The sequence below is a fragment of the Bubalus kerabau genome, chromosome 9 (genome assembly GCF_029407905.1).
Source record: "Bubalus kerabau isolate K-KA32 ecotype Philippines breed swamp buffalo chromosome 9, PCC_UOA_SB_1v2, whole genome shotgun sequence".
In the NCBI taxonomy this organism is placed as follows: Eukaryota; Metazoa; Chordata; class Mammalia; order Artiodactyla; family Bovidae; genus Bubalus; species Bubalus kerabau.
Genome location: NC_073632.1, coordinates 78,481,609 through 78,608,920, shown reverse-complemented (window position 1 = coordinate 78,608,920; position 127,312 = coordinate 78,481,609). Strand labels below are relative to the sequence as shown.

Below are 127,312 nucleotides of genomic sequence, written 5' to 3'. Positions count from 1 at the left end.
AGTGATTATTAAGACAGTTATTCTCCAGAAGAGTTCCTCACATTAAGTTACCCATTATGTTTCTTTGGCCAAAGACTTCTTATATCCTTAGACTTGAACCAATTCTTAGTCTTGTTGTGGCCACTTGACTGGATTTTGGCTAAAAAGATATAACTGGGTACACACAGTGAGAGCAGATACTAGGCATTTGTCCTCCAGTCAAGAATCATTTTTGTATCTTCAGTGGGCACCAATAAACAGACAAGGGAACACATACCATGAGCAGCTAGTAAGGGACGAATTACGTTACAGGAAAGCATTGAACACACCACGATACTTAGGCACACCCACAACTGTGAGCTTCTGCAAAAGTCAGTGCTGACTGAGAAAAGATCGCTCTCTTCTCGGGATGTTGTCACTGGAAGCAGATTGCAACGTCTCTCCATTCGCCTGAGAAATGGGTGTAATCCCTCTGAATACTGCTGCTGTGAGATCCTCAGAGATAGAAGACCTCACATTCCCCTCTGTAGTGCGTTCAGTCCTGCCCCCCACAAATGATATGTTCGTGTTCTAACCCCCCAAATCAGATACTCTTTGGAAAAGATGTCTTCACAGGTTTGATAACACATAGTAAGTACATTAATTATTTGCAAGTTTTAAGCATTTTTGCAAGTCAGTGTAAAACTGAGTCAGTTATGAACTTGATTCTTTACATACTTTATTTCTGTTTAATAGTTATTTCTTAATATATGTTAACCTCTTATGGAATAATTTGTGTAAAATGTCAAATGATACAACATTGTATTTTCTCCAACCACAGACTCCAGGTGTCCTCTTCAAATCTTCCTTCCTTATCCCTCATTAGATCTCAGGCACACCCCAGAGCTTTCTAGTCACTCTCTGTGTTAATAATTTAGTTTGGACAACTCCAGTTTGAAACTACAGTCTAAATGTAAAAACAGTATCCCTATCTTCCCTGTGCCCAGGCTAGCCAGGTCTGAACTTAAGCATTTCATCATTTTCACAAGGGAATGCTTGAATTGGTACATACCATCTGAAGATAAACCCTGTTAACTAATCACAGAGTTCATTTCCTCCTAAAAGCCCATTGAGATGCCTTTAAAAACCCATTGAGATGCCCTTAAAAGTATTTCTGAAAGAGGAAAATCAGATGGAGCAAACTAATGGAAAAACCAGGGTAGAGAAATACACTCAACGATATACACAATAAAGTTTACCAGGAAGGTGAAAGAAATGTTTTTTCTAGTAGATCCTGAAAGAAATTCTTAATCCCAGAAAAAGCAACTAAAGAATGAGGACAAGAAAATAATAAAAACAATGCTATAAAAACTTTCTTCTCAGCTAAAGGGTCTAAATTTCAAGTTCCTACCAAGTGCAAAGAGGAAAAATGATACAAATGCAGATGCTAACTACAGACAAATACAAAGAGAAACTTAAAAGTTCCTAGGAACAGAGGCCAGAGGGTACCAGCTTATGAAAAAGACATGAATATCATATCATGATCAAGCTTCTCATCAGTACACTAGGTCCAAGAAGGCAATGGAGTTGTGCTTTCAAAGTTGTCAATTTATTTTTGGAAACATAACTCTACTTAAAGTCAAAATTTTAACTGAAATCTTATAAAATTCTTTAAATGCATATGAAACTAAGAAGAAATATATAATGCATAATTGCATACATATAGCATATATCTATATATCATACAATATATCAATGTATTATACCAAATTTTTATTCTACTGAATTATAATTAATATAATAAAGTACATGCTTATATCATGTAAATAATATATAATATTTGCTTTAGTGTAAAATAGAGAAGAAATAGATGGTTGTGGATCATTAAAAGCAGGCAAGCCACATATAATGGAGCAGAAGTGAAGCAATTCTTAGAAAGGAGAGCTTCTGTAGGACCAGAGGAGGGGCAGATGAAGGTGGACCATCGGGCTGTCCCAGCAGGACCAGATGCAGCCAGACACCCTCTGGAGAGTGGTGGGCCCCACTCTGTGAATTCATGACTCTGGCTGTAGGACCTTGTTCAAGTTACTTAAGCTAGGGCCTGCAGCGGAAAACAGATGATTCAAACTCAACCTCAATCAACAAAAAAAGGAGAAACAAATGTGGTCAATTCACACAGTGAAGTGCTACTCAATCAAAAAGAAAAAGAATCAAATGTTCATTCATGCTTTGACATGGCTGATCCTCTATATTATTCATCAGAGTGAAATAATTCAAACAAAAATGAGCACATAATATAATGTATGGTTGCATTTATATAAAATGCTAGGAAGTACATTCTATAAAATTCTAGGAAGTCCCACTTGATGGACATGAGTTTGAGCAAGCTCCAGAAGTTAATGATGGACAGGGAGGCCTGGCTTGCTGCAGTCTATGGGGTGGCAAAGAGTCGGACATGACTGAGCAACTGAACTGACTGATGAAGTGCAAATTAGTATAGAGTGACATAAAGCTGATCAGTGGCTGCCTGGGGATGAAAGAGGGTTGAGTGTGTAAGGATGAGCAGGAAGAACATTACAAAGGACATGATTAAAATCTGGGAAGTGATATATAACAAAGCTAGTGGAGGTGATAGAATTCCAGTTGAGCTATTTCAAATCCTGAAAGATGATGCTGTGAAAGTGATGCACTCAATATGCCAGCAAATGTGGAAAACTCAGCAGTGGCCACAGGACTGGAAAAGGTCAGTTTTCATTCCAATCCCAAAGAAAGGCAAGGCCAAAGAATGCTCAAACTACCACACAATTGCACTCACCTCACATGCTAGCAAAGTAATACTCAAAATTCTCCAAGCCAGGCTTCAACAGTACATGAACCATGAACTTCCAGATGTTCAAGCTCAATTTAGAAAAGGCAGAGGAATCAGAGATCCAATTGCCAACATCTGTTGGATCATAGAAAAAAGCAAGAGAGTTCCTACGTCTGCTTTATGGTCTATGCCAAAGCCTTGACTGTGTGGATCACAACAAACTGTAGAAAATTCTTCAAGAAATGGGAATACCAGACCACCTTACCTGCATCCAGGGAAATCTGTATGCAGGTCAAGAAGCAAAAGTTAGAACTGGACATGGAACAATGGACTGGTTCCAAATTGGGAAAGGAGTACGTCAAGGCTCTATACTGTCACCCTGCTTATTTAATGTATATGCAGATTACATCATGAAAAATGTCAGGCTAGATGAAGCACAAGCTAGAATCAAGATTGATGGGAGAAATTTCAATACTCAAATATGCAGATGACACCACCCTTATGGCAGAAAGCAAAGAACTAAAGAGTCTCTTCACGAAATAAAGCAGGACAGTGAAAAAATTGTCTTAAAACTCGACATGCAGAAAACTAAGATCGTGGCATCCAGTCCCATTACTTCGTGGCAAATAGATGGGTAAACAATGGAAACAGTGAGATACTTTATTTTTTAGCTCCAAAATCACTGCAGATGGTGACGCAGCCATGAAATTAAAAGATGCTTGCTACTTGGAAGAAAAGCTATGACAAACCTAGATAGCATATTGAAATGCAGAGACATTACTTTGTCAACAAAGGTCTATCTAGTCAAAGCTATGGTTTTTCCAGTAGTCAGGTGTGGAAGTGAGGGTTGGACTATAAAGAAAACCCAGTGCCAAAGAATGCTTTTGAACTGTGGTGTTGGAGAAGACTCTTGAAAGTCTCTTGGACTGCAAGCAGATCAAATCAGTCAATCCAAAAGGAAATCAGTCCTGAATATTCATTGGAAGGACTGATGCTGAAGCTGAAACTCCAATACTTTGGCCACCTGATGCGAAGAACTGACTCATTGGAAAAGACCCTGATGCTGGGAAAGATTGAAGGCAGGAGGACAAGGGGATAACAGAGGATGAGATGGTTGGATGGCATCACCGACTCGATGGGAATGAGTTTGCACAAGCTCCAGCAGTTGGTGAAGGACAGCAAAGCCTGGCATGCTGCAGTCCATGGGGTTGCAAAGAGTTAGACATGACTGAGTGAATGAACTGAACTGAACTGATATATGTTCAGTCTTGATTTTTATAATAACTTTACAGGTGTCTACAAATGTCAAAATTCATCAAATTATAGAAGTGTGAATAGATTATATCTGTTATGCATGTCTATTATGGAAATATTAAAATTAGAGTCTCTAAAAATAAAAAGGGATGGTTCAGAATAGATCATCTCAAAGTTGCCTTCAGTTTTAGCATTTTATACATTTATCACAGTGGGCTAATGATTGAAGGTCAAGAAAATATGGCTAATGTGATATGCCTGATTTGGAAATGTTTCTGACCCTGAACTTACCTACAAATGTCTGACAAAGAGGAATGTTCCTTCCAGGGAATGATCCCAAGAACTACAAAATAAGTGTCTGTAGTGTCTACAATTTTGGTATTACTATAAACACTATGATGCATAAAGAATTATTTATCTAATGTATGTGAAAAGATCTTAATGACCCAGATAACCACAATGGTCTGATCACTCACCTACACCCAGACATCCTGCAGTGTGAAGTCAAGTGGAATTTAAGAAGCATCACTATGAATAAAGTTAGTAGAGGTGATGGAATTCCAGCTGAGCTATTTCAAATTCTAAAAGATAAAGCTGTTAAGTGCTGCACTTAATATGTCAGCAAATTTGGAACACTCAACGGTGGCCACAGGACTGGAAAAGATTAGTTTTCATTCCAATTCCAAAGAAAGGCAATGCCAAAGAATGTTCAAACTTCCGCGCAATTGCTACTCATTTCATATGCTAGCAAGGTAATGTTCAAAATCCTTCAAGCTAAGTTTTGACAGTATGTGAACCGAAAACTTCCAGATGTTCAAGCTGGATTTAGAAAAGGCAGAGAAACCAGAGATCAAACTGCCAACATTCACTGGATCACAGAAAAAGCAAGAAAATTCCAGAAAAGCATCTATGTCTCCTTCATTCACTACACTAAAACCTTTGACTATGTGTATCACAACAAACTGTGGAAAATTTTTAAAAACATGGGAATACCAGATCACCTTACCTGCCCCCTGAGAAATCTGTATGCAGGTCAAGAAGCACCAGTTAGAACTGGACATGGAACAAGAGACAGATTCCAAATCGGGAAAGTAGTACATCAAGGCTGTATATTGTCACTCTGCTTATTTAATGTATTCTCAGGAATATATCCTGAGAAATGCTGGGCTGGATAAAGATTGGAGCTGGAAATCAAGCTGGAATCAAGATTGCTACGAGAAATATCAATAATCTCAGATATGCAGATGATACCACCCTTATGGCAGAAAGAGAAGAAGAACTAAAGAGCCTCTTGATGAAAGTGAAAAAGGAGAGTGAAAAAGTTGGCTTAAATCTCAATATTCAAATCTCAAACTAAGATCACAGCATCCAGTCCCATCACTTCATGACAAATAGATGGGTAAACAATGGGAACATTGAGAGTCTTTTCTGGGCTCCAAAATCACTGCAGATGGTGACTGCAGCTATGAAATTAAAAGATACTTGCTCCTTGGAAGGAAAGCTATGACCAAACTAGACAGTGTTTAAAAGCAGAGATATTACTTTGCCAACAAAGGTCCATCTAGTCAAAGCTATGGTTTTTCCAGTAGTCATGTGTGGATGTGAGAGTTGGACTATAAAGAAAGCTGAGCACCGAAGAATTGATGCTTTTGAACTGTGGTGTTGGAGAAGACTCTTGAGAGTCCCTTGGACTGCAAGGAGATCCAACCAGTCAATTCTAAAGGAAATCAGTCCTGATTATTTGTTGGAAGGACTGATGCTGAAGCTGAAGCTGAAGCTCCAATACTTTCACCACCTGATATATAGAGCTGATTCATTAGAAAAGACCCTGATGCTGGGAAAGATTGAAGGCAGAATTGAAGGGGACGACAGAGGCTGAGATGGTTGGATAGCATCACCGACTCAATGGACATAAGTTTGAGCAAGCTCCAGGAGATGGTGAAGGAGAGGGAAGCCTGGTGTGCTGCAGTCCATGGGGTCACAAAGAGTCAGACACAACTGAGAGACTGAACAAAATGTGTATTCTTATATAATCTATGAGAAATAGGATATGTCCTGTCATATCAGTAAACAAGACTGTTACAGTCATCAACAACTAGTCTTCCAACATGAGCCTCTGAGTCCTGATGAAAGTCAGAAAAGAATACCTACCATCTAATAACCATCACACTGTACCACTCCCTACAGTGAGACCTGAGAATACTCAGAATGTTAAAATACAGGATACTGACCCCAGGTAGCTGAGGTACATATCAAAGGAATGGTTTCAGTGAGCCCAGACTCTTACTTCTTCCCATATATAGAAGAGCACTAAATTTCTTAACTTGACACATCTGGTTTTTTTAATTAACAGTAATTTTTTGATATTCCCAACTACCCAGCCTTTGTTGCAAAACTCCTATATATCTAGTTCCTCCCCTTGCCTCCTCGGAGCAGTTCTTCAAACTCTCTGAAATGCCATCTCCTGGTCTGCAGTTCTTGTTTTGCTCTAAATGAAACTTAACTTTCAGCTTTCATGCTGTGCAATTTTTTTCCAATGTCTATGAAATATTTCTATATTTAAAGAAAACATGCATTTATTTATTCAGCAAATAGGTGTTGAGTTTCCCCTATATTCCAAGCAAAGTGGAAGGTTCATCTTGAAGCTACTCATATAAACAAGTAGGTCATTTTCTTCTGGGGCATGCACTGTGGGGGAGAGATGTGCTTAGTCGATCAATCATGTCCAATTCTTTGCAACCCTGTGGACTGTAGCCCACCAGGCTCCTCTGTCCATGGGGATTCCCCAGGCAAAATACTAGAGTGGGTTGCCATGCCCTCCTCCAGCAGATCTTCCCAACCGAGGGATCAAACCCAAGTCTCCCGCATTGCAGATGCATTGTGGGCCACAGTGCAGGAGGAGAGATAGGGCACTATAAATGTATATATATGTATAAATATAATATAAATATGTCCAACATATGATCAGAAAGCTGAAAGTAGTGTGATGGACAAATGAACAAAGTGGTTCCTAAGAAGGTAGGAGCTATTTAGACATGTATTCAATTGCTACTGTTTTAATTTCTCATTCACGAAATAAATGAAGACAAACTACAACATATTGTTAATACATGATATATTCAAGGAGCATATAAGGTGCAAATATAATCATTCGCTATCATAATAATATACTATATCCATGAAAAAAAGTTAAATGCAATTTGGAAACCCAAACCACAAAGATGGCATGAAGTGTTTTGAATGTAAAAGACTTGCTATGGGGAAGAGGCTCAAAGGAACCGAAAAATCGGTAATAGAAAAAACAAGAGCCTGTATTTGCTTGATGTACAGACCAATCCTGCTGTAGAAATTAAGATGTAATTTATTTAAATGAACCTCCCTTCACCCTCAGGGGGAAAACTTTGTAAAATACATAACGAAGAACTGTAGGTTAAAATGATACACCACTAAATCAATTACCCCCACCAATGTATTGGTATCCCCAAAGAATTGTGTTTAGTCTGGTCTCTGTGATGACTGATCTTTTTCCTTTAAAACAATTGGTACAAAGCCTTGTGTTCATATTGCTCTCAATAACTTGACTGCAGTGCCTGGGCCACAACAGAGGAGAAAGAATTATTGGTTACTTTACTTATTCTCTGATTCTTTGCATGTGAGTATCAGCTCTATTGTTTAACAAATACACCACCTTGGGAATGAAACTCACCTCATTATGCCCCTTGTCCCTCATTTATGACCCAGAAGTAATAATAACATAGCAATAGTACTCTCTCCCACATAGTATTGTGAAGACTAAGTAGGGCAGGTAAGTCAGTCCCAAGCACAGAATGAGTGGCCTACAACTCAAAGCATTCTTAGGTTTGCGTATCAGAAGCACTCAATAAATGTTCATTGAAACAAAGGCCAATGGATTAGTTCCCACACAACCAGAGTAATTCATAGTAGAGAAAAATGAGAGCAGGAGCTTAATTTTTTTTTAAAGAAGAAAGTCCTGATAGAGTTATAAAAACAGAAGAAATGTAAATCTAGAAAAGTTGAAAAATTAATGATTTGTCTAGTACATGTCAAGCTCTACTAAAAAAAGACAAGTGAAAATGTATTGAACAAGATGTTAGAAGTGCTTGTTTGAATCTGGAAGCTTTATGATGTTCAGCAGAGTTTGTAAACACTTTAATTTTAGCTTTCTTATATTTAAAATGAGGAAATATGATTTCTCTATAGCTGTGAACAGAATTAAAATTACTGCATTGAAAACACTAAATGAAAATAAGCTGATAAATTCCAGTTCAGAACTGAAGAATTGTGGCTAAACTAAGCAGTCTAGAGTGCCTTTAAATCATGTCTATCATCTTTAATCATCAGATCGAGAGTTTCACACAAGTAGAATATAATCAGAAATAATTCACTGTCTCAGGAAAAGTTTACCAATTTGAAGCATTTGTTTAATAATAGAAATGATGTGCTAATATAAGACTGATTTACAGCAAGCAAGAAATTACAGAAAAATAACAAGAATATATCGATGTGTGTTTATTCCTACTACAAAGATGTGACACTGATTTTTAAATCTTGACATCTGGTGACAACAAACTAAAGTTAGAATAGAATTAAGCAATTTATTTTAAAATTTAAAAAAATTGTTTTAAAAAAAGATATACAACATCCTCCAATCTTAGTACCAAGAATGAGTCTGCATGTCTGAAAAGCTGGCTAAGTTGTCTCCAATGTGAGTTGCTTAACTTATTCAGTTTCAAATCTGTGGATCCCACAGAATGCATTTATCGGCCTCTGTCTGCCATCCTTTACACTCTTCACTTCAGTTTTCTATTCTTTTGGACACATTTTTAATTTGGGCTTTCGTTTGAATCCTTGAAAACTCTTCTAAGTAATTTTTGGAATAATGCAAAAGTGAGGAAATAGTAAGTTAATTTAAGATAAAGTACAATAATGAGTGACAATCTTAGAAACCAATGCATGCACTAAACATAAGTTAACTGGTAAAATTTCTGAACACAGCTGAAATGTTACGAGCAGACAATCACCAAGAAGAAGCTCATTCAACAAATGAAAGTTATTTATGGCACCAATTACTTTTCCCATAGTAAATAATTCAACTGATAGGGTAGTAAAGAATCTGTCTCTGGATTGATTTTACCTGACACTGATCATCATATCCCTGACTCAGAAATCTGAAAACCTGACAGTGCAGATTCAATACTTTGCCATCCCTAGACCAGGACCTCTGGATCTTCCAGCTCCTTTACATTTTAATAGAAAAATATTACAAAGGAATAAAGAAAACTCTTAACCAGGGATTGAACTCTCATAAAGTAATAAAAGGGAGGATTCAGAATAACAAAAATATTTGTTATGTATTTTTTAAGGATGCTACAAAGGGGAGATTATTAACTAGAGAAACACAGTGAAGTTCAGAGAGAAGTAGCAGCCCCAGATCGGTGTTAAGCGTTTCTGGCTCCAAGGTCATACTGTTTCCATAACAACCAGGTTTTTATGTTATATTGATTAAAGAATGATGAAACTGAATTTAAGTGTTTAGGTCATATTGGAAGCATTTTGCATTAGAAGATCTTGCACATATATGATTAAATTTTCTACCCAATGGTGTGTTCACTGTGAATCTATTTTCAATTCCTCCATCTTAAAAGTGAACTTACCCAGAAAATAAATTTACTGTCGAGGAATTCGCTCTCAAGACTTTGCCAGTGACAATGAGTTTGATGGCTTTTCGAAACCAAGGATAAAAGAAAGCATAAATCAAGGGGTTCATAGCTGAGTTATAATAAGCAATCCAAACCAGTATTTCATAAACATATGTGGGAGTGATGAAACCTAGGAAGGCATCAATGATGGAATCCAGGAAGTAAGGCAGCCAGGAGACCAGAAACGCCAGCACTGCGACGCCCAGTGTTCTCGCTGCCTTTCTCTCCCTCTTGGCCACTCTGTCTTGGTAGCTTTCTGAGCATCTCCCAGTCCTAATGTTCAGACTCTCAATTATTCTAGCCTGCTGTTTAGCAATGAGGAAAATCTTGGAGTAAAGAACTATCATCACAAGGGTGGGGATGAAAAATAATAGAAAATTCACCAATACCCAACTTTGATTCATTGCAATTTGACAGCCTCCCACACAGGTGAGAGCACTTACTAGATCCTCCAGTCCAACTGCATTTGCTCCTGTGCCAAAAAGAGAAAAAGAATAAATAATCAAAAAGAGCCAGGAGAAGGCAATACACATGCCAGAAACAGACACAGTGAACCTGATTGGATAGACCAGGGGCTCAGTGACCGCAATGTACCTGTCCAGAGAGATAAAGCACAAGTGGTAGATGGAAGCTAGACAGAATGACACATCAAAACAGGAATGAAATTGACAGTCACTCTCCCCAAAATACCAGCAGCTCTCCGCAGACCTCACTATGCTGAAGGGCATCACAGTCACTCCCACCATGAAATCCGCACAAGCCAGGGAAGCGATCAAAAAATTGGTTGGAGAATGCAGCTGCTTGAAGTGGAGAATGGAAATCATTACCAAGAGATTTCCAAATACAGCCAGCACAGCTCCAAAACCAAACACTGTGTACAGGATCAGGCGGGGACCTAGTGAGTATGGGGTTTTCACACAGGATCCGTTCAGGCGCTCGTAGCAGAGCTGCACAGCTGCAACGCTGGGTGAGCTGCTGTTCATGATGCTGCTGTCAGTAGCTTGTAAACATTTGGAGAAGTTCTGTCCCTTTTCAGTCACACAAAATGGAGAAGTTTTCTATTTCCTGTGGGAGAAAAAAGATCTCGTTGCACTGATTACCTTTGTTATAGTTACCAAACATTATCCCCATCACCTGTCATATATCCATATCAATCTGTGAATGTATGAAATAACAATATATTCTATTCAAATGTCCATAAATCTTAGCTATTATTTTTCTTATAATTTAGAATGTAATTTAAAACAATATTCTAAATCAAATAAGAATTTAACAGAAAATAAATATTTCAAATATTCTTTGCCACAAAAGATTTCTTGCTTTACAATTTATCGACAATCGTTTATTACCTGATCTATATATGGGGAATATTCCTCTTTGCCAAAGGTAGTAAATGTGTATGATTTGTTACTCATTGGTTACCTTTTACTACCCAACCACCCTCCCCACACTGACTAAAAAGTTAATGACAAAACCCCCCAGGAAGCACAGCCAAATCCCATGTCCAAAATTATCCACAGAGGAGTCCCTATACTGCAAGGTGTGAAGAAGAAGAAGAAACTTGCACTTAATAATCTCTGGTTAAAATGTATTGTTTCACGCATGGATACAAGAAAAACAAAAGAACACTCTCACTCAAAAACAAAGGTGCAAACTAAACAAACTGAAGTCAAATACATATTAAAAGATGATACATCTTGATTAGAGTGTATGCAAAGAATGGAAGTTTGCTTTAACAATTCTATAATTCACCATTTTAACAGATTAGAATTCTATGACCATCCAATGAAATGCAAAAATGCATTTGATAAATTTTAACTTTTATTCACTGCTAAAAGAAAAAATTCTTAGCTAACTAAAAATACAAGAGATCTTTTGTATCTGAAGAGGTCTGTACTGAAAGGATCTATCACATATGATATACCCAGCAGTGGAATTTGAGAGAATTCTCTTTAATATGAGTCAAAAAGCAAAGATGCTTCAGTGGGATAAGATTTATAGGGTATAAGTCCTTGCAAGACATCCATGAATTCACCTGCATTCCATTCATTCATGTAGGCAGCATTTATATATGTTTATTTAGAATTTATTTGGGTCAAGAATCTAAAAATAGGAGGGTACACAAGAAACATCCCCTGCCCTTTAAGGGTGTTTTCATGTAATATGAGAGACAGACAGAAAATAGCAAGAATAATGTGCTTCAAGCTAAAATTAACACATATGAAAGATGTAAAGTGATGAGAAAAAGAACAAAGCTGGAAGTATCATGTTCCTTGACTTCAAATGATACTACGAAGCTAAAGTGACACAAAAACAGATACACAGATCGATGGCCTCTGAATAGAGAGCCCCAAGATAAACTCACGCTTATGGTCAGCTCATCTGTGACAGAACAGGCAATCTGTGACACAAATGGGGAAAGGAAGTCTCTTCAGTAAGTGGTGTTGGGAAAACTTTCACTTCTCAGAGAAGTGGATTCTTCAGCTATGCTTGTACACATGGGGCCATGGGACACTTGGGGATTTCTAGGACCTGTCATGACTGCATGCTACTCTCAGTAGCTCAGGAATCTTTTACTGTCCCTGTTCTGTGGCAGAGTGGTGAGATGATCTGTCAGGCTACGTCTGTAGACAGCCTAGGTGACCATTTCCGCCCCATGGTCTCCATTCTTATTGACTTCTGTCCAGAAAATGGAGAATGAGCTCCCCCTACGCTTGGATCTTCTCCCTTCAAACATACTTGACCCTATTAGTTTTCTGTCACTGCTACAAGAAATCACCACAAACTTGGTAGCCTGAAACAACAGAAAGGTACTCCCTGATAGTTCTAGAGGCCAAAATCATAGAATCCCAAATCAAGGTGTTACCAGGACCACGCTTCTTCTGGAGGGTCTAGGAAAGAATCCATCCCCAGCCTCCTTTAGTTTCTGCTGACTTCCAGCAGTCTTTGGCTTGTGGCCTCATTACTCTAATCTCTGCTCCTGTTATCACATCACCTTTTTCTCTCTGTGGGTAATCTCCTAGTGCCTCTTCCTTATATGACATGCAGGGTGATGCCTTTAGTAATCACTCAAATAATCCAGGATAATTTTTCCATCTAAAGGTTCTTAATCACATCTTCAAGAGCTTTCTTTTTTCAAATAAGATTAGCATTGATGGGTTCTAGGGTTTAGGGTGTGGGTCTCCATATAGGCCTTCTATAACCAATTACATGAGCTTATCATTTATTATCACTCTCAACTCAGACCATATTCAGAGAGATGGGTTACCCTTCCCAATAGACCTTCACTATTTTCTTACTAATTTTTGGTCTCCAATTATCCTTCCTACTCTTATTCCTGGATGCAAGGAAGTTTTGCTATTGTCCAGAACTACCTCAAATCTATTGAACATCATTTCCTCCTGTCCCAACAGACTCTGGCCTTGCAAGTCTGAAATGTTAGGAAATTACTCCTACTTATTCCTCATTTCAACCAAAGCAATCAAAATAGAATAGATGTTCTAAAGAGGTATTTCAAGTTTCTCTTATTCACAACTTGATTTTTTATTATACGGAAATTTTAAATTTTGAAACATGATGTTAAGAGAAAAATAGGAAGAAGAAAATGAGCATTGAAAATAATAGGGAGGTGAGCATGAAGGATGAAAATATCAAAAAACATATTCACCAGAAGACTGGGAAATGGAAAAGTAAAAAATCTTACCAGTAAGGAAAGATGACCAACGTGCTTTTGGAAACACATTTCTAGGAGATGGTTGAAGAAACTCACTTTAAACAATGTTTGTTTCATTGAATTTGAGGAACAGCTTTTCCCAAATCTGAAATTATACCCAACACTATATTTTATGCCATTAAAAATGGAAATTTTTAAAAATGATTTTTATTTTATTTTATTTTATTTTTAAACTTTACATAATTCTATTAGTTTTGCCAAACATCAAAATGAATCCACCACAGGTATACATGTGTTCCCCATCCTGAACCCTCCTCCCTCCTCCCTCCCCATACCATCCCTCTGGGTCTTCCCAGTGCACCAGCCCCAAGCATCCAGTATCGTGCATCGAACCTGGACTGGCATCCCTTATTTTAATTTCTTATCCAGAAAACAAATTTACATTGATAAATTTTTAATCTTGACCAGTTATATTAAGTTTTAATTCTCCCTTAAACCAAGGGTAAAGAAAGAAATTTAAAGCTGAATTTTTAAAATCCAATCCAATAAGTTTATTGTAAATTTGAATGATTATTGTGTATATATTTAATATGATTGTTGATGTGTTTGGGTTTAAATGGATTGTATTACCTTTTTTCTAATCATCAAATTTTTTTCTTTTTTCTTTTAACCCTTCTTGACTTATTTTAATTAATTTTTATTATTATTCAATCATTCCCTGCTATGAAATTATAAATAACTTTTATCATTCTGTTGGCAGGTACCCAAGAGTTTCAATATGTATTGTTGATTAATTAAATTCTTCCATAAATTGATAATTTTATGAATTCCAAGCAGTGCAAAAAATTGCCAGGAATCACAGGTAAATATTTAAACTTATTATCTCCCCCACCTCTTTTGATAACTGTTGTCGTTTATTTAATTTAAATAATTTAATTTAAATTTAATTAAATCACAAAAGATTTAATTTAAATCCCCAAAGACAAATTTATTTTAGTTTAGCATGTATTAAGTTTTCTCTTTTTATACTTTGTTATATTCTTCATTATTTGCTACCTTTCAGTGTTTCCTCTGGATTTGGTTTTCTTCTCCATGGAGAACTTGCTTCAGTTTCTTTGTGTGTGATGGTGTGCTGGCAATGAACACTCATTTTTTTTCAACTAAAAACTATTTTTATTTTCTGTTGCCTTCAGCTTTGAAAGGTGTGTCTGATACTACCTCCAGAATTCAAAGTTGTTAGTTATTTTATACGATGTGAGCTGGAAGCAGACATCTTTCTTACAGAATTTTTTTTTTTTTTTGGCTGTGTCGCTCCCCGTGAAAGATTTTCCCCTCTCAAGGATCAGACCCATGCTCCCTGCAGTGGAAACTCAGAACTTAAACCACTGGACTGCCAGTGAAGCCCTTGTGTAGGATTTTTAAAAAACATAACAGAAAAGTTTTCTCGGGGGATATGTATGGTATAATTCAAAGTCACGGAGTGCTTTTCCACCTCAAGTAAATTAAACACTTGTGGGAAATATATGTTTATAATCTCTATTTGTATGGCAGGTGAAGGCATTTGGTGTCCAGAACTTGTTTCTCAATAATATCAAGGCAGACAAAGTTTTTTTAGTCATATCATCTGCAAACGATGATACACCCATTTTTAATTTTTGAATTTCCATGCCTATTTATATAGCTTGTTTAATTGTATTAACTAGTACTTATAAAATAGCATTTATAAAATGTGATAACATTGGACCATTTTGTCTTTATCTGAACCTTAAAAAGAGTGCTTCTAAAATTTTACCTCTGAGTATATGTTGAATTTCAGTGATAGATATATTTTTACCATGTTAACATGTATGTATTGAATTTCAGTGATATATTTTTACCATGTTAACATGGAAACAATGAGCAATCAAAACTTTGCATAGAACTTAGGGAAGATCCAGGAACTTCATTCAAATGCTCTGTATTAATATGGCCTGAGTTTTTGTTCTTTCTCTCTTGAGTATAATAGACAATATAATAGATTCATCCCTATCTACTGATGAATTTTTCTGGAATCATGTTGCCAACTCTAATTTAGTCATCTAACCAAGGAGGTTCTAATGTGCTGTCAATACCATCAAGGCATTGTAAGTTTTTATTAGAAAACCATTATAGGCATATCTGGGATAGTCATATTGAGAAAAGACTATCATGAAATTTATGACAGAATCTGCTCTCTTATTTTCTTTTGCTGTATTCCACATACTCACTTCATGTTCAAGTGAATTTCATATTTAGAATTACATTGAGATTTTGGTGTCATTTGTAACAATATAATATTTTGCTTACCCATAGGATAAACTTTAAAAAGTTTAATTTTCCTTTGGCCTTGTCATATACATTATCCATAATTTAATTTAGTAACAGTGCAATTCTCTGTGACATTTATTGAATGGAACTATCAGTTCAGTTCAGTCGCTTAGTCATGTCCTACTCTGCAACCCCATGAACTGCAGCATGCCAGGCCTCCCTGTCCATCATCAACTCCCGGAGTCCATCCAAACCCATGTCCATTGAGTCGGTGATGCCATCCAACCATCTCATCTTCTGTTGTCCCCTTCTTCTCTGAACTATAATACGATCCAACTCTTTCACTTAATTTTTTCTATTGTCCTCTATACTCTAAAAATAGAGAACATTATGTCTTTTCTTAAAAATTTGCTACAGCTAATCTAATTTATTCAGGATAGGAAGTGATAGCATGAAAATGTATTTATTGTTACCAGGCCACTCATCTATTCTTTGTAGATTGTCTTTCTCTTTTCCCAAGCCCAGTCTTCCACTTAAGGAAATTAATCCCACAATCCAAAATAGCTTTCACACTCCAATCTGCCTATACAAGTTGAAACATGCTTGAAGACACCTCAAAAGTTCTTTCTACTCAAAAATAAGGTCTCTTTAACAATATTTTAAGTCCTCATTAATAATTTCTAACAAATTAAAGCCATGGGACCATATGTGGGTGAGAAGACAATGTTATAGGAAAGACCAATACCGAGTGCCAGTCTGGTAATGGCAACTAGTCCTCTGCTTACAGGATTTAACATCTATGGTACTCTTCTAAGCCTCAAAAATATAATTGAAAATGCATTGTCCATATTACCTACAAAAAATGTTTCCCTTGAGGAAAATACTAGACTTTAATCCTTAGCCATCCTTGACACAGGTATTTGCATATAATTAATGTCAGTATTTGTTTGATAACAATGAAAAGACTCGGTGAAAACCAATGAGAAAAATTACTTCAACCATTTTAACTGAAATGACAGCACAGAACAATCCAAAAGAAAAAGGCTTACGTACCAGTACTTTGTTACAACTTAGTTTCATTATACAAAATATTCCAGAAATGCATTCCAAAATCTCTTATTGAATCAATAATGTAAAATATTCCAGAGATCAACATGTAAACTTACAGCACACACTGTTTGTACTCTCACTAATGTAAAAATTTTTGTAAAAAGCATAAAATTCTTGACCCTAAAATATCCCAGAGAAGTAAATACAGACTACATTTATGTGAGAAAACTGCTGAGAATAAATGGGGATGTGAATTACACTTTACCTTCAAGTGAGAAAAACTGGTGCATAAATTGTCACTATTAGTGATAATTGCTTTCACACACAGAGTTTACATTAGCTAATGATGGTGATTGCAGCCATGAAATTAAAAGATGCTTACTCCTTGGAAGGAAAGTTATGACTAGATAGCATATTCCAAAGCAGAGACATTACTTTGCCAACAAAGGTCCATCTAGTCAAGGCTATGGTTTTTCCAGTGGTCATGTATGGATGTGAGAGTTGGACTGTGAAGAAAGCTGAGCACAGAATTGATGCTTTTGAACTGTGGTGTTGGAGAAGACTCTTGAGTCTGCAAGGAGTTCCAACCAGTCCATTCTAAAGAAGATCAGTCTTGGGTGTTCATTGGAAGGACTGATGCTGAAGCTGAAACTCCAATACTTTGGCCACCGCAAGCGAAGAGTTGACTCATTGGAAGAGACCTTGATGCTGGGAGGGATTGGGAGCAGGAGGAGAAGGGGATGACAGAGGATGATTTGGCTGGATGGCATCACCAACTCGATGGACATGAGTTTGAGTGAACTCTGGGAGTTGGTGATGGACAGGGAGGCCTGACGTGCTGCAATTCATGGGGTCCCAAAGAGTCGGACACGACTGAGCAACTGAACTGAACTGAATGATCATTATGCCATTCTTTTTGTGGTACAATTTTTCCACAATTTTCTAGTTCTGCGTAATGTCTGTAACTTATATCTGATTCCAAAGCAGAATTACCGCTTCCACAATACTGCAAGTGAACGTTCCAAGATTCTGCCCAGCCATTAAGCAGGAGAGGCTTACCTGCTGCTCCAAAAGCTCCAGGAAGGTACAGAGGAGATAGAGGTACAGACACTTGTGTGTGTGTGTTAAGTCCCTTCAGTTGTGTCCCACTCTTTGATACCCTAAGAATTGTAGCCCACCTGCGGGGCTCCGCTGTCCATGGGATTTTCCAGCAAGAATACTGGAGTGAGTTGCCATGCCCTTCTCCAGGGGATCTTCCAAACCAAGGAACTGAACCTGCGTCTTACATCTCCTGCGCTGGCAGGTGGGTTCTTTATCACTAGCGCCATCTAGGAAGCCTTATGTAATGTTATTGAGCCTGGGCTGTCTGATACGGGCTGAATCAGGTCCCCTCACCCCTAATTCATATGTTGAAGTCCTAATTCCCAGTATTAAGCAGTATAACTGTATTTGGAGACAAGATCTTTGAAAAGGTAATTAAATTAAAATGAGTTCTTAAGGATGAGGCCTAATCCAACATGACTGGTATTCTTAGAAAAGGAGATTAGGACGCAGACTCTCATGTAGCAAGGACCATGAGAGAACACAGAGAGAAGACAGCCATCTGCAATCCAAGGAGAGGAGTCCTCATAAGAAACAAACTGCTGACACATTGATCTTGGAATTCTAACCTCTAAAACTAGGAGAAAATAATTTCTGTTGATTAAACCACTCATCTGTTGATACTTTGTCATGACAACCCTAGTAACATAATATAATGTTGCAAAAGACTGAGAAAAAAGAACCATTGAAAGCTATATGAAAGTTGAGCATAAATGAGAAAATTATTACAGATTTGACAATGAAATATGAGATTCAGGATTCAATGAAATGGAAAGAGACAAGTGCATGTAGTAAGAGCATGTGCAGAGTGTTGAGACAGGTGACACAGGTAAAGCGCTTTATCATTTATTATTTAGTGCAACAAATATTTCTACAATGTAAATATAATTACATCTTATGATTAAAACACCTGCCTGTAACTTTGTTCCTGGCTAACTTGAAAAAAAATAAATATTTCCCCAATTTTGAAAGGCTTTATTCATTTTTTATGTGTAATTTCATCATAAATTCATAATTTTAAAAATAGTCCTAAATTTTCAACTTAGTGCTCTCATTCATTCTGAAAATAAACTAATGGTTGATGAACTATCATTAAAAAGTCCCCCAGTTAAAATGACTTTCATGGCTTTCCTAAACCAAGGGTAAAATAAAGCATAAATCAAAGGGTTCATGGCTGAATTATAATAGGCACCCCAACAGCAAATCTCATAAATATAGGCCGGGGTTATGAAACCCATAAAGGCATCAATTAATATATCAATTGTATATGGTAACCATGAAATCATAAATGCTACTACTGTGACCCCCAGGGTTTTAGCTGCTTTTCTCTCTCTCTTGGCCACTCTGAATTTGTAGCTCTCTGATTCTGCTTTGCTGCCAGTATTTTCAATTTTTAGAGCTTGTTGTTTAGCTACAATAAAAATCTTACCATAAAGAATTACCATAATGAGGGAAGGTATAAAAAATATCAGAACACTTATCAAAACCCATTCTTGATTTACAACAATTCGACAACCGCCTATACAGTTGAGAGCACTTACTAATTCCTCCATCCCATCGTCACTGACACCTGTGTAGAACACAGCTCCGCTGTACACAATGGGCAGGATCCAGGAGATGCTGATGCATACTCCTGACACAGACACCGTGAACTTGGTGGGATAGACCAGGGGGTCAGTAACAGCAACGTACCTGTCGATGGAGATGAAGCACAAGTGGAAGAGAGAAGAGTAACAAAATGCCACATCACAGGAACTGTGAAGGGCACAAAATCGGGCTCCAAAGTACCAGCAGCTCTCCACGGACCTGACCATGCTGAAGGGCATCACGGTCACTCCCACCAGAAAGTCCGCGCAGGCCAGAGAGGCGATCAAGAAATTGGCTGGCGAATGCAGCTGCTTGAAGTGAAGAACTGACATCATCACCAAGAAGTTTCCAAAGATAGCCAATAAAGACCCAAAGCCAAACCCTGTGTACAGAATCACCCGAGATGCAGGTGAGTAGGAAGATTTAATACAAGATCTGTTCACATTCCCATAGCAGAACTGCACGGTATCAGGTTGGGAAAGATTGCTGGTCATGGTTCTGCAGTTGGATGCTTGCTTTTTTTCTGCCCTTCGGAAAAAATGGTTCAATTCTGAAAATTAAATAAATAAAATAAAACTGCGTACTTGAATAATGCTTTTAAAACTTCCTCATATTACATCTATTTTCCATTTTGTTATGTAAAGAAATTAAAAGAATTTTTAAAATTCTGAAATTTATTCCTTCTGTGTTTATATAATTATTTCTCTGTATCTAGATCTCATAGGTAGTTAACTTTAAGCAAATCTACCATGGTTATTCAGAAATCACATTATCTAAATAATTGAAGAAATTTAATTTAAATGCCTGGCCATTTACACCTGTGAAATTCTTCCTTGCAAAGGATAATCACATGCAACAATGGCACATTTAAAAAGTCACCTCTCAATGGACCTCAGCCTTCATGTTGTCTGAAAAGGTAACACCTAGGGTGCTTTAGAAAGCCAGCCAATAAACTTTGCCCATTATAAATTCCTCACAAGCAATCCCTGTAGTGTAAGGTGTGACTGATGAAAAGAAACTTACTTTTGTTGATCATAATTAAAAAGTTTTTTGGCAAAACATATTACTCTGTGCCCTTTTACTTTATCAAAACACCATTTTCACATCCAAGAAATCTATTTTAAATCAACTGTTCCAAAATAGCCTCATTCTGTATTTGGCAATAATGTTACCTATTGCCTATTTATAAGACTGGCTGCACAATTTGCAGGATCTGGAACAAAATAACAATCTGGAGATCTTTGTTCAAAAATATGAAAAATAGTGCCCTCACATTCACAAGTTTTTCCCATTCTCTGCAGTTTCTCTCAACTTGCCGAGATATTTGATTTTTGCTGTGGAATGCCTCACTCTCTTGGACATGGAGATATTAGCAGGTCAAGTGCAGGTCCTCATAGGTGCCTGGAGACCCTGTTCTGCAACTCAGTGGCCCACCAACTGCCAGGCTCCCCCCCCCCACCACCACTGAAACAATAGTCCAGGCTCTGTTTGGGGTGAGGAAGCTGAACCAGGCATCTACCCTTCTCCTGGGCCTGCTGCCTCAACCAAAGACAGACAGACAACCCCCTGGGACTACAGCCTCCACATCAGGACCCACACAGTGCATGAATTGGGGTAGGTGAGGGGCTTGGCCCACTGAGTCTCTACTGGAATGCGCTGTGGCCCTACCAACCTGAGATGGGATGACACTTGCCATGCATGCCTACAGTGAGACTGCTGGAGTGCGCACCTGACCACAGCCTTCCCGATGTCACATCCAGTCCTCGCACAGGGTGGAAAAGGAATGGCGGTGGTAGTAGGTCAGAGTAAGGAAGGAGACCCTGGACTGGGCCCAAAGAGCCAGGGGGTGAGGAGCAGGTGGATGAAAACCCCTCCCAGGGAGAAAGGGATATAATGGGAGACAATCACAGGTAATGTGATTCCAGGTTCCAAGACCCCGCACATGCTCCATGGTCCCTTCCAACTTCACATACAAAATACAATTCAAAGATAAAATTATTACAAATTCCAAAACTGCAGCAACAGAGCTCAAAACCCGATAGCAGGGTTCAGTGCTGCTGGACTAGTGGCAACCCATGGAAGGGCCCTGTCTGATTTGCTTCTGAAACTAAATTATCTCTTTGTAACAGCAACTAAATGAAGCAAAGAATGTCAAGCGGAGGCAACTGCCAAACTATCTGATGGGACAATTGGGAGCTGAGGGCCAGGCAGTTCTGATGGTAATATACTATCTGGACATAGAATTTTGCCCTTCGAGTATGAACAGGAAATCAGAGAATTACAGAGGCAGACTAAAGACTGTAAAGTGTTAATCACTCAGTCTTGTCCAACTTTTTGGGACCCCATGGACTGTAGCCCACCAGGCTCCGCTGTCCATGGAATTCTCCAGGCAAAAATACTGGAGTGGCTGTGGTACTGTATTAATGTACTTTTCAAGATACTATATTGTAAGATTAAAAATGTTTTCTTTATTTTTTGTGCTTGTGTGTGTTTGCCTTTTATGTATTATTTCTGTGGAAAGTATTATAAACCTATTACATTACAGTACTATATAACCAATTATGTTAGTTGGGTACCTAGGCTAACTTCATTGGACTTAAACAAATTGGACTTACGAATATGCTCTTAGAACAGAACTTGTTTCTATGTAGGAGATTTATTGTAATTGTATCCCTCATCTAAAATAAAAAGGAAAAATGATGTGTTTGTCTACAGAAAGAAAAAAAAGAATACTTGATGGGTAGCCATTCCCTTTTCTAGGGGATCTTCCTGACCCAGGAATTGAACCCCAGTCTCTTGCATTCCAGGCAGATTCTTTACCACCTGAGTGGTACCATTCTGAGTACCATTCTGAGCCACCCCATTAAAGAATTTCAAGTCTGAGGAGAAAAGTTACCTTTGATCCTTTAAAACAAATAGGAAGCAACCCTATAAAACAAGTAAGTGATGAAGAATTTTTTCCTTTACATTATGTTTAATACTTAAAAATTAAAGTATAATCTGCCATTAAGGATAAAAATAGTGAAAATAGCTTGATATGAAAATGAAACAGATATTAAAGATATTCATGAAAACAACTACTCAGTTAATGGTCAACCAAATTCTTCTGGGTAGTGCTACCTTTTCTTCACTCTCAATTCTCAAACCTAACTTGTTTTCACCCCACTTTATTCAGTAAACTTGCCTCCCTATTTTCTGACAATATGACATATAGAATTTAAAGACTGAGAGGATGTAAAGATTTGGGGTGCATAATGGAAGCAGGAATCAAGGATGATTCCCAGGTGTTTAGCTTGCCATAAAGAAAGATACAGTATGTAGGACAAAAGGTACATTTGAGGGGATGATGATGGATTAAGTTGAGATTGGGTAGAAGAACATAAAACTGAGGTTCTTCACTGAGTAGGTTAGCCTGCATACTTTTAGCTCAGGAAGAAAATTGTGCCTGATATGATCATGTGGGATTCCTCAGCATACTGGTGTTTTTATGGGCATAGGGGTATATGTGATAGCCTGCTATACAACCTGCCATAAAGCTTAGGATATATCTGATACTCAGTAAGCATACAAAAAAGATCTCACAACCCAGATAATCATGATGGTGTGATATTTCACCTATAGCCTGACATCCTGGAATGCAAAGTCAAGTGGGCTTTATAAAGCATCACTATGAACAAATCTAGTGGCGGTGGTGGAATTCCAGTTGAGCTACTTCAAATCCTAAAAGATGATGCTGTTCAAGTGCTGCACTCAATACACCAGCAAATTTGGAAAACTCAGCAGTGGCCACAGGACTGGAAAAAGTCACTTTTCATTCCAGTCCCAAAGAAAAGCAATGCCGAAGAATGCTCAAACTATCACATAGATTGCACTCATCTCACACACTAGTAAACTAATGCTCAAAATTCTCCAAGCCAAATTTCAACAGTACATGAACCAAACTTCCAGATGTTCAAGCTGGTTTTAGAAAAGGTAGAGGAACCAGACATAAAATTGCCAACATCTGTTGGAAATCATCAAAAAAGCAAGAGAGTTCCAGAAAAACATCTAGTTCTTCTTTATTGACTACACCAAAGCCTTTGACTATGGGGATCAAAACAAACTGTGGAAAATTCTTCGAGAGATGGGAATACCAGATCACCTGACCTGCCTAATGAGAAATCTGTATGCAGGTCAACAAGCAACAGTTAGAACTGGGCATGGAACAGCAGATTGGTTCCAAATTGGGAAAGGAGTACATCAAGGCTGTATATTGTCACCCTGCTTATTTAAATTATATGCAGAGTTCAGTTCAGTTCAGTCACTCAGTCTTGTCTGACTCTTTGCGACCTTATGAATCACACCATGCCAGGCCTCCCTTTTCATCATCAACTCCCAGAGTTGACTCAAACTCACGTCCATCAAGTCGGTGATGTCATCCAGCCATCTCATCCTCTGTCGTCCCCTTCCCCTCCTGCCCCCAATCCCTCCCAGCATCAGAGTCTTTTCCAATGAGTCAACTCTTCACATGAGGTGGCCAAAGTACTGGAGTTTCAGCTTTAGCATCATTCCTTCCAAAGAAATCCCAGGGCTGATCTCCTTCAGAATGGACTGGTTGGATCTCCTTGCAGTCCAAGGGACTCTCAAGAGTCTTCTCCAACACCACAGTTCAAAAGCATCAATTCTTCAGCACTCAGCTTTCTTCACAGTCCAACTCTCACATCCATACAGGACCACTGGAAAAACCAGAGCCTTGACTAGATGGACCTTTCTCGGCAAAGTAATGTCTCTGCTTTTCAATATGCTATCTAGGTTGGTCATAACTTTCCTTCCAAGGAGTAAGCGTCTTTTAATTTCATGACTGCAATCACCATCTGCAGTGATTTTGGAGCCCCCCAAAATAAAGTCTGACACTGTTTCCACTGTTTCCCCATCTATTTCCCATGAAGTGATGGGACCAGATGCCATGATCTTAGTTTTCTAAATGTTGAGTTTTAAGCCAACTTCTTCACTCTCCTCTTTCACCTTCATTAAGCTGCATTTTAGTTCCTCTTCACTTTCTGCCATAAAGGTGGTGTCATCTGCATATCTGAGATTATTGATATTTCTCCTGGCAATCTTGATTCCAGCTTGTGTTTCTTCCATCCCAGCGTTTCTCATGATGTACTCTGCATATAAGTTAAATAAGCAGGGTGACAATATACAGCCTTGACGTACTCCTTTTCCTATTTGGAACTAGTCTGTTGTTCCATGGCCAGCTCTAACTGTTGCTTCCTGACCTGCATATAGGTTTCTCAAGAGGCAGGTCAGGTGGTCTGGAATTCCCATCTCTTTCAGAATTTTCCACAGTTCATTGTGATCCACAGAGTCAAAGGCTTTGGCATAGTCAATAAAGCAGAAACAGATGTTTTTCTGGTACTCTTTTGCAGAGGAACCAGAGATCAAATTGCCAACATATGTAGAGTACATCATGAGAAATGCTAGGCTGGCTGAAGCACAAGCCAGAATCAAGATTGCTGGGAGAAATATCAACAGCCTCAGATGTGCAGATGACACTACTCTTACCAGAAAATGAAGAACTAAAGAACCTCTTGATAAAAGTGAAAGAGGAGAGTGAAAAAGTTGGCTTAAAGCTCAACATTCAGAAATCGAAGATCATGGCATCTGGTCCCATCACTTCATGGCAAACAGATGGGGAAATAGTGGGAAAAGTGGCAGACTTTGTTTTGAGAGGCTCTAAAATGACTGCAGATGGTGCCTGCAACCATGAAATTAAGACGCTTGCTCCTTGGAAGAAATTATGACCAACCTAGACAGCATATTAAAAAGCAGAGACATTACTTTGCCAACAAAGGTCCATCTAGTCAAAGCTATGGTTTTTCCATTAGTCATGTATGGATGTGAGAGTTGGACTATAAAGAAAGTTGAACGCCAAAGAATTGATGCTTTTGAACTGTGGTGTTGGAAAAGACTCTTGAGAGTCCCTTGGACTGCAAGGAGATCCAACCAGTCCATCCTAAAGGAAATCAGTCCTCAATCTTCATTGGAAGGACTGATGCTGAAGTTTAAACTCCAATACTTTGGCCACATGGTGCAAAGAACTGATTCACTGGAAATGACCCTGATGCTGGGAGGGATTGGGGGCAGGAGGAGAAGGGGACGACAGGGGATGAGATGGCTGGATGGCATCACCAACTCGATGGATATGAGTTTGAGTGAACTCTAGGAGTTGGTGATGGACAGGGAGTCCTGGCCTGCTGCACTCCAAGGGGTCACAAAGTGTCAGACACAACCAAGCCACAGAATTGAACTCAACTTACCTCAGCTGAAGTTGAACGGTTCTATGAAGACCTACAAGACCTTTTAGAACTAACACCCAAAAAACATGTCCTTTTCATTATAGGGGACTGGAATGCAAAAGTAGGAAGTCAAGAAACACCTGGAGTAACAGGCAAATTTGGCCTTGAAATACGGAATGAAGCAGGGCAAAGACTAATAGAGTTTTGCCAAGAAAATGCACTGGTCATAACAAACACCCTCTTCCAACAACACAAGAGAAGACTCTATACATGGACATCACCAGATGGTCAACACTGAGATCAGATTGATTATATTCTTTGCAGCCAAAGATGGAGAAGCTCTACACAGTCAGCAAAAACAAGACCAGGAGCTGACTGTGGCTCAGACCATGAACTCCTTATTACCAAATTCAGACTTAAATTGAAGAAAGTAGGGAAAACCACTAGATCATTCAGGTATGACCTAAATCAAATCCCTTATGATTATACAGTGGAAGTGAGAAATAGATTTAAGGGCCTAGATCTGATAGATAGAGTGCCTGATGAATTATGGAATGAGATTCATGACATTGTATAGGAGACAGGGATCAAGACCATCCCCATAGAAAAGAAATGCAAAAAAGCAAAATGGCTGTCTGGGGAGGCCTTACAAATAGCTGTGAAAAGAAGAGAAGCAAAAAGCAAAAGAAAAAAGGAAAGATATAAGCATCTGAATGCAGAGTTCCAAAGAATAGCAAGAAGAGATAAGAAAGCCTTCTTCAGCGATCAATGCAAAGAAATAGAGGAAAACAACAGAATGGGAAAGACTAGAGATCTCCTCAAGAAAATCAAAGATACCAAAGGAACATTTCATGCAAAGATGGGCTCGATAAAGGACAGAAATGGTATGGACCAAACAGAAGCAGAAGATATTAAGAAGAGATGGCAAGAATACACAGAAGAACTGTACAAAAAAGATCTTCACGACCCAGATAATCACGATGGTGTGATCACTGACCTAGAGCCAGACATCCTGGAATGTGAAGTCAAGTGGGCCTTAGAAAGCATCACTATGAACAAAGCTAGTGGAGGTGATAGAATTCCAGTTGAGCTATTCCAAATCCTGAAAGATGATGCTGTGAAAGTGCTGCACTCAATATGCCAGCAAATGTGGAAAACTCAGCAGTGGCCACAGGACTGAAAAAGGTCAGTTTTCATTCCAATCCCAAAGAAAGGCAATGCCAAAGAATGCTCAAACTACCACACAATTGCTCTCATCTCACACGCTAGTAAAGCAATGCTTAAAATTCTCCAAGCCAGTCTTCAGCAATATGTGAACCGTGAACTTCCTGATGTTCAAGCTGGTTTTAGAAAAGGAAGAGGAACCAGAGATCAAATTGCCAACATCCACTGGATCATGGAAAAAGCAAGAGAGTTCCAGAAAAAACATCTATTTCTGCTTTATTGACTATGCCAAAGTCTTTGACTGTGTGGATCACAATAAACTGTGGAAAATTCTGAAAGAGATGGGAATACCAGACCACCTGATCTGCCTCTTGAGAAATCTGTATGCAGGTCAGGAAGCAACAGTTAGAGCTGGACATGGCACAACAGACTGGTTCCAAATAGGCAAAGGAGTACGTCAAGGCTGCATATTGTCACCCTGTTTATTTAACTTCTATGCAGAGTACATCATGAGAAATGCTGGGCTGGAAGAAGCACAAGCTGGAATCAAGATTGCCAGGAGAAATATCAGTAACATCAGATATGCAGATGACACCACCCTTATGGCAGAAAGTGAAGAGGAACTCAAAAGCCTCTTGATGAAAGTGAAAGTGGAGAGTGAAAAAGTTGGCTTAAAGCTCAACATTCAGAAAATGAAGATCATGGCATCCGGTCCCATCACTTCATGGGAAATAGATGGGGAAACAGTGGAAACAGTTCAGACTTTATTTTTTTGAGCTCCAAAATCACTGCAGATGGTGACTGCAGCCATGAAATTAAAGACGCTTACTCCCTGGAAGGAAAATTATGACCAACCTAGATAGCATATTCAAAAGCAAAGACATTACTTTGCCAACAAAGGTTCGTCTAGTCAAGGCTATGGTGTTTCCTGTGGTCATTTATGGATGTGAGACTTGGACTGTGAAGAAAGCTGAGCACCGAAGAATTGATGCTTTTGAACTGTGGTGTTGAAGAAGACTCTTGAGAGTCCCTTGGACTGCAAGGAGATCCAACCAGTCCATTCTGAAGGAGATCAGCCCTGGGATTTCTTTGGAAGGAATGATGCTAAAGCTGAAACACCAGTACTTTGGCCACCTCATGCAAAGAGTTGACTCATTGGAAAAGACTCTGATGCTGGGAGGGATTAGGGGCAAGAGGAGAAGGGACGACAGAGGATGAGATGGCTGGATGGCATCACTGACTCGATGGATGTGAGTCTCAGTGAACTCTGGGAGTTGGTGATGGCATGCTGCGATTCATGGGTCTCAAAGAGTCGGACACGACTGAGTGACTGATCTGATCCAATCTACCTCTGCTATAAGAAGTAAGTTCTTCCTCTGCTCCTTTGAGACACAAATCATTTTAATAGCCTCTTGCCTATTTTACCACCCACAACTGTCTTTAAGTACCTGACAACCATCCCTTGAAATGTTAGCATCAATTCCCCATTTCCCATTTCAGTTCACTTCAGTTCAGTTGCTCAGTCCTGATTGACTCTTTGCAACCCCATGGACTGCAGCACTTGCAACCACATGGACTGCAGCACACCAGGCCTCCCTGTCCATCAGCAACTCCTGGAGTTGACTCAAACTCATGTCCATTGAGTCAGTGATGCCATTCAACCATCTCATCCTCTGTCGTCCCCTTCTCCTCCTGCCTTCAATCTTTCCCAGCATCAGGGTCTTTTCCAACGAGTCAGTTCTTCACATCAGGTGGCCAAAGTTTTGGTGCTTCAGCTTCAGCACCAGTCCTTTCAATGAACATTCAGAAAAAAAAAAGAACATTCAGGACTGATTTCTTTTAGGATTTCTTTTAGAACTCTTTTAGGATTGATTTCTTGCAGTTCAAGTGACTCTCAAGAGTCTTCTCCAACATTACAGTTCATGTTGAGGTTTGACAGAAAACAGCAAAATTCTTTAAAGCAGTTATCCTTCAATAAAAGATAAATTAATTTTTTTTTAAAAAAAGCATCAATTTTTCGACACTCGGCTCTCTTTATGGTCCAACTCTCGCATCCGTACATGACTACTGGAAAAACTAATACTTGGGCCAGGTGGGCAATAATATTTAGCCCGCAGACTCAGGCTACTATGTGGATAGAAAAAAAAACCTGGACAGCAGGTTCATTATAAGACTTGCTCAACATTGATTTTTGCATCGAAATGGAGAAGGAACTCTTCTCAATAAGAGGACCTTTAATTTGGACAAATTGAGGGACACCAGGAAGTTTTCCCAACTGAATAAATCTTCCCTTCTTGAAATGTCACTCTTAGCACTTTATCCTTTTTACAAAGTACTTGTTGTCTCTGGATGCCCCCTAAAATTTCTTTTGTGCCTTCAACCACTGCCACCTCAAAGGGGAAGCTGTGTGAGAATGGTATGTTTCATTGTTCATGCTTTCATTCAGTCAGTAGTTACTGTTTAGAAGCTCATAGGAAGGAGACAGGGTTCCTAGGAGATGGTAGGAAGTAAAGACAGGGCAAATGGGAGACTCTAAAGTAGATTTTACCTGCCTCATAAATTTAACAAAGATGAGTCAGAGCAGAAACCTTATCTATTCTTCTCTTTAAAATTGTCTATTCTGCTTAGCTTTGTATTGTCCTTAGAACCTGATGAAAGATCACCCTTTGCCATTAGATATAATTGAGTACATACCTTGAAACTGTTGTGTCTGTGGACAGAATAAAATATAAATGTCAGTTGCTATGTAATACCTGGGAATATAGTCTACACTTTTTATTTCTGAGAAATGCTATTGGTTTTTTGAAATTTATTATAAGCCATTATGTTATTTCCCATCACTGTGTACAATAGCCAAGAAGTCTTTTTGGTTAAAATGCTTGATTGTATGACTTTAGCTAATCAATCTTATAAAGGCATGTTCTGAAAGTGTCTCAAATGAAACATCCTAATAAAATTCTTTCCACTGATAAAATTTATAAAATTGAAACAAGCAATTCCAATGCAATAGTAGTTTGTTTACTGGCTCTTTGATCTCCAACACCTACAGATTTGTTTAAATCATCTTAATTTTTACACAAGACCTCAATGAGAACACCTATTATCATTTTCATTTTATAGGTAAGCAACTAAGATATACAAAAGGGTAGTGACTTAACCAAGGTTGAAGCTAGGAAATGGTAGGGATGGGTTTCAAACCAGAGAACCTGGCTTTAAAATCTCACTCTGGACTCCATAGTATATGTAGATTTTACAGATAAAAGAAGGCACATGTTTCTAAAAACTACTAGACATTCATAATCCAGATAATATATCTCTGAGATATCACCCCATGAATGTCCATTTCCACTCTGTATTATGGAAGTTTATGTGTTCTAGCATTTTTCTCATTAAATATAAAATTTGGGGATTAGACAAACACTATCAATAGCCAAATCTGGATTTTTCCTAAATATTGATTACTAACAATCTTCCACTTTAGAAAACCAAATTTAAAAGGAGACAGATTTTTTTAATTTATTTTTTTATTGAAGGATAATTGCTTTACAGAATTTTGTTTTCTGTCAAACCTCAACATGAATCAGCCATAGGTATACCCTTTTGAACCTCCCTCCCTTCTCCAGCCCCATCCCACCCTTCTAGATTGAAACAGAGCCCCTGTTTAAGTTTCCTGAGCCATACAGCAATTTCCCATTGGTTGTATATTTTGCATATGGTAATGTAAGTTTCCATGTTCCTCTTTCCATACATCTTACCTCTCATCCCCTCTCCCCATGTCCATAAGTTTATTCTCTATGTCTGTTTCAAAAGGAGGCAGATTTTTAATGCAAAAAAGCAATACACAATTATTTGATGGATGAAAATAAAGTCATTATTTGCTTAAAAATAGCCTTGAAAGTGAAAAGTGAAAGTGAAATCACTCAGTCGTGTCCAGCTCTTTGCGACCCTGTGGACTGTAGCCTATCAGGCTCCTCCATCCATGGGATTCTCCAAGCAAGAATACTGGAGTGGGTTGCCATTTCCTTCTCTAGGAGATCTTCCCAACCCAAGGATTGAACCCGGGTTTCCCGCATTGTAGGCAGATGCTTTACCATCTAAGCCACCAAGGAAGTCCCCAAAATAGCCTTAGGTGCTTACAAAGAGCAAGGAACTGTACTAGGTATTGAAATAAGGTGCAAAAATAACAAGTAAAAAGTACAGTGCTATTTAGTATTATTGGTAAATATCAGATTACTTGATATACAAAGTATAATAAATCTGTCTAAAGCCTGAAAATATATAAAAATTATTGCTAAGGTTCTGTGATAAACTTAAGTTTAAAATATAGTAATCAAAATAAATTTCTTGCATGTCAAAGGACAGTTGTCTTTAAAACTCACTTTTGACTTTTTAATTACTATGACTAGTGTGTTTCTGCTTTTTTTCAAGGGCGGATGTAATACTGAAGAGTCATTCTTCAAGACTGATACTTAAATAGGTTGGAATGTGTCAAAAATTGAAAAAAAAATAAATGAAGAGCATTAGAGCTGAAGAAAAATAAACAACAGCTTCAAAGGTTGTAAACATGGGGATCTGTGACGTTCAGGTAAGCATCAATTACATCAGTAACAAAAGAAGAAATGTTACAGTAGTGACCAATGAGAGCCACTGCCAGTTCTGCAAGAGAACCTATATATTAATGATGGTCTTTTTTGTCTTTGAAATGTGTTATTGATGGATTATTCACAGCCTTGACGCCAACTGATAAATTTGCTCTAATTCCAACCAACACTGAGGCAAATGACAGCAATTGTTCTATAACGTTTTTTAAAATTTATTTATTTTAATTGGAGGCTAATTACTTTACAATATTGTAGTGGTTTTTTGTTCTATAACTTTCTATTTTTGAACACTCCGTTTCAATATTTTTTTAATATACAATTTTTTAAAAGTAGCGCTTTACTTTTAGTATCAACCCATTAAGAAAAATACATGTTGGACAAAATTATGAATTCAATAATGCTTTTACATAAATGCACATTTTATTAATAAAAATAAACATGCACTTTAATAATAGTACATATATGTGAGAGACATAGTATTTATGAAATCTACAACCTGAGGCCTAAGTGGATTAATTACATCTTTGCAATAAGTGCCTACTTCCATCTTCAGGGTGTCTTGTTCCAAATACATCCAAGGCTCTGCAGCAATTTTGTATGCAGCTAGCCAAGAAGTTAATCTATTACTTGTATAAATAAATTAGATGTAGAAGAAAGGAGTGGTGCTGAGGTCATCACTGAGATAGTTTTGTGGTATATAACCAAGTGTTGTGTTTTTTTCAATCAAAATACTTATATGAAGAACTTCTAGGACAGTAGAAAAATAAACAATAAAGACTACATTTGAAGTGTATTCTTCATTCATAAATGTGAATAAGAGCTTAAAAACATCACTGGACAGTATTTATTTCTGCAATCAGTTCATCCAATGATTACACTCTACAAAGTGCAAATGAATACAACAGTATATTTATATATATTATTTAAGTCCCCCAGATTGTTTTCCTTATTATATATGAGTGTCACTGTCAGTTTACACTTGCAATTAACACACATTTCTATGAAGACAACATTATTGATTCACTATTGAAGGGACACAGCTTTGAGCTCTTCTCTGGAGAGAGTGAGAGGGACCTTAATTATGATCATTTGAAAGGTGACCAGTAGACCTGTTTGGTGATGTCATGTCTGAACCACATAGGTGTTCTGCCATGAAGACTCTGTATTCCCTTCATCCTCTTTTATCTTTATTTTTTTTTCTCCTAAATACTGTCAGCTCTATTTGAAAGGTATTAATGCATAAATGTGAACCAGCTTAACCTTTGTATTTCACAAAGTTTTTTTTTTATAAAACATATAACATACAAAGTTTATGTAACTAATTATCTCCTCTTTTCATCTCATAAAACAAGTTTGTTATAGGATAGTCTGTGAAAATGAGTTATCTAAATAAAAATTTAAGGCTGTGATTCAAAGATTTAAGAAGGCAAATCACCCTGTTCTTGGTTTTTTCACATTTTTCTCCATCTTAAACACTTGACATACATGTTTAATTAAAATGAATTAAAATTCATGTGAATAAGAAATGTTATCAGAGAAAACTAAAGATCTTCCTAGAGTCTATATTACCAACTTGTGTACTTGCTCTTTTGAAATAGTCCTTGTTTATATTTGGGTAATTCAGCTGTTATTATAATTCAGGTAATGTATATCTCCAAATACAGTCTCTAATACAAAGAATGAACTCAAAAGTGGAACAGAATGTTCATTTGAATTAGCATTTGGTGGCTCAAACAGTAAAGAATCTGCCTGCAATGTGGGAGACCTGGGTTCCGTCCCCGGGTTGGGAAGATCCCCTGGAGAAGGGCATGGCGACCCACTCCAATATTCTTGCCTGGAGAATCCCCTCAGACAGAAGAGCCTGGCCAGCCATAGGGTAGCAAAGAGTCAGACATGACTGAGTGACTAAGTACATCACATCTTATCCAGATTGTTAAAAAAGCAGTACCATCTTTTTGTCTACATGCTCATTTGACTGTAATAAATTATGTTCACCAATAGTAAAATGTTCTGTAATCATGTAATTACTGTACATGTTTTCTGTGAACCCAGTGTCCATAAAATGGAGAGAAAGTATGACCAGGATTTAGAAGACACAAAAATTCAGTCTTTAATTCACTAGAAAATTTCCATTGCACCTCTTGCTTTTTCCTTTTTTCTAAAGTCCTTTTTAGATTAACAAGTTTCAAGAGTTTGTAATCTTACATTAACTTTCAAATAAAATATACTTTAAAGAAGATTTTTTTGTTCCCCAAAATTTAACTTCAAGTTAGGTAGGATTTTTTTCAGCATCTGTATATTTTGGACAACTTAACATTGGTAACAAGTATAAAAGAATCTACAAAATTCAAATTATTTGAAGAAACAATGAGAAATTTCAGAGGAAAAAGTAGAGAACCAGAAAAACATAAAAGAATATGAAATGAGAGACAACATTACTCATTTAACACTAAATTCTAAAATAAATGCCAAAATTCTACAAATGAACACAACAAAATTTTGGAACAACTAACTTTTAAACATTAATATCCTCCTGGTTGGCAAATGATTACACTTGCCTCTCTAGATCCAAGCACTCAATTTTGCCCTTGACCTTACTTCTATGTTAGTTTTTAAGTTCCTGAAGCAATCTTGCTAATCTATGTCTGCTTCCTCAGAAAATAAATTAATTGTGGATGAATCTACTCTTAAGACTTGGCCGCTTATGATAAGCTTTACTGCCTTCCGAAACCATGGATAAAAGAAAGCATAAATCAAGGGATTCATAGCTGAATTATAATAAACACACCACACTAAAATCTCATAAACATAAGGAGGAGTTATAAAATTCATATAAGCATCGATCACAGCATCAATAACGTATGGAAGCCAAGAGACCAGAAAAGCTGCCACGGCAATACCCAGTGTTTTAGCGGCTTTTCTCTCTCTCTTTGCTACTCTTTCCTTGTAACTCTCTGAGGAGCACTGAGCTTGGCTGGCTGTACTTTCTATCTTTCTGGCCTGATATTTAGCCACCAAAAATATCTTACCATATATAAACACCATGACAACAGTGGGTATAAAGAATAGGAGAAAACAGAGTAGAACCCAGTTTTGATTCAATGGAGCCTGGCAGCCTCCTACACAGGTGAGAGCAACTACGAGGTCCTCAATCCCTTCCTCATTGGCCCCCGTGTAAAAGATAGAAAAACTGTATGTGACAGAAAAGAACCAAGAGAGAACAATGCATATTCCTGAAACAGAGACCGTAAACTTGGTAGGATAGGCCAGAGGGTCAGTAACAGCAATATATCTATCAATCGAGATACAGCATAAATGAAATAAAGAAGCAAAACAGAAGGAAGTATCGAAACAAGTATGAAATTTACAGTAGCTGTCCCCAAAGTACCAGCAGCTCTCCACTGACCTCACTGTGCTGAAGGGCATCACAGTCACTCCCACCAAGAAGTCTGCACAGGCCAGAGATGCGATCAGAAAGTTAGTGGGAGTGTGCAGCTGTTTGAAGTGAAGAATAACAATAATGACCAGTAAGTTTCCAAACACGGCCAGCACAGCCCCCAAACCGAGGACTGCATATAGAATTGCCCGAGGACCTGGTGTGTAAGGGGTCTTAACACAGGACCCGTTGATGTTCTGGTAGCAGAGTTCCACAGCTTCAGCTTGGGAGAAATTGTTCACCATTGCCTTCTTCTTTGAAAGAGTTTAGGGTTCTCCAATTCCCTATTTCAGCAATTTAAAACAAGAAAGAGATGGCAATTTTAAAAGCTTCTGGAAGAAAAATTTCTGGCTAAAATAAATGAAAGTTAGTAACTTTTCTCCCATTTGGGGGAGAATATGAACTCTAACCTCTTGGTCTTTTCAAAAACTATTCCCAAGTTTTTGATATATTTAGATTGGGAATTTGTTGCAGAGAGTCATTAAAATACAGTCAGCATTCTTAGTCCAATGATACATTTTATATAATGTAATTAGCTAATAGTTAGAAAGTCCCTTTTTTGTGTGTTACTTTACCTTCTGAAATCTTGCCTGTAACCTGAGCTGAGAACTAATTAGGCTACCAAAAGCTGAATTTTATCTACTAAGTCATCTCCCCTGAGTAGTCCACCAGTAATGATAAACTGTACTTCATTTTTTCAAGAAGGAAGAAGTAAATTACATCTCCTTCAAATTATAGCCTCAAAAATCCCTATAGTATAGAGTGTAAAGACTAAGGAAATATTTACTCATAATAACTTGCTAAACTTATTTGGAGAGTGTATTTCCTCCACTGCTTATATTTTCAGAGTTTGTGGGGTTTTTTGGGTTTTTTGTTTTTTTGTATTCCTCCGTGGTTTGGACTGCTTGAAATGATTTGCAGAACTATTCTTCCCAAATTGATACTAATATAATAATCAGTGTATAAGTATTTTTCTAGCTAACAACCAATTTTCAGTTCAGTTCAGTTCAGTCGCTCAGTCGTGTCTGACTCTTTGGGACCCTATGAAGTGCAGCACACCAGGCCTCCCTATCCATCACCAACTTCCGGAGTCCACCCAAACCCATGTCCATCAAGTTGGTGATGCCATCCAACTATCTCATCCTCTGTCGTCCCCTTCTCCTCCTGCCCTCAATCCCTCCCAGCATCAGTGTCTTTTCAAATGCGTCAGCTCTTCACATCGGTGGCCAAAATATTGGAGTTTCAGCTTCAGCATCAGTCCTTCCAATGAACAGCCAGGACTGATCTTCTTTAGAATGGACTGGTTGGATCTCCTTGGAGTCCAAGGGACTCTTAAGAGTCTTCTCCAACACCACAGTTCAAAAGCATCAATTCTTCTGCCCTCAGCTTTCTTTATAGTCCAACTCTTAAATCCATACATGACCACTGGAAAAACCATAGCCTTGACTAGACAGACCTTTGTTGGCAAAGTAATGTCTCTGCTTTTTAATAGGCTGTCTAGGTTGCTCATAACTTTCCTTCCAAGAAATAAGCGTCTTTTAATTTCATGGCTGCATTCACCATCTGCAGTGATTTGGGAGCCCCCAAAAATAAAGTCAGCCACTGTTTCCACTGTTTTCCCATCTATTTGCTATAAACTGATGGGACCGGATGCCATGATCTTAGTTTTCTGAATGTTGAGCTTTAAGCCAACTTTTTCACTCTCCTCTTTCCTTTCATCAAAAGGCTCTTTAGTTACTCTTCACTTTCTGCCGTAAGGGTGGTGTCATCTGCATATCTGAGGTTATTGATATTTCTCCCAGCAATCTTGATTTCAGCTTGTGCTTCCTCCAGCCCAGCATTTCTCATGATGTGCTCTGCATATAAGTTAAATAAGCAAGGTGACAATATACAGCCTTGACACACTCCTTTCCTGATTTGGAACCAGTCTGTTGTTCCATGTCTAGTTCTAACTGTTGCTACCTAACCTGCATACAGATTTCTCAAGAGGCAGGTCGGGTGGTCTGGTATGCCCATCTCTTTCAGTCTAAAATCAGTAAGATTGATTAAAATAAGCAATAACTCACCTAGCCCTTCACCTTTCATCCTTAAAAAACAGAGGCCTATGTAACGCCTGGAATGGTCTGGGCTAGGGTGGGGAGGTGGTTAGATTAGCTACCTCTCTAGTGGGAATGGATTCATTCAAAGGCATCCAAAATTCAAGGAGATACAAAGTTTGTTTCTCCCAGTGTTTGTTTTTATTTGATTGTTTCTATACTAAAGAATACAGTCTTCAGACACTTTACAGAAGTCACCAAACAATTTAGTTCAGTTCATTCTCTCAATCATGCCCAACTCTTTCCAACCCCGTGGACTGCAGCATGCCAAGCTTCCCTGTCCATCACCAACTCCCAGAGCTTGCTCAAACTCATATCCATTGAGTTGGTGATGCCATCCAGCCATCTCATCCTTTGTCGTCCCCTATTCCTCCTGCCTTCAATCCTTCCCAGAATCAGGGTCTTTTCCAATGAATCAGTTCTTTGCATCAGGTGGCCAAAGTTTTGGTGCTTCAGCTTCAGCATCAGTCCTTCCAATGAAGATTCAGGACTGATTTTCTTTAGGATGGACTGGTTGGATCTCCTTGCAGTCCAAGGGACTCTCAAGAGTCTTCTCCAACACCACAGTTCAAAAGCATCAATTCTTCGGCGCTCAGCCTTCTTTATGGTCCAACTCTCACATCCATACATGACTACTGGAAAAACCATAGCTTTAACTAGATGGATATTTTTCCATAATGTCTCTGCTTTTTTAATATGCTATCTAGGTTGGTCATAGTTTTCTTCCAAGGAGCAAGCGTCTTTTAATTTCATAGCTGCAGTCATCATCTGCAGTGATTTAGGAGCCCAAGAAAATACAGTCTGTCCCTGCTTCCATTGTCTCCCCATCTATATGCCATGATTGATGGGACCAGATGCCATGATCTTCATTTTTTGAATGTTGAGTTTAAACCAGTTTTCACTCTCCTCTTTCACTCTCATCGAGGCTCTTTAGTTCCTCTTTGCTTTCTGCCATAAGGATGGTGTCATCTGCATATCTGAGGTTATTGACATTTCTCCCAGCAATCTTGATTCCAGCTCATGCTTCATCCAGTCCAGCATTTTGCAGGATGTACTCTGGATATAAGTTAAATAAGCAGGGTGACAATATACAGCCTTGATGTACTCCTTTCTCAACTTGGAACCAGTCCGTTGTTCCATGTCTGGTTCTAACTGTTACTTCTTGACCTACATGCAGATTTCTCATGAGGCAGGTCAGGTGGTCTGGCATTCCCATCTCTTAAAGAATTTTCCACAGTTTGTTGTGATCCACACAGACAAACGCTTCAGCATACTCAATGAAGTAGAAGTAGATGTTTTTCTTGAATTCTGTTTCTTTTTCTATTATCCAATGGATGTTGGCAATTTGATCTCTGGTTCCTCCACCTTTCAGAAATCCAGCTTGAATATCTGGAAGTTCACGGGTCACGAACTGTTGAAGCCTAGCTTGGAGAATTTTGGGCATTACTTTGCTAGAGTGTGAGATGAGTGCAATTGTGCAGTAGTTTGAGAATTCTTTAACATTGTCTTTTTTTGGGATTGGAATGAAAACTGACCTTTTCCAGTCCTGTGGCCACTGCTGAGTTTTCCAAATTTGCTGGCCTATTGAGTGCAGCACTTGCACAGCATCATCTTTTAGGATTTGAAATAGCTCAGCTGGAATTCCATCACCTCTGCTACCCTTGTTCATAGTGATGCTTCCTAAGGCCCACTTTACCTCACACTCCAGGATGTCTAGGTGAGTGATAACACCGTCATGGTTATCTGGGTTATGAAGATCTTTTTTGTATAGTTCTTCTGTGTGTTCTTGCCATCTCTTTTTAATATCTTCTGCTTCTGTTAGGTCCATACCATTTCTTCCTTTATTGTGCCCATCTTTGCATGAAATGTTCCCTGGTATCTCTAATATTCTTGAAGAGATCTCTAGTCTTTCCCATTCTATTGTTTTCCTCTATTTCTTTGCATTGATCACTTTAGAAGGCTTTCTTATCTCTCCTTGCTATTCTTTGGAACTTTGCATTCGGATGGATATATCTTTCCTTTTCCCCTTTGCCTTTCGCTTCTCTTCTTTTCTCAACTATTTGTAAGGCCTCCTCAGACAACCATTTTGCCTTTTTTGCCTTTCTTCTTCTTAGGGATGGTTTTGATCACCGTGTCCTGTACAGTGTTATGAACCTCCATCCATAGTTCGTGAAGCACTCTATCAGATCTAATCCTTTGAATCTATTTATCACTTCCACTGTATAATCATAAGGTATTAGATTTATGTCATACCTGAATGGCATAGCGGTTTTCCCTACTTTCTTCAATTTCAGTCTGAATTTGGCAATAAGGAGATCATGATCTGAGCCACAGTCAGCTCCTGGTCTTGCTTTTGCTGACTGTATAGAGCTTCTCCATCTTCAGCTGTAAAGGATATAATCAATCTGATTTCGGTATTGACCATCTGGTGATGTCCATGTGTAGAGTCATCTCTTATGTTGTTGAAAGAGGGTGTTTGCTATGACCAGTGCATTCTCCTGAAAAAACTCTATTATCCTTTGCCATGCTTCATTTTGTACTCCAAGGCCAAACTTGCCTGTTACTCCAAGTATCTCTTGACTTCCTACTTTTGCATTCTAGTCGCCTATGATGAAAAGGACATCTTTTCTTTTTTTTTTTTTTTGAGGGGGGCGGTTAGTTCTAGAAGGTCTTGTAGGTCTTCATAGAACCATTCAACTTCAGCTTCTTCTGCATTTGTGGTTGGGACATAGACTTTAATTACTACCTTGAGAACCCCATGAAGAGCACCAAACAATAGTAAGTATTTTTAACTTCATTTAACCGTGAAAAGTTACAACCTTGAACCTGAATCTTAATTGAACTAGAGACAATCTTGCTTACTTACTTTATTGCCATCATACCATCGGCTTTCCAGGTGGCTCAGTGGTAAAGAATCTGCCTGCCAGTGCAGGAGACACAGGAGATGTGGGTTCGATCCCTGGGTGTGGAAGACTCCCTCGAGAAGGAAATGGCAACCCACTCCAGTATTCTTCCCTGGAAAACTCCATGGACAGAGGAGCCTGGCATGATACAGTTCATGGGACCACAAAGAGTTGGACTGAGCAAATGAGCACCCACAGCACACGTATCTCATACCATAGATTTGGCCTCTGTTGAAAGTGCAGGCTCTTAAAAAAAGCTGGGTGAACACACGTGTATATATGTGTATCTTTTATCTATACATCTATACTCTGTAGTTAATAAGCTTTGCTAATCTGTGAGTTATAAATGTATGTGTGTGGTATTTGTGTATATATGTCTGTGGCATTTTCGGGCCTTACTAGTCCATGAGTTTTAAATCAATTCATTTTTACTTTTATTTCTCAAGTTTATACTTATTTAAGCTCTGGCTTACTGGCATAAATCTAAGTCTCCTCCTTAGAACAGATCTCATAGTTACTCCTCGAATTCCCAAGGTAGGCGCATGCATGTACTCATAAGCCAGTTTACCCAATAAAATGACCATTTCACACTTCCATGTTTCCGTCTTCTGCAACATAATCGAGAAATCGTTTATTTAACAAAAGTATAAATTATGATGCTTGAAATCTAAATCCCTTAAATAGTAAAAGTATAAGTGATTGAGGCATCTTAACTCATTATTTCTTGGCAGGTCTTTCTTACTGATCTATTTCAAGGGTAATAATGTCTCCCTTCTTTGACACTTTCATTTTTCCCTGTACTCTGCTGCCCCTTAGTGGTCACGCTAGGCAATACTGGGCTGACCAAACAATTAAGTTAAAGCCCAGAAAGTAAGTGTGTGTTCAAAAACGTCACCACCCAACCCCCTCCCCAAAATAAGCTCCACACCAAACACTTTGAAAAGAGTCTCTGTGGTGACTCAGATGGTAAAGAATGCACCTGCAGTGCAGAGACCCGGATTTGATCCCTGGGTTGGGAAGATCCCCTGGAGAAGGGAATGGCAACCCACCCCAGTATTCTTGCCTGGAGAATTCCAGGGACAGAGGAACCTGGCTGACTGCAATCCATGGTGCTGCAAAGAATCAGACACGATACAGCAACTGAACGACAAACACTTTGAAAGCTTGACAGCTAGAGACTACCCACTTTCTCCCTTCCAAGCTACTTCTCCATACAAACAAGTCAAAGAAAGATTTTTAAACTTGCCTTCATGTTCAAAATCACATGAGGTGCTTAAGATTTCAGGCCTTGCACCCAGAAGTTCTAGGACTGTGGTGAAGTGTGCTTTTTTAAGTCATGCACCACAAATGATTCCGGCATCCCACAGAACATTTGTTGAGAAACACTGCCCCAGGGGAAGTAGCCCTAGTAGAAAGGAAAATGCTCTCAACTCAATCAGAAAAATCAGGTCCATTCTTTCCACTCATACTTGCGAAGCACTTTCTAGAGCCAGGCATCCATGTTTGGTGCTAAGAATGCAGATAAAAGTCACAACCCCTAACCTGCTCATGGTCTGGTTTGGGAGAGGCCAAGTAAACAATTACAGAGCTCTGAGATAAGAACTCAGGAGAGAGGGAGGAGGAACATTCCGGGGAACAAGGAGAGGGTGAAGGAAGGTCCCTGGGAGAGCCAGGCTGATGTTTTTATTGTAGAATGTTCTCCCGTCAGAGACTCTGAAGTGAGTAAGGACAGATGGTATTCAAGTTCCTAATTTCTCTCACCCTGAACCCATCTTCAAACTCTCTGAGTTTCAGTTTGTTATAAGCAAAAGACAGATTATACACATGTTGCTTTACACATGTGGTTTTGCATACATGTTTAGCTGTTTCTGGCACTTTTCACTTTTACCTGACAGTGTGCTTACAGTTTACACTAGTAAGGGTGTTTCTGATAAGTACAGTGACCCCAAGACGTTATTCACTGTCTCCAAATACCTCCCACCCAGTGTTCTACGATCCTATTTAGGTATGTGATCCAGATGCCTTAGGAAGAACAGTTGGCTATTCTTTCAACTAAACCAAGGTCCTAACTGTTTTGTCATTAAGTTGTGTCCTACTCTTTTGCGACCCTGTGGACTGTAGCCCACCAGGCTCCTCTGTCCATGGGGTTTCCAGGGCAAGAATACTGGAGTGAGTTGTCATTTCCTTCTCCAGGGGATCTTCCTGATCCAGGGATTGAATCTGCACCTCTTGCATGTATCTTGTGCATTGCAGGCAGGTTCTTTATGACTGAACCACCAGGGAAGCCCAAGGTCCTAATGGCTCATTGTATTTCATTATTAATTCATAATAATCTATCAAATAGAAATCTATAATGCATTTTTGTTTAATCTGATCATTGATCATGGCACTTCAGTGAATCCCAAGAAAGGTCCAAATGGAAAATAAAATGAGATAACGTGAGATGAGGGGAGATGAGATGAACAGAGAGCAAAAGGCAAATTGTAGATAAACAAAGGAAAAGATGAAGCAAACAGAGAGAGAAGTGATTCCCCGTCCCCACTGCACATTTCAGTATCTCTTCCTCTTTCACATCCCAGCATCACAAAAACCCCCTCCTCCCCAGGTCTTTCCTGAAGCAAGGTCAACATCTATGCACACTGCTTCAACCCTGGCCGTGACTCCTACAGTAGCAAAAACTAACACGTACAGAGTACACGCCCTGTGCTAGGTGCTCTCACAAATGTTTTACATTGTTAATCCATTTAATCATTAAAACAACTGTATGAGGTAATATGATTTCTACTTGACATGTGAAAATAGAAGTACACAAACTTTGAGTAACTTATGCAAATTTAGGGAAAATAGGTGGCAAAACTAGAATTTCAACAAACCTGTGTCTTTGTCTTTAACTCTTTCTGTAACTATCTGAAGACAGCTTTTTAGTCCCTTTCTCTACTTCTTTAATTCAGTGGCTTATGAAAAAATGAGGCATCAAAATTAAATCGATGACTTCAACAAGGAAAAAAGAACTTGGAGGGGAAATGTTTTAGAAAGTTTTGAGAATACCCATTGAAGGTCATAACTAGGAATATTCAAAGCCACGGCTCAGCTGGATTATTTCCTAAACTGTAAACTAACTGAGTAACTGTTATAAGAATTTCTTCAATGTTTTTAACATGTACACTTTTTCTTTAGCAGTCTTTAATAATCTTCCATTCTAATTAACATGAGATTTTTTAAATTGAGATATAATTGGTATAATGGTATAACTGACATATACCATTTTATTAGTTTTAAGTGTGCAACATAATGATTTGATATAAGTAGTATAAGTATGTAGTACCTCACATACTGTGACAATGTAAATAAGCTCTATTGGTTGCTAAATAAACTAGAATAAGTTTAGTTAGCAACCATCACCACACTTATTGAATAGCTACAATTATTTTACTGTGATGGGAACTTGTAAGATCTGTTCTCTTAGGAACTTCCAAATATACATTACACTATTTTTAATTATAGTCACCATATTGTACATTACATTTCTAGGACTTTATTTTATAGTTGGAAGTTTGTACCATTTGACAGGTAAAAAAACTGAGGCACAGAGAAGGTAAGTGAGTTGCCCAAGATTTCACATATGTGAGTGCTAGAGCTGGGGTTTGAACCCAGGCAGCCTGATTCCAAAGAGCATACTCTTAATCACCACATGATGGTCTGCCTTTCCATTGTCTTTATTAAAGCTACACTGTTGTCTGTGTGCAAATATCCTTAGGGAATTCCATTGACAGATATTTATTTTGTTCCCAAATGCTTGACACTCAAAATCATATTGTGATATGTCATTTCAGCACACTTGTCCAGGCATTTCCTCAGTATAGATTTCTAAAGGTGTTGTTGATGGGCTGAAGAGCTAGTACATTGCATTTAAAAGTTTGCAGAAAGGCTGTGTCAATGTATAGAGCTGCGGCATGGTAAGAGAGTGTCCGTTTCCCCATATAGCCACCTGTTAGCACTATGTAGTATCATTCCTATATGCCCAGTCTCTCATGTGTGACAGTGTTGAGCCCTTTTTTACACAGATAAGACTCATAGATGCCCTTCTTGTTTACGTATGACAAGATGGGACAAACTAGATCAAATTCCCATTCTTAGCCTCATAAATGATTGACTAAACTTCTTTTCTCTACAAATCAATCAGAACAAAATGCTTGTTTTGTTCAAACATCAGTTAAGATTCCATCTTTCTCCCAGGTGCCTGAACTTTGGTCTATCCTCAGCCTTCCAACAAATGGCCAGCCCCTCCCTACAAATGGCCAGCCCCTCCCTAACAGCCTCTCCTGAGAAAGGACTGGCCTCAGAAGAAAACACTTTCTAATCTTGTCAGTCCCTTTCATTCCAAGTCATAACAGCTTTCTTCTTAGCCTGGTTTCCTCCTCTCTAGTAAAGAGACGGCCTATTACCTAACTCCCGAGACTTTAGAGATCTTGTGATCTAAAGGCTCTCCTCACTGCAACAGCTCCTTTCTCTCCACTGCAATAACTTTCAAGGAAATTCCCTTTTCACTAAGTCCAGATTTGTTTTTTAACAGGTCAAAACAACAACCACAAAACAGCTTGCTTTATTTTGCTTTTCCTTTTGTACTTTTATTGGCTTTTCAACTATGATTATTGGCTATTTTGATTTCTTCTCCTGCAGTTTAAAAACTTTTCCAGATATGCCCAGTCCCAAGTAATTTCAGCCATTTGTTTCCAGGAGATCCAACCACCAGGAACAGTCCAACACAGCTGTGTGTCTCTGCCTCCCAACCATGACTCTAGGTTTCTGCAGAGCTTCTAGTCTCTACATGCAAAGTTACCTAAATTTTGGTTTGCTGACATAGCTTCCTGGGCAGGAATGTCTCTATCTTGGACTTAGGAATGCATCTCAACACTGCTAAGAGATTGGACCTCAATTATTCCCACCATAAAAAGAAATGGTGATCACATGACGTGATGGAGGTCTCAGCTAAAGTCACAATGGCAATCATAGTGCCATACACAAATGTATCAAGTCAACATGTTGTACACCTTAAACTTACACATTATGTGTCAAACATAATTCAATTATCAAAAAGCTTTAGTATATAAAATTTTGCCTTAGGCTCTCCTTTTTGGGAAGCTTGGACTAAGGCTCTTCTGTGAGTTTTCTATTCTGAGCTTTTGCTGCTTTTTCTAGTGTGATGTCTTAGGTTGGTGTCTCTAGATGCAGAAACTGAACTGGGGTACAAGAGAAGGTGAGAAGAAAGTGTAGACGAGAAAGGGAATAAGTAAAGGAGGATGAGCCAGGGGAAAAGCTAGGAATGTGGTCTCGGCTAGAGACTAGCTTCAGTCCATCCCATAGGAGCACAGGTTGCACCAGAGAATCAGTTCTACCACAACTCCAGAAGTTCAGTTCAGTCAATCATTGACTGAGTCTATGGGATCAGGGCATGCGAGCTTCTGAACGGAACAGCTCATCTTGAGTCAAGGGTAACTCTCCAGAGAAGGCAGTTGTGATTTGTTCTAAACCAATACAACCACTGTGGTTTGGTTCCAATAGCAGTTAAAGGGAATTTGACTGGAGAATCAATAGCCTCCTCTATATGAGATTTGTCTTTCTTATAAGTAATGAGCCTGTGAACCATTTATGCTAGAATTTGCACATATGTTCTGTCCATTTGTCATTCTCTTTAATTGTGTTCATGATTTTAATAAAGAACTTATAAATTTTTCTGTGAAGATAATCAGCACCCTAAAATAGTGACTACTTTGGTGTAAAGAATATTTTAAGCTGAAAGCATTTGAGATTCAACAGATGCAAAGAAAGAAGAAGAAAAAGAAAGCTTTCTCAAAGCTTCTCTTATCTGTTTAAAAGTAGTAAATTCTGGGAAATTAGGCTGCTGTAAAATTCCTCTTCAGGGCACATCTATTCCAAGAATGGGGAACTCAACTATGTGCATGCATGCTGTGTGTGCTGAGTCACTTCAGTAGTGTCCCACTCTGTGCAACCTTATGGACCATATTGTTATTGTTTAATCGTTAAGTCGTGTCCGAGTCTTCTGTGACCCCATGGACTGTAGCCTGCCAGTCCTCTGCCATGGGATTTCCCAAGCAAAAATACTGGAGTTGCCATATGATTCTCCAGGGGATCTTCCCAACCCAGGGATTGAACCCGCATCTCTCTTATCTCCTGCATTGACAGGTGAGTTCTTTTCCCACTGAGCCAATTGGGAAGCTTTATGGGCTGTAAACCTACTCCAAGTCCCTTCCTCAAAGGAGTTTTAGTTTTAGGACCATTTATGCCTATGTAGTACTCTTGCCTGGAAAATCCCATGGATGGAGGAGCCTGGTAGGCTGCCGTCCATGGGATCGCAAAGAGTCGGACACGACTGAGCAAATTCCCTTTCACTTTTCACTTTCATGCATTGGAGAAGGAAATGACAACCCACTCCAGTGTTCTTGCCTGGAGAATCCCAGGGACGGGGGAGCCTGGTGGGCTGCCGTCTATGGGGTCGCACAGAGTTGGACACGACTGAAGCAACTTAGCAGCAGCAGCAGCAGCACCATGCCTATGTAGGGGCTTTCCTTGTGGCTCAGAGGTTAAAGTGTATGCCTACAATGAGGGAGACCCGGGTTCCATCCCTGGTCGGGAAGATGTCCTGGAGAAGGAAATGGCAACCCACTCCAGTATTCTTGCTTGGAGAATCCCATGGAGGGAGGAGCCTGGTAGGCTACAGTTCACAGGGTTGCAAAGAGTCAGAGACGACTGAGCTACTTCACTTTCACTTTCATGCCTATGTAGACAAATATTAACCCAAACTTTTCTACCGCCAGTCTATTCTCCTAAAAACTTGTTTGTCTTTCCTAAAGAAACCTGGGAAAGGTCAGTTTTCATTCCAATCCCAAAGAAAGGCAATGCCAAAGAATGCTCAAACTACTGCACAATTGCACTCATCTCACTCGCTAGTAAAGTAATGCTCAAAATTCTCCAAGCCAGGCTTCAGCAGTACGTGAACCGTGAACTTCCAGATGTTCAAGCTGGTTTTAGAAAAGTTAGAGGAACCAGAGATCAAATTGCCAACATCTGCTGGATCATCAAAAAAGCAAGAGTTCCAGGAAAACATCTATTTCTGCTTTATTGACTATGCCAAAGCCTTTGACTATGTGGATCACAATAAACTGTGGAAAATTGTGAAAGAGATGGGAATGCCAGAGTACCTGACCTGCCTCTTGAGAAACCTATATGCAGGTCAGGAAGCAACAGTTAGAGCTGGACATGGAACAACAGACTGGTTCCAAATAGGAAAAGGAGTACGTCAAGGCTGTATATTGTCACCCCCCTTATTTAACTTCTATGCAGAGTACATCATGAGAAACGCTGGACTGGAAGAAGCACAAGCTGGAATCAAGACTGCCGGGAAAAATATCAAAAACCTCAGATATGCAGATGACACCACCCTTATGGCAGAAAGTGAAGAGGAACTGAAAAGCCTCTTGATCAAAGTGAAAGAGGAGAGTGAAAACGTTGGCTTAAAGCTCAACGTTCCAAAAACGAAGATCATGGCATCCGGTCCCATCACTTCATGGGAAATAGATGGGGAAATAGTGGAAACAGTGTCAGACTTTATTTTGGGGGACTCCAAAATCACTGCAGATGGTGACTGCAGGCATGAAATTAAAAGACGCTCCTTGGAAGGAAAGTAATGACCATCCTAGATAGCATATTAAAAAGCAGAGACATTACTTTGTCAACAAAGGTCCATCTAGTCAAGGCTATGGGTTTTCCAGTGGTCATGTATGGATGAGAGTTAGAGTGTAAAGAAAGCTGAGTGCCAAAGAATTGATGCTTTTGAACTGTGGTGTTGGAGAAGACTTTTGAGAGTCCCTTGGACTGCAAGGAGATCCAACCAGTCCATCCTAAAGGAGATCAGTCCTAGGTGTTCATTGGAAGGACTCATGCTGAGGCTGAAACTCCAATACTTTGGCCACCTCATGCGAAGAGTTGACTTATTGGAAAAGACCCTGATGCTGGGAGGGATTGGGGGAAGGAGGAGGAGGGGACGACCAAGAATGAAATGGCTGGATGGCATCACCAACTCAATAGACATGAGTTTGGGTAAACTCCGGAAGTTGGTGATGGACAGGGAGGCCTGGTGTGCTGTGATTCATGGGGTCGCAAAGAGTCGGACACGACTGAGCGTCGGAACTAAACTGAACTGAAAAAAACCTATTTGTTTTTCTAAGAAGTTTTTTCTCCTCCTTACCTTTCCCCTGTGGAGTTAAGCATATAAACCTTTGTTTCTATCTTTGTTTGTTAACATGTAACAAACCAGTGACTTCCTCTGTTTGCCCCAATATTCATGCAAACTAAACCTTTTGTCCTGTTAATCAGTCTTCTGTTAATTTAATTCACAAGGCCCAGCTGCTGAACCTAAAGTTTTTAGTCTCTCAGTCCTGCCCAACTCTTTGGGATCGCATGGATTGTAGCCCACCAGGCTCCTCTGTCCATGGAATTCTCCAGGCAAGAATACTGGAGTGGGTAGCCATTCTCTTCTCCAGGGGATCTTCCTGACCCAGGTATTGAACCCCGGTCTCCTGCATTGTAGGCAGATTCTTTATCAACTGAGCCACCAGGAAAGCCAAGAGAGTAAAGAGAAAGTTTTTTCTCTACTGCTACATGTGTCATAAATACAAAGCATCCCATTCTGCTTTCCTTGCCTTTTTCACCCCAAGATAAAAGCAGTCATTAAGGTATATGGAATATAACATAAACCATAAACTTAGATCTACTCAAAGAAATGAAGAGATTCAGGAATGGAATATATGAAGGCAAAATAAATGTTTTTTCATTTTAAATTGCTCTAAAATATGGATGACCATATTAAAACTGTAAAATACATTCTGTTTTTATAGCATATGTAAAAGTGAAATGTGTAACAATAACAGCACAAGGAAAGAGAGGGAGGATTTAGGAAGACACTACTATAATGTCCTTGGAAATATTACTCGAAGGTAGGCTCAGAATAATTTTTTTCTCTTTCTTTTTTATTTTTTAAATTATGACAGTATGATAACACTTTTACAGGAGATTTGGAAAATACAGAAGAAAGTTACATATAGTTTCACTATATATTATAATTTTTTAAGTAGTTAAATTAATATTTTTAGTTGGAGTTTCAATATCAAACCCTCAAAAATTAATAGAATGAATAGACAGAAAAGTAGAAGGATAGTAGTAGACCTGAAAAGCACTACAAACCAATTCAATATAAATAAGATTTATACAATTTTCACACAAAAGTAGGATATAAATTCTATTCAATTTCCCATAGACTATAATCTAGGAGACACGGGAACATATCCAGGGACATAAAATAAGGTGCAAAAATTTCATGGTCTAAAGGTATTGAAATCATACAGAGTCTGTTCTCTTATCACTGTGGAATTATGTTAGAAATCAACATAAAAAGATATCTGAAAATAACCCACATATTTTCAAGTACAATGTGACATTTACCAAGGTTCAAATTAATTTTAAAAATGGGACAAAATATTTCTAAGAGAAATATATGTCAATAAAGGAAATAAAATTATTAAAAATTCTTAAACCCAGGGAAGAAAGAAAAAGGTGAACATAAAAAGAATATAAGGAACAAATAAGCATTTAACAGGATGGTAGACTTTAATTAAAAGATATCATAGATTTAATTCAAACATATTTTAAATATTAATGATCCATACATGTTGGTTAAGATTAAGAGGACTTTGAAATAAAAAATACATTTATAACAGCATCCAAATGAATGAATACATTACATATGACTTTCAAAATATGTTCAGGATTTGTATACTGATAAAAGAAAAGCTATATAAATATAAAGATATACTGTGTTCATAAACTGAAAGTTTCGGTTTTGTTACGGTGTTAATTCTCTTTAACTGAGAAAGCTTCCCTGGTGACTCAGATGGTAAAGAATCTGCTTGCAATGCAGAAAACCCAGGTTCGATCCCTGGGTCAGGAATATCTATCTCCTGAAGTAGGAGATGGCAACTGACTCCAGTATTCTTGCCTGGAGAATCCTGCAGACAGAAGAGCCTGGCAGGCTACAGTCCACGGAATTGCAAAGAGCTGAACACGACTGAGCAACTAATTCTTTACTTTCACTTTCCTCTTCAACTGACTTTTGACAAGAGTGAGGTCTACTTAAGATTCACAACATGAGAGTTGCGAATTGAGTTTTAAATGGGGCAAAATGAGGACTGCTGACCGGGAGACAGCACCTCAGATAACTCTGAGAGACTGCTCCAAAGAGGCAGTAGGGGACGACAGTGTGTATATGATTTTGTTGAAAGGAGAGTACATGCAATCAGGCACATATTTTTCCAGAAGGCTTTTGCTAGTCTTATGACGCTTTCTGCTAGTCATGAGAAACAGTTATCACCATGAAGGGTTTTAATGCTTTTCTAGATATGAGGAGCTACAAGAATTGGGCTCATAAAATCACCTCCTGAGAACATCTATCTGAAAATCTGTCCTGCCAGTTTTTCCCAAAGCACAGAATGCTTCATTTCTCCACTACCCTAAACTCCTTTCAGAGGGATGTTGAAGGTCAGCAGCTATAGCAGGACATGATTTAAGGTAGAGGCAAGTACCCATAGCACATGCCAATTTCTACCTGAGAGTGCAAAGGCAACTCAATGGAGAAAAAAGTCTTTTCTACAACTGATCCTGAAACAAGTAGACATCCATATTTAAAAAAAAAGAAACCAAAACTTTGATATACACCTCATACAAAAATAAAAATTAATATGTATTGTAGATCTAAACATAAAAGGTAAAACTATAAAACTTTAAGAAAACAATTTAGAAGAAAATCTGTGTAATTCTGGATTTGGTAATGAAAAGATTCAACAACAATAGCATGATTTATAGAAAGAAAAATTTGGCAAATTGGATGTCATAGAAAATAAAATTTTTTGCTCTGTGAAAGACACTGAAAAGAAAATAAAAAAGACAAGCTAAAAAAATAGGAGGAATATTTGCAAATGACACATTTGTTACAGCCCCAGAAAATATAAAGAACTCTTAAAACCCTACAATAGGGAGACAATTTAACAAAAAAAATGGGCAAACAATTTGAACAGATACGTCAGTAAAGAAGACATATGGATTTTAAATAAGCATATAAAAATGTTCAATATCATTAAGAAAATGAAATTAAAGCCACAGTGAGATGCCACTACACAGCTCTTGGTTTGGTGGTTTAGTCGCTAAGTCATGTCTAACTCTTGTGATCCATGGGCTGTAGCTTGCCAGACTCTTTCCATGGGATTTCCCAGGCAAGAGTACTTGGAGTGGGTTGCCATTTCCTTCTCCAGGGGATCTTCTTGACCTAGGGAGCAAACCTGTATTTCCTGTATTGCAGGCAGATTCTTCACTGCTGAGCAACCAGGGAAGCCTATACATCTATTATAATAGACAAAATTAAAAAAGAAAATCTAACAATATCAAAGGTTGACAAGGAATTAGAGCAAAAGAAATTCTCATTCATTGCTGGTGGGAATGCAAAATTATATGATCAATTTAGAAAACAATTTGGCAGTTTCTTATAAAATTAAACATATACAACCCAACAATTCCACTTCTAGATATTTACCTAAGTGAATTGAAAATGAGTACTTTTATCTAAACCTGCACACATATATAAGTTTTATTTGTAATTGCCCCAAATTGGAAACAACCAATAGGTGACAGAATAGTATTACATAATGACAATGGAATGCTACTTAGCCATAGAAAAGACCAAACTATTGATTTATACAATAGTGTGCGTGTATCTTAAAGGCATGCTGCTAAATGCCAAAAGGCAGACCCCTTCTATGATTCCTTCTCCCAACCTTACACAATCCCTCACCCCTGCCCATTCCATGCACTTTTATTTCTAAGAAGTACATTTGAGGGCATGTGGCAATCATGGTGATGACATGAAGCCTGAAGTAATGTTTTCAGATTTGTGCTTCAAATATTCAGTGCTGGCTTTGAGAATAATGACACTGAGTGGAGGGGAGGTACAGATGCCAGTGGATTGGGACACAGACCATGAGAGACAGAGATAAGAGGCCACATATTGACAATATTTAGGAGGTAAAATTAGAAATGAACATACCACTTGTCATGCTGTCAGCTGTAATTGTCCATGTAAGATTTCTGTGGGATGTCTATTAGCTCTACGTGTAAAAGTGAGAGCAAAATCTGCTCTGTGCTTGGCATTTAACTAGGCACAGGGTGGTCTTAGAAAACAAAGAGACTGCAAAGGAAGGTGAGGGGTGCCTAAAAACAAGGCACAATGAAACAAACTTGTTTATGAGATATTAATTTCAGCTGCCTCTTAATCTAGGACAGATTTCTTAAAACAGCTGTGGTTTTCCCACTAATAATCAAAACCAAACTTTCACAAAAACTCTTGTACCTCTCACTTATCAATAAATTCCTTATCTTGCTGTATTTTTCTTTTTGTGTCTTTTATTTCTCTAGCTGTCCCACAAAATCATATGGTAGTCCTTTAAAAAAATTGTAGCTCAGGGACTGCCATGTGAATGGGCAATTATCTCCTTCTGTTCACTAGAACCACTATTCTAAACACTGGAGATACACCAGTGAAGAGTTCGCTAGCCTACATGGCAAAGGCCATTTAGGTAGTATTTATAATAAGGACACTAGCGTGCAGATAGCAATTCCCACTCAAAAACTTATTTCTGATTGCCCTTCAAAATCTTTCAAGAAGATCCAAATCCCCAAACTTGCTAGACCTGAAAAATCCAGGTCACAAGCCTTCAAACACAAGTTCAGTTCAGTTCAGTCACTCAGTCGTGTCCGACTCTTTGCGACCTCATGAAACACAGCACACCAGGTCCCTCTGTTCATCACCAATCCCCGGAATTCACTCAAACTCATGTCCATCGAGTCGGTGATGCCATCCAGCCATCTCATCCTTTTTCATTCCCTTCTCCTCCTGCCCCTAATCCTTCCCGGCATCAGGGTCTTTTCCAATGAGTCAACTCTTCACATGAGGCAGCCAAAATATTGGAGTTTCAGCTTCAACATCAGTCCTTCCAATGAACACCCATGACTGATCTCCTTTAGGATGGACTGGTTGGATCTCCTTGCAATCCAAGGGACCCTCAAGGGTCTTCTCCAACACACAGTTCAAAAGCATCCATTCTTCGGAGTTCAGCTTTCTTCACAGTCCAACTATCACATCCATACATGACCAATGGAAAACCCATAGCCTTGACTAGATGGACCTTTGTTGGCAAAGTAATATCTCTGCTTTTAAATATGCTATCTAGGTTGGTCATAACTTTCCTTCCAAGGAGTAAGCGTCTTTTAATTTCATGGCTGCAATCATCATCTGCAGTGATTTTGGAGCCCCAAAAAATCAAGTCTGACAGTGTTTCCACTGTTCCCCCATCTATTTCCCATGAAGTGATGGAACCAGATGCCATGATCTTCGTTTTCTGAATGTTGAGCTTTAAGCCAACTTTTTCACTCTCCTCTTTCACCTTCATCAAGAGGCTTTTTAATTCCTCTTCACTTTCAGCCATAAGGGTGGTGTCATCTGCATATCTGACGTTATTGATATTTCTCCCAGCAGTCTTGATTCCAGCTTGTGCTTCTTCCAGTCCAGCGTTTCTCATGATGTACTCTGCAAAGAAGTTAAATAAGCGGGGTGACAAGATACAGCCTTGACATACTCCTTTTCTTATTTGGAAACAGTCTGTTCCATATCCAGTTCTAACTGTTGCTTCCTGACCTGCATATAGGTTTCTCAAGAGGCAGGTCAGGTCATCTGGTATTCCTATATCTTTCAGAATTTTCCACAGTTTATTGTGATCCACAGAGTCAAAGGCTTTGGCATAGTCAAGCAGAAATAGATGCTTTTCTGGAACTCTCTTGCTTTTTCCATGATCCAGCAGATGTTGGCAATTTGATCTCTGGTTCCTCTGCCTTTTCTAAAACCAGCTTGAACATCTGGAAGTTCACAGTTCACGTACTGCTGAAGCCTGGCTTGGAGAATTTTGAGCCTTACTTTACTAGCGTGTGACATGAGTACAATTGTGTGGTAGTTTGAGCATTTTTTGGCATTGCCTTTCTTTGGGATTGGAATGAAAACTGACCTTTTCCAGTCCTGTGGCCACTGCTGAGTTTTCCAAATTTGCTGGCATATTGAGTACAGCACTTTCACAGCATCATCTTTCAGGATTTGAAATAGCTCAACTGGCATTCCATCACCTCCACTAGCTTTGTTCATAGAGATGTTTCCTAAAGCCCACTTGATTTCACATTCCAGGATATCTGGCTCTAGGTGAGTGATCACACCATCATGATTATCTGGGTCATGAAGCTCTTTTTTGTACAGTTATCCTGTGTATTCTTGCCACCTCTTCTTAATATCTTCTGCTTCTGTTATGTCCATACCATTTCTGTCCTTTATTGAGCCCATCTTTGCATGAAATGTTCCCTTGGTATCTCTAATTTTCTTGAAGAGATCTCTAGTCTTTCCCATTCTGTTGTTTTCCTCTATTTCTTTGTGCTGATCACTGAGGAAGGCTTTCTTATCTCTCCTTGCTATTCTTTGGAACTCTGCATTCAAATGGGTATATCTTTCCTTTTCTACTTTGCTTTTCACTTCTCTTCTTTTCACAGCTATTTGTAAGGCCACCTCAGACAGCCATTTTGCTTTTTTGCATTTCCTTTTCTTGGGAATGGTGTTGATCCCTGTCTCCTGTACAATGTTACAAACCTCCATCCATAGTTGATCAGGCACTGTCGATCAGATCTATTCCCTTAAATCTATTTCTCACTTCCACTGTATAATCATACGGGATTTGAATTAGGTCATATCTGAATGGTCTAGTGATTTTCCCTGCTGCTGCTGCTCAGCCGCTTCAGTTATGTCCAACTCTTAGTGACCTCAGACTCCTCTGTCCATGGGATGTTCCAGGCAAGAGTACTGGAGTGGAATGCCATTGCTTTCTCTGGAGGAGGGGCAGCCATGAGGAGATACCCCTCGTCCAAGGTAAGGAACAGTGGCTGCGCTTTGCTGGAGCAGCCATGAAGAGATACCCCACATCCAAGGTAAGAGAAAACCAAGTAAGATGGTAGGTGTTGCGAGAGGGCATCAGAGGGCAGACACACTGAAACCATAATCACAGAAAACTAGCCAATCTGATCACACAGACCACAGCCTTGTCTAACTCAATGAAAGCAAGCCATGTCCTGTGGGGCCACCCAGGACGGGCGGGTCATGGTGGAGAGGTCTGACAGAATGTGGTCCACTGGAGAAGGGAATGGCAAACCACTTCAGTATTCTTGCCTTGAGAACCCCATGAACAGTATGAAAAGGTAAAATGATAGGATACTGAAAGAGGAACTCCCCGGGTTCGTAGGGGCCCAATATGCTACTGGAGATCAGTGGAGAAATAACTCCAGAAAGAAAGAAGGGATGGAGCCAAAGCAAAAACAATACCCAGCTGTGGATGTGACTGGTAATAGAAGCAAGGTCCGATGCTGTAAAGAGCAATATTGCATAGGAACCCGGAATGTCAGGTCCATGGATCAAAGCAAATTGGAAGTGGTCAAACAGGAGATGGCAAGAGCGAATGTCGACATTCTAGGAATCAACAAACTAAAATGGACTGGAATGGGTGAATTTAATGCAGATGACCATTATATCTACTACTGCAGGCAGGAATCCCTTAGAAGAAATGGAGTAGCCATCATGGTAAACAAATGAGTCCAAAATGCAGTACTTGGATGCAATCTCAAAAATGACAGAATGATCTCTGTTCATTTCCAAGGCAAACCATTCAATATCACGGTAATCCAAGACTATGCCCCAACCAGTAACACTGAGGAAGCTGAAGTTGAATGGTTCTTTGACTTTTCACTTTCATGCATTGGAGGAGGAAATGGCAACCCACTCCAGTGTTCTTGCCTGGAGAATCCCAGGGACAGAGGAGCCTGGTGGGCTGCCGTCTATGGGGTTGCACAGAGTCGGACACGGCTGAAGTGACTTAGCAGCAACAGCAGCATGAAGACCTACAAGACGTTTCAGAACAAACACCCCAAAAAGATGTCCTTTTCATTATAGGGGACTGGAAGGCAAAAGTAAAAAGTCAAGAAACACCTGGAGTAACAGGCAAATTTGGCCTTGGAGTACAGAATGAAGCAGGGCAAAGGCTAATAGAGTTTTGCCAAGAGAACACACTGCTCATAGCAAACACCCTCTTCCAACAACACAAGAGAAGACTCTATACATGGACATCACCAGATGGTCAACACCGAAATCAAATTGATTATATTCTTTGCAGCCAAAGATGGAGAAGCTCTATACAGTCAGCAAAAACAAGACCAGCAGCTGACTGTGGCTCAGACCATGAACTCCTTATTGCTAAATTCAGACTTAAATTGAAGAAAGTAGGGAAACCGCTAGACCATTCAGGTATGACCTAAATCAAGTTCCTTATGATTATACAGTGGAAGTGAGAAATAGATTTAAGGATATAGATCTGATAGACAGAGTGCCTGATAAACTATGGACGGAGGTTCGTGACATTGTACAGGAGACAGGGATCAAGACCATCCCCATGGAAAAGAAATGCAAAAAAGCAAAATGGCTGTCTGAGGAGGCCTTACAAATAGCTGTGAAAAGAAGAGAAGTGAAAAGCAAAGGAGAAAAATAAAGATATAAGCATCTGAATGCAGAGTTCCAAAGAATAGCAAGGAGAGATAAGAAAGCCTTCCTCAGCAATCAATGCAAAGAAATAGAGGAAAACAACAGAATGGGAAAAACTGGAGATCTCTTCAAGAAAACTAGAGATACCAAGGGAACATTTCATGCAAAGATGGGCTCAATAAAGGACAGAAGTGGTATGGACATAACAGAAGCAGAAGATATTAAGAAGAGGTGGCAAGAATACACAGGATAACTGTACAAAAAAGAGCTTCATGACCCAGATAATCATGATGGTGTGATCACTCACCTAGAGCCAGATATCCTGGAATGTGAAGAGAAGTGGGCCTTAGAAAGCATCACTGCGAACAAGCTAGTGGAGGTGATGGAATGCCAGTTGAGCTATTTCAAATCCTGAAAGATGATGCTGTGCAAGTGCTGCACTCAATATGCCAGCAAATTTGGAAAACTCAGCAGTGGCCACAGGACTGGAAAAGGTCAGTTTTCATTCCAATCCCAAAGAAAGGCAATGCCAAAAAATGCTCAAACTACCGCACAATTGTACTCATGTCACACGCTAGTAAAGTAAGGCTCAAAATTCCAAGCCAGGCTTCAGCAGTACGTGAACCGTGAACTTCCAGATGTTCAAGCTGGTTTTAGAAAAGGCAGAGGAACCAGAGATCAAATTGCCAACATCTGCTGGATCATCAAAAAACAAGAGAGTTCCAGAAAACATCTATTTCTGCTTTATTGACTATGCCAAAGCCTTTGACTCTGTGGATCACAATAAACTGTGGAAAATTCTTCAAAAGATGGGAATACCAGACCACCTCACCTGCCTCTTGAGAAACCTGTATGCAGGTCAGGAAGCAACAGTTAGAACTAGACATGGAACAACAGACTAGTTCCAAATAGGAAAAGGAGTATGTCAGGGCTGTATATTGTCACCCCCCTTATTTAACTTCTTTGCAGAGTACATCATGAGAAACGCTAGGCTGGAAGAAGCACAAGCTGGAATCAAGACTGCTGAGAGAAATATCAATAACGTCAGATATGCAGATGACACCACCCTTATGGCTGAAAGTGAAGAGGAATTAAAAAGCCTCTTGATGAAGGTGAAAGAGGAGAGTGAAAAAGTTGGCTTAAAGCTCAACATTCAGAAAACGAAGATCATGGCATCTGGTTCCATCACTTCATGGGAAATAGATGGGGGAACAGTGGAAACACTGTCAGACTTGATTTTTTGGGGCTCCAAAATCACTGCAGATGGTAATTGCAGCCATGAAATTAAAAGACACTTACTCCTTGGAAGGAAAGTTATGACTAACCTAGATAGCATATTCAAAAGCAGGGATATTACTTTGCCAACAAAGGTCCATCTAGTCAAGGCTATGGGTTTTCCATTGGTCATGTATGGATGTGAGAGTTGGACTGTGAAGAAAGCTGAACTCCGAAGAATTGATGCTTTTGAACTGTGGTGTTGGAGAAGACTCTTGAGAGTTCCCTGGATTGCAAGGAGATCCAACCAGTCCATTCTAAAGGAGATCAGTCCTGGGTGTTCTTTGGAAGGAATGATGCTAAAGCTGAAACTCCAATATTTTGGCCGCCTCATGTGAAGAGTTGACTCATTGGAAAAGACCCTGATGCTGGGAAGGATTAGGGGCAGGAGGAGAAGGGAACAAAAAAGGATGAGATGGCTGGATGGCATCACCGACTCGATGGACAAGAGCTTGAGTGAACTCTGGGTGTTGGTGATGGACAGGGAGGCCTGGCATGCTCGATTCATGGGGTCGCAAAGAGTTGGAAACAATTGAGCTACTGAACTGAACTGAACTGAACTTCAATATAAGTCTGTTTTGGCAATAAGAAATTCATGACCTACGCCACAGTCAGCTCCCAGACTTTTTGCTGACTGTATAGAGCTTCTCTATCTTTGGCTGTAAAGAACAAAATCAATCTGATTTTGGTGTTGATCATCTGGTGATGTCCATATGTAGAGTCCTCTCTTGTGTTGTTGGAAGAGGGTGTTTGCTATGACCAGTGCATTCTCTTGGCAAAACTCTATTAGGTAGGTGGATTCTTTACCACTGTGCGATCTGGGAAGCTCCTCTCACTATTTCTCTTTATTTTCCCCCATTCTGCAAAGTCGTCTTCATACGATGGAATTAAGAGCACATCACCCCTTTGCTTTCATACTTTAACTCCTATTAGGTATTCATGTAACATGATATGCAGGTTTTCATTATGTAAATTCCATTTGACTTTCTAGTCTCATGCCCCTCCATTCCACCCACTTTGCTTTATCTAATTAAAGTCATAAGAGATCCATGAGAGTTTACACTTGCCTGTGATTTTATGTTTTATGTGTTCTTCCTTTTGAGTGTAATGTCCTTTCCCATCTTGTCTCTCCAGTAAACTCTTACACATTTTTCAAGATTCTAGTAACTCTTCCTTTTTTGGAATGATCCCTGTCCCCATAAGTGATCCTCATCTCTGGGCTCCCTCGGCGCTGTGTACAAATCTTTATCACAGCATCTCTTGCAGTGTTCTGGGAAAGATCTCACTCCTTGAGGGAAAATACTGTATCCTCCTCATTTTGAGATTTGCAGTGCCTCACACAGCACCTAGCACAGGGCAGAGCATCAGTGAGTATTTGCTGAATGAAATAAAGGAAGAAATCAAGATGCTGAATTAGGTTACCTGGACCTGTGCTTCTCATAATTATTTGTGTAATTTTGATGATGCTTCTTTGGGTTTCATATTTTTTTCATCTGTCAAATGGGGAAATAGAGCTAGCTTTTTCTGTTAGGCTTTCTCCAGCTTTAATACTCGATGGCTGAAATTATCATCTATTACAAAGACTGAAATACATATTTTATTTGATTACAGAATGTTTTATAAAAAGGTTAAGAATATTGGGAAAAAAATTTCGCAAAAAATCAGAATTTCCACTATATCTCAACAAAACTGATAATTTGATTATATTGGGCCAATATTCCTAAAAGTCTACAATCGGCTTTAGCTGAATCATGCTGCCCCTTTAGATGCGGGTGTGTGTGTTTTGTCTGACAATCCTGCCCATCTTTTTCTAACAGAGTGAAAGTATAAGTTGCTGCCTATTGTCACACTTATACCACAGTATTCTTCAGGAAAAATGAGAACTAGAAAATATTTCTTGGGGACTTTCCTGGTGGTCCAGTGGTTGAGAATCTGCCTTTCATTGCAGGGGATGTGGGCTTGATCTCTGCTCAGGGAACTAGGATCCCACATGCATGGGGCAACGAGAGAAAGCCTGAGTGCTGCCACAAAGATGCAGCATAACCAAAAATTTTTTTAAACAATAAAATATTTCTTGTTCCCATTTCTCTGTTTAAAGGAGGAAAATGAAAAATAAATGGAGAGCCTCTTATATTTCTTATCCTTGGGTGACCTCTCACTTAAGTACATTTGTATGCATAACTACAAACAACCTAAAATTTGCTCCTAAAGTGAAAGTGAAAGTATTAGTCCCTCAGTCATGTCCAGCTCCCTGTATTCCATAGACTGTAGCCTGCCAGGCTCCTCTGTCCTTGGAATTCTCAAGACCAAAATACGGGAGTAGGTTGCCGTTTCCTTCTCCAAAAATTTGTTTGGGTGGTACCAATTCAAAGAATTCTGGCTTTAGATTTCTTTTCCACTTTAGTTTATCTGGATTTTGATGTCCTGATGATCCTTTCAGAAAACACTGTTGCCTTAATAAAGACAAATATGTGCTTTGTGCTCAGTTGTGTCCAACTTTTTGTAGCCCCATGGACTGTAGCCCGCCCTGCTCCTCTGTTCATGGAATCTTCCAGGCAAGAATACTGGAGTGGGTTGCCACTTTCTATTCCAGGGGATCTTCCCAACCCAGGGATCAAACTTGCGTCTCTTGGGTCTCCTACATTGGCAGGCAGATTCTTTACTACTACAGCGCCTGAGAAGCCCCAATAAAGACCTCATTAATCAATTTGGTATTTCTTTCACCTGAAGCAACTGATGCTTTTTATCTAACGATTACTTTATATTTGAATATTTATCATAAGAACATTCTCTGTTCACTTCAAATCCTGGGAAAACTACATCCTGCCTTTCAAGGATGCTATGAAAACTTGTCTAAGAGAGCACAAGGAAATTACTCTTCGTTTATTCCTTCATTGTTCCTGTTAGAACTGCAAGAACTGCATATTTATACGTTTGCATTTTTTTAATGGACTTGAGAATACGGTCTACTGTAGAGTTAAGTGTTGGGAAACAAGGTAAGGCATGAGTTGATGATATGGCCTGAAGTCTAGGGAGGCCGAAATCACCAGATAAAGAAAACAGCAGCTCTCCATTCCCTCTTTTTGTTTTTTACAAGCAAACTAGGACGTTCGCCATCCGCACTTTAGACCTCAAAGAACACCTCCTGTGTACTGTGTAATTTTGCAGAAACCCCTATTCCTTAGCTTAGAACCAGAGTGGGCGGGGAAGGCCTCTGTCACTCAACTCCACTGGCCAATGAGAGGGGAGAAAGCCCCGCCTCCTTCCCTGGGTGGTATTGTGGGCATGCGCAATGGGCGTTCCAGCGCCACCACCCATCAGCTGAGAATCGTAGCTGGGGGCTCAGGGGCCCTTGGGTCCCCGCGGCCAAAGAAGGAGAAGGAAGCCGAGGAGGTCGGGGTAAGAGGAGGCTCGGGAGGGGGTGTCTCTGGCGGGGCGCCCCGAAAGCGCGTGTCCCCGTGGCTGCCGCGCCACCTTGTTTTTTTGTGCGCGTTGTCAGGTGGCCGCCGCCCCTGCGCTTTGCGGCAGGCTCTCGGGAGTCGGAGGGCCGGCGCTAACCCTGTCCCGAGATCGCGCTGCTCCCCACGCCCCACCGGCTGGCGCGGGTGCGCCGCCCGATCAGGCGGGTCCCGTCGGCCCTGCCAGCCCGGCCCGCCCAGCGCTGGCTGCGCTCTAGCCTCGCCTCCGCCCCCGGCCGCCCCGGCCGCCCCGGCCGCGCTCGCTCAGGCGCACCGGCGGGCTGCACGCTCCGGGCGGGGCTGGTGCCGTAGCCGCTCCGGCCCAGCTCTGGAATTCTGCTTCTGCCTCGGGCTGGACACCAGTCGACCTCTTCCTCTTTTTAACGCACGAATTTAGAAAACGCGCTTTAAAGTTCTCCTCTCGAATACAGGACAACTGAAGACATATATTTCTGTAGTAAAGGAGCCGTCTGTTTATTCGAAGGCTCATCGTGGTTGGTTTTCGGTTTGGCAAGGAGTTTGACATGCAGCCTTTCTTTGATCTTTTCAGTGCAGGAAAGTGTTAGTCGCTCTTTCGTGTCCGACTCTTGTGCGACCCCACGAACTCTAGCCCGTCAGGCTCTTCTGTCCGTGGAATTTTCCAGGCAGGAATACTGAAGTGGGTTGCCATTCCCTTCTCCAGGGGATCTGCCCGACCCAGTGATCGAACCCACGTTTCCTGCATTGTAGGCAGATTCTTTACCATCTGAGTACCTGCCCTTAATTGGCTTGCAGAAAGCCCTTTGCAGGTACAGAAAATATACCAGGATGCCTCCCTACCCCGCCCCTCTTGTTTTTTAGGTTGTTACTTTCCTTAAATTCAGACAAAAAGAAAAAAATGCCCTTCCAGTCAAATGCTGTGTATTTTTTTCCCTCTCAAGTTTCTTACATTTGCTTGGCTCTTGTAGACATATGCTAAATTTTGTTTAATTCAGATCAACATATTCTGACCATAATTATATATCATTAAAGCTTGCACAGCATCTGGAAGAAAAGAAAATGGTTATGAAATGCTGTGCTGTTCAGTGATATTGGAGTGAACGTTTCTTCAGGAGTTGTCCTGATCACCGCCCCCACCCGCCCAGGGCAGACTTATAGCAGTGTTAAACTGTGTGTTGTGATGTGGACAGGCCTCTGCTTTGCAGGCTGCTTTGAGAAGTTTGTCCCAGACTTTTGACTGGTTAAGAATTATGCTTTAGTTCAGATTTTCTGAAGAAGTTAACATGATACCATGTTAACTCAGTAACATCTACATTTTTCTTCAGATATCTTACTTCTGCTGTTCCTGATCTCAAAATCAGTCTGAATTTTGATTATGATCTCAAAGTTTAGCCAGGGACTGCTGGTTAAAAAATAAATCATATAGAACACCTGCAGTAAATCTGAGTAAAGTTTGCTGTAATTCCATTTAATTTGAAAGCTTAGTGCATGAAAGAGTGAAAAAGAATTCTTGGTATTGTGGACCAAACCGAGTTGTATGATAATTTAACGGATGGAGGAGCTGAGCTAACAAATGCAGTTCATGCAGCTTATGTTAACAGTGCTCATGCTTGTAGTAGAGTGATGACCCTCACATCTGTGGAACATCTCCTGTGGCCCCAGCACTTGTGAATTCCACAAGAATGGCAGACTTGCCTCTTTCATCTCTATATTCCAGAGGTAGGAATAGACAATAAATGATGTACTGACTAGATCATTTTAAATGATGATTAGCACTGTGATGCAGTAGGTTAAATCAGCAGAGTGGCAGAATGGTGACTTCGCACTTCAGATCACAGTAACTGTAGAATACTTCTCCAGCCATGTGACGCGACTTTCCGGGAGAAAAAGAGCAAGTCACCAAGGGAGGAGGTGGGGGTCATGGGATGAGCCCTCCAGGGAGAGGAAATAACATGGAGCAGTGGCCCAAGTCAGCGATAAGTCTGGGACATCCTGGATCTGAAAGAAAGCCTTCGTGTTCACTGTCTTAGCAGTGGTTATATTAACCCTCAGACTGGGTGTGTGTTCTTAGGAAATAGGTACATTTGTTTTACAAATATTTATTAAGTACTTATTATATATACAGATACTGAAAGTGGGCAGTCTATGCAATAGACCAAAAAAAAGAAAAAAAAAAAGGCCACCAAAAACAAACAAAATAAACCTGACCTTCTGGGAGCTTATTTTTGGAGCACAGGTTGGAGGGAAGTACTGCTGATGCTCACCATTAAGAAAGTGAAAGTGACTATAAACTATTTCTATTGCTTTATCCACACTGAATTTACAGAGCATGACCTTTATGTTAATGGGAATTTTAAGGATTCTGCACTGTGTCCATTAGTAATGAGGAATAATGTTTGATGCTCAAGATTCCTTTAAAAAATCCCCTTTGTTCTTTTATTTGTGCTCTTTAGAAACAGTCTTAAGATTCTCAGTACAAATATTGCACTTTGATCCTCTCTTCCCATCTTTGCCTTGGTAATGTTAATATATCCTCATACAATGCTAATTTTTGAGATGTTTGGTAACACCGTTCAACAGAACTTTGCTGAAATGGAAATGTTCCATCCGTGAGCTGTCCAAGCCAGTGGCCACACATGTGCGAACACTTGGTGGTGCAAGTTTAGATAATGAGGTATAGTTATTCTGAGCCATAAAACTAGGAATTCTGAATGGCCTTTCAGAAGTATACAGCGTGAGTGCTTTGGTGCATTTTAGCTCTGGGCTACGTGCTGGATGGAGAGTGAACATGCAAAGCAGACATCAGAATAACTTGGTTGATGTAGCCTGTGTGCAAAGATCATACACTTTTAAATCAGTTTATAGTTACCTGTGTATATGTTTCTATGTATTTTATAATATAGTTGGTTGTTTGGATCATTTATTTCTCATAGCTCATCATCAGGAGAGCCAATCACTGTTGTCTTTTAGATATCACTATGAGCTTTGGCCACCTCATGCGAAGAGTTGACTCATTGGAAAAGACTCTGATGCTAGGAGGGGTTGGGGGCAGGAGGAGAAGGGGACGACAGAGGATGAGATGGCTGGATGGCATCACTGACTCGATGGATGTGAGTCTCAGTGAACTCCGGGAGTTGGTGATGGACAGGGAGGCCTGGCGTGCTGCGATTCATGGGATCGCAAAGAGTCGGACACGACTGAGCAACTGAACTGAACTGAACTGAACTGATGAGCAGATGAGCAGAATAAGAGAAGATAAGGAAGCTATGCAGCTGTGTTACCTTGATTCATCATGAAGTCACCCCAGGCCTATTTCCCCATCTTCCTTGAGTTTAGCCAGATTTCATACAGGGTCTGCAGAAAAGTGGTAAATTTGGTGCTTCTGAATTGAGTGGGCTCACCTGTCCTTAATTGTGTTGTACAGGGCAGCAACAACATGGTTTTGTGTTTTAAAAATATAGTAGGCTTTAAGATTTAGTTTCAAATTTTAATTCTTTTCTTACATTAAGTGTGTCGCTTATTCTCATTATGCCTCAGTTTCTTCGTGTAAAAAATCATAATTATTGTTGTACCTATCTCCGTAGACTTGGTGGAAGAATCATCTGAGAAAACAAACGTGGAAGTCCTAAACACAATGCTTAGAAAATAATGTTAGCGATAATCTTGTTGAGTTTTTCTTTCCCTTCCATCGATCACAGTTTCTTTTCATTCTTAGCTCAGCACTGAGCCAAGAGACTCACCACTGCACCCTTCCTCTAAGGAAATGCCAACCAGTCCAACAGTGGCAGCCCTTTTGGATGAATGATGCTTAGTTGTCTGACCAGCAGAACTTCCTCAAATGTAGGTGCTTGAGTAAAGGGATGAGGAACACTGGTAGTTTGTAGCTATTTGGTTGATTCTCTGAAGAGCAGAAAAGGAGACCATAAAAGAAAACAGTGGGAAGGCTTATCCTAGGCTTGTTGAGTCTTGAGGGTTAAGGTTAATGCTACAATATGAAGTGGCAGTCCATGGGACTCAGTGATCATACTCCCCACTCTGGGGGAGAAAGCGGGCCTCAGCTAATCCTGTGGTCAGATGGTCCTAAGGCAGGGAAGGTGGTTATGATCTGTTGATGTTGCTCCTGCAGCTGCAAGAGCGGAGCGTTCCTTTCTTCTGTGTAGAGTAGGAAAGCTCTTGGTCCCTGAATGTGCATTATCTCATTTGGATCCTGGCCACAGGCCCAAATGTTAAGTGTCTTCCTCAAAGTAGAGACTTCCCATTTTTGCCAGTTCCACTGGCAGCTGAAAGGCAGTTAGTGAGTTCCTGCAGCTTCAAAGACATAGAGACACTACAGAGAGTGAAGAGTGTGACTTGGAGACGTGGATGTGAGACTCATTTGTTTGTGTGTAGACGGAAGAGCACCCCCAAGAGAGTACATAAAGAAGAAAGAGGAACATGTTCTCATCAAGTGTGTTTGTGTAGGCCGTGAGCCTAGGTGATAGAGGGAAAGGAGAAAGAAAGATATCAGTGAGCCGGGAGGACGTTGCCCCTGTCTGTACAGTAAAATATTATTTGGCAGTGAACAGGAAGGGAGAAGGCAATGGTAACCCACTCCAATGTTCTTGGCTGGAGAATCCCAGGGACAGGGGAGCCTGGTGGGCTGCAGTCTATGGGGTAGCACAGAATCCGACACAACTGAAGCAATTTAGCAGCAGCAGCAGCAGTGAACAGGAGGGAAGAATCGATACATGCTGCAACATGAATGGGCCTTGAAAACATGCTGAGAAAAAGAAATCAGTCACAAAAAGAACGCATTGTATGTTTCCTTTAATATGAAATGTACATAACTGGCAAGCCTGTAAAGACATAAAATAGATGAGTGGGGGCCTGCAGCTTAGGAGCTTGTTCAGAAATGGGGAGTCACTGCTAATGGGTATCAGCTTTATTTGAGGGGTAAGGAAATGTTCTAGCAGTGATGTCGTGGTTGCACAACTTTTTATTATGAATGTTTAAAGACACCATTGGATAGTGCACTTTAAATGGGTGAGTGTATGCTGTGTGAATTGTATCTAAGTAAAGCTGTTGTGCTCAGTTTCATCCAGCTCTTTGGACTGCAGTCCACCAGGCTCCTCTGTTCATCGCATTCAGGCAAGAATACTGGAGAGGGTTACCATTTCCTTCTTCAGGTAATCTTCCTGACCCAGGGATTAAACCCACATTTCCTGTGTCTCTTGCATTGGCAGGCAGAATCTTTACCCACTGAACCATCAGGAAGTCCTTTTCAACCCCCAAGCTCTTATTGGGGGAAAAAGATGCAAAATTTAAAGATCTAGTTGGTGTTTTGTAGACAGCTTGGGGTAGTGTTGATCTCGCTGAATCCCAGGTCCAGTGTAGGTTGGGTCCTAAGCTCTTCAGGTGGCTGCAAGCCCAAGTACAAGGCTACCTGGGAGTAATCTTATTCCTGCTGCCCTGCTGCAGTGGTTCTACTGTTTGAGTAGAAGTTTGATTTACCCTTTTATGAAATTGGTTTTGGGTCTCTTTCAATTACTTAGTGAAGTCCAAAGGGCTCAGAATAGATGAACTGGACCTGTCAATCAGGGAGAGAGAATGGAGAGCATCTAAAACCTCCCAGGGATTCAAGGGTGGCCTCGACACAGCAGAGCACAAGCATGGCCCCAGTACTGTTTTTTCTGTCACAGCTGTTCCACTGTTGTACTTCCTACCAGCACCAACCATTAGATAAAAGACACATATTTCCTTGTGGTCTCTTCCCTCCTGATTATCAGAAATCTCCAGTGGGTTCTTCTTGCAACATATTTAAACCAAACCTAGCATCCAGAGCCCACCCTCTTCTGTGACATCAGTTTTATGGGGCAGCAGGGACAGGTAGTGGAGAAGGCAATGGCACCCCACTTCAGCACTCTTGCCTGGAAAATCCCATGGATGGAGGGTCCATGGGGTCACTAAGAGTCAGACACGACTGAGTGACTTCACTTTCATGCATTGGAGGAAGAAATGGCAACCCACTCGTGCTCTTGCCTGGAGAATCCCAGGGACGGGGGAGCCTGGTGGGCTGCCATCTAGGGGGTCACACAGTGGGACACAACTGAAGCGACTTAGCAGCAGCAGCAGCAGGGACAGGTAGTGTTAGAACCAGAACCCTGGAATTGAATCCCACCTCTGCCTAGTGGGTCGTTTGGGGTATCTCCCAGTTACTTAATCTTCATATGCCACAGTTTGCTCATTGGTAAAGCCAGGTTTATTTGTCACTACCTAAAGGGGAGAACTTGAAAATTAAATTAGACAGTCTATGTGAAATGCTTTTCATTTCACAGATGTGCAGTAAATGTTAGGCCATTGCACCTTTTCCTTCTCTGTGTCATCTCCTGCTTACCCGACCATGACGCATCTGATCCAGGGTTGACCGTAGATTTCCCCTTCCTTGTGTAACTGACATACTGCCTTCGTACTGTCCATGTGATCTGGGTCTGTCTGCCTCAGCTTCATGTCTTTGCCTTTGTTGTTTTTCATATAGTCATACTCAGGTATCCAAGTCTTACACCTGAGTTTCATAAATTCTTTTTAGAGAAGAGTGATAGTCATGTTTCCTTTTCCCTATCCCTATCACTTCTGCCCAGCACATGACTTTCTACTGATCAACCCACCCACCAGCAGAGATAGGATTCAGTTCCAGGATTCTGGTTCTAAAGCTACCCATCCTTGCTGCCCCCTAAAACTAATGTCACAGAAGAGGGCAGGCTTGTATTGCTTTTATTGTTTTATATTATTAACTTTATCATTCTCATAAATGGCAGACTTGCTTTGAGCATTCTTTGGTATTGCCTTTCTTTGGGATTGGAATGAAAACTGACCTTTTCCAGTCCTGTGGCCACTGCTGAGTTTTGCAAATTTGCTGGCATATTGAGTGCAGCCCTTTCACAGCATCATCTTTTAGAATTTGAAATAGCTCAAGTGGAATTCATCACCTCCATTAGCTTTGTTTGTAGTGATGCTTTTTGAGGCCCACTTGACTTCACATTCCAGGACGTCTGGCTCTAGGTGAGTGATCACACCATCATGATTATCTGGGTCATGAAGATCTTTTCTGTATAGTTCTTCTGTGTATTCTTACCATCTTCATTCCAATTCCAAAGAAAGGCAATGCCAAAGAATGCTCAAACTACCGCACAGTTACACTCATCTCACACGCTAATCCTGGAGAAGGGATAGGCTGCCCACTCCAGTATTCTCGCTTGGAGAATTCCATGGACTGTATAGCCTATGGGGTCACAAAGAGTCGGACACAACTGAGCGACTTTCACTTCACTCACACACTAGTAAAGTAATGCTCAAAATTCTCCAAGCCAGGCTTCAACAGTACGTGAACTGTGAACTTCCAGATGTTCAAGCTGGACTTAAAAAGGCAGAGGAACCAGATATCAAATTGCCAACATCCACTGGATCATCGAAAAAGCAAGAGAGTTCCAGAAAAACGTCTACTTCTGCTTTATTGACTATACCAAAGCCTTTGACTGTGTGGATCACAACAAACTGTGGAAAATTGTGAAAGTGATGGGAATACCAGACCACCTGACTTGCCTCTTGAGATACCTGTTGCAGGTCAGGAAGCAACAGTTAGAACTGGATATGGAACAACAGACTGGTTCCAAATAGGAAAAGGAGTATGTCAAGGCTGTATATTGTCACCCTGTTTATTTAACTTACATGCAGAGTACATCATGAGAAGCGCTGGGCTGGATGAAGCACAAGCTGGAATCAAGATTGCTGGGAGAAATATCAATCACCTCAGATATGCAGATGACACCACTTTTATGGCAGAAAGTGAAGAAGAACTAAAGAGCCTCTTGAAAAAGTGAAAGAGGAGAGTGAAATAGTTGGCTTTAAACTCGACATTCAGAAAACTAAGATCATGGCATTCGGTCCCATCACTTCATGGGAAATAGATGGGGAAACAGTGGAAACAGTGAGAGACTTTATTTTGGGGGGCTCCAAAATCACTGCAGATGGTGACTGCAGCCATGAATTAAAAGATGCTTGCTCCTTGGAACAGAAGTTATGACCAACCTAAGCAGCATATTAAAAAGCAGAGATATTACTTTGCCAGCAAAGCTTTGTCTAGTCAAAGCTGTGGTTTTTCCAGTAGTCATGTATGGATGTGAGAGTTGGACTATAATGAAAGCTGAGCACTGAAAAATTGATGCTTTTGAACTGTGGTGTTGGAGAAGACTCTTGAGAATCCCTTGGACAGCAAGGAGATCCAACCAGTCCATCCTAAAGGAAATCAGACCTGACTGTTCATTGGAAGAACTGATGCTGAAGCTGAAACTCCAATATTAGGGCCACCTGATGCGAAGAACTGACTCATTTGAAAAGACCCTGATGCTGGGAAAGATTGAAGGTGGGAGGAGAAGGGAACGACAGAGGATGAGATGGTTGGATGGCATCACCATCTCAACAGACATGAGTTTGAGTAAACTCCAGGAGTTGGTGATGGACAGGGAGGCCTGGCCTGCTGCAGTCCATGGAGTTTCGAAGAGTCGGACACAACTGAGCGACTGAACTGAACTGATTCAAGCAGATGCTTTCTCTTGATTGTTTTGTTTGCCTGTTTGCAGCTCCCCAGGGCCTAATGTAATGTAGGGTGTATAGCAGAGTCAGTTAGCATGCTGACTGCCTGCACCTTTACAGTGTTCCGAGCATACTCGGTGAAAAGAGTTGAGGAGTAGTTGAAATTCTTTGCTGAGGAGTAGTTGAAATTCTTTGCTGTGCACAGTCCTGTCCACAGGGACACTCCTTTTTATCCTTTTCCCCTAACTATGACTGATGTGTGGTATGAACTGAAGAAGAACAGATCTTCATTTTACCTCCTTCCTGTGGCAGCTGCCCCACTTAGCTTCCTGTTCTAAGATACTGGCTTCCACAGCAGAATTCTCCTTACTCTCTCAGGGGAATGTGTGTGTGATGGGCCTTTTACAGGGTTTATTTCCTTTTTTCTTAACTTTTTGGCTCTGCTCTTTCACATTGAACCTTTTTTCCCATTAAAATCAGAGACCCCTTAGTGAGCTGTTCCTGTGTTAAGTTAAATGAGATAAAATGAAATTTCTGAGGAAAGCCTGAAATGGGTGTGCCATATAATTCATAATTGAATTCCTCTTCTCTGCCAAGAATTATTTTAAATGTTGGAGAAAGAAAGATAAATAATATGTGGACCCTGGCCTATAGTTGCTCACAGTTTAGTTAAGAAGGAAATATACAAATGGTTAAAATGATACACAGAAAAGGCGCTTACTAAGTCATCCTTTGCAAGATCAAAGATGTTTCCAAAGGGAATGGACAATTTGAACCTTATTTTCTTTAATATGTTTAATTTAGTTCTGTCCTATAAAGTCCGTTTTTAAGAATATCAACATGTGAGTTTTACTCTTTGACGAGTTCCTTTGCTAAATTTCAACCCTGTTAGGTACATCAAATTTGTAAAATGTATCTGAAACTCCAGTACTTTCGCCACTTCATGCTAAGAGTTGACTCATTGGAAAAGACTCTGATGCTGGGAGGGATTGGGGGCAGGAGGAAAAGGGGACGACAGAGGATGAGATGGCTGGATGGCATCACCGACTCGATGGACGTGAGTTTGAGTGAACTCTGGGAGTTGGTGATGGACAGGGAGGCCTGGCGTGCGGCGATTCATGGGGTCATAAAGAGTCGGACACGATTGAGCAACTGAACTGAACTGAAGGAGTAACTTTAAAATAGGTATAACTATGTGACTTTTCTTTTATGTTATTTAGGTGACTGCTAAGAAAACTGCACTGCTCACCAACAGCTGATGAAATTAGCGAACAAGCAAAGCAACCATGTCTTACACTCCAGGTGTTGGTGGTGACCCCGCCCAGTTGGCCCAGCGTATCTCTTCCAACATCCAGAAGATCACACAATGCTGTGAGTTGAGTTTTAAATTGACTTCACTATTTGTTTTCAATTCTTCATGGGAACTTGGTGGAGATACAGAAATGGACAACTAGTGTTCCTCCAAGAAGAGATTCTCTTTAGAATGAATGTAAGAAGTAATTACATTAGAAGAGATAACACTTAACTGCATTTTTCTGTAGTGTGTTAGGCAGCTAATAAACATTCATTAATGAAAGATTTACAAATGTAGATACCAAGGTTTGCTTTAAAACTATGTGATTCTAGATGAGATCTGATGAAATCTCATAGCTTTGGAACTTGGAAGCACTTTCAAATTTTAGGAACTTTTGTTTATTAAAAATAAAATCTGACTGGATATGATTTAGGTTAATTTTGTCAGGGTAAATGTGTAGTATATTATTAAGGACAGGGATGAACTAAAGCGGGGGTATTGTTATCTCCCGAGGCAGATGTAGAAGATAACTCGATTCCCCACAAATTATCCTTTGCTGTACTTGTCAAAGACGGAATACTAGAAAACTAGTTTAATGTGGCGTATTGTTAGGAATTATTACTTCTCAGAGTATATATAATAATTTTTTTTAAAAAATCACAGATCTGAGCTATAGGTTTATTTGACTTTTTGTTTCTGAATCACAGCTAATCCTATACCTGGATCATTTTCATTTTGCAATCAGTATTTCGGTCGTCCAGACTTACCTAAACTCTTTGAGGATATGTTAACCTACATAGTTGTATTTTTCCGCCTACTTCATTAAGGCTCCTCTGTTTGCCAGAGTGCTGACACACTGGAACATCTGAAATGTTTTCGGATGACCACCTGTGTTTCTGTAATCATTAACTTCCCAACAGTTATTACTCTACTGAAAGATTGAAGTGAGATATCAGTGTGTTTTGGAGTCAAAGGGAGTAAATTATATTACAGATGATTCTAAAAAAGTGCTGCTATGCTCAGCAGTGTAAGGTAGCTCATATTCCGATTTGGGGTAACTCTAGTTTTCTTTGGCTGTTCTTGGAGGAGCAAGGAAGGGAATAGCGTGGAGGTCCCACCTTATCCCCGAGTCCGTGGGATCGGTGCCCTGACGGTTGTTCCAGTTTGTCCAGGGGCACCAGTGTTGGCTCCACCTTGCTCTTCTGGCTGCAGATCTGTTCTCCTAGTTAACTCAAAGGGCCTCTCCTTTCTGTGGCTCCCTGGCTGCTGATTAGAAAGAATGCTAGCCTGCCTCAGGCTCCCTGTGGGAAGATAAAGAGAGTTTACAATTTTAATTTGCATATGTGAAAAATCAGGACCTTTATCCAAGAAAGGAGGCCAGGAGGTCTTTTTCCATAGGATAGGATTGGTATCTTACGTTGGGAAAGCTAAATGGCGTCAGGAATTCTGGGAAGAAGATGGGAATGACTGTAGTGCCCAGAGATTACGAAGCAGTGTGCACTTAGTGGTGTGAAGGATGCATGGATTGGAAATGGTGTGTGAGCTTGAACTGGAAGGATGGTAGAGTTAACTTCAGTTAGGTCACGCTCCCTCAGAAAGAGATCGGTTTATGAGGTAAATTGGACCAGAGTTACATACTCATGGCGTGGTTGGTAGCTAAATATGTGACTACATTGTGGTTTGGGGCAGTCTTGGAGTATGTGGAAGGGTGAAAAGAAGACCTGAAACTCTTGTTTTTAATAGCCTTGTGAAGAGCCGTTAAAGAGACTGGGACTGTTCAACCCTGGGAAGATACAGTCACCACCTTCAGATATTTGAAACACTATCTTGTCTGAAACACAAGGAATATACCTGCTTGATCATAGAGTTCTCCTCAGAGGAACAGAGCCACAGTACTCAGTCTTCAGCTTACGGAGGAATAAGGGCATTTGAGCAATCCTAGTTGTTTAGAGTGGAGAAGGCAGTGACAACCCACTCCAGTACTCTTGTCTGGAAAATCCCATGGATGGAGGAGCCTGGTGGGCTACAGTCCATGGGGTCACTAAGAGTCGGACACGACTGAGCAACTTCACTTTCACTTTTCACTTTCATGCATTGGAGAAGGAAATGGCAACCCACTCCAGTGTTCTTGCCTGGAGAATCCCAGGGATGGGGGAGCCTGGTGCGCTGCCGTCTATTGGGTCGCACAGAGTCGGACACGACTAAAGCGACTTAGCAGCAGCAGCAGTTGTTTAGAGAGAGAATTGTCTACCTCAGAAACAGTGCAATTCTGAGCAGCATATGGTGGTAAGATATTTCTCAGGTCTGTTACTTAGAGTTTTAGATACCTGAATAATGGTTCAGACTGAGTGACTTTAAAGTTTTGATATTAAGTCTTTATTTATTCACCAAATACTTCATTGAGCACCAACTGCTTGCTCGTCACTGTTTAAGACCCTGGGTATCCAGCAGTAAACAAGATCCAAAAGGTCCTGTTCTGTAGTTAGCAGTGAGAGGAGAAACCAGTGGTTTTTGTTTTTAATTAATGAGCAACTTAATTTCCCATGAAGAAAAAAAAATGAGAGTGATGTGAGAGCAGGTGATTAGGGAGAAGCTGCCTTAGCTTAGAGAATCCTCTGAATGCAGAAGAGAAGGGGCTGATAGTGAGAAGATACTGGGGAAGAGCAGTTAGTTGGAAGCCTACTAACAGCTGGAAAACTACTAACAGCTGGTAGTTTTAAAAAGCAGTCCAGAGCTTAGGGTGTTCAGAAAACAGGAAAAAAAGAAAAATCCAGTGTGGCTGATGCACAGCACTTGAGGCAAGAGTGGCAAGAGGCAGAACTGGGAGAGGAGGCCAGTCAGGTCACCTAGAGCTGTGGAGGCCATGTGAGGCCTTGTGGAGCTTAGATTTCAGTCCAAGAAGCAGGGAAGAGACACAATCAGATCTGCATGTTGGAAAGATTACTTTGGCTGCTGCTTAGTAAATAGACTTTGAGGAAATAGAAAGAGGACACCCTGGCTATGGCAGGGTTTTGAAGAGAGAGATGTTGCCTTGCCCCAGAGTGGTAGCTGGGGAGGTGGCGAGAAGTGCTGGATGTACTGTGGAGGCACAGCCAGCAGGACTTGTAATGCTTGGGGTAGGGCGGAGGCAAGAGGGGGAGAGGAGACCTGGATGACGCCATGGTTTTTGCATTGAGCAGCCAAGTGGATGGTGGTGAGTATGTACTAAGATGGGAAGAACAACGGTTCAGGAGATGTGGGAAAGTTTTGTTTTGGCCAAGTAAATTTTGAGGTGTCTTTTAAACATCTAAATGGAGGTGTCAAACATCTAGCTTAGATATATGAGTTTGGAGACCAGAGTGGCATCAGAATACAAATGATATTTTAAACTATAAATCTAAAATAATCACATAGAAAGGAGTAGAATTCAGAGGGCTGGAGCATTCAAAAAAAAAATGTAGACGTTGGGAAAGCAAGGAGAAAACAGCATAGTCAGGGAAGGAACGACTGTTAAGGTAAGAAGAAAATCAATCTCTGCTGGGGTTCCAGAAATTAAAAAGAGTGTTTTAAGGATGGGTGAGGCATCATGTGTCTAATGTTGCCAAGACATTGAATAAGATGAAAACAGAGAATTGAATCTGGCAAACTAGTGACTTTGAAAGAATAAATCCCTGGATATATTCCAGGGATGAAAAGCTGGTTCAGCCTCCGCAGATCAGACCATGTGATGCATACAATGCATTAACAAAATGAAGGCTAAAAATCATATTATCATTTCAGTAAATAGAGAAAAAACATTTGACAGAATTTAACATCCATTTATGATAAACTCTCAACAAAGATGGGTATGGAGGGAACTTCAACATAGTAACATCCATAGTAACAAGCCTGCAGCTAACATCATACTCAATGGTGAAAAGCTAAAAAGCTTTTCCTCCAAGATCAAGAACAAGCATAAGGATACCCATTATTGCCATTTTCATTCAAAAGTATTGGAAATTCTGGACAGAGCATTAGGCAAGAAAAATAAATAGAAGGCTTCCAAATTGGAAAGGAAGAAGTAAAACTCACTATTTGCAGATGACATGATATATATATATATAGAAAACCCTGAAGACTCCATCAAAAAACTAGTATAACTAATAAAATATAGAACTAATATAAACAAATTTAGTGATGTTGCAGGTTACAAAATCAATACTCAAAATCCGTTGTGTTTCTATACATTAAAAACAAATTATCAGAAAGAGAAATTAAGAAAATCCCATTTACAATTGTATCAGAAAGGAATAAATTTAACCAGGGATATATATTGAAAAATACCAGACATTAAGAAAAGAAATTAAAGGAGACACATGTAAACAGAGAGCTATTCCATGCTTATGGATAAGAACACTTAATATTATGTCCATATTATCCAATGTAATCTACAAATTCAATGTAATTCCTATCAAAATTACGATGGTATTTTTCATAGAATAAACAGTCTTAACATTTATATTGCAAAACATCCTGAATAACCAAAACAATCTTGGGGAAAAAAAAAAAGCTGGAGTAATCACACTCTCTGATTTCAAACTATTACAGAGCTATAGCAATTAAAACAGTATGGTATTAGTATTAAAAACAAACACATAGGTCAATGAAAAAGAATGGAGGGTCCAGAAATAAACCCATGTATATATTATCAATTAATGTACAGTAAAGCCAAAAATATACAGTACAAAAAGGAGCCTCTTCAATAAATTGTGTTGGGAAAACTGGACAGACACATGGAAGAGAATGAAACAGGACTTCTATCTTACACTAATATGCAAAAATTAACTCAGAATGGTATAGACTTGAACATAAGGCCTGAACTATACAACTCCTAGAAGAAAACATAGGTGGGTGAGCTCCTTCATATAGGTCTCAGCAATGATTTTTTAAATTTGACAACAAAAGTGAAACCTATAAAGCAAACATATGTGGGACTACATCAAACTAAACCGCATAGCAAAGGAAACCAAAAAGGCAAGAAATAACAGGTGTTGATGAGGATGTGGAGAAAAGGGAACCCTTCTGCACTGTCTGTGGGAATGTAAATTGGTGCTACCACTATGGAAAACTGCACTGGAGGTTCCTCAAAAAATGAAAAGTAGAGTTACCACTGTGCTGTTGTGTTAGTCACTCAGTCATATGCTTTGCGACCCCATGGGCTGTACCTGCCAGGCTCCTCTGTCCATGGCATTCTCCAGGCAATAATATTGGAGTGGGTTGCCATTTCCTCCTCCACGGGATCTTCCCAACCCAGAGATCAAACCCTAGCCTCCCGTATTGCAGGCAGATTCTTTACCGTTTGATCCGCCAGGGATTCCCATATGATCCAGCAGTTCTACATTTGGATTTTTACCCAAAGAAAACAGAAATGCTAGCTTGAAAGTGTATCTCACTCCCATGTTCATTACAGCTTTATTTACAATAGCCAAGGTATGGAAGCAACCTGTGTCCATTGATGGCTGAATGGATAAAGATGATGTGGTGGATAGATAGATATACACAGTGGAACATTATTCAGCCATTAAAAAAACCCGAAATCTTGCCATTTTTGACCACATGGATAGACCTCAAGTGCACTGTATTAAGTCAGAGAAGGGGGCAATTACTGTTTGATCTTTCTTGCATGTGAAATTAAAAAAAAAAAAAAAAAAAAAACCTCAAACCAAACAACCCCTAAACTTCTGCATATGGAGAACAGATTGGTGAGATTGGTGGTTGTCAGGGGTGAGGGGTGGGAGAAATAAGTCAAGGGGGTCAAAAGGTAAAAATATATATATATATAAATTTTTATTTTTTTTAACTAAAAAGAAGATGGTTCACAGATTTGGAAAATTCAAAAAAAAAAAAAAAAAAAAAGAAAGAAAGAAAGGCAGTGTCCTATCTATGTTCCTTGTGTAGATGGAGAAAAGGAGGCAGAAGGACTGACCTGTTCCACTTAAAGGGACTTCCCAGCACCCTCTCACCTCTGTGTATATTACTGACCAGAACTGAGAGTCACATGGCTACTGCCAGGAAGGCCGAAAGCATCTTTTAGCTGGATTGCAGTGTACTCACTAAAAATGGGGATTGCTCCATTTGAGAGAAAAGGAATAAATAAATCAATTATTTAGGAGGCAACTAGTAGATTCTACCATAGAAATACAAAGATGACCAAAGAAAAGGTGCATTTTTTTCCTACTATACAAGGGAGATTCTGGTGAGAGGATACTTGTGAAAGAATTGTCTTTGAAGGTGAGAGACTATGGGGAATGGACCACTGATAAGTGGTTTGCCTTTTTATCCACTGTACAGATTTGTTGCAAAGTGTGATGTGGACTCGAAATTTGATGGGTAAAGATGGAAAGTTTCTGAGTTCTGAACAAAATAGGAGGCACAGGCACCAGATAGATAGTGAGAGAGAAAGCTGTTAGAAGTTTATTGAAAGAAGAGAAAGTAAACTACTTGAAGTTTTGACAGTTGAGAGAGTGGGTGTACCAGGGAAGCAGAGGAAGGTTGTCTTTTTTAAATTCTAAGATTAAATGTTTAAATGATGGGAAGTTTAGATTTCAGTAGAGCAATTTACTGCTAAAAATCTAACCTACCATCAAGTGTGCATTACTGATAAGGGCTCTGCAGAAATCACATGGAAGTGAAAGGGAGAAGTGTGAAATTTCAGTTCACTTTTTCCCCCATCTGGTAATGCTAATAATATTGAACGTGATTGAATAAGATGATACTTTGCACCCCATTTAGGTGCTTCTCTTCACACTACATTTGCATCTTTTGAATTTGTGTCAGTACAAATTATCTAATTTTACAGAAGAAATCAAAAGAGAAGATGTTGTAAGTAAGGAAATATCCTCATATTTAGAATATGTACATCTATTCAACTGAAGCTAAAGTCTTCCTGAGTATTACAGTGGGAAAATTTATTTTCATATTAATTTTGATTAAGATCAATGAAAACATATAAAATACTAAATTGTATGGTTTAATTTATACCAAAAAAAAAAAAAATTTGAGTTGTATGGTTTAATTTATACCAAAAATAGCAGTCAAAAGACTTAATTCTTGGAGGAACCCCAAAATAGCATTTCGTAAAATTGGAATTTTGTGAGTTTTCAAAACAGTATTCTGGCAGTTCTGTTTTGCAAAATGTAGGGTAGAGGAAACAAAATGTTTTTAAACTTAAGTGGGTTTTTTTTCCCTCCCTATTAAGCTACTTTTTGTTACAAATAATCTCTAGTCTTGTTGATTTGCTTTACTCATGATGTATTTAAACCACATTACAATAATATAATTTATATTCAGCATAAAATATTTAAATATTCTAAATATGTAAATGTAAAATATGTTAGAAATAAAATTATGTTAAAATAATATCACTATCTAAGTATATGCAATAAATAGATTTAATAAACTAGAACTTTATTAGAGATTTCTCTGTGGAGCATTTAAAATGATTAAGAACCTGTTTTTATCCTAAGGGACAAAGTGTTCTGTTGACTGTGAGTCAGCAAGGTGTTTGTGCTCCATTTTGACAGTATTCTCTATCTCTGGCCTTAACATGGAATTAAATCTTTCTTAGTGCATTATTCTAGGCAACCGTTCCCAATAGATTGAAGTTGACGTACAAATAAAACCGATTGTTATCCAAAGACCAGAAGATCATAGTGCGTCAAAGACATGCTTAGATTTAGTTCTCAAACTTTAGATTTAGTTCTCAAGTTATTTTTTTAAACAGTACCATTTTCATTAACAGAATGAGGAAAGGAGATATATACTCGTTTACCCTTTAACATCTGTATTTTGTTTGAGACATCCTACCTGTGATATCCAGGACGAGGATAAGCAAGTCTCTGTGGGTTGAAAAGGCTTGAGCCTAAATATGAGGTGAACCATAAGAGGGTGTTTCACAGGGCCCCTTCATCCTGGTGCAAACACACACAATTCAGAGAAGGACTCAGGACACATGGAACACACAGAAAGAATGCATGTTTTTGAAAGAAACAGATAAATATATTGACATCCCATCACATAATTGAAGACTTTTTTAATCTAAAAAAATAGAAGTATTTTATACACACACACACACACACACGTATATAGAGAGAGTTGTATAGAAATTATTTAACTATATGCAGAGTACATCATGAGAAACACTGGGCTGGAAGAAGCACAAACTGGAATCAAGATTGCTGGGAGAAATATCAATAACCTCAGATATGCAGATGACACCACCCTTATGGCAGAGAGTGAAGAGGAACTCAAAAGCCTCTTGATGAAAGTGAAAGAGGAGAGTAAAAAAGTTGGCTTAAAGCTCAACATTCAGAAAACGAAGATCATGGCATCTGGTCCCATCACTTCATGGGAAATAGATGGGGAAACAGTGGAAACAGTGTCTGACTTTATTTTTTTGGGCTCCAAAATCATGGCAGATGGTGACTGCAGCCATGAAATTAAAAGATGCTTACTCCTTAGAAGGAAAGTTATGACTAACCTAGATAGCATATTAAAAAGCAGAGATATTACTTTGACAACAAAGGTCCGTCTAGTCAAGGCTGTGGTTTTTCCTGTGGTCATGTATGGATGTGAGCGTTGGACTGTGAAGAAAGCTGAACTCTGAAGAATGGATGCTTTTGAACTGTGGTGAAGGAAAAGACTCTTGAGAGTCCCTTGGACTGCAAGGAGATCCAACCAGTCCATCCTAAAGGAGACCAGTCCTGGGTATTCATTGGAAGGACTGATGCTGAGGCTGAAACTCCAATACTTTGGCCACCTCATGCGAAGAGTTGACTCATTGGAAAAGACCCTGATGCTGGGAGGGATTGAGGGCAGGAGGAGAAGGGGACGACAGGGGATGAGATGGTTGGATGGCATCACCGACTTGATGGACATGAGTTTGGGTGGACTCCGGGAGTTGGTGATGGACAGGGAGGCCTGGCGTGCTGCAATTCATGGGGTTGCAAAGAGTCGGACACAACTGAGCAACTGAACTGAACTGTATAGAAATTATTAGTGTAGCTCAGTAAATTATGTTACAATACCACACATCAGGAAGTAGAACATTGCCAGCCTCTTGTAGACCTTCTCATGCTTAGAGCCCGTCCATACTGTCCATAGATCACCAGCATCCTGACTTCTAATGTCACTGATTAACCTTCCTAGTTCTTAACTTTATGTAATGGAATCAAGTAATTTATGTTAAACTTCTTTCTCCCATTAGGTTTGTGCACTTTCTAAGTATTGTTGCATCTGTATTGTTACAGGTAGCTGTCAGTCCTTTGTTTTCATTACTGTATTCAGACATACCATATCTAGTTTTTCTTTCTACTGTTGCTGGACGTTTGGAGTGTTTTTGTGTTTTTGCTTTGTTTGGTTTTGTTTTTTTCCTTTTATGAACAATGCTGAGCACTCTTATACATTGTTTTGTTTCATGTGTGTGTCTGGGAATAGGGTTGCAGTGTCAAAGGATAATGTGTATGTTCAACTGTAGTAGATACAGCAAGCCAGTTACCCAAGTAGTGGCCCCACCAGCCACTGTATTCGTTTATGTTGCTCCAAATTCTTGCCAATATTTGACATCTGCAGTCTTTTAAATTTTACCCATTTTAGCCACGGTTGTGTCCCATTGTGATTTATATTGCAGTTCCCTGATTAGAACCAGACTTTTCAGAATTTCGCTGAGTGGGGAAAATCAATGAGACAATAGGAAAAGTTTCTAATTAGGCAAGCTCTGTGTGCGTGCATGCACATTTCCTGAAATCAGATCCAGAGAGCAGTGTGACCTGAGTAAGCTGTCTAGTCTTCCAGGGCATGATTTTCTTATATATTTTTTCTGTGGGCTGGATTATGGTCTGTTCTAACTTTAACAGGCTATGATTTTAACCAAGTGGAATTGGTTAAACCAAGTAAAAAAATAAAAGTCCTGAGAGCTCTTCTAACATATGTGAGATTATTCTCTTTAGTATTAAGAAACCAATTGCCACATCTGGACCCTTCATGCATGCTTTTAAATTCCCATAATGGAAACAGTTATCTATAAGTTACAACTAGAATTCCACTAAGAGCTATGTATTATTTCTAAATATTAAGAGGTGGGAGAATTGCAGTTACAAGGGATTCTGGAGTGAATCATGTCAGAATTATCTAAGTTATGAGTTGAAGGAAATTGATAGATAGAAATGACCACAGCTGACCACGAAACACATTTGTTGAGGTAAAAGTTTACCGTACATATATATTACAGTAAGTCTTACCAGTGCTAATAAGAATTCTGTCATTTGAGTATTGGTTTAAAGAATCATCTAAAAGAGGAAGTTGGAGAGTGGCTAAAGCTTGCCTTTGGAAAAGAACCAAAAAAAAAGATCCATTGGTAACTTTATAAAATATGAATGTGTACGTGTAGAAGTTTTCTTAGCAGAAAAAATAGGCATGATATGTCATATGTGTTCCAGAAGATTTGAGAAGTCGGGACTTTGTAGGGGGGCGTAAGATGTGTGAACTGAAGCCCATATTATAAATGTTAAGGGAAGGTGACTGAAAAAGATTTGTGTTGAATCTTCATTGTTTTTTTTTAATCATATATCTCCTATAGATTAAAGCTGTTGATCCAACACAGATTTGTTTAGATTTGAAGTAAATATTATTGGTTTCTCTGTTGTGATTTCTTTCCTTGTTTATTGAGAAGGATCGGCACCTGGCTCTTATTCTCAGGAGGTCCTTAGGACTTTGAGATGAAACATAAAAATCTCTATAGTGGTGTGAGCCCTTTTGTTTCTTTTGAGAATGAATGCAGTTCTTTTAACTACAGTCTGGTGAAGGATACTCTTTTTGCACCTTAACACATGACTGCAAAAAAGGGAAGCTGGTATCATCAACTTCTCCTTTTTGGTTGCCAGAGCAGACTTTTCTTTAAAAAGGATCACCAGTCGTGAGAAGTTAATAAGTTGACTGAAACGGTGTATTTACCTAGGAAATGGAGGTGTTTCCTTCTTTTCCTAGGGCAATTGGTTGGTGGGGAAACGAGTAGAAAACATGTTCTCTCTCTCCCTCGCTCCCTTCCTTAAAATGCGATATGTTATATCTACTTCTGATGTCACATGTCTGAAAATACCTGGTTGAATTTTTTTCCTCTTGAGGAGAAAAGCTTCAGTAGCTTTGAATTCACTGTTGTGATTTTCTTCGCCTAAGGTGTTGACATGGAACAGAGGTAGGGGTAAACATTCATGTCTTAATCCGAGGGAATCTGAGCAAAGAGCAGCCACCCTTTCTTCTCTCTGGTGATTTTGCCCACGTGACTGAAAACGAGTGTGGTTTACAACTGAATGTGAGTGAACGCTTTCTGTTTGTTTTAGGAACTAAAATTTATTTTATGAGCTAAAATAAAGATACAGCTCCAGGGAGCTCTGTCCCTCACTGCCCCTGTATGTAAACCGTCTGTCCTGAACATGAACTTTCTTACCCTTGGTCCCAACCTCAGTCCCTAGTTCTGTGTAGTCTTTGCTCCCCATTTGCAACCTAAATGCATATCCTGTTGGTCCTACCTGCCAAATCTGTCCTTTCCCCTCTGCCTCTGCTGTCACCACGAAGGTCCCAGCTCCTACTCTTTATTCTCTGCGTGATAGCAGCCTCTGAATTGTACCCCTGGCTCCCATTCCTGCCCATCTGCAGTCTCTTCTCCATACTGTAGCCGAGGTGAAGGATGTCAGACCATGTTAGCCCACCATGCCCCACCATACCCTCCAAGTCTGATCCTGCCCTCACTCTCCAACTCCTACCACTCTCCCCCTTTGTAGATTTCAGCCACAGTAGCTGCCTTTCCCCTGACTGAACAGTTGAGCTCCTTCTTAACTCAGAGTAACTGCACTTGCTTTTCCTCTGCCTCAAACATTTTCTCAAATCTTCACACAGTTGGCTCCTACTTGGCATTCAGGTCTCAGCCCAAAGGTTGTGTCATTAGACATATCTTCCCTGACCTATCGCTGTGCTTCCTCCACTCATTCTTTCTCATTAAACAGTTTTGTTTCTGTGATGCCTTTCATTAGTAAGTCTATTGTTCAGTCACTCAGTCATGTCTGACTCTCTGCGACCCTATGGACAGCAGCCTACCAGGCCTCCCTGTCCATCACCAGCTCCTGGAGCTTACTCAAACTCATGTCCATTGAGTCAGTGATGCCATCCAACCATCTCATCTTCTGTCATCCCCCTTTCTACCTGCCTTCAATCTTTCCCAGCATCAGGGTCTTTTCCAATGAGTCAGTTCTTCGCACCAGATGGCCAAAGTATTGGAGTTTCAGCTCAGCATCCGTCCTTCCAATGAATAATCAGGACTGATTTGCTTTAGGATTGACTGGTTGGATGTCCTTGCAGTCCAAGGGACTTAAAGAGTCTTCTCCAGCACCACAGTTCGAAAGCATTAATTCTTCAGCTCTCAGCCATCTTTATAGTCCAACTCTCTTCTATTTGATTGGTATATTAAACTACTATAATTGTCTGCTTATTTTCTGCATTCTCTACTAGAATGCCAGCTCCTAAAGAGAAAGAACTTCATGTGCCCTGTTCATAGCTCTCTGTCCTATAAGAACAAATGAATAATCTCAAGTAGGTTACCCTTTATCTATATAAGTATGCATGTCATGTACTAGCCATTATAAATGTTTATTTTTTTTTCTTACCTTTGGCCTTATGGCAGGAATCTCTTCTCACTCATTTGGTAATGAGATGCTGGCTTGTGAATTCTTCTGTATTTCATCTTTATGATTTTTTTCTAGGTGCCAACATTCTTTCCTTTACTACCAGAGTGTCTAATCTCTTCTATGGCAGGGGATCATACTTTAATGCAGAATTATATCTCTCAAGAGCTTTGCATACAGAGGCTATTAAGAATCCATTGGATGACAAAGGATAGAACATAAAGGCGAGAATAGAAAACTTCAAAGAAGAGAATGTTATGATTTCAAGATGTGACCCTGGAGGGAAAGAACACAGTTTGATAAGATTGGAAGTGCTCAGCAATCCTGACTACAATGCTACAGTGTAAAATCAACTGAATGAGAACAAAGCAAGTTTTATAAAGAAATCTTAGTGCTCACATTGGCAGCACATATATTAATTCTAAAAATGGAATGATACAGAGAAGATTAGCATGGCTTCTGCACAAGGATGACATGAGGGGAAAAAGTTATCTTAGAAATCTTAAAGGAAAGGCACAGTACCTTTCTATGAGCCTGGTTCTGGGGTGGGGTGGGGGGTGGGGTACCAGTTGTTGAATGTGAATAATGGAAAGGGAGAGGGGAATGAGAGGGTACAGAAATCACTCTATGATGCATGGATCCATGCAACATTTGGAAATACTAGGAGCATTTCATCTAGAGGGGGATTGGATTGCTGCTTCAAATAGTTGAAGGGATGTCAAGAGGAACCAGAGATCAAATTGCCAACATCCATTGGAAATCATGGAAAACGCAAGAGAGTTCCAGAAAAAAATCTACTTCTGCTTCATTACACCAAAGCCTTTGACTGTATGGGTCACAACAAACTATGGAAAATTCTGAAAGAGATGGGAATACCAGACCACCTGACTTGCATCTTGAGAAACCTATATGCAGGTCAGGAAGCAACAGTTAGAACTGGACATGGAACAACAGACTGGTTCCAAATAGGAAAAGGAGTACATCAAGGCTGTATATTATCACCCTGCTTATTTAACTTATATGCAGAGTACATCATGTGAAATGGCAGTCTGGATGAAGCACAAGCTGGAATCAAGATTGCCAGGAGAAATATCAATCACCTCAGATATGCAGATGACACCACCCTTATGGCAGAAAGTGAAGAAGAACTAAAAAGCCTCTTGATGGAAGTGAAAAAGGAGAGTGAAAAAGTTGGCTTGAAACTCAACATTCAGAAAACGAAGATCATGGCATCTGGTCCCATCACTTCATGGGAAATAGATGGGTAAGCAATGGATACAGTGACAGACTTTATCTTTTTGGGCTCCAGAATCACTGGAGATGGTGACTACAGCCATGAAATTAGAAGACTCTTACTCCTTGGAAGAAAAGCTATGACCAACCTATACAGCATATTAAAAAGCAGAGACATTACTTTGCCAACAAAGGTCCATCTAGTCAAAGCTATGGTTTTTCCAGTAGTCATGTATGGATGTGAAAGTTGGACTCTAAAGAAAGCTGAGCACCGAAGAATTGATGCTTTTGAACTGTGGTGTTGAAGACTCTTGAGAGTCCCTTGGACAGCAAGGAGATCCAACCAGTCAATTCTAAAGGAAATCAATCCTGAATATTCATTGGAAGGACTGATGCTGATGCTAAAGCTCCAATATTTTGGCCACCTGATGCAAAGAACTGACTCATTAGATGCTGGAAACGATTGATGGCGGGAGGAGAAGGGGATGACAGAGGATGAGATGGTTGGATGGCATCACCGACTCGATGGACATGAGTTTGAGCAAGCTCTGGGAGTTGGTGATGGACAGGGGAGCTTGGCATGCTGCCATCCATGGGGTCTCAAAGAGTCGGACACGATTGAGTGACTGAACTGAACTGAAGTGTCAAGTGGAAGAGGATCTCCTTTCCTTTTGTATGATATTAAGGAGAGTAATTAGGAGTTGAGTAGAAGGAATTACAGTGATTATGAGTGGTCCTTCCTGCAAGGTTTTCTGAGGTTGCCATGGACTGGTACAAGTTACTCATTCATCCAGGTGTTTGAGCGTACATCAAAGATATTTGACAAGTATCTTAATTTATTCATTATTTTTTTTTTTTTTTTACCTTCCTCTCTTGTAAGCTGTGTCAAGTTCCTTGTTATGGACTAAATTGTGTTCCCCTATTCATTTGTTGAAGTCCTAATCTGCAGTGTGACTGAATTTGAAGATAGGGCCTTTGGAAAGGTAATTAAGGTTAAAATAGGTCATAAGGGTGGTTTCCTAATTCCGTGTGACTGTTGTCCATATGTGAAGGGGAGAAACACCAGGGATGCTCAGGCACAGAGAGAAGGCCACATGAGGATATAGCATGAAGAAGGCCATGTGCAAGCCAAGAAGAAGCCTCAGGAAAAGCCCGCCCCACTGGCACCTTGACCATAGGCTTCCAGCCTCCATCCAGAACTGCGAGAAAATAAAATTCTGTTGTTTTAAGCCGCCACTCTATGGTATTTTGTTATGGCAGCCCTCGCAAACTAAACACTGCCCTGCATTCCTTGGCATATTGCACTGGGATTTAAAGTGACAGGAAACCCAGATAATGCTGAAGTTGGCTTTTGAATCCCAAGATTCTACACTTTGTTGTAATGTATTGTATTTTTAAAGTAATGCGGGTTAGTGTGCTTTAGGCAGGTATTGATATAGAATGAGAGAAGAGATATTTATATTAACTTCTTTGATTTTTATGAAAAACTCAAGATTCTGAAAGATGTTTTCATTTACTGAATAGCTCATTAGGAAGAGTAATTCATGGATAATATAGAAATACCTTTATTAAATAGTCCTTTGTTATAAGATTACTTCTGTTTGAAGTGATTACTGATAATGACCATAATGATAAGCCAACACTGACAGAGTGACATTAGTTGATTTTTCAGCTCTTATCTACCAAAATCCCTAACTCAGGCTTTTACTCTGGGTAGAACTAGACTTTTGAGCATGTAAATAAATGGAACTTGGATACACAGATAAGAGAATGTTCTCATCTAGGTATCATTACACTGGGTATTTTCTTTATATAGAACTCGGAAGGATTCATTTGTAAAAACAGCATGAATGGTAAGTTCCCCCAGTGTTAAACTTATAATCTTAGGATAAAGTCTCCATTAACAGAGGTTTGGTAAGTGCTGTATGGCACAGTTATGTACTAGAGGACGCACAGTGTTGGGCTCAACTAGAGTTTTGGATTTGTTGAGTGGTGAAGATGAGCGGAGGGAGGGACTCAAGGACACAAGCAGGGGAGTAGAAGATGATGATGTTTAGGCTGGCTGTGGAGTGCAAGTTGGGTCAGGAGGCCAGTGAACCGAGGGGGTGGGGGAGGTTGTGTGAGGGAAAGTGGCAAAGAGGCAGGACCGAAGGGCCCTAGGTCCTGGGAGTTGTCAGAGGCTTGTTGGGATCAGGGTACCAGTCAGAGAGTGCTAGGCATACAGGAGGTGGTGATTTGTAAGTAGTGTCTATGAAACTAAGGTTATGGAACAGTTAACGGTTGTTGGTAATAAGAAGGCATTTGGTTAGATCTTGGAGTGTGTGATTTTGAGAGGATGGAGGATAAGCTCATTTGGAAAGAAACATACAAAGAACTGGGGCTTCTCTGTGGCTCAGCTGATAAAGAATCTGCCTGCAATGAGGGAGACCTGGGTTCGATGCCTCAGTTGGGAAGATCCCCTGGAAAAGGGAAAGGCTACCCACTCCAGTATTCTGGCCTAGAGAATTTCATGGACTATATAGTTCATGGGATTGCAAGGAGTCGGACACAACTGAGCAACTTTCACTTTCATACAAAGAACTGAGGCCAGGATTGTTGTTCAGTCCCTCAGTCGTGTCTGACTCTTTGCGACCCCATGGACTTCAGCCTGCCAGGCCAGGATGGTGGCAGGGTTATCAGCATGGGTACTGAGATCACCAGGAGCTGAGAGAGAGGAGTCGAGAGTGATGGTGAACCTGTAGCTAAAACCATCAGAAAGTCTGGAGTGTGACCTGAACAACCCAGAGTGACACCCACTGTCTCTGGGGCTCTTGCTTTCTGTGCATCTATCCTGACCTGTCATTTTTCATTCATTGCAGAAAAGAATTCTAAATTCTTTTTCTTCCCTAAGTTCCTCTAGTTTCTGCTTCGTTGGTGCCTATTATCTGGCCCTCTTGCCTAGGAGCTCTTTTGTGATCTTCCTTTAAAATTGCAGTTGCTTCACTGAGTTAAAAAAAAAAAAAATTCAGTGCTATTTTGGGTTATAATTTTCACCTTATCCACTTCTGTGGTTGCATTTTTTTTTCCTACTGTGTTTTCCTCATAGGGAGTTTTGCTGTTCTTTTCCACAGTTTTTTATAGTCTTCTGCATGGTTGCTATATCTGTTCTTTCTGTTGTTATTCAGTGGAGTGAGTGTGCTTTTCCTGGCTGTGAAGGGAGTGGGAGGAGTCAGACTCTACTCTAGGGCCCCTTCCTCTCTGTGCTGCCCTGAGGCACTGTTTCTTTCCCCCTCTGCCTCTCAGAACCTAGCCGGGTGTAGGAGGGCTTTCTCCTCCAGCCATGGTGTCCCCCCATCACTCCACTGACTCCCCAGTGTTCAGCTGCTTCTTTCTAAGGTGTCCCTTTCCTCTTAGAGAAAGGTGACACTTTAAGAGATGGGTAGCCTGGGGGCCCGAGTGTGGTCCCAGCCTCCGGTTTCCACCTCCCCCAGCAGAGCCGCCCCCGTTCCTTCTCAGCACTGCTCCTGGACCCCACCTTGGGGTGCAGTCACCGTCTTCTGCTGGTGGATACTTGCTGGTGACATTTGGAGCTCTGCCTCCCCTGTTCTCATCTGCAACACCCCCTCACTCCCTGTCCATACACGTGGCTTCTCACCCAGGATCTGCTCTTATCTGTTCCTTTTGGCCACACGTACATATTTTTGAGGATTTTTTTTGTTGTCTTGGTTTCTCTGAAAATATAACTTGTGTAGGTTTTCTTCCCCCCACCCCCACTCTGTTCTTTATGGCTTGGGGAGGGAAGAAGAGGCAATAACATGTGAGTAGCAGGGTGTTGCAACTAAAACTGATCAGGAATTCAGACTGAGGTTAACAGTTGAGGAAGCACTGTCATATAAGCTGGAGGGGGATTCCTCACATGCCTAATACTGCAGCTGCTTTTGGAGCAGGGGGAGGCCATCAGCAGATGACAGGAAGGAAGCTCTTCCAAGAGGTGAGGTGGGCTGAGTAGGGGTCAGGAGGGCTGGAAAACCGGAAGGAGTAAGGCTTCCCCGCTGGCAAGCCGCCCTGTGTTAGCTGTGTACACAGACCACCCTCTCAAGGGGCCGCGTCTTACTCTGGGCCTCTGTTAACTCCTGATTCAAGACTCATTCTGACTACGTCGGCTGGGCAGGCCCATGTGACAAGATGTTAGGTCTGAACGTCTTTGCTAACTCAGAGCTTGCAGTATTCTGGCCACCTTCGAATTCCAAAGTACTGTTTAGATACAGTTTGCAAATGACTCGCTTTTGTACTTTGTTCATTTTTAAGAACCATGACTTCAGATTTAACTTTTTGTTAGTCTACAGAAGCTTTAAACTGCCCGAAACTGCAACTTTGTTACACTGTGTGCCTTTCTTGAAATATCTGGGAAGAAAACCAATGAGGAATTTAAAATTAAATGTGTTCTAGATGAGAAACTGCTTCGTGGAAGCAGGACTTGCCTGCGGGTGTTGGAGTGCCAGGAGGGCGAGCACAGTAAACCAGAGGGGTTGGCCCCGGCCGCACCGGCTTCACCTGCAGCTTCTCAGCTCAAGACTCATTCTTTAGAAGATCCTTCATTTTCCTCCCCACCATGCACATCAGTTCTTTCATGAAGAAGATAAGCTCCCTGTTCAGGTCACAAGACAACATATTGGGGAAAAAAGCCCATAATTATTTCAGTAATTTTCTTTCAGATTTTCTAACGAGTTTTTCTACTTACCATATGCTTTTTAGAATTACAGTATACTTTTCTTGGTTTTTCCTGATATAAGAAAATAAACCTAGGTCACTTGATTTTTTTTTTTTCTTCAAACCTTTTTGTGTTCAGACTTATTTTCAACCAGCTGATGCAGGTATTTTTTCATGGTGCATTATCTTATGCACCTTGTACTGAGTAATGATTAGCCCAACCTAATGATTCTAACTCTGATTATCGTAGTTACCAGTAATAGCATCTTGTGTTCTTTTATTAGGTTGGTACAAAAGTAATGCAGTTTCAGACAGTGAATTTTAATCGTTATCTGTTCAGTTCAGTCACTTAGTCATGTCCAACTCTTTGTGACCCCATAGACTACAGCATGTCAGGCTTCCCTGGCCATCACCAACTCCCGAAGCTTACTCAAACTCATGTCCATCGAGTCGGTGATGCCATCCAACCATCTCATCCTCTGTCATCCCCTTCTCCTCCTGCCCTCAATCTTTCCCAGCATCAGGGTCTTTTCCAGTGAGTCAGTTCTTTGCATCAGGTGGCCAAAGTATTGGAGTTTAAGCCTCAGCTTCAGTCCTTCCAATGAATATTCAGGACTGATTTCCTTTAGGATTGACTGGTTGGATCTCCTTGCAGTTATAACTAGGCTCAAACACATCTGTATTAATCAGAATAGGAACCATTACAATCAACCCATTCTTGCTTATTTGAGAAATAAGTTTGTGTATTCCTGTGGCATAAAAATTTGTGCTTCAAGTTTCAGCAAACTTCTGGAAAGCGTTTTCTGCATCCTGCTGGTTGTGAAAGCATTTTCCCTGCAAAAAGTTGTTGCGATGCCTGAAGAATTGGTAGTCTGTTGACGAGAGAGGTCAGGTGAATGTGGCAGATGAGGCAAAACCTCGTAGCCCAATTCGTTCAACTTTTGAAATGTCGGTTGTGCAATGTGTGGTCGGACGTTGTTGTGGACCCTTTCGTGGACCAGTGCTGGCTGAAAGTGTTGCATCTTTCAGTGCATCTCATCGATCTGCTGAGAACACTTCTCAGAGGTAATGGTTTCACCAGGTTTAAGAAAGCTATAGTGGATCAGCCGGGCAGCAGACCACCAAACAATGACCATGACCTTTTTTTTGGTACAAGTTTGGCTTTGGGAAGTTTTTTGGAGCTTCTTCTCAGTCCAGTTACTTAGCTGGTCATCACTGGCTGTTGTGTAAAATCCATTTTTTTGCCACACCTCACAATCAGGTTGAGAAATGGTTCATTGTTGAGTAGAATAAGAGAAGACAAAACTTCAAAATGATGATTTCTTTGATTTGCAGTCAGCTTATGAGGAACCCACTTATAGAGCTTCTTCACCTTTTCAGTTTGCTTTGAATGCCAAATGACTGTGGAATGTAGATGCTGAGTTCTTCTGCAACTTCTCATGTAGTTGTAAGAGCATCACCTTTGATGATTGCTCTTAATTGGTTATTGTCAACTTCCGATGGCTGGCTCATATTCAAGGCTTTCGTCTCCTTTGCAAAACTTCCCTAACCACTACTGCACTGGACGTTCATTAGCAGTTCACGGGCCAGATTGTTGATGTTGCAAGTTGTCTCCACTGCTTTACAACCCATTTTGAACTTGAATTAAAAAATTGCTTGAATTTGCTCTTAGTCTTTGAGATGATTGAATAACATCACCGACTCAATGGACATGAGTTTGAGTAAACTCTGGGAGTTGGTGATGGACAGGGAGGCCTGGCGTGCTGCAGTTCATGGGGTCTCAAAGAGTTGGACGTGACTGAACTGAACTGAAAAATAAATATAAACAGCAGGTAATGCATTAGCAAAAAAGCACAAAGCAAGAAATGTCCATTAAAATGATATATAACATAACCACATTTATTTAAGAATGTATTCCAATATCAAACAGCAAAGTTCAACAGTGCAAAACTACAATTACTTTTGCACCAACCGAATAGAAATTTATGCCATTTTGCAATGTTTTTATATATACCATCTTCTATAATATTGATGCTTAAAAGCACCCTTTAAAATAGATGGTTTGATAGATGAAGAAAGCCTGGAGGCTAATACAGAGTTTGCTTTTATTTAGAGTTTGTTTAGTATTTAGTAGGGTTTTTTCCTATTAATAGTTCAGTTTCTCACTTGTATGTAACTGCTAGACATGGTTACTGTCAGGTAATAGCTGACTTCCTTCCTAATTGGGGGTTATAACTATCTTGTCTTGATTTATATTTATCATTATCTCTACAATTCTCATAACTTTATCAGAGTTTATTAGATTTCAGTACCCTCCTACAGCATGTTTCACATTAGTTAATGTATGTTAATAAGAATATTCTTATTCTTCATTTTGTTGTAAGAACATCACCTTCAATGATTGCTCCTAATTGGTCATTGTCAACTTCCAATAGCTGGCCACTGTGCTCATCTATGACTTCCAGAAGAAAAACATTAAGTCTCTTCATACTATTCTCTCTCATTTAGTAAGCTCTTTCTGTTTCCAGTACAAAGCCCTTACGTACATTGCCCCGAGTTGAGGTTCCTGATGACTGAGGAAGAGGTGATTTTCCCTCCACTTGACTATGAGGCAGTTATAGCTTGGAGAGATGAGATCACTTGCCCAAGGTCAGCAGCCAGGAACGAGTGAGGTCAGGTTTCCAAATCAAGCTGTCTGGCTCCCAGACTGCTTGCTGATCAGTGTTAAACTCGTCTTCCTCTGTGTGATGTTGGTGAGACTTGAGTCAGAATCTCTAAACCACTTGCCCACGTGTTTTAATAACCGTTATTTTTTTTTCCACAATTGACAGTTTCAGCTGAGTTATTTCCGATTGAGCAACAGAGCTCTTTTGTGTTAAAAGAGCAGGTGGTTGTATTCTGTTCTCCGTTATTTGGAGACATTTCTTTGAAGGTGGTCTGTGTGCCTTTTGGGGCTAACTCAGGGTGTCCCCAAAGCCTGGCCACTCTCACTGGTCAGACAGTGTCCTCCCTGGTCCCCTGGGAGTTCTGACAGGTGGTGTCAGTGCACAGCCTCTGATAGCAGGCCTGTAGTTGTACTCACAGGAAAAAAAAACCTTTTGCTATGAAGCAGGTTTTTCCTTAGGTCATCCGCTAGATGGCAGCAGACTCTTACGGAACACAGTGTGTGTTTGGTACAGAAAAGAATGAAGAGGCAGAAAGGGCATGGTTTGAGTTTTGTATAAATAATAATGCACTTTTCCTGGATGTGTAGGAAATGGTGTTCTCCTTATGTTATGAAAAGTGTAATATACCTTAATGTTACCTCTCTAGTAGTAATAGTGCAAAGAGTTGTAGATTGTGAATAATGCAAAAATAATTTGTTCGTTGTATTCTTGTAGTGGTGCATCTTGATTTAATCCTATCTCAGTGTATTAGGTGAGTTTTTCTTCAAGTAACTGTTTATGGCTATGGAAAGAATTAATTCCTTAATTTTCATGTTTCACAAGGGTTTTTTTTTCCTTTCAAATTAGACATTTGCCAGTAAAAATGAATATGACTACTTCAAAAATTCACAATACCCCTGGCAAGGTAATGAAATGAAATCTACTAGACACGACTTGGGAGAAGCTAGGAATGATTATCAGTTATTTTAGATCACTATCCTGTTGTTACCTACCTAGAAACCTCTTTTTTGTCTCTCTGTCTCTAAACCAATTTTTTTGTAAAGAGTTTTGAACATGTCAACATGAGTAAGGCAAAACATCATATGACCCACCATCCTAAAATGAGGAGATAGTCAGAAACTGTAGAGTAATAAAATAGATTGGTAACGATACATCAGTTACTCTGCAAAAATGTTCATCCAATAAAATGAAAAAGTAACCATAATTGTTTCTAAATTAATGTGAGAAGAGCAGCAGTTAAAAATAATAACTGACACACACCAGCACCTTTAATGTACCGGTATCATTTTGCCGTTGTTCAGTCTCTCAGTCATGTCCGACTTTTTGTGACCCATGGACTGCACCTCGCCAGGTTTCCCCGTCCTTCACCATCTCCTGGAGCTTGCTCAAACTCATGTCCATTGAGTCGGTGATGCCATCCAACCATCTCATCCTCTGCTGTCCCCTTCTTCTCCTGCCTTCAATCTTTCCCAGAATCAGGGTCTTTTCCGATGAGTCAGTTCTTCGCATCAGGTGGCCAAAGTATTGGAGTTTCAGCTTCAGCATCAGTCCTTCCAATGAATATTCAGGACTGATTTCCTTTAGGATGAACTGGTTGGATCTCCTTGCAGTCCAAGGGACTCTCAAGAGTCTTCTCCAACACCGCAGTTCAAAAGCATCAGTTCTCCAGCATTTACTCTTCTTTACAGTCCAACTCTAACATCATGATTACTGGACAAACCATAGCTTTGACTATATGGACGTCTGTTGGCAAAGTAATGTCTCTGCTCTTTAATATGCTGTCCAGGTTTGTCATAGTTTTTCTTCCAAGGACCAAGCATCTTTTAATTTCATGGCTGCAGTCACCATCTGCAGTGATTTTGGAGCCCCAAGAAGATAAAGTCTGTCCATATCTATTTGCATGAAGTGATGGGACTAGATGCCATGATCTTAGTTTTTTGAATGTTGAGTTTTAAGCTGGCTTTTTCAGTCTCCTCTTTCACCTTCATCAAGAGGCTCTTTAGTTCCTCTTTGCTTTCTGCCAGAGGGTGGCGTATTCTTTCTGAAAATTGCAGAAGTTCAACTTCTTATACATGAGTGCTCAGTGGAAGACTTGCAGCACTGCTCAATTTTGTGTGAAATAGACTTAGTAACATAGTGTGTACTTATTACACTCAAGTACCATGCTGAACTCAGTTATTATTACAAAGTTTTAGTAGTTTTTACTAATTTAGGACAAGGATCTGCCTATTTTTACTATAAATGGCCAAATAGTAAACATTTTAGGCTTTGCAACACACATACGGTCTCTTGTGTATTCATCATAGTTGTTTTGGTTTTTGTTAACCTTTTCAAAATGTAACAACCATTCTTAGCTGGAGGGCTGTATCAAAGGAGGCTGAAAGCCCCCACAGGCCATATATGCCTGACACTGATGTAAGAGGGTGATGCTGGTCTTATGTAATGTGATGTCTATGGAATCTTGCTCATACGGCCTGAAGAAAGGACAGGTGTTTATTTCCTCATCAGCTTCAGCAGGGCAGAAGGCTCCTTGTGGTCCATGGGAGGCCTTGAAATGTGCTTGGAACACCACTTGAAACACCAGAGCGTCTCAGCTCAACACCTTCAATTTTGCACACTTATTTTTCCTTTCTTTGCTTTGGCAGCTATCATACCTGGATTATGAAATAATCTTTTTTAAAAGTCTTTTACTCTTAGCCCTTTTAGCGCTCTGAAAAATACTGTTTTAGAGACTAAGACGTCTACATTCTAATCCTAACTCTTCTACTTAAAAATAGCCATAGTTTCTTGAACAAATCAGTTATTCTGTCTGGTTTTCAACTTCATGTGTATAATAAAATTGAACTAATACCATATAATATTTCTCCTAAATTTGATTCAGTAATTTCAGATGTGTGTTTCCATAGGCTCTTCATCACCTGATCAGATGATACCTTCACTTGTTCCTCAAGTTTGTGTGCTTAGTCACTCAGTTGTGTCTGACTCTTTGCAACCCCACAGACTGTAGCTTGCCAGGCTCCTCTGCCTATGGAATTTTCCAGACAAGAATAGTGGAGCCTGTTTCCATTTTCTCCTCCAGGAGATCTTTCCCACCCAGGGATCAAACCTGCATTTCATGCGTCTCCTGCATTGGCAGGTGAATCCTTCACCAATGTAGCACCTAGGAAGCCTGCTCCTCAAGTTTAAAGCTGTACAGATTAAAGAAGCAGGAATGATTGTTGATGTCCAGAAATCCTGGTAGATAGTAGGTACCCAGACCATGTTGAATGAATAAATAATAAAGGGACATACCTACCTCTCTTAACTTTTTTCTTATATATGCCTTGTGTTTTAGAAACACACAAGACTTATTATATAAGATTCTGTCTTTCTGATGCTGTTTTGTGGCTCAGTTTAAAAATATTCATTGAGTGTCAAGAGACACTGGTAATGAGATCTGATAATGAACAGTGAATGCCTAGTTCTCTCCTTTAGGAGTTTATTTACCCTTGTGGTTGGGGGAACCAGTTGATAATCTGAACATCAAGTTATGTCTTAAGTATGATATCGAGGTTCGAATCTCCAAAGTAAAGTGTCTGGTATCTTGCACTTCAAAAATAATACAAATGCCTCCTCCATTAAGGCTTTTTGGATTGTCCTTCAGTAGAATGCCTATACATAGGTCCTTGTTTGAAGCATTATGAGAGCATTTATACTATGTATTGATACTTTTTTCCCTCCTTTTCTAGATTGCATACTGCTTGAGTGTAGGAAGCCTTGTTTTACATTTGCATTCATGAAAAACATCGAGCACTGAGTTACTTAAATGCACTCTATTAGGCAAAGCTGAATGGTTGCCTTTCTAAGAAACTTCATTTTATGAGATATTATGTTATTCAGATTATTGTTTTAGAGTGAAAAGAAAGTTGTCAGCTAAAGCATTTGACTTGTAAGCAACTTTGGTATTCATGGAACCTCAATAGCATTAAGTCAGTCTAGATTTAAGTATAAGTAGCTAAGCTAGTTTTCGGAGAAGGCAATGGCACCCCACTCCAGTACTCTTGCCTGGAAAATCCCTTGGGCGGAGGAGCCTGGTAGGCTGCAGTCCATGGGGTCGCTAAGAGTCGGACACGACTGAACGACTTCACTTTCACTTTTCACTTTCATGCATTGGAGAAGGAAATGGCAACCCACTCCAGTGTTCTTGCCTGGAGAATCCCAGGGATGGTGGAGCCTGGTGGGCTGCTGTCTATGGGGTTGCACAGAGTTGGACACGACTGAAGTGACTTAGCAGCAAGCTAGTCTTATGAGTCTGGTCTTTCTTTTCTTGTGATTGTTGCTGGGACTCTGTCATTATTAATCACCTGCATTACTCATAATGGAGGTCAGTAATGCTCAAGGACTCAGAATGGTTTTGTGACTGAACTGTTCAGTTTGTTCCCCCTAAGGACTGGTTCTGTAATGATACTTCCCAGTAGTGATATTATAAACCAAGAAGATCCAATGTCATAAGAATTTGGGGTATCAGATGGCCAAAAATATCCATTATAATTCATCTCTTTTGTTTTCTATAATGAACAGATTTCTCCTTTTTTTTTTTTTTCATATTTAAGCTTGAAAAAATTAAAGAGCCCCATTTAGCATGGTGCTGCTATTGCTCATACAACCCGAACTCCTCTCCCATCTCCACTGACAGGTAGAACCAAGACATGTCTATTTCCTGCTTCCAGTGCCAGGTCTGTTTGGTGATTTCCAGTCTATGCCTCCTCTGATTCAGCAAGATGGGGGGTCACAGTATTTCCTTAGTCTGTGGACCAGAGTTTCAGTGTAACTGCTAACAACATGCCCCTATAAAACAGTGGAGAATAGAGATAGGGAAGGAAACAAATAGTTAAAATATCTACATTACAGAGCAAGGAACAGAATATTGACATGTGCTGTAGTCTGCTGCTTAGTGGCTGGAAACAAGGCTGCGGTTTCTATTAATCCTTTTCTCCTGGATAGCTATTCCATGTTCCTTTTACCTTCTTTTTGTACCTCGGCTGTGGAGTAACCCAGACTTTCAAACCCGGATCCTTGTTGCTCCTGTTCACGTGTTAGGTCATACTAACTTTTCTGATTGAAGACGGCAGTATTAGCTAGTTCCTTCCAGCTCATTTCCCGAGGTTTGTTTACACGTCTCCCTCTGACCTTGCCCTGGGCACACTTTTACTTCCCCTTGATAATGGCCTCAGTGGACATTGTGCTACGCTGGCCCCAAGTGGCCCCATGTAGTCTCAGCTTCCACTCAGGTGGAGCCACGGTTACACTCCTTACTTGAATATTGTCTCTAAATCATTTCAAGGGATGGAAGAAAGTTTGCAAATGGGTAATTAGATGTAAATGTGAACTATTTCTCTTCACTTTCGCACTTTAGGTCCTAAATCTGAGTTTTCTTTGTGGATATGGGTGAAGCAGCATCAGAGAGTGGTGGGTCTTTGCGAGCATAAAGGTCCCGTGGGATCAAATTTCAGCTTCCCAAGATACTGTCTCTCAGGTGACACCATAATTGGGTCTTCAAGACGCCATTAGACATTCCAGAAATCCAGCAACTTCCAGATAAAGGAGTACTGGCAGACCAAGGAATTCTTGGTCTTTGGAAGCTCTATATATATATATATTTTTTTTTTTTTTTTTTTTCTCTGTTAAATTGAGTATCTTGATCAGGAGCACTGGTGGGTAGAATGATTGTGATTGATACATGGATTCAGAAGCCGGTGGGATCATGGGGAGAGGGCAGTAGAAGAAGCAGTACAAAATCCATAGTGCTGCTATTTCAGTCAATATAAAATTCCACGTCCACTAAGATGGAAGGGCTCTAATCGTCTTGCCACTGGGTGACTGGCTCATAACCCCCAAGAATGGTGCCATATTGTATATTTACTTTTGATTGCTGTTGGCTGCAAACTGGTACATGACATTGTCAGTAATCATGTTAATCTGAGGAAGGGGAAGCCCATGTTGGCAAGCCTGTATGTAGTTTTTCATTCTTAAACCATTCCAGGTTGTTTATTCCATTGAACAAGTACTGCAGAAGTTGGAGTGAGAGGCAGGTTGACTAACATACAAAATCTAGAAAGAGATACATCAACAAGACAGTGAAAGTGTTTGTCATTCAGTCGTGCCTGACTCTTTGCAACCCCACAGACTGTAACCCACCAGGCTCCTCTGTCCTTGGAATTCTCTAGGTGAGAATACTGGAGTGGGTAGCCATGTCTTCCTCCAGGGGATCTTCCCAACCCAGGAGTTGAACCCAGGTCTCCTGCATTGCAGGCAGATTCTTTACTGTCTGAGCCACCAAGGAAGAACCTGTCAACAAGATAACATAACACCTAATATGTGGCAGGCAACTCAAGTCACTGGGTCACCTAGTATATCACTGTTTACTTTTTATCCAAGAATCAGTAGTAAGACTAGAACTATTCCTCAAAAGGGTAATATTGGCTTGACAAAGAACATCATTTTGCTCAATGAATCTAAGGGACTTCTGTTGTTTTTTCCCTAGTGGACCTTGCCACTAGTTTTATACAGAACCCTGAAATTCCACAGGTTCTGGAGTTACCATTGGATCAAGCAGGTCATTGAAGCCAAGTTGTAGAACTGCTTATGCCACCACTTGAACTAGCAGGATAGCCTTTTCTGTTGGGGAGTTGAAGCCAAGCCAGCAACCTTTTAGAGCATTCAGTAAAATGGATTGGAGCCACATAAAAGTCTCACTAAGCCATATTTTCCCATTTGTATTTGAAGCTGCAAAGAAAAGCAATTTGTCATTTACTCTGCAGGAATATATCAGTGATCCATATGGATCAATGGGCCAAGATTCTTCACTAAGGAAACAGGTTTCTGCATTAATTTATCTTCTGTCTGCTGGCATACTTGATCCTTCCAAGCACCTAAGAGAACATGTGGCTTCTCACTTTGCAGATTTTAAAAGCACATGTAAGTAGTGTATTGGACTTGTGTAGTGTCCTGTATGGAGAAGGCAATGGCACCCCACTCCAGTACTCTTGCCTGGAAAATCCCATGGACGGAGGAGCCTGGTGGGCTGCAGTCCATGAGGTCGCTAAGAGTCTGACACGACTGAGTGACTTCACTTTCACTTTTAACTTTTCACTTTCATGCATTGGAGAAGGAAATAGCAACCCACTCCAGTGTTCTTGCCTGGAGAATCCCAGGGATGGGGGAGCCTGGTGGGCTGCCCTCTGTGGGGTCGCATGGGGTCACATGGAGTCGGACGCGACTGGAGCGACTTAGGAGCAGCAGCAGCAGTGTCCTGTAGGAGGAAAGTCTCAATAATCTTGACACCTGACTTGTACAGTGATAAAGATGGTGTATAACGCTAAGATAAGACATTGAAGGCTTGCCACCCACCCCATCCAGCTGAAAGCATACTCCTCTTGTTTTCTGTTTTTTAGGATAGAGCAAAAAGTGTTTACCGTATCAGGTTTGTACAAGGTGCCAACAATTTTGATGATGTGTTCTAGCAAATAGATCACATTTTGAGGAGCATTACATTGGAGTCACCATTTAAAGAAGCCTCTGCTAGCCATCGTTACTATTGTTTGCCTTCCCCATCCTCTGGACAGGCCAGTCAAATGGGCGTAGGAGAGGCTTCACAGCTCTCAGCTCGTCAGGTCTTCCTGACATTTCTGGGCAGTGAACAAGAAGAGGTGTGGCTGATAGTCTTCTGTTTTGTTGAAATGTAGAGCCCCGGGGCTCCCATTTATGTCCTCCTTTGCACATGAGTCCTTTCTCAGGGAGAAAGGATGAAGACTGGGGTTGCTGAGTGTGTCTGTTTACAAAAAGCAGGGAAATAACCATTTGGTGAACTTAGGCTCCCTCCCACTGGGTCTATCAGAAGCATGTCTACTTAATTTCTTTTTAATGGCCAATTTTATATAGCGTTCATGCATTAAAATTATTTATCCTTTCTAGGATTGACACTTTTCAGTCTTTTTTTCTTTTTTTTTTTTTTGCTATTCATGTTTTCAGTGAATATTGTTAAAGGTCCTGTTCCTGGCCTACTTTTGTACTGGCTTGTCTGACCTTTCCTCAGTTATTTATGATTTTTTCGACATGATGGATATTATTCCTCCCTATGTCTATACCTTTATGAAGACTTTGGCTTATGATTATATTATCATCTGCTTATTTTGCTTGACTTTTTCCAATCTGTTATATGAAAAGTTGATTGTCAGTGAAGTTGAACTTCTCATGTTTATTTGCTTCTCATTTTAAGATGATACCTTTTACCTTTTTTTATTGGACTATTTTTATATTTCCAACTTATAGGAGTTTTTTTCTATATTAAGAATATTAAACCCTTTACTCATCATATGCTGCAGGCATTTTCTCCCATATACACACACACATATGTTACTTGTATGGATTTGTAATAAAGATACATATTTTTCATATAGCATTTAAAATTTTTGTGTATTTCTTGCCAGTTTGGTAATATTTTCCTTCATAGTTCTTAGTTTTGTATTATAGTTGGTTAATATTTTGTACCTGTGCCAAAGTCATAAATAAGATTGTATAATAAGTACATTTTTATAGTTTTATGTAGCAGTTTAATAGTTTCAATTTTTAATCTTTAAATTATTAATTTTTTACAGATTTATTTTGCTTCATGAGATAATATTGAGTTCTGTTTTAACCCCCAAACGGTTGGTCAGTTTTCCTCATGTCATTTATTGAGCAGTCTTTTTTTCACTTCAGTTCAGTTCAGTCGCTCAGTCGTGTCCGACTCTTTGCGACCCCATGAATCGCAGCACACCAGGCCTCCCTGTCCATCACCAACTCCAGGAGTTCACTCAGACTCACGTCCATCGAGTCGGTGATGCCATTCAGCCATCTCATCCTCTGTCGTCCCCTTCTCCTCCTGCCCCCAATCCCTCCCAGCATCAGGGTCTTTTCCAGTGAGTCAACTCTTCGCATGAGGTGACCAAAGTACCATGGCCTTTTAAGAATCCTCTCGCAATAACGATAAATGCCTGCATCAGTTTGTCTTACCAGCACACTTTTTTCAAACGTGAAAGCTTTAAACCCCTATAAGGTAGCCTAGGAGAATCTGCTGAGGTTGAGAAGGAAATATATAACTTATTGTACAAAGCAGCCATAAGTTTAAAGCAGCAAAGTTTCTCACCTCACAAAAGAAAATGTCTATTACCCCCCAAAAAACAAAAAGAAATTCCTTTGTAACTATCTGAATGGTTAACAGTTGCTATATATTTCCTGTCCAGTATTTATATTTTCCATCTTTGACTTAAAAGCAATATTCATTACATCATCCTGAGTGAACAAAAGTAATCCTGTGTTTTGGAATACAATCATTCCCTTGATCCCATAAATAAACTGACTTTTTAAAAGCATTTAAGCTATATAAATAAACGACTTCTTTTAAATGAAAAAGAATGGGTGGGTTGGATCATTTTTCCCTAGTTCTTGGAAATGTGAAAGTGCTTTACTTTGAGATGGATTTTCAACTTCTCTCTGCTTGCCATTTTATTTGTGTACATAAATACATAAAACTAGAACCTTCCCCTTTGTAAAGAGCCTTTTTAAAAAATTACTCTTATTACAGTGGTAGACTTGTGAATGGTGAACTTAGCATGAAATATTTAAAACCTACAGAAGAGTAGAGGTATAGTACAGTGATCTTTTTATATACACTTTACCTGGGTTCACCAGTTGCTGACATCTTTCAATTCTTGTTTAGTCTTTCTCTCTCCAGATTCAATTCAAGTTTCTCTAGCTGTCTCTACAACTTTTTAAAAATAGTTTTTTTCCTGAATCAGAAGCAAGTCAAAAATTGTATACTGGGTGTTTTAGTATTTTATGTTTTTAATTTAGAAAGTATTTTGTGTTTTTAATTTAGAAAGCATTCCTGCTTTTATTTTTTTTTCCTTTTGTGACATTGATATTTTAAGAAATACAATCAGTTGTTTTGTAGATTATCACATAATCTAGATTGGTCTGATTTCTTTCTCATGATTGTGTGTGGTGTGTGCTCAGCTGCTCATAGATTCATTCCAGTTAAATATTTTGGCAAGAGAAACACATAGGTCATTTTGTGACTTTCTGGTTGCATCATGTCAGGAGGCTCATAATGCTAGTTTGTACGATTGGTGATTGTAAATTTGGTCATTTGTTTCAAGCAACAGATTAATCTTCTATAAAGTTAGCCCAAGTTAATGACATGTATGTGATGATAATTTGAGGTCATGTGAGTATTCCCATGGGTTTAGCATCCTTTGATTCTTGTTTGAATTGCTTATTACATAGACAGTTGAAAAATGGTTATTCTAATTTTGTTATTCCTCCTTCATTTGTTAACTGTAATTCATTCACTTTATATCCCAGTGAATCATATTTTCCTAACAATTTTTGTGCCAGTAGCATTTGCATGTGCCATTGTACCAAATGTGCTGATGGAATAGGGAAGAAGATAATATTTTTGGGTCATAGTTACAGTTTCACATGTTAACGTACCCACACAATACATTGTCACTAATTAGATTTGAATAAACCATTGATCTTTTTTTTCTCAACTAATATTTTCTATATTTATCTCTTTGTTTTTCCTGTCTTTTTCTAACTGTCCTATTGCTTGTGTTAATTTCTAGCTTAATTTCTAATGGCCTAACATTTGTAATAATTACTATACATTTACTTTCTATCATAATAGCTGCGGAAATACAGAGGACTCTGAATCAACTTGGAACACCTCAAGATTCACCTGAATTGAGGCAACAGCTGTAAGTATTTAGTTAAACATCAAAAAGAAAGTAAATAAAGAGGGAAAACCGCCTATTGTTATGTTCATTTGATAGTGTGTAGTGTTATATTTATTGGAGCAAACAATGATAAATTAATAAGGTTTTTCTGCTGCCTCATTTGTACTCAGACTTTGTGTAAGTTTTTCCCTGTCCAAAGTGGACAGCTCTTTTTCTTTATTTTAAAGATCTGGCTTTCTCTATCAAAGCAGAACTTCTTTGGTTACCTAATACTTTTTAATAGGTTGTTTTTGATGGCTTTAGAAAAACAGTACTCTAAGCTTCCCCCTATGTGAGTCACTTCTCATAGCTAACAATCTGTGTGATGATTTTTATTTATTTCGCTTAGATTTCATTGCACATCCAGTATGAACTATGCCCCCCAAAAATTTATCTTTACATCCTTAAATTTCAGAAAGCACTAGCCTCTGTTTAAAAAAGTAAAGATATAATCGAGTAATGTACTTACATATTTGAGTAAATTAATATGCTATAGAACAACAGCAACAATACTTTGTGGTGTTACAGATTTTACAGTGTGTTTTTACACCTTTTCTCATCTGAACCTTACAAAATCGCAGTGAGCTAGATAGATCAAAAGAACTATTTCCATTTTATTCATAAGGAAAACATTTCTATTTGGGGTTTGATGGTTTGCCCAACATTATTCTAAACCTGAATCATTTTATATGTTAATTTAGCACTATTACCAGCTACAAATTTCAAGTAGTATATATGTAATAAATGAAATGCCAAACATTAGTTACAGAAGGAAAAGTTGCAAAAAGGAAGAAATTAAAAGATAGGTAATAATAATTCATATTTTTTGTGAAGTACAGTTTGAGGAATTTATAGTTGTCTTATAATTTATATTGCATTTTTCTGCGGTGGATAGATATCAGAGGGCTAAACATGTCCCAATCTAAATAATAAACCATAATTTATTAAAATAAAGTAGAACAGAAGCCATAATTCTTAATAGTTAACAATATTTTGCTAAGGTTAAGAGTGGAGATTCTGAATATGTAGACATCATTTAAGTCTTTTTATAATTTTAATTGTATTACTTTTCATAAAGATTTATAAAAGGTATATAAAGATAGGGCATTTGGTAAACATATATAAGTGTGGTATAATTCCTCATCAGTCAAATACAGATATCTATATACTAAAAGATATTATCATATGCTGCTGCTGCTGCTAAGTTGCTTCAGTCATGTCTGACTCATGTGTGACCCCCATAGATGGCAGCCCACCAGGCTCCCCCGTCCCTGGGATTCTCCAGGCAAGAACACTGGAGTGGGTTGCCATTGCCTTCTCCAATGCATGAAAGTGAAAAGTGAAAGTGAAGTCGCTCAGTCGTGTCCGACTCTTAGCGACCCCATGGACTACAGCCCACCAGGCTCCTCCATCCATGGGATTTTCCAAGCAGGAGTACTGGAATGGGTTGCCATTGCCTTCTCCGATACTATCATACAGTTTCTCATTATTTTAAAGGACCCAAAGTGTGACCAATACACAGGAAACTCAAACGGGGGCTCTGTATTAACCTAGAGGGATGGAATGGGGAGAGAGATGGGAGGGAGTTTCAAAAGGGAGGGGATATATGTATACCTATGGCTGATTCATGTTGAGGTTGACAGAAAACAGCAAAATTCTGTAAAACAATTATTCTTCAATAAAAAATAATTTTTTAAAAAGAAGAAAAAAAGAAAAGCAAAAGGCAAATAAATAAATAAATAAAATGAGAGATAATATATATGAGAGGTACTGATGTTGTGACCTGTAAAACATCACATGAATACAAGCTTTTTTTAAATGTCAACTTCCTAAGTTATAGATCTTACTTCACTTTATAAGCTAGTTAGCAAGATAGAAACAGATAACTATATAATTTACCTCTTTCACTGTGTTCGGTTTTTTTTACAGAGAAGTGCTATCATTTTTTTTCCTATGGTTAACATAAATAATAGTAAATTTGTACTGTTATTCATTGTGACTTCTGCTCTTTTTTTTTTTTTTTAACTAAAGTATCTATAGAATATAAATACTTAGGTAGAGAAATAAGAGAGGCTGGCTGTACCCTGAGAACTGGACAGTTTTAAGGCTCCCACATCCCCCAGATCTCAGACATCACACATTTTACAATCTCACGTTGGCTTTAGTCATCTTTTCTAAATAGCTGCTGATATTTATTTCTCAAAGGTTGGTTGTCTCCATATGTGAGTAAAGTACCTTCCACATAGTATTTATTCAATATTTATAGAACCTGAGTACTTTGTTTTCATAGAGAAAATTTGAGCCAGTCTCTTAAAAAAGTGATTTCTCTAAAACTGTTCATCAGGATCGAATTGAATGGCAGAGTTATAGCTTCAAGAAATACCTTAGTTCTTTGACTGTGATGCGTGTTTTCTCACTTTAGCCAGCAGAAGCAGCAGTATACGAACCAGCTTGCCAAAGAAACAGATAAGTACATTAAAGAGTTTGGATCTCTGCCCACCACCCCCAGTGACCAGGTATGAAGCTTTAAGACACACTGTTGATGTACTGAATGTGAAAGGAATCAAATGCCTTGTAGGATCTTTGAACTGTTGTACTAGAAAGGAAATCAGGGGTGGAAAAATCTATTTGAGATTAGTTCAGAGAACACAAAACTGTATTTAATTGCCCAGGTAGTATCCTGTGGTTCAGTAAAGCAAAAATTATTTCCATGCAGTTGTCCTGACCCATAATTAAGTAAGTGCTCAGAAAATGCTTCCTGACTAATTGTTTCCTGGCCTTCCAGGACTGACTTCATGCAACATGCATGCTCATTCAAGATGTGAGGTTTCCTAGGGGCACATGTTTTTATTACCCTGCTTACTTAGTGGAAGTTATTACTTAGGTGAATCAAAGGTTTTATTTCCATTAAAATAAAGAAGAAGAGGAATTACTTTAAAAGCATTGGCCTAGTTTTTAGGATGAAAACTTGAGGTGAAAAATCCAACATTATGGGCCTTTGCCTCAAGATAAATATACACAGTGTTTGAACACATTATCAACTTGAGCAAAATGTTATTGAGTGTTAGTCAGTAAGGCTCTGTAATAGAGTGAGTGAAATTTTCAAAATTAAATAAAGAGCCAGCTACTGGCAAAGCAGCTTTTGCAAATTCTATAGAACTTCACAGCTTGATTCTAGCAGGTTTCTTTTCCCCACCTCTCCTCTAGCGTCAAAGGAAAATACAGAAGGATCGCTTAGTGGCTGAATTCACAGCATCGCTGACAAACTTTCAGAAGGTGCAGAGGCAGGCTGCAGAGAGAGAGAAAGAATTTGTTGCTCGAGTAAGAGCCAGCTCCAGAGTATCTGTAAGTATTTAAAGCAGCATTGTAAAAATGAACACGGTATTCCCCAGGGATTCTGTAAAAAAACTACATGGCATGTTTTTTGAGTCTTAAAGTCCTGTGAATATCTTGGAAATCGGTTTTGAATATTTATTTTCAGGAGTTTTCTGCTCAGTTTTTAAAAGGATGATAATTGCGTATTATTGGTGGCTCAGAGGGTAAAGCGTCTGCCTACAATGCGGGAGACCCGGGTTCAATCCCTGGGTCGGGAATATCTCCTGGAGAAAGAAGTGGCAACCCACTCCAGTATCCTTGCCTGGAAAACCCCATGGACAGAGGAGCCTGGTAGACTACAGTCCATGGGGTCGCAAAGCATTGGACACGACTGAGCGACTTCACTTGTCACTTGTGGTTATTCTGTCCATGTCATGGAACAAAAGATTACAGATTATGTAAAAATACGGAAACGTTCTGTCAGAGAAGATTAGGAATCAAATCCTGATTTGCACCTGAGGCTGTTACTTTGTATTCCTGCTGGAGTAGAAGACTCTTTACTCCTGGGTTATATGAAGATGATTTGAAATGAGCAGAGTGAATATATTGTGTGAATATTGAAAATAAACTTAGACCTGGAGAAGATAAATGGAAGGATAAGTTAGAGTGGAATTTTGATTTAATCTAATTTTAAATCTCCCTGGAAACTTCCATAAGTGTTTCCTTGTTCCTTAATGTAGAGATTCCAAAGCTACATTCTGTTTTAATCAAATAATATTAATTATTTGGCTCTTGAGAATATTTAATGAATTACTTCCATGTCAGCTTAGGGTATAGTTTTATTATTACTTAAAGTAATTGACTTGAAATATTAGAACAAGAACTTTTCTCTTTTCTTATACCTATACTCCAGTGTGTACATAAATCAGTTTAAATTATTATAAAGGAAAATATGAATGCTGTGTGCTTTTCCTTTGTGCCGTCTCAATCCATTCTGTTACTAAATTATTCAGGGTGGTTTTCCTGAGGAGAGCTCAAAAGAAAGGAATCTTGTATCCTGGGAAAGGTAAGACATATAAAACGGTATACAGAGTAAAAGATAATTTTTCATATTTGTTTTTTACATCATGGTCTTGGGCAAAATTAGTTTTCAGTATATTATATCATGATTCCTAAGTTATTTATAAATAGAAAACAATACATTTGAAAAAATTTTTAAATAATTATTACAAAATATATAAAAATAGTCCAGTATAGTAATAATACTCTTTAGTTATTTATCCAGATAAATATTATTGACTTAATTTTTCATTAAGATTATTTTTGATATAGATTATTCCCATGTGTGAGGTTTAAGTCAACCAAGAAGAAATACTCACTTGCCAGATGTAATAGCTTCCGATAATTAAATAATAACTCTAAAAAAAATCATTGAAATGAAAATGAATAAAATTTGGTTAACATTTCTGTTATACTTTTAGAATTTAAGTCAGCAATTCTGTGACTTTGAAGCAAAAATGTTTTACTCAATAAGTATTTCTGTAATAAGAAGGAAGCCCCCTTGTTTCCATACTGGTTTTTCTTTTTTTTACATATTCCTTTCTTTTTAATAGCCAAACTCAGCCTCAAGCTCAGTTGCAGGATGAAGAAATTACAGAGGACGACCTGCGCCTTATTCAGGAGAGAGAGTCTTCTATCAGACAACTCGAAGTAAGCTTTACATTGTAGAATTGAACTGCCTCACTTAGTGAGCTTCTCAAGATGCTTCGGTGATGCTGGGAGACGGGTCAAGAAAGAAAGCTAAATAAATATCAGTTCGGTGGCATTTCTCATATAAGTTAGAATCATTGCTTTTAAAGAGTAATTTCTTTAGAAATGGTGCTAGGATGAGAAAATATACTTTGCTCCACTCCAAATTTTCTTTCTTTTTTTTTTTTTTTAATTCTGTTAAGTCATCTCAAGGCACCTGAACATTGAGAAGAATATCAGTCTAGTGATAAAGTTCTGTTCAGAGAGTCCATTAATATTATGGATATTAATGAAATATTTAAAGCCCTTCTTCCAAGGGCTTTAAACGTATTTTATTTCCCTTTAGTACATGTAGGATATTGAAAAGGGATAAAAGGTTTATAGCCTTAGTTCGTAGGGAACCTACCTGTTCCCTTGAAAGTGGCCTGATAATAGCTAACAGTAGCTACCATTTATTGATGGATTCCATCCACCAAGTACTATGTGATGAATTATTTGTGTTGTCTCATTTAGTTTTCATAAAAGTAACTTAACTGTGTCACTATCACTCCCCATTTTACAGATGAGAAAACTAAGTTCAGGATAAATGTGTAAATCGCCCCACTCTTCCTGAATAAAGTATTTACATATTACTCTTTAATCAGGCAAAATAATAGTTATATATTAAAAAAATTAAATTTATAACTTATTTACCCATCACTATTACATTGCATATTCAAGTTTATTAATTTGAGAATTTGAATTTACACCTCATGTTTTATTCTTTTAAACTGTCAAATTGAGAGACTTCCCTGGTAGTCCAGTGGTTAAGAATCCACCTTCCAATGCAGGGAACACAGGTTCAGTCTCTCGTCAGAGAACTAAGATCTCACATACTATGAGGAAATTAAGCCCACTTGCCACAACAAAGACCCAGCACAGTCTTAAGTGTCAAATTGACATATAAATTTTTACTAGAATATTTTCAGTGTTTTTGAGGAAATACTGCTTGTGATAACAAGACTAATCAAATTGCATGGTGTAAATTCAATAATGCACCATCCTTCTCTATTACATAGATCGTTCATTTCCATTCCAAATCACTTGATATTTTTAACATTACAAACTTGTTTTAGAGAAATGGTTACTGTTAATTCAGAGTCTACTTACTTGGGATTGCCTATAGTCAAATAGTTTTCTCATATGCCCAAAATGTATGTTATTAAGTCCAGATGCATGCTCACCTAGGTATGAGTAGTGGTTTGGGTTTTGTAAAAATTTTCCCCCTTTGTGGATTGGGAACTGAATTTCTGATTACAATAATATGTACTTTTTTTCTCTTAGGCTGATATTATGGATATTAATGAAATATTTAAAGATTTGGGAATGATGATTCATGAGCAAGGAGATGTAATAGGTAAGCCCTACGTGTGAAGTGTCATGAGGTGGAAGCAGGCCACATGCAGTTTCCCTGTGTAACTTCTCAGAGTAACTTCCTCCTTTTCTCTCGTCGGGTCTTCCTGGAGTCAAAACCACCGTGTCTGCAACAGACAAAGCACCATCCTTGGCATTATCGAAAACAGATCTCATTTTTGGCTCCTACTGGTTGAAATGACCAATTTCATGTATTTAAGAAGTCCCAAATTTAATCAGGGTCTGCTGCTACTGACATCCTGGAAGGTTCCATGTAACGTCATCCTAGCTCATTCCCAGGACCTCTGGTTTCTGTCTTACCCCATTTTAATTCTCATCACACCAAGACTTTGGGGAAAATGTCTTTTCATAATGTGCACACTGTCCTCTCTTCTCAAGTAGAGGGAATAAGTAGCCATTTGCCTAAACATTCATTCTCATAACCTTTTTAGCATATTAATGTAGTAGTATTACTTAGTTACTGAGAATTTTTTTTTAATTCTTTTTTAAAAACTCTGTAAGACTTCCTTTAAATTTTAAATGTAATCGTAATTCATATAGGATATAATTATGAGCGTTGATCACGATTCTGATCTTCTTTATCATTTTTAAGTATGAAGATATTTGTGAGTATACTAAAGATATATTTAATATGTTTTCTGAATTTGGTGTAGTTTAAATACTTGGACCTATAATTCAATTATTATTTTTCTATTCTTACCCTCTTCTGTAGTCCCAGTAGATCACAGGGTAAAACTTAAGAAACCATTCATTCATCCAATAAATATTTATTGAGTGCCGACTACATTCAGGCATAAATCTAGGCATTGAGGATTCAGCTGAAATTAAACAACAAATAAAAGATATTATAATCTAATTGGAGGAGAGAGACAATTACGACAGAAAGAAAAGTAAGTGGTGATAAGTGCTTATAGGGAAAATAAGGCCATATTGGGGTGGGACTGCAGGTAGTGGGGAAGGTGCTGCTTTTCAGTGTGGAGTCAGTAAGGGCAGGTGACATTTCAGTGAGGACTTCATGGAAGTAAGAAGCCAGCGGGAGAAGAGGGTCCACGCAGAGGGAATAGCAGGTGCCCTGGCCTCTGTCAGAAGCATGCCTGACATTTTAAGTGAATGGAGTGAGCACAAGGAGGATGGAGACAGTGTCCGAAGTCACAAGGGACCAGATCACATAGGCCGCTGAGCCATCTTAAGAACAGTTTTTGTATTAATAGAGGAGAAGCCACAGGAAGATGTGAGCAGAAGGGCATAATCATCTAACTTAGGTTTTGAGACTCACTTGGACTGCTGGATTAAGAACAGAGGTTGAGAACATGAGGTAAAGGGGAGGTGAGAACAGAGGTTGCGAACGTGAGGTAAAGGGGAAGTGTCTGGACTGGGGTCTTAAATCTGGGTATCATCTGCACATAGATGGTATTTAAAGCCATGAGATTAGGTAAGATCACCTGGGAAATAAGTTTAGATAGAGAAGAGAGGGACTTCCCTGGTGGTTCAGTAAAGAGTCTGCCTGCAAGGTAGGAGACCTGGGTTTGATCCCTGGGTTGGGAAGATCATCTGGAGAAGGGAATGACAACCCACTCCAGTATTCTTGCCTAGAGAATTCCATGGACAAAGGAGACTGGCAGGTTACAGTCCTTGGGGTCACAAAGAGTGTGACATGACTGAGCAAGAGGAGGTTCTAAGGACTTATAAATATTTAGAGCACAGTCAGCAAACTGCATCCATTCATTTATGTGTTATCTACAGCAGGTTTTGTGCAACAGAGGCGTAGTCGAGTATTTATGACAGAAACCATAAGAATGAACTGCAAAGCTTAAAGTATTTGTTATCTGGCACAAAGAAAAAGTTTGTCAATCTCTGATTTAGAGGTTAGAGAGCCAAGGAGGAACCAACAAAAATGACCAAGAAAGAATAACAAGTGATGCAGAAGAAAACCACGTGAGTGTACAGTTTTAGGATGGTGTGGAGGAAGCATTTCAGGGTGATGACCCGTGTGCTCTCTCTGATGCTGCTGTTGGGTTAGGTAAGCTGAGGATTAAGTTGACTGCTGAATTCAACAACGTGTAGGGCATAGATGACCTCAGATGAGAGCTGTGCTGGTGAAATAGTGCAGGTAAAAGCATGATAAAGTAGGTTCCAGAGAGGCTGGGAGGAGAGTGACTGGAGATAGCAAATGGAGGTTGCTTTTTTTATCAGTGAGGTCCTAACTGCCAGTGGATGTGGCATCAATGAGAGGTTTGAGGGTTGGTTTGTGTTTAAGATGGCAGCAATAGGATTGATGAGAAAGAAGTGTTGATAGTGAGAGGGAAGCAACTGCTGGCCTGAGGTCGTTGAGCTAGGCAGCAGGAATTGGGATAAAATGCACGCACGGAGGGGTTGGCTCTTGCTGAGCACAGATGGGTCCCCCACAACCATGGGAGAGAAGTCTGAGCACAGAGATGGTTGCGTGTGTTAGTGGGAAGGGTCAGAGGAGATTGTGGAAGTGTCTTCGGATTGTTCCTGTTGTCCTTAGAAATAAGGCCCCTGGTGGAGAATGACAGTGAATGAGGAGGCATGAGAAGTTAGAAAGTGTGACTTATCTTCCAGGAGTTGGGGAGATGGGGCAAGAGTGCTCTGCAGTCAAGAATTTAAAGTGAAAGAAGTCAGCCCCGATGACTTTTTTGTACCCACATACAACTGCACAGGATAGGTTGGGGTTTTGTCAGCTAAGTGTGACTGCAGTAGGGGGAAGAGGGCTGACGATGAGTGCAAGAAAACAGTGGTGAATGACTGTCCATGGAGTAAAAGGTAAGGAAGAGGGAAGTGAGGACATGAAGTATGTAAGGGGCCATGAAAAAGGGGTAGAATCACTAAAGTTGGGGTCTCAGAAGGAGAGAACTCTCAAGGTAGCAGGTGGTGATCAGAGAGTAAGACCTGGAACGGAGATTATAGAGAAGCTGCAGTTGCTGGTAATGACAGGTTTGAAACGTGACCATGGAAATAGATGTCTCAGAAAGCATCACAGGCAAAGTTGATGAAAAAATGTGTATTCAAAGAATTGAGAGGCCTGGGTATTTGAGGGTCAGCAGTTGGACATTGAGATCACCAATATGGATAATAGTAGAAACATTGAAGAGAACATCAGTGGAGTAGGGACTAAAACATTCAAGGAAAAAGAAGAAAAGACATCTCAGGATGCCTGCTGCACTGCGGAGTGAGAGAGGTAGGCGTGAGCTCTGAAAGTCGGCAGGGAGGAGGCGGAGACAGCGGTCATCCATCCTACAGATGTAGGACGTTCTACCCCCAGTGGAGGAGGGGAGGAAGGGAACCTGTCACCACTTGAGAAGCCTATGGGGACTCTCAGGGAGCCTGGGTTTCCAGCACAGAAGTAGGTTGATGCTGGCCACTGAGCAGATGACGGTTTTCAGGTCTCCCTGTATCCCCTGAACCAAAGTTCAAAATGCTTTGCTTGGTACTGAGTTGGCCACCACAGAATGCAAACTCAGTGACAGTACTTTTGGGGTTTACCAGGTAGAACTGGAGTATGCTGTAATGAAGATAATCAAGTTCATTTTCTTCACATTGTTTCTGTATTGTTTGAGGCACCTGAGAAATATAATTGCTAAAAGAAAATTCAGCCGTACGCATGTAAACCTTTGAATAATGAATGTATTTAATCTTAACCATGAATAAAATTAGGTGATTAGTGCAGCTCTATTACTAGCACATCAGCACCTGTTTAACATTTCTTTGTGTGTGTTTTATTTTAAAGATAGCATAGAAGCCAACGTCGAAAATGCTGAGGTGCATGTCCAGCAAGCAAACCAGCAGCTGTCAAGGGCGGCAGACTATCAGGTAATATCAACTGTGCTAAACTGTCCTATAACTTAGACTCTTAAGTGTGTGTGTGTGTGTGTGAGTGAGTGTGAGTGTAATCATGTGGCTGGAGATGTTAAAATGTAAAATCCCATGGAAGACAGGCCAGAAATATGCCAGTCCATTAAAACTGGGTTTAGCCTGTCTGTTCTCAGGATTGAACAAGTGTTGTGCCCACAGGAATGAGCAGTTTAGCATTTAGAGTCTTGAGAGGAGCGGTAGACAACTCCAGTCTTTTCTGGCAGCTTCTGGTCTCCAATGTCATTTTCACATTTCAAACCAGAAACCTGTTTGATAGTGATTTCCCTCCATTTCTTGCAGTTCCTTTCTGCCTTTCTTTTTTGTCTGTGATACTTTGGACTAAAGAGGCTAAGATCCTTGTCCCAGAAAGATGTCTCAGGTTCTGTGGAAATTTTTATTAGCTTGGAGTGTCCTTGACTGGTGGGTATTTGGTCAGCATTCAGCAGACCCTTCACCAGGAATGAAGTTATCCCTAAAGTGAATCAAGTTAGTATAGGAAATCCATACATATGAGTCAAATATAAATATATACAGAAGACTACAAATATTAGTACCGTGAACTATATCATTTAGTATGTAAATCTTTGATGTTTAGCAGAAATAAGTTCCCTTTGGGAACCCCTAAATACCACCCTAGTGTTTTATTTCCCTTTTAAAGGTTCGTTATTCGTTGATGTAGTTGTTCATAATTATTTTCTCAGAAATTGTCACCTTCCTGTAAAATTTCTAAGATATTGTGTCACCATCCTAGGCCTTTTTAATCACTTTTCACTTTTCTCACTGATCTCAGAAGTTCCCTTTAGTTTTAGTGCCGTTTTCTCACTGGACAAATCAGTACACATTCAGTAGCATGTCAGGAACAATGAAGCTGGATAGAGGATGCTGAGTTATACAGCCAGTTCTGCTCACCAGCAGAGTAACTCATGTTTACTGTCTTCGTGCATGACATTCAGACATGCAGCTCTGTTCAGGTCGGTTCAGTTCAGTCGCTCAGTCGTGTCTGACTCCTTGTGACCCCACAAATCACAGCACTCCAGGCCTCCCTGCCCATCATGAGTTCCCGGAGTTCACTCAAACTCACGTCCATCGAGTCAGTGATGCCATCCAGCCATCTCATCCTCTGTCGTCCCCTTCTCCTCCTGCCCCCAATCCCTCCCAGCATCAGAGTCTTTTCCAGTGAGTCAACTCTTCGCATGAAGTGGCCAAAGTACTGGAGTTTCAGCTTCAGCATCATTCCTTCCAAAGAACACCCAGGACTGATCTCCTTTAGAATGGACTGGTTGGATCTCCTTGCAGTCCAAGGGACTCTCGAGAGTCTTCTCTAACACCACAGTTCAAAAGCATCAATTCTTCGGCACTCAGCCTTCTTCACAGTCCAACTCTCACATCCATACATGACCACAGGAAAAACCATAGCCTTGACTAGATGGACCTTTGTTGGCAAAGTAATGTCTCTGCTTTTGAATATGCTATCTAGGTTGGTCATAACTTTCCTTCAAAGGAATAAGTGTCTTTTAATTTCATGGCTGCAATTACCATCTGCAGTGATTTTGGAGCCCCCCAAAATAAAGTCAGACACTGTTTCCACTGTTTCCCCATCTATTTCCCATGAAGTGATGGGACCAGATGCATGATCTTCGTTTTCTGAATATTGAGCTTTAAGCCAACTTTTTCACTCTCCTCTTTCATTTTCATCAAGAGGCTTTTGAGTTCCTCTTCACTTTCTGCCATAAGGGTGGTGTCATCTACATATCTGAGTTTATTGATATGTCTCCTGGCAATCTTGATTCCAGCTTGTGCTTCTTCCAGCCCAGCATTTCTCATGATGTACTCTGCATAGAAGTTAAATAAGCAGGGTGACAATATACAGCCTTGACATACTCCTTTTCCTAGTTGGAACCAGTCTGTTGTTCCATGTCCAATTCTAACTGTTGCTTCCTGACCTGCATATAGGTTTCTCAAGAGGCAGGTTAGGTGGTCTGGTATTCCCATCTCTTGAAGAATTTTCCACCATTTCTTGTGATCCACACAGTCAAAGGCTTTGGCATAGTCAATAAAGCAGAAATAGATGTTTTTCTGGAACTCTTGCCTTTTCCATGATCCAGCGGATGTTGGCAATTTGATCTCTGGTTCCTCTGCCTTTTCTAAAAATAGCTTGAACATCTGGAAGTTCACAGTCCACATATTGCTGAAGCCTGGCTTGGAGAATTTTGAGCATTACTTTACTAGTGTGTGAGATGAGTGCAATTGTGCAGTAGTTTGAGCATTCTTTGGCATTGCCTTTCTTTGGGATTGGAATGAAAACTGACCTTTTTCAGTCCTGTGGCTACTGCTGAGTTTTCCAAACTTGCTGGCATATTGAGTGCAGCACTTTCACAGCATCATCTTTCAGGATTTGCAATAGCTCAACTGGAATTCCATCACCTCCACTAGCTTTGTTTGTAGTGATGCTCTCTTTCTAAGGCCCATGTGACTTCACATTCCAGGATGTCTGGCTCTAGGTCATTGATCACACCATCGTGATTATCTTGGCCATGAAGATCTTTTTTGTACAGTTCTGTGTATTCTTGGCACCTCTTCTTAATATCTTCTGCTTCTGTTAGGTCCATACCATTTCTGCCATTTATCGAGTCCATCTTTGCATGACATGTTCCCTTGGTATCTTTAATTTTCTTGAAGAGATCTCTAGTGTTTTCCATTCTGTTGTTTTCCTCTATCTCTTTGCATTGATTGCTGAGGAAGGCTTCCTTATCTCTTCTTGCTATTCTTTGGAACTCTGTATTCAGATGCTTATATCTTTCCTTTTCTCCTTTGCTTTTCACTTCTCTTCTTTTCACAGCTATTTGTAAGGCCTCCCCAGACAGCCATTTTGCTTTTTTGCATTTCTTTTCCATGGGGACGGTCTTGATCCCTGTCTCCTGTACAATGTTACGAACCTCCATCCATAGTTCATCAGGCACTCGATCTATCAGATCTAGTCTCTTAAATCTATTTCTCACTTCCACTGTACATGCAGCTCAGCAGAGTTAATGTCACCGCATTGTAGACTGAAGGTATCGTATCATTCATAAATAGTTGAACACACACACACACACCCCTAGAGTAACCTGTAACCGCCAGCTATTAAATCTGCTCAGATAGAGTGACTAGGATCCATGTCATTTCATTTTACTTTTGAATTTTAGGGAGATGTAGATATATCCCCAAATTTTACTTTTCCTCTTCCTTGTGGAAGGAAAACCTACAGCTGCTCTGGGGAAAAAGGAACACATCTTCCCAAGCTAAACCTTCAGAGCTAGAACTGCGCCCCCAACCCGTTAATCCCACAGAACCTGGTTGTTACTCTTGTTCAGTCGCTCAGTTGTATCCAACTCTTTACAATCCCATGGACTGCAGCACGCCAAGCTTCCCTCTTTCACCATCTCCCAGAGTTTGCTTGAATCAATGATGCCATCCAACCATCTCATCCTCTGTCACCCCTTTCTCCTGCCTTCAATCTTTGCCACCATCAGGGTCTTTTGCAGTAAGTTGGCTCTTTGCGTCAGGTGTCCAAAGTATTGGAGCTTCAGCATCAGTCCCAGTGAATATTCAGGGTTGATTCCCCTTAGGATTCACTGGTTTGATCTCCTTACTGTCCAAAGGGCTCTCACAGGACCTGGAGAGATGAGAAAAGAGCCATGCAGCACAGGGGCTGGGAAGAGAGCAGTTTCCCAGTAGTCCCACTTGGCAGCCTTGATATTAAATGATGCCTCTGCAAGATACAGTGTGGTGCTTCTAAATAGATGGATGGATTAAGAACATAAAACAAGGTGGAAAATGCTCTCATCACCATAGCACCCCAGAGTCTTGCCACCCCTGGAGATGGTGCCCCAGGGAAAATAAAAAATTCTCCAGTGGAACAGTTGTCATTGTTGATGAAGGCACATTACACATGGGTCTGCAGTAACCAGGCAGAGTCTGGGGGAAGTACACGGGCATGATGAAATCGAACTGTGTTTAATATAGGAAGAGTAGTATTTTGTTGAAAAATTAGATGGCCACATGGAATACTAAACAGTAATAATAGTTTTTAAGAAAAATTGAGTCAGAAACATATCTTTTTGGTAAATTTTACGTTACTTCTGGTTGGCCCAAGGCAAATTTACAGACTTTTCTAGTTTGTAAGAAAAAAGATTCCTGGATGTTGTCGTGAGATGGACAAGCCATTAGAGAAATATAGAAATCTACAGCTGGGCCAGGAATGAAGAATGGAGCAAAGCTCAACCTTTATAATTTAAATGAGTGTTTTTTATTTTTTTTTAGTTCTTTTTAAAAATTTATTTGCATGTTGAAATTCTGAATGCAGTTTCCATTCATATTTAGGGATGAGAATGATTTGGGAAACTTAAGTAAACTAAGAAACATTGTCAAATATTTGCTGATATGGTCAGAGAACTCATTTTGAAGAGCAGTTTTTTGATAAAAGTTTAAAAATTGATGTCTTTATGCTGTTTTTTGTTTTCACATATAGGTAAACTCTCTCTCTTAATTTTTATTTCTCTGTATCTTTCCCAACCTCACATCTAGAAAAAGCACCAACAAAAGTTGAATAATTACCCCCTGAATTAATACCATTAATTCAAGAATATATTGTGAAAGCATAGTACTATATGTGTTGAAAAGAAAAAAAATATAGCCCCAAATTTGAGGCGAGAAATTACCATTGATTTTACTCTAGAAAAGAACCAAATGATTTTCACTTGCCATTGAGATGCTCCATACATCTGTAAACATGTTTTTTGTTTTTGCATCTGCAGCGCAAATCCAGAAAAACCCTCTGCATCATCATTTTTATCCTTGTTATTGGAGTTGTAATTATCGGTCTCATCATATGGGGAGTGAAAGGCTAAGATGATAAAGAAGCACACTACTGCACTACATTATGTAAATTATGTGGGAAGATTCCTTTAATCATGGTGGGTTTTTTTTATTATATTATTTTAAAGCAGTTGCCTAAAGGATGGTTCCCGTACTCTGTTATTTTTATTTGAAAGAAAGTTTTCTTTGGATTAAATCTTATATTTTCTAATGCTGAAAGTTTTCCTATATATCACTGCTGGCATAACATTCATGCTTTTCAATCTAATAACTGTTCTGCCCACATTGTATCTGCCTTTCATTTATAATTTATTTATCCTGTTGACTTAGCTTTTGGAAATTAGTAAATCTAAAGGTGTGTGTGTGCATCTTCCCATGTTTTCTGTGTGCATCTTCCCATCACAATGTAACATGCACCCATGTTTGTGTTAATTACAGATCTTCGATTTAATTTTGATTTGTGCCAGCAGAGGAAACATTGTCAGTAACTTTAAAAAGTAACATATATGTTTGTGTTTGGTATTTTGTTGTTTTCGTGGTTCACAGCAGCGTAAGTTGTCTATTTAACTTTTATCTTTGTTTTTCTCTCAAGACCCTTGTTGATTCTCAGTGAAGTCAGTGAACAACTTCCTAGTATATCTTTCACTCCTGACGTGTAGATAGTAAGCATTTGTTGTAGATTGCCTGGTAAAATGCTAAGGATAGGTTGTTTTTACATAGGTTCTGTTGAGCCTGACATTCCTTTACAAGGAACTGTGTTGTCAGTATAAATGTTTAATGTGATCTGGAGGAAGAGTATGACAAATTGGTACCTATTGCGTTAGAATTCTAAAGACCCCAGACTTATTCTGCTGTGTATCTCCACAGCTGTTATGATGGAAAATTAATTACCTTCCCTTTTGTCCCATAGAATAATGATTACATTTGTGTCCTTGGATCAAGATTACTTTGGGGAAGTAACTTTGCCACAGTTTTGTTTTTGGATACCTAACATTTAAAATTCTGGGTTTCCTTTGCATATCATTTTGTACCATCCTGCATTAGCAAATGAATTGGATGTTTGCCAGTTAACTCACTTGCCTTTTTAAATCAATGTTGTTTTAATGCACTAATCTGAATACTATAAAGAAGATCATCTTTATAGTTAGTATTTTATAATGTTCTTACATAGCGGTTTGATAGTGAAGGCAATGTTTTACATGGCAAGCTATGAGACTTCAGATGGGAACAAATAAAATAATTAAGTAACTAAGTAAATTGTATCTTTGCAAGCAAAATAAAGATGATTTTAAAAGTGCCTGGAGAGTTTTATTTCAAGAGAATTCTGCTTCTGCGGGACTTGATACTTACCTTACACTTTTGCCACTGTACTACCTGAAATCTCAACGGAAGAAGTGTAACCACATGGCTACCATTTTGCATCTTGCTAGAGTACCAGCTCACTCAGAGTTTTTATTTTGGCCCTCTTTTGCTGCTAACAGGTAGAAGCTGTTTTGCTTGTTACCAAAACACAAGAAGAGCCTGTAGAAAACTGTTTTGTGAGTGAATGATTAGAAACGTCAAGACTGTGTTCACCTACATGAGACTGCTTTATTGAACAGGTTGGGTGATGGAGGCAGGAGAATTTGTACAAATTCTGCCTATTCTGAAGGCAGTCCAAGCCCATCGGGCCTGCTGGAATTTGATCCTTCTCTGTAAGTGCACAGAGAAGTGTAATAAGCCAGTCTCTTAGGACTATTTATGGCTGCCACAAATCAGCTCAATTTTCTGCTGTGATTATACTGGATAAAGTGTTTATTCTCATACAGGCAAATGCATCTACTTCTGTTTATTTCTTGCTGAGTTCCCAATAACAGCAAAAGCACTTACTTTGGGAGACATGATTTTAAGCACCTTAATTTAAAATATAATATTTTATAAATTTTTTTGACTGGGACACAGATCATTGAAAGCAGGAACCCGAGTGGTTTGTACTCTTTTTAAGAAATTTATTAACTTAAGAGAAAATTTTACACAAAATATTTGGAATACAAAGAGAGAAAAAAATAAAATGAAAAAATGGTACAGTATTCAAATATTTAAAATTCTTAACAGTTTTCTTTTAGGTGAATTTTAGAATCTCTTTGAAAGGCAATGCTTACTTTCATGACTGTCAACATATCTGAATCTGTTTGAGTCGAACCGAGTCTCAAGCTGAAGAAGTTTCCTTATCAAATGACACACCATTCCTTTTAGTGTGCTTTGAAGACATACTTGCCTGACGCTGACTGTAATTAACCAGCCTCTTGCATAAATTGAATGACAATGTCGCAGGAAGGGTTTGACCACTGTATCAGTCATTAAATATTATGGAAATGTTTTGGTTTTGCACAGTGATTAGTGGTAGCAGACTATCTGGTGTCATTCCAACACAATGCAGCTTATTTTTAGTAGGCATGGGATCAACCCTAAAAAACACAGATGTGGACACAGATGGGGCTTGATCTCAGACAGCGAACCGTAGAGACAGCCTCTGGAGTCAGGCCCCCTGAGCACACTGGATGCCCAGCAGTTGTGTTTGTGTTGTTCACTGAGAGCACTGCACCTTGAAGAGGCTGAAATGGGATCTTCTTCGGTGTCGTCACTGCTTTTGTTAAAAAATAGTAAATTCAAAAGGGAGGGGATTCTGTGTATACCTATGGCTGATTCATGTTGGATATTGGCGGAAACCAGCACAATTTTGTTAAGCTTCAATTAAAAAATTAAAATTTAAAAAAGTAAAATACACACAAAAAAATTTGTTTTGAGTACTGGTTTAGACAGATTTACAATGAAAAAAGACTTTTTTATTTTGAAGGCTGCTTGTTCTGCACTTTGTCCTGGCTAGGAAAATGGACTTGTTTACCAATAGAGAAACAGAACTGCTTATTTTTTTTCCCGCCAACTCTAATTGACGAGAGGAAAAATCCAAGGCTTTCTCCTTGACATAGTTGACTCTCCATCTGTCAGCGTTTCACCGCTTCGCTGCGTTGTCTGTCACCTCAGTGTCACTGTCTCCTCTGTGTAGTGTCCTTTGCAGTGCAGGGAAGCCAGAAGGTACATTTTTCTAGAACCAGAACTCCCTTTGTTTTCTGGTTCTAAGAGTGGTCCAATGAGAGGCATTTCCAGGCAACTGAGGAGGCAGAGAAGGGCAAGTTCACCCGCCCTCAAACACCCTCCCTCAGACACCATCCAGACAGAAGTGTGTGCAGGCTGTGGACATGGGCGTCACAGCGTCTTCGAGGTTTCTCACAGGTCACCTGCTCTGGCGCTATCAACAGCCAAGACAGCCGCTGACAGCTCCTTGAGACTCACCTGGTGTCAGTGGTGCAGGCTGCGGTGACAGGAGACTCCGGAAGGCTTCAGATTCACAGGGTCTCAGGGATGAGCTCCTGAGACCCGCCCGGGGCAGAACCGCAGACACACCTTCCCTATCCGCCCTTCTGATGTTTCTAATTCACCACACTGAAACCCTTTAGGCTTATGTCATCATGTGATGATTCTAACTGAACCAAGGTATAGAGGTTGAAACAGCTTAATTCAGCATGAAGGGAAAACAGGTTTTCTACATGTCTTGTCATAGTGAGACATGCTGCTTCACTGAGCCTATTGACTTTGTTAAATCCAGCTGAAATGAAGCAGGATGAACCTGCAGGTTTATATCCAGGCAATTTCTGTATTTCTCATCTGATAGTACTTTTGAAAACACGGATTCCTAAAAAAAAGGTGGAGAAAATGGTTTTATCTTCACTGATTGTGGGTGCCAATCTTGTTAAGTATAATTTCTCGCTGAGAAATAACAAGCTGCTCAAATCTTATGGTGTTACTGAAGAGGTCTGGGAGCCAGAGGCCTGAGCAGTTTCCTCCCTCCCTTGCTGTCTCGTTGCTCAATAAATATTTGAGTACTTAATTTGGCATTTATGTTGTGTCAGGCTGCTACTTGCCTGAGCACAGAGGCTATTAGAGTGAACCAAAAGAATGTGGCTCCTGCCTTTAAGGAGCTTACATTTAGCACTTGATGTTAGGGGGGAAATGGTGGGTGGGAGAGGGAAGAGGTAAGGGAATGAGAATGGATTTGTCATTCTTTGGGCCACCTATACTTGGGGACCACTCATTCTTGAGGACTGGCTTCCTGTGTTTCATGTTCCTTCACTACCAAGTAACTGAATTTCATTCATTTTTCTTAGTCAACAGACTACTAGAAAAGTGTAGAGTAACTACTAGTTTGAAAATTCATCTGTATGTATTGTCTCTAGTAAAGAAACTTCCATCTTTTGATGGCAGCATCTGAATTTAAAGCTAGTGCATCCTGATAGTCAGGACTGACAGTTATAGGAGTTCTGCAAAGTTATTGTTCCCAATATTGGAAAGGAAGGAAAGTGAAAAGGATTTTGGAATCTATATTTTTTCAGAATACACTCAAAGCCAATGCATTATGCGTGCTTCTTGTAAAATGTCCCTTAAAATATTTTTAATTTAACCCTGCCCTATCCCTTAATATTTTGGGTGGGGGAGGGTGGGAAGGGGATGGGAATAAAGAACAGCCTCAGTGGCTCATGTTTAACCCATTTTCTTCTAAATTAAACACAGTTTCAATTTGTCAGTTTTAATCCTTTGTCTTGGCAATCCTTTGGTTAACAGTTAAATCATGAATGTTAGACATGACTTGGCAACTGAACAACAAAATTATGAAATTTTACTTTTCTCCAAATCTAATTTTAAATGCAGAAATAGAGCTAAATAACTGACACACTAAATAGATTTTTATAGACCCTGTTGCTTCTGGCAGATTTTTAAGAGGTTGGTTACTTAATTACTCAGAGTGGGATTCCTGTAGGTTTTGTGTAGTGATGGCATTCCTGCTTAAAATGTAAGTGGTAGAAGGCAAAACCAGATTTCCTGTGCAGTCGTTACATGCACAACACCCTTACTTGTTTTAGAGGGAGTCTGCTAGAACTCAACTGAGTCTTTAAATAAACTTGAAAGGGCATTAATTCCCACTTTGGCAAACCCAAAGTACAAATTTTTAAGTGTTTACTGTAAGTACCGTTAGACAGTAGTTACTAACTCCAATATCTCTTAGCATTGGTGGAAACTTAGAAATGCAGTATTGAGCCTCAACAAAGATTTACTGATACTAGTTTCAGTTTCTAGTGCCTTCTGGAAGTTTCATATCAATGTTGAATGGTACATCTGAAATACTGAAATCAGACCAGGATAAAAGGAACCAAATTTACATCTTCAGAAACTAGAGATTTAGCCCAAGAGTAAGGGTAACTTGCATAGCTGAAGACCTAATCATGAAAAGCTTTCGTGAGTAGCTAACTGAAAAGTAAGGCATAACTGTAGCAAGGACAGACAAGGGGACAGAAAATATGAATGACAGGGGATGAGACCTGAAGGATTGAATGAGAAGATCGAATATGTGTATAATCAGAGTCTGAAAGGTAGAGAATAGAAAAACATGGAAGAGATGATTGTTGAGAAATTGCCAGAATTAGTTAAAAACATGACTCCACAAATACAAGAAAAAAAAATGTATATCAAACAGGATAAGTAAAAGGAAACCAATGTAGTTTCCTTACAAGGAAACTTAAGAACAACAAAGACAAAGCGATCTTAAAAGCAGCCAGAATAAATAAACGTCACATACAAAGGAATGATAAATTGACAGCCAACTTTTCAGTGCCAAAAATTGAAGCCAAAAGACAGTAGAGTAACATCTTCCAGGTACAAAGTGAAAATAACTGTCAATCTAAAATGAATGCCCAATGAAATTATCTTTCAAGAACAAGGGTAAAATAAAGACAGTTTTTTCTTTGTTTTTTTTTTTCCAAAAAGGAGAATTTATGACCAATATTCATTTAAAGAATAAGGATGAATTTAGAATAGGGAAAAATGAAGAAAGGTCTGAGATGCAGGATGGAGTGATGTACTAAGAAGGGAAATATTAAAGAATGTTTCTATGACCTCTAATTAGGGAAATTTTTCTTAGAAACCAATTTTTGTTTAAAACCTCTTTGTAAATAGCACTGTTAACTGTTTAAGAAATCCCCAAGACCAGTCACCTAAACAATGTCTAGTTAAAAAAATCTAAAAGTCCTGTATACAATGCATGGCATCCCTATCTTAGCATCCCTTCCCTATGAAAAAGACCATAGTGTCCAATGGAACTAAAAAAATTTTTCCCAACCAATCTAAAGCAGGTTTTCCTTAACTCTTAAGAGAGAAAGAATGATTTCTAACACATATGTTATATTTATCAATTTTTCATTGAGTCATACTGAAAGTAGAAATTACATTGTCAGTATGCCTTAGTTGCGTACCCAGAATCCATGCAACTCTTGCCCATTCTGAATGGTCTCAGACTTTCCTTTGGAATATTCTTTTTCCTCTGTTGGGTAGCAGCCACAAGCTTTGGGTGGAATTGACTCCAACCTGACTTCAGAGGTGGTAGGCACTACTTTACATAAATTGGTCAGCCTGTCCCATTCCTTTTGCCTTGGCGATTGGTTCAGGGATGAGCAGAAACACAATCCATACAAGCAGCTCCAGGATTCCTCTCCTGCAAACTGTAATCATATTTGGGCAACATGTGGGCTCTGGTGCACCAGACGTGAAGTTGGACAGCAACGCAACATTTTATTACTATGAGGGATGACGTAGCTTCAAGACAAAGACATGAAGTTGGGTAGAATCATTCATTTATTTATTCAGTAAGAATTTGCTGAATGCTTAATAAATACTGGGCTCTAAGAAAAAGCAAAATCTTAATTAGCAAATTCTGGCACTGGGGACAATGAAATGGTTCATAGCTTCCACAGTTCATTAGAAACATCTCTTAAAACTTCATCCTTGTATCTAGGAACACTTTTGCTTTTCCAATCAGGAATTTTAGCTCCAGAAAGAAAGAAGAAAAAAAAGACAATGAAAATGTTGTATGAAAGGTTTCTTTCAAACTTTCCTCAATCAACAGTTTTTACCCCAGTCATGATGCTGAGAGACTTCAGAAACACAAGTGACTCTGTGTTCAGACCAAGTACTTTGGCTTCGGGAAGATGAATGATCAGACCTACTCACCATATGATTATAAGGGTCAGGTAGTTTAAAAAGAAATTACAATCTGAATTGAACCAAGGATGAACAGTGTTGCTATTGAGTTTCAAATCCCAGCTAATAAGCATAACCTTGTAAAGAGAGGTTAGTGTTTGGGAAACTGCATGTTCTTGCAGAAGGGCAAAGCTTTTGCAATATAAATAGTTGTGAGTGTACTAGCTTTCATCTTTGATGCCTTAACCCTCTGTGTTTTGAGTTTTGTTTGTTTGTTTTTTTTTAATCCGGGCCTGGAATGAGAATTTTAGAAGCTCCAGATACTAAAAAGACTGTGACGGCAACCCCAGATGTAATTTTTTTTTAAATTTATTTTTTCAAAAGATCATAAAGTTCACCTAAATACTGAAATTAAAATGGCTTTTTCTAGATTTCCTTACTTTGAAATGCTGCATAAGTTCATCACAGTTAAACTTTGTTAGTAATTTCTGGTTCATCTGCTTTTTTGGCATCTTAAGCACTTACTTAGCCTGTTGGGTAATAATTCAGCATCAGTTGCATTATAAATGTCATAATTTTTCTGTAATTTTAAAAATATAGACAAAGGGGAAGAGTTATTTCAGAGAGGGATTTGATCACTCATGGCAAACAACATGCTTTGATTTGGGGGTACTCTGTTGTTTTAGTTGCTAAGTTGTATCCGACTACTTTGCAACTCCGTGGACTGCTGCTGCCTGGCTTCCCTGTCCATGGGATTTCCCAGGCAAGAATACTGGAGTGCCATTTACTTCTCCAGGGCATCTTCACCACCTGGGGATTGAACCTGGGTCTCCTGCATTGCAGGCAGATTCTTGACCACTGAGCCATCAAGGAAGCCCTTGGGGTACTCTAGACTTAACTTTTTTCCTAAATAGTTCTAGTAAGAAACAAACTTTAATCCCAAATATATCACACACTGACAAAACAAAAATCCTTCTTTTTCTTTTTTTTTAAGATAAAGCAGGTCTTATTTTGGTACTGTGCAAAGTTTGGTTTGAATTAAACATGGTTGGAGGAGACACTTAGGTGTGTAAGGGTCACTGAGATTAACGGGTCAGGCTTTTTGCTGATTTGCTTTTCTAGGACTTGGTGGTAATGTATCTCAGAGAACTAGGATAAGGTTAGCCAGTAATTTTTAACTAAAGAATGCTACTTTTTCCTAATTCCCCAAAGCTATTTATGATTTGTAAAGTAGTATGTTTTAACCTTTTTTAAAAAGAACATTGTATTAAGAGAAAATGAAAAGACCAAATCTCCCATTTAATAATTTCAATATGACATTTGTATTTTTTTTTTCCATCTAAGAACCTCCTCAAGCTCTATGAAAGAGAGCAAAGAGATATTGATTCCTTTTTTGGGGGGGGGGTGAATCATTCACTGGAAAACATTTGTCATATCAGGATCTTAAAGCAAGAATAAATATTGCCCTCAAAGCTTACTATAAATGAGTATTAATCAAGACAATGAGATATTGGCACAAGAAGGAACATATAGATCAGTGGAAGAAACGTGAGAGTCCTAATATAAATTATTACATCTGTGGTTAATTGATTTAATTAAACTGCATCAAAATTAAAAGCACTTCTTTCTTTTGCATCTGTCCCTGCATGGTTAGCCCTTGCTAAGTCACAGCCCAAATGGGAACCAGACAACAGTTTGTGTTGGATAGACTAGTGCCAGGTTTTTGGGCC

At 39.5% G+C, this 127,312-nt stretch overlaps 4 protein-coding genes and 1 pseudogene across 4 annotated transcripts; 2 read left to right on the top strand and 3 right to left on the bottom strand.

Moving 5' to 3' along the window:
* Window positions 1–9,692: 9,692 nt before the first annotated feature.
* Window positions 9,693–12,664, bottom strand: LOC129659900 (trace amine-associated receptor 7a-like). The gene is made up of 2 exons (XM_055591428.1): window positions 12,608–12,664; window positions 9,693–10,806 (listed from the first exon to the last, which is right to left on the bottom strand). The coding sequence occupies exon 2, from the start codon at window positions 10,722–10,724 to the stop codon at window positions 9,693–9,695; it is 1,032 nt and encodes a 343-aa protein (XP_055447403.1). The 5' UTR covers window positions 10,725–10,806; window positions 12,608–12,664.
* A 6,242-nt stretch (window positions 12,665–18,906) lies between these two features.
* On the bottom strand, window positions 18,907–19,932 carry LOC129619423 (trace amine-associated receptor 8-like). Its single transcript, XM_055534667.1, has one exon. It carries the CDS (start codon window positions 19,930–19,932, stop codon window positions 18,907–18,909), a length of 1,026 nt encoding a protein of 341 aa, XP_055390642.1.
* A 14,183-nt stretch (window positions 19,933–34,115) lies between these two features.
* TAAR9 (trace amine associated receptor 9) lies at window positions 34,116–35,162 on the bottom strand. The gene has a single exon (XM_055534666.1). It carries the CDS (start codon window positions 35,160–35,162, stop codon window positions 34,116–34,118), a length of 1,047 nt encoding a protein of 348 aa, XP_055390641.1.
* Window positions 35,163–61,193: 26,031 nt separating this feature from the next.
* STX7 (syntaxin 7) lies at window positions 61,194–119,811 on the top strand. The gene is made up of 10 exons (XM_055535657.1): window positions 61,194–61,331; window positions 71,158–71,308; window positions 103,220–103,289; window positions 105,730–105,823; window positions 106,515–106,652; window positions 107,636–107,688; window positions 108,236–108,332; window positions 109,695–109,767; window positions 113,533–113,615; window positions 118,454–119,811. Exons 2-10 carry the CDS (start codon window positions 71,224–71,226, stop codon window positions 118,544–118,546), a joined length of 786 nt encoding a protein of 261 aa, XP_055391632.1. The 5' UTR covers window positions 61,194–61,331; window positions 71,158–71,223; the 3' UTR covers window positions 118,547–119,811.
* LOC129620303 (uncharacterized) lies at window positions 84,315–84,428 on the top strand (annotated as a pseudogene).
* Window positions 119,812–127,312: the final 7,501 nt, after the last annotated feature.

Excerpts from the sequence above, each read along its gene's own strand:
- LOC129659900 (XM_055591428.1), bottom strand. The coding sequence starts at position 10,724 with ATGAACAGCAGCTCACCCAGCGTTGCAGCTGTGCAGCTCTGCTACGAG.
- LOC129619423 (XM_055534667.1), bottom strand. The coding sequence starts at position 19,932 with ATGACCAGCAATCTTTCCCAACCTGATACCGTGCAGTTCTGCTATGGG.
- TAAR9 (XM_055534666.1), bottom strand. The coding sequence starts at position 35,162 with ATGGTGAACAATTTCTCCCAAGCTGAAGCTGTGGAACTCTGCTACCAG.
- STX7 (XM_055535657.1), top strand. The coding sequence starts at position 71,224 with ATGTCTTACACTCCAGGTGTTGGTGGTGACCCCGCCCAGTTGGCCCAG. Across the intron at positions 105,824-106,514 it reads CCACCACCCCCAGTGACCAG|CGTCAAAGGAAAATACAGAA; the intron begins GTATGAAGCTTT and ends CCTCTCCTCTAG. Across the intron at positions 108,333-109,694 it reads CTTCTATCAGACAACTCGAA|GCTGATATTATGGATATTAA; the intron begins GTAAGCTTTACA and ends TTTTTCTCTTAG.